A 116,128-nucleotide genomic window follows, 5' to 3' on the forward strand; every position below is an offset into this window, starting at 1 on the left:
ATTCTGCAGATTTTGTTTTCTTCATGGGCTATTACGTCCACTGAACTGCACTTAACATCTATTAGCTTAGGTCTCCAGAAGATCAAAGTCCCTCTGTAGCTGATTATTCTGCTCTTTGCAATTTGTGTCTCTCCCTCGCCCTGCCCCTCCCCACCAATCCAGGGGCCTTGCACGTTTAGAGATTAGCTTTCAGTGGCTTCTCCTAAACAATTTATAGACATAAAAGCATCATAAAGAGGACTCCGTGCCTCTAGAAAGAAAACAAGACTGAAAAAAAAAGTGAAGAGAGCAACGGAGATTCTGTAATGTTTCTGTCTCAATATGAATCTTTTAAAACTCATGCTTCACTATATGTTTTGAAGTGGGATGCGTGAGGGAGACAGGAAGAAGTGCAGTTCCCATAGAGATCCATTCCTTTCCCTAAAGCACTCACTGTGTTGCTTCCTTTTCTTGCAAAGCCGATCCTGTCTCCCACATTTTAGCTGACCCCATTTGCATTGCTTTTCGGGGGAACCTGGTCACAGTGCCAGTGTCCCCTTCTTCTTAAGGGGCACTGCTAACCTTAATGACTGGCTTCTGGTGGAGGATTGGTTTTCATTTCATTCTGAGTCCTTAGTAACTAACAATCGTCCTCTAAATTTGCTCCCAAGGCTGTGATGGACCAAAGATGCTGTCAGAGTTTGATCCTGTCTCAACAGCAGACCAGACCCTGTCCTGACAGGGCTTTTGCACCAGCCCTATAAGGAATACTTTTAGAGACTGTATAAGAGGCCCACTGTAGTCTGTCAGCACTTGTGAAAAGTGTGCTTGTGAGTTGAGACAGACATTAGAAACTCAAACTAAAGCTAACAACTGAAAACAAACGAACAAACAAAATATGCTGAAGTTTAGGAAGATTTCGATCTGGAAGGACTATTGAAATAAAGGCCTGGGACCTTTACCCCCAACCTCGAAAGATATATCCAAGGAACTATTTACAGTATAATGACTCCAAGAACCCATAGCAAGAAGAAGGAGGAAATGGAGGAAGGACAGGAGGAAGGGGGAGAGAGAGGAGAGAGATTCCCAAACAGAATCTGTTCAGATCACGGGGAGATCTTGTTCCAATAGACTATGAGCTGGTAGGTCTGGGTAGAACCCAAGAGTCTCAGACGTTCTGGCTGGCTCGGGTGCTCTCAGGACAACACACAGACAGTGAGATATTCCCTATGGTCCACAACTGCTCTGACACTGCAGCAAGCTATTCCCTCTGTGCAGTTCTTTTCCTTCCCTGGAGACACTGGATTTCAATGGATGGTGAAGAGACCTTGAACCGTGACCTTAAGCTTGGCTGTAGGAGATAACTCTCAAGCCATAGCCCATGATAATTAAATCCCCAAAAATTGGCCACAAGAATCAGTAGTTTTAAAAATTCTTCTGGTAGTTCCAATATATACCCATGATAGAGAATAGAAGCTTTTTAACAAAAATGATATTGGTGGGACTCAAAGAAACATGACTATCGGTGGCTTCTCTGACACTGCCAGGCAATGCCATAGGTCTCTATATTTTTCATAGATAAACCCCCACATTCAGAGCTTAAACATAAAACATGGATTATGCAGCTTTCCCCTGGGTTAAGCTGCTAGGAACAATGTTAGACGACACTGAGGGCAATGTCTCCTGAAATAGGCAATGAATGGAAAGAACACAGACCTCTCTGGGTACCACTATTGTGTGAAAACAAATCCTGTTGCTGCTGGTCTGTTTGATTTTTAACCAATAATTTGGTGGTGCCATTGTAAAAATACATGCTCTATCAAACAGGCACTGCAGGTCTGCACAAACTGCTCATTGCCTTTGTGTCAGACTGATGGGTTTAGGTGCTCTGTCTTCTGGAGCTAACTGGCTACTAGAGTTACTGGTTCTTGGAGCTGCCCTCTGTCACCATTAGCTGGGCAGCAGGGGGAGCTACAGTTACCATGGAAAACACCCTGCGTGACCTGGCCCCTAGAGAACTTTTTCAAGTTCTCTTCTGAAAGTGTTTTTCCTAACAGCTCTTCAAGTCATGGCTAATGTTTACTGCCCCAACCCGAATCTGGACCAGAAATCCTCAGGTTCTTGTTGGGTCTGTAGATAATCTGACAGGAATGACAAAGGATGTAATAGTCCATAGAGCCAAGTTCAAGTCACAGCGCTACTGCTTATAGTAAATTAGGTCTTCCTGGATGATACTCCTTGTTCAAAAGGACTGAGCCACTATAACAGAATGTATCAAATATAAACTGAGTTCCTGGCTTTGACTCTGAACAAGGGCAAGGATAAGTTTTTTTGTATCAGTCCTCAGTCAAGTGGGTATGTATCAGATCAAGGACCGTTCCTAAGACTTAGATTGTAAATGTGTTGCAGAACATTGGTTGAGTAAGGACGAGGTTAGAGCCATGATACTGTTACCATGGCCTAAGAGTCTGAAAGAAAGTTTAAAACTGCTGGAAAGGAAAGAATTGATTGAACTCACTCTGCCCTGAAACACAAAGTCAGAGTGGCTGCTTTCTCAAACCTGAGAAGATTTTTGAAACTGCTATGGTTGAGCCCCTTAGAGGGAAAGCTCTCCAAAGAAATCAAGCCATGTTATTCTAACCTCCTTAAGGTGTCTAAGTATAACTCATCCCATAGCCAACGATGTTTTCCCTCTCTACTCTCAGTTGTACCTTCATCCACCCTCCCTCCCTCCTTGGTACTGATGTAGAAAAGGTGGAACCCCAGGGATTATTTAGCATACCTTTCCACTCACAGTATGGGTGTCTTTAGAATTCTTGTTCTGAGATGACCTAAATGTCTCCTCTGGGAGGAGTCAAAGGGTGATTGAACCAATACTTTTCTCTTTAGAAAACTTTGTTCACAATGATGCCCAAGGGCTTTAATGTGTTGCTATTACTGATAATTCTCTGGACAAAAATAATATGGAAACTTCATGTGATATCATGGTTTCTCTGATGGGCTTTCAAACTAAGAGCTACATGGCTTTGAGTCACTGGAGCAATATAATATGAAAATAGATTGGTACTCATTAACCTTAATTTCTTTTGCTATGTTATTCATGAATGTGTCCTAATTGGGGGTGCACTTGCTTTTTCTCCTGGATACATTTGTTCCAGCAAAAGAGCTGGACTATTGCATTCCAAACAGACAGATTGGTAGTGGCACAAATGCATGCAAAATACACAGTCAAGGCTCTGCTCTGTAGTCAAGAGCCTGTCTGGTAATTCTCCTGTGTCCCTGAAATTGAGTTGTTAGTTCACTTAGACCAGTTCAGGAGTCTGCTTCTCCTCACCCAGCTCTGTCTGCAGCCCATGCATTCCCTTGTGTAGTTCTAGCTAAGAACCTGGACCAGACTGAGATATTTGTAAACAAACACAGCATCTCTCCAGAAAAAACAAGTCATTGGAGAAAAGAGGAAGTGACAGTCTTCCTAAGGAAGATGACATTTTAAAAAGGATTTTCTCTTTCTTTTTGGTTCTTAGTGACTATAGAAGCTTGCATAACAGAATAAGCACAGGGAAAGACAGTTGGAGAGTCTCCCTTAGCAAGCCTGGTAAAAATTTGTCAAAAGAAAGAGATGGGTCAGACCTAAAGCTATTCTGGTTTTCTAAGAATACAATTCTACATGTTTTCTGGTTTTTAAAAATACCACTAGACATTTCCCCCCTACTATCATGATGAGCTTAAAGAGGTACATAGAATAAGGAATGAACTTGTTCATTAGTCATTTGCAATGGGAAGCTGAGATCTGACTGAATTTGTTGGAGATATCATAATAACCATCCCTGTTATCTTGTTATAGGAAGAGGTAACATCTTTCTAGAGTTCTTCATGAGAACATTGGATAGATCACCCAACAAGAAAACTGGTAGTGCTTGCACAATTGACCAGTTCTGAGTCTTGAGACCCAATATGCTGGGCTGGTACCCTTCCAAGGACAGCGCACCGTATATAGTTTGATTCTGGTTTCCTGGACTTATTCTCTCTTTATACCATCTGATAGTAAATAAGTCAAAAGTGTCAGAGACATCCAGGCTTCATCAGTGTTTGGCATGCCTTCTACTTTTCTCAAGTACAACTTTCTTTCTTGTCTTGTTAAGCATGAATTTCTGTTCAGAGTCAAATCCTACAGCTAGATTGAGAATGAAATTTCCTTATATCTGTAGGGGTGGTCAGATTTTCAAAAATATAAACTGAAGAAATGGAAAACTGGGTCTCAAAGAAACCAAAAGAGCATGACTGGGAATACAACTTAGGTAGAGCATTTGGCTAGCATGCATTAGGGAATACAGCTCAGTGGTAGAGCATTTGTCTAGCATCCATTAGGCTGTACGTTAAATTCTCAACACCAAAACCAAACAAAACGTTTCTATTGAACAAGCAAATTCCCAAGTGAAAGATAACCCAGTCCTAGTTCTAGATTGTCCTTGAAAATCCAGTTCTCAAAAGCAGTTCATTTCCCCAATCTTGTTTGGCATCCCATCCACTCTAACCCACTCAGCCTCTGCCTGGTGCTCTGTCCTACTGTGTAGGCGGAAGAACTCTAGGATGCTTTCCTTGTTCTGTGCATGGAGGGCCAACACCATCCACTACAATCAATCCCTTGCCTCTGAGAATATGTGTTCCTTCTTACAAATGGGGGAAATGCAGCTGGACCCAACTCCTCCTGCTTCCTACCAGCCCTATGTAAACTTGATGTAGCCTAAAAACAGATATCTAGCCATGAGGAAAGACTGGAAAACTCAAGAAAGTCAGGGGTGGGGATGAGCGGGTGTGAGTTGGGTCAGGAGGCAGGTTGTTCCTTCTGTGACATACACAGCATTAAATCCATCCCCACTCTCCCCCTCCAAAAAAATCCCTCAAAAACAATCCTTTAAGGTGAAACAGTTACATAATCATGATGGTTGTCTTGTCGTTTCTACCATTTAACAGGTAGGATAACTCAAGTTTTAGAGCCGAAGGCAAGACTACCAAGGTCATACAGTAAGCTGCCCACGCCGGGTACGAGAGTCAAAACTCCCTAATCCCTCGGCGAGGGCTCCTCAGCTCTGTCTCTCCCACTCAGTTGGCAAAATGTCAAAGGATTTATCAAAAATAGCCTGAAGCTAGATTAGGCATTTTAATACCCAAAGCACTTAATTACTAATACAGTTTAAGGTACATTAACCTAATTGGAAAGTTTCTGCATATGGCATAGGGTTTTTTCTTCCCTTTGAAAAAAAATAATATTAGTGTTTTTAAACTTTTTTTTGTGAGTTTATTTCATCTGCATGTGCTATTATTGGTTCCCAATTTTACAAAAAAGAAAAAAAAAAGACAAAAAAAAAAAGAGGCCACTGCCAACAGCTGTTAATGATATTTTCTCATATAAAGGAAAGATAAATAGAATAAATAGAATAAAATAACAAGAGGAAATGAACAATCAAAAATTTAACTGATAATTGCATGTTACAGCACTTGGCTGGCTAGGTGGTTGGCGGCATGCCATCATCAGGACCCAAGGGACATCTCTAGCTTTTATTGCTGCCACACACCACACCTTTCTCACGATCCAGCCTTCTCTGGGTCACTAAAGCGTCCACATAGCTAGTCTCTCTTCTGTTCCAATCTACTCCTCAGGCTGTGATTAGAAAGACCTTTATAAAATGCAAATGAGACCCATCCCTCTCACTTGTACCGTTGAGCGGTCCCCATGGCCCTCAGGAGAAAGCGGAGAATCCTTGACACCACTCAAGAGGCTCCTCCAGCGCTAGTCTGTCTATTTTTCCACTCTCACACTAATACCTAGCCATACTGAACAACCTGCAGTTCTGTAGCCTGGTACTGGTTTTCTACCATTCTAAGCCTTTGCAGGAGCTTCCAAGAACATCCCCTGGCTCCCTTCCTCCTTCTTTTCCTCCCACAAATTCCCAGTTTAATGCTTTATCATCTCCTACTGCCCAAGCACCACTTCTTCCTGAATCCCACCCTGCCCATCTCTACCCAAGACTGGGTTAAGTGCCTCTTTTGTGTGTTCCCATAGCAACTTGGCACAGAACAGACTAGGATAACGTGTGAAATATTTGTTTAAGGTGTCTATTTTCCCGGGGGCAACTTGAGAGCAAGGAATGTATTCTGTTAGTTTTGCTCCATCACCACCCAGCACAATGATGTTTACAAAATAGACGCTCAATAAAAACAGTTGCTGACTGAACAAAAGATCCAGTGAACTCAACCTGTGTGACACACTACACAAGGGAGGAACAGGTGTGGGGGGTAAAGAACCTCGAAAGGTTGTGTGGTAAGGCTGGAAGACAGGACTTCAGGGTAAGTGAGGGCACAGAGGGTTTTGTTCACAGCTCACAATTGGCTCTTGGTGAGGAAATCACAGGTCTGACACTAACTTCCATGCTGGGGTATGGGCTGTGCTTCATGAGCAAAATTCAAGAGGAGACAAGAGGCAGGGGTGTTAGCTGACCCATGCTGGATGGAGTTCAACAACTGGGAAAGCTCTGTAACCTACCATGTGGATGCTGGGTAAGCCTAAGAAGGGATTTCTAGAATCCGTTTCTGAGCCATTTTTTCCCTTTCAAACCACCTTCTTCCTTCCCATCATCCTTTCCTGCTAATGTCAATGAGCTGATGATTTTAGGACAGAGAAGCCTAAAGAGCAGCATTCCAGATTTTTTTTTAATTAGGAGATTACATCATAGACTATGCACATGGAGACAACCTGTAGAAGCCAAGAAGAGCATTTCATCCTAGAACACTGAGTAAAGAATTTTAAATGGAGAACTAAGCACACCTCCCCCACATCTTTTCCTCATGTCCATTGTTACCTCTAAGTAACGAAGAAGTTGGCATAGCCTGAGCTGGTGTCCTCTCTCCTGAGTGCTGTCTTATACACAAACAGACACCCTGGCTTCTCGTCGGCGGGTATAAATCTTTCCATAAATGGGAGATCTGGTTGAAATCCTACACTGCTGGCCCCCTGCGCCTTCCTTCTTCACTACAGGAGCAGAAGAGCTCAGGAGACCACCCTGCCTTCACTGCCTTCACAGTGTATATGGGTATGGCAGCCTGTGTACATACATGGCTTCCAACTTTGAAGAGGATTGCCTCCCTGTCAGAAAAGCTGAGATTCCTCTAAAGAAACAGGCTAACTGCCTCGGAGATCCATCGCCTGGAACTGACACTCCAGCTCAGGAGAGACTCCATCTTAGCATTCACCAGGGAATGAGAAGAGACATCCTCTCTGCGTGTTTAAATTCTCTGTCATGGTCACCGCCAGCTTGGGACAAAACTTTGGAGTTTGGGGAGGTGGTCTCCAACAACTGTCCTAAAAGGCTGAGATGTAATCCAAACAAGTGATTAGAAGGCTCTTAAAAGCAACATAAAAAGAAGAAAAACGCAGTGACCGTGGTAGCTGCAGGGGTACACAAAGTCTCTGTGTCTAGAACGTGCCTCTCAGTCACTCAATAAACATTTATGGAAGGAACAGAGGGAACATAACATCCCAGGTTTGTGTCCATAAAGCCAGTCTCCCAGTCTCTGCCTTCCAAGGACTTTCACCTTACTGTGAGTGATAAGAAATTTAAAATACAAATCCAAACACAGTACAATTGCACAAATAAGGCAAAGAAATAGAGAAGGAGTCAGGAAAATGGGAAATGGCTTCTATCGGGGTCACCCAGGATCTCTGAAATACCAACCAGGCCATCAAACTTCCTACAGGTGATGGCATTATTACTGGGACCAGTTCCCAGGGCTCACAGCCCCACTCCCCTCACACTTAGGACCAGATTTAAACAGAATCATTCTCCTATCAGCCATGTAAAAACACATGAAACAATGTTAATGACTAATGAAATTTTGTGGTTCTGGGTATTCCATAATCTTTTATGTTCCAGTCAGGTCAAATAATTCCTGCCTGAGGCGAAAATTCAGTCCTGTCTCACAAAAGGTCAAGGAAACTTTTCTCTCTCCCTTGAAATGTATCTGACTCTGACAAGGATGCCTAGGCAGCAAACTAATGCTGTCCAAGGTCACTAAGAGATGATTTTACATGCAAAAGATAGATGTTATTTGCACTGTGAAGCTAATCTTAGGGATTGTTACTTAACTCTGCTTTCCTGTTAGGCCTAGGCTCCTCTTATGTTTTGAGTACTTTTTTTTTTTTATTAGGCAAAATGTTCAATCATTTTGTCCAATCTTGGAAGCCCTCTGCACTCACCTTAGAAGGTTTTGCTTTTTAACCCTCAGTTGTAATACAGCTTCATTCAAACTTGCTAATCATGTATTCTTTCTCTCCAGACCTCTCTTTCCTTCTACACCCAGCTCACAGGATGCAAAAGCTGGTCTTATATAAAGAATTTCTTTAGAAATCTTATTTATCTTGATAACAGGGGGAGTGAGAGGGAGAAAGGGGAGCAGAAAGGGGAGAAGAGAGGAGAGAAGAGGAGAGGAGAGGAGGAGAGGGGAGGGGAGGGGAGAGGAGGGGAGAGGAGAGGAGAGAAGAAGGAGAGGAGAAGGATAGGAGAGGAGGAGGAGAGGGGAGGGGAGGGGAGGGGAGGGGAGGGGAGGGGAGAGGAGAGGAGAGGAGGGGAGGGGAGGGGAGAGGAGAGTAGGAGGAGAGGGGAGGGGAGGGAAGGAGAGGGAGCAATAGCACACAGCTGTTTCATGGGTCACAAGGATAAACCTCTGTAAAGCACCAAGATCAAGACCTGCCACATTAGGTAGATCACTCACACGCTTGAAAAACAAATAAAACCATCAAGACGATCAAGAGCCCAATATCTCATCTGTATGTCTGAAGAAGTCCCATGCTTTGTTATTCTCTGAAAGTTCTTCATCCCTTTTAAGACACTATTCCCTCAGAGTTCCTTCAGCAAATGGCTTTTGCTGGCACCCAACTTATACTTTTTCCACGTGGTCCTGCTTTTAGAAGTGTTCAGGGGATAATTAAATTAAAGCAGGCACTGTCTGCATCAGGCATGGATGGCACTGCCCTTACTGAAGATAGACAGTAGTTTGAATAAAGCCATCTTATGAAGGTGTGGAGACATCAGTATTGTTGCTGAATGTGAAACACCAATTAGATACAAACTTCTTTCTAGTATGACCTATATTACATAGTGCTGCTGCTGCTGCTGATGATGATGATGACGACGATGATAACGATGAACATGTTTTCTATTGAAATCTAGGACACAGGGGCTTGCATTTTTGGCTGAAGACAGCTTCTCAAAGCAATCATCTATGCTACATTCAAGATACTCTGATTGTTTCCCTGTCTTCTAGTTCATGTTTTAAATACTGCTTATAACCATTACATTGATTTCATACCCCACCAATGGGTCATGATTTGTAGTTTGACCAACACGGAGTCAGACCAAAAGTGTCTTTAGGAATTGGCTACTAACAAGAAATGGGATCCTATAAAAGATCCTAAAAGTTCTTTAATGGAAGAAAGATGACTATTGATTTGGTCTGTGTACCCGTGTTTCATTCTCCTTGAGAATTTAAATTGCAAAGATAAATTCTCAGCTCCAGGTGTGAAGAAAGATGCCATTGCCTCGTAAAACAGAAGTTCCAATAATGACATATTGGGCAGCAGGCTGGGGTACCCAGGTTCCTGTAGAACAAGTAATTATTGTGGAGATTATCCAATTGAACTCAAAATAGGCATAACTGTGTACAGAGCATGGTGGTGGAAACAGGGATGCAATTGCTTCTCTTTGGCTCTGATCCTGACTCACAAGAATCTTGGAAATATACAGCCATGTTATATTCTTCGAGCTCTTTTTGGCAACTCATAGGAACATTCAGGACTGAGGCCCACTCCTATTGGACAGGTTGCTATGGCACTCTGATTTCCTATGTAACAAACAGCAGCCATGCCTTACTTTTGTAGAGCACTTGACAATTTATTAAGTGTTTCAATGCGTATTATCTCCAGCTCATAACAATCCTGGGAGATACACTGGGCAGGTATTTCCATACATTGTATTTATGGCCCTAATGTTATTTAAGACTTGCGTGTTTCCATTTTTAACATAAAGAGGGATCATTTTGAAACATCCTGTTGGCTCACAGCAAAGGTAGCAATGTGGAAAGTGCATGATGCTGTGCCACAGAGCATGAGGTAAGAGCTGTGGAGTGCTAATTACAGGTGTATGCCCTTGAGAATGTCTCCCCCCCCACCCTACCCCCACCCCTGGCCCCATGATCTGTTTTCTAAGTGAGGATATGCAAGTCATTATCCTAAGTAAAGGTTGATGCTTTCTAAAGTAATGTGGCCTTGAGTGTCAGAGAGCACTGGATTCAAATCTTGGCTTTGACACAAACTGTGAACTTAGGCAACTCACTGACTATATTTTCTTCATCTATAAAATCAATATCAATTGAAATATTCTTCTAATTGGTATACCCCATTTGCCTCCAATTCCTAGTTTATTCCTAAAGCACTAATTTGAAGAGTAAATCTGGGTCTCTAAATATTTGTCCATTACATATGACATGTATTAAAACATCCACCTTTGCATAAAAGTGCCAACAGTACAGTACAGCGTTCCTCTCCTTCTCCCCCACCTCGCTTCACCCCGCTCTCCTTTCTTCCATCATGGGCATTGGGCCAATGCTGGTTTCCATTGCACTTTCTCTTGGCCTTGGAGCCTGTGCCATCTATTTCTCCTGTCTGATGCTCTTTCCCCGTGTAGTCCCACTGGCACATACCCTTGTCCAATTTGTCTTAGTGTAAATGTTCCCGCCTTGAAAAAAGATATCCTTGTCCATTAGAACAGATCTGGGTTCATATTCTATATCAATGACAGACAGAACCTCTTCTTGATCTTTTAGAGCCACTATCACAGACAATAAATATTTATTAGAATAACTATTTGGGGTTTTAAACTTTTCTTTATACTTGTATAGATGAACAAATTGAATTATAAGCTTCCAAATTTCCCACCTCGAGTTCCCCACATAATCTTTCTATCTATCTCCCTCTCAACTTCTGATCACTGCTGCTGAATTCCTCCCAGTAAACCTTAAGCTCCAAGATAATAGGAATTGTGACCATTTTGTTCATGACAGTTACTTGAAGACCTGGCCTGCGGTGTCAAGCTCTCTTCAGTCCATCCTTTCTCAACAGGTAAATATGGATAAGATACCTCCTCTCCCTGTCTCACTTCCTCTTAGAAAAGTGGGGACACTGAAAGTGTCAACCCTACAGGATTATGTGAAGGAAAATGCAAAAACTACATAAAGAAGTGCTAGAGTCCCATACTTACTATAAACAATAGATACTAGCTGTAGGTGATGTTACTAAAAATAATATACAAGCTTGCTAATTAAAAGATGAAATATTCATAAAGAATGCCCTGCATGCAAGATTTGGAGCAAGAATAGAGAATAAATATTAGTTCTATTCTTCTTTCATTCTTGAAAGGATCCCCTTAGAAACCCATCACCAAGGAAGAGGAAAGATGTAAGTACACAAATTGTGAAAATTGTGGTCCTAGGGGGTGATTTAGTAAACTGCTAGTTGGTCATCACTGTGGTACAGAGAATTCTAATTTCTGTGCAAATCCCAGCAATGGGCTGAGAGAGAAAAAGGAAGCTGAGGTGGACTGGGGTACTGGGGAGCAGATTTGTGTATTGCCAGTGCATAGAAGGGTATGGGAGGGTGCCTAGGGACTTGGTGACTGATATAAATGTAGACTTGAAAAAATAGTAGTAGAAAGAGCCAGGGCCCCCGAAGATCTTGAAAGATTGGAATAGGAAGAAAACAAGTTCCTAAGGGAGTTTTAAGAACAGGACATAAAGGTAATGGAAAGTCTTCATCTCTGGCTGGCAGTTCCCATAAAAGAAAGAAGTTTCTTACGACCAGAAGGAAAAACACAGAATTGGCAAAGAAACCCATGCAGACTGAGCTACCAAAGACATTCATTTTGCAACAGGAGATAACACATAGAGAAGATTTAAAAAAAAAAATTGCATGAGTTCCCAGGCTGCTCAGAGGCCTGCACACTTGCATGGACAAGTCTCAGAGCGGGAGTCACCAGGGGCTTCCATGGAAGATGATAAAGCTTATCAAAACTGGGTAGGGATGGAGGTAGAATAGAAGACTCTCCAGTTGAGATGAAACAGGACTAAAACAGGCAAGTGATGCATAAATAAAGAATAATAGACATCTGCCAGGAATGTAAGAGTGCCAGAGAGCGAAGGATTTTTGATATTCTAGGATTCAAAATGAACACTCACATGTTACCTTGACAAGGGAAGGTAGCACACACCTAGTAAATTTGGAACTGGTACAAGCACCATTTCATTCTCAGATTTTCCTACCTTGCCACAAAGTCCTTATCTCTACTCAAGCCCACTCCTAGGATTTGACAGTCCAAGCAGAGGGTACTCTTTAGGAGCTGGGAAGGAAGGAGTTAAAGAAATGTCCTTTGTGGCACAGCTGGGAGCCATTAACAATTAGGTTCTTGGACAGAACCCCAGCAGGAAACTGAGTAGGCCTGTGGCCTCTAAAAGCAAGGCTTGATTCACACTGAATGCATGCACCTTCTTTGCTAGGGAGCCCTCTGCGGAACCCAGATCCCTCACTAAGAATGAATAGCAGGTATTAGTGAGAAGCCTGCACCACCACACCTAGCTATAAATCATGGCTCTTAATAAGGGAGACTATGAGAACGATAGTAATTTCTAGAAATAGATTTTTAACACTGCATACGTTAAGGGAGCGAGGCTGACCTGATTTAAAACTCCTACTTGATGAGGCAACAGATTCACCTCAGACTTGTCAGCCATTTGCCTCCAGTGTCCTGGCAAGAGTTTTGATTTTTGTAGACATCCTTGCGAATGCAGTACTAGGAGTGATCCTGTACCAGAGTTGTGAGGTCTCCTGATTTCCCTCTCCTTATCTGTTCCCCAGTGTCAACAGGCCATCTTCCTAAATATTTCTGTTGTTCCTGTCACATGTTAACCAATATTCATGATCTCTTAGTATTCTGTAACAGAACTCAGTGAATGACAAACTTGAAGAAGCCTCTGGTTTGCTTTGTGTAGCATTCAGTAATATTCTCTGAGAAATGTTTGGAAGATTCTAAGCAACCCTCATTTCTCCTACAGCCTACAGTTCTCACAGCTATGTCTGATCTCTCCCGTACCCTTGGATGTAAACTGATTACGTTCATTTTGCCATCTTCCTTTAGGTTGTCCTAGAGTTAGTCTGATCTCTAATGTATAAAGTATCATTTTCTACAAAAGATTAAAAATCCTCTGATGTGAGGGACACGGACCATATCTCACTGCAATCCTCCACATTGCTGTACCTAGTGTTGATTCTACCACAGTCCCATTAAGGCCAATGTTTTATGAAACTGAACTGAGAACCCTCTGAGAAAACTTCCAGGCTGCCTTAGAAGGCAGCAGGCTGAAGGAGCAAGAGAAGGTTGGTATATAAAATGGGAGATCTAGACTAAAACTTGTTTCTGAATAGGATCCTTAAAAAGACATATTATATAATTGAATGAAGGTGCATGTATGTAACCTGCACCATTTGTAGTGTTTTATGAGACCACACTAGGTTAATATGTGAGTTGGAACCATTTCCTAATTTGATTATCAGCACTACCAGCTAGCACAATGCTTCACACTGTCGAGGAATTCAGCCTTGTTTTCAATGAATAAATAAATGAGAAGGATTAGTGAAGGATCCATGATAATAGTAATAATCACCTAGATTATTCAGGGACTATGTCCCAAACAAATGAGGGACATATTAATTGAATGACAAAAATGCCTCACATGATGAGTAACACTGTTTATGCAAAAGTTATGACCCAGTTTACCTTAGGGAAAGAAAAGGAAACAAAGATTTTTTTTGTTGGTGGTGTCATGTTAAGGGCCAAGGTTAATAGTACAGTGGGAACTTGGGAACTCTCTGGATTCCTAGAAAGGGACCCTAGTGCAGTCTCCTAGTAATGGAGACTGAGCCTGATCTTCTATAACAGGAAAGGCTCCCACCAGTGGGACTGGGACATCAACCCAGTCATGACAGTTTCAACCTATAATCTGCCCTGCCTACAAGATGTGCTGGGGTAATAATGGTAGCACAGAACTTGTGGGAGTGGCCAAGAAACGACTAGTCCAACTTGAGGTCTATGGCATGAGAGGGAGTCCATGCCTGTCAGTGCCTAGATGGCAGGAACCAGAAGCAGGATAATCCAGAGACCCAGGAGAGAACCAAACATGACTGCCAAGAAAAAAAAAAGTCAATGAAATGATTGCTAATGATATTGTGCTATTGTCATAGTTTGGTGTCTAGCTTACTACTAATCAGAGGGATATCACCCAGCAACTGATGGGAACAGATGTAGAAACCCATAACCAAACACAAGGTAGAACCAGGTCAACACCATAGAAGAGGGAAGGGAAGGATTGTAGGAGTCAGAGGGGTCAAGGACACCATGAGAGCACAGCCCAGAAAATCAACTAGTAGCTCATGTAATGTCTCACAGGGTCTGAAGGAACAAATACCGACCCTATATGGGTCTGTGCTAGGACCTCTGCATATACATTATGGTCATGTAGCTTGGAGTTCTTGTTAGACTCCCAACAGTGGGAGTGGCGGGTGTCTCTGACTCCTTTGCCTGTGCTTAGGACCCTTTACTTTCTACTGGGTTGTGTCATCCATCAGGATTTGAGCCTGGTCTCAATGCAGCTTGTTAACCATGTTTGTTGATAGGCTTGGGAGCCCTGATCTTGTTTTTTTTTTTTTTTTTTTTTTTTTCTTTTTTTGAAGGGAAGCAGAGGAGGAGTAGGTCTGGGGGAGAGGGAAGGAGATATGGGGAGGGACTGAGAGGAATGAAATGAGGGAACACTGCAGTTGGGATGCCATGAAACTGCAGTTGGGATGCCATGAAGAAGAGGAGAATAAAAAGAGAGTCAAGAGCTGATGAGAGAGAGTGGTCACGAGTTCATGGTCAAAGACACTGGTGAGCTTTGCAAAGGTAAATAGCCAATAGGCTTAGGATAGAAAATAATCTTGGTTGGCATAGTGATGTTTGAGAGACCACCAAGAAATGAGCTCAACTAGCGGTAAAACAAACACAGTGTATTATTTGGATAGTCTTAGAGAAGTAAGCAGGTATGAACAAGGCTCAGTTTAGTTAAATATTGTTAGGTTGTGTTAGATGATGGGGCCTAGTCATACAGATTTCTGTTATGATAAATTGAGGCTGAAAGGTAAAACCACTGACCTCAAAGACTAGGAAGGGATAATTTTGTTCTCTTAATAATAAGGAATGCTCCAAAGGCTGAGAATACACAAATGCAAGATGCCAGGACTGAGTTGGATAAATTTTGCAAAAAGGACGGTCCAGGTAATGACTGGGCTTTGGACACTTATGCTAATAAGTCCAACCCCTCACCAGCCAAGCAAAGTGCTCTGACCATTTTTCCATGGCTGAATGAATAAGAGTTTAAAATTTCTAAAGAAGAGTCTTCCTACAATTAGGCCACATCAGGAGTGAAACACTACTGCCTTAGCTAACAGCAGCAGCAGTGCAATACAGGCATCTGGAGCCCAGAAGACAAGGTGTGTGCTACAAAGGGTAGAGCTAGAGAAGTGCCGGAAGTCCTTGGGGCATACAGAAGATGGTGAGTGGATCCCAAACATTGGACGATTGGACTTTGATTTTGATTGTGATTGTGACTGTGCTCTGATATTTTTCCCTCTTGAAGGAAGAAAGTATTCTAGTGGAGCCCACAGTTAAGAGACTTTTAATTGTAAAAAGACTTTGAATTTTAAAAGAGATTGGATATTTTAAAGGGATTGAAATTTTAAGAATTTGCAAAGACTGTGGAACTTTTAAAGTTATTTAGATCTTGGGGATGAATAAGAAAGTAAGGGTTGAGACTTACTATTGATGTGCTTGTGTGTCAAGTTGACAAGGGGTCAATTGTACTGGCTGGTTTTATGTGTCAACTTGACACAAGCTGGAGTTGTCACAGAGAAAGGAGCTTCAATTGAGGAAATGCCTCCATGAGATCCAGCTGAAAGGCATTTTCTCAATTAGTGATTAAGGGGGAGGACCCATTATGGATGGTGCCATTCCTGGGCTGGTAGTCTTGGCTTCTATAAGAAAGCAAGCTGAGCAATCCAGAGGAAGCAAGCCAGTAAGTAACATCCCTCCATGGCCTCTGCATCAGCTCCTGCTTCCTGACCTGCTTGAGTTCCAGTCCTGACTTCCTTTGATGATGAACAGCAGTGTGGAAGTGTAAGCTGAATAAACTCTTTCCTCCCCAACTTACTTCTTGGTCATAATGTTTGTGCAGGAATAGAAACCCTGACTAAGACACCTACCTAAGAAGCCACATTTTATTAGGATAAAAAAATCATTTCTACCCAATATCTATAAATCTACTCATCTCTATCAACTACCAATTGGAATTTTGTGAGGTCTATGCAGATGCAGCATCCATTCAGAGAGTCCCAACTCACAAATAACAGTCATGATAGTCTGTGAGAAGTGTAGGCAGGGTAAGGAGGGTAAAGATGAAGCGATTATATAAAGATGAAATTCTCAACAGAGCCCTTAACAAGCAGGAAAAGATGAAGACCCTATCTCTACCAATTATGAGTCACATTAATTTCCTTTATGAAATTGACATACATTTTTGAAGGGAAAATATTTCACAGAAACATCTCTTAATGCTTTAGGTAGGAATTAGCAGTTCTTTCTAATTAAACCCTATAAAAAGCCATTTCCCACATGCAGGAATGTTCCCTTGAGTTACCAATAGCAGGCCCCATAAGAATGCTGGGAAATTCAGGCGGTTTCGATGAGGCTAATCTCATGCCATCTGCTCAGCATCCTCAAAAATTCTATTCCAGGAGGCAGATCTTCAAGTTCTTAAACATCTTTTTGACTTGACTCAATGTGGCCGATAAAAATAAACTTTATATTTTGAACCACAATCCCTTGCACACATTCTTAAGCAAACAACAAAAAAGTTAGAATAAAATTTGTCAGTGCTGTAGTCTCAGTTGTTGTCTCCCAAAGTATACTTTACTCTGAGACCCAATTCCTAATGGCTATTTTTAAGAGGTATTATCATCTTTCTAAGGGGTAAGCCAAGTGAGTGACCCTCTTTGGTCACTTATTTTCTGTTTCTGTTAGTTTAAAGGAGGAGCAGCCTGATCATGTCCATGTTATACAGAAGAATTCTGGACATCTGAGAGTCTTTAACTCTTCAATTCTTGCTCATAGTAACCTCAAGTCAAGAAAGAGGCAAGCAAAATCCAAAGAGATTCATAGTGTTATCTCTGAAGAGAACACACTATTCAAGGCCTGGGAAAGTGTCCTTTACTTTTATTCCTTTTGCATATAAAATATTTACTTGTTAGGCTGCCTTTGAAATAACCGCTTTTCATAGTGCTATAGTGACTGGGTCCATCCATGTGCTGGTTAATTAAGTGTGACCTAAACCAACTTGACTTGAGCTCCGCATTAAATGCACAAAACCCATTTGAGCTGACCAGCAGCAGAAGTGGTACTCAGAGAAATTGGAAAGGATTTCTCCCAAATGCTTTCTACTTACTTATAGCACTCAAGTAATGGTTGAAGATTAGCATATGACATGACAGATTACATTAAGTCATGTCTTCCCAGTGCTTTATGACAGCACTCTCACATTAGCTTCTTAGCACGGGCACGTCGAGGCATGCAAATGTTTTCAGACCCTCTTATTCAAATCTACAAGCTGACATGGCAGCCCTGATATGATTATTAGTCATTTGAGAGACTTTAATTCACGTCATCAGATAACAGGCTCTGCTAAAAGGTTAGAGAAACTGTCTGCTTTTAATGAAGCTCTCAAAAAAAGACCCTCAAAAACCCTGCTACACACCATGACGCTGATTTGACTTTATTGACAAGATCCCTCCAAGAATGAAGTTGAGTGGAATAATTAAATAGGCTGTTAGACATCGGAAATATTGTCTACTTTTAAAGGTTGAATACTTTTGTTTGCCTCTCTCTCTCTCATCCTTTGCCAGTTTTGACTTGATTGTGGCCTCTAGTAAAAGCATGGACAACCCTCAGACAATTTTAGAATCTGACATTCAATGTGAGTTTAACTGGCAGGAGGGTCATAGTTCCTAGAACCCTCATTATTGTTTGGGGACACTCACTATCATAGCTGACAATAGGAGGCTAATAGCAAGGCATGATTTGGCTGAGGGGGTCACAGGGCATTTTGAAAAACCCCAATCCTTGTAATGTAGAGTTTCTGTGCTTCTGTTTTGTACTCAAATGCTTGGTTCTTGATGTAGTGATCTGAACTTGAACCTTTGTAAGAGGTTTCTACCCAGATCCATACAGGCCAAAATCTGCTGAGAATGAAGAGAGGTGGTACAACAGATGAACTGTCAGATGACCAGAGAGCCAGGGAGGCCTCTGCAGGTGAGAGAGGAGTTAGATGATGGAGTTAAGAGAAGAGCCACGCCCCAAACCCAGAGGGGTGAGCAAATGCTCTCTACCTCTCCTCTCCACTTCCGTTTCTTAACTTCCTCCCTCCTCTTCCTGCTTTTCCTCTCCTCTCTTGTTAATGTCTACACTGTGACTACTGAGAATTTACTGCTGGAAAGAGTGCATTAAAATCAAAGTTTAGGGACTGGAGACGTGGCTCCACTGTAGATCAGGACTGCCTGTAACTCTAGCTTCGGCAGATTTGACACCTCTGAACTCTGGGCACCTGTATATTCCTCTGTGTATATTCCCCCTTCCCCAGCACATAATGAAAATGGTAATAATAAAAGATAATTTAAATAGAGAGAAGATAGTAAGAAATACAGAACTGTCCCCAAAGTGAATTTGTTGGTGGTGTTTGTAAACTAACTCAAATGGACATGGAAAGAAAACTACATGTAGAGGCTAAGCTATACTATTTTCTCATAGCTTTACTATCTATGAAAACATTCCAAATTATTAGTCTGTGTTTCCTTCATTCCTCTCTCTGCATAGATGTGTGATACCTTTAGGCTAACCAAATTAAATATGAATTTAATGTAAGCCCCGTTTCTGTCCCTCTAACTTTACTTTCCGAGTTACCATTCAGCCTGTCGCTATTCTTGTGATCTTGTGTATGCTCTATCTTCGTTCCTATAGCCTTTTTTTCAAGTCAGTTATGAAGTTGTTGAACATAATCCTGGCTGAAAGAGAGAATAAGCTACTGAACGTGGAAAGTATGTGAACCTTGATAACTATGTAGACAAGTTCTTGTTTAACAAACAGCTGGGTAAGAAAGTGATCTGGTAAAAAGAGCCACAAGAAACAACATTGCTACATTGTAGACCCCAGATGGTGCACCCCTTTGCTCTGTCCTTCATCCCCACTCACTGGCCATGTGCGCTTCTCTGCCAGCCTCGATTGTGGACTGCACATCTGACAGTGGCTGAATCTCTAGTGAACGTCACTGGCCTCCAGGAAGACTGCAAATTGTTTCATCCTAACTCACCATTCCCAGACCCATGAGGGAAGGTTTCGGGGGACATTTTGGTTCTTCAGTGCACAGGGAAAGTCTGTCCTGAGCTAGATGCCCACTGTTCAGTGTTGGAACTCGGGCCAGCTCTACAATGCTTGTTCACCAAAGCCCTCTGCATTTGGCCTGCAAGTTAAGGAGGAGTGGGCAGTGCTTCTGTAGGCCGGTTTGCTTCTGTGAAACCCTATCTCTTTCGTATCTTGAAGGCAATAGCAGCTCCACCCTTAGTATCGCTTTCTGAACGAGTTGACATCTCTTCCTGGATTTGGATGCTTTTGAACACACTTTAGTTCTTATCTCTGAATTAAAACTCCCACAGTATTCCTCTTTTTACTGTGTTTTTCCCTGCTCAGAAAATAACACTGTGGATTTTGAGCCACACAAGGGTAGTGCCAGGGTTTGCTTATCTCTCTGTGTCCACTTGGTGTGCACAGTGCCTCATGTGTGTATGGCATGTGTTCAGTAATGCTTACTGACTGAATGAAGGAGTGCATGGAGAAAGAACTTTAGAAATCATGAAAAGTCTACAGAGGGGTGCGTTCTTGGTCTCCTTGCTCTTGTTCCATGAATCACTGTAGTATTTCCTCACTGTGCATCCTCTCAATGCCCTGTGGTCTTCACTGACCTAATTCTGCCTTCATAAACGCATGGATACAAATACACATGTTGTGTACTGAGCTCAGTCCTGGTTCTTCTACATCAAACATTAGGAATTTAAAATTAATCTTTGCCCAGTGCAGAATATATTCCTACCACCAGCTCCTGTTGGTACTTTAATCCTCTCAACCTCCTCAGTATCATAGCCACCACTGAGCCTGGATCTGTCCTGCACAAACTCCCTCTGGTTCAGATATCCAAGCCTTCTAACGGTTTTCAGATGAAGACCTCACAAATGTTCTGGAAATTTCCTTGGCTCACTAGCCTTATCTCTGGGCTCTAGAGAACAAAACCATGTATCTCTGGGATTCAAAGCATATACAGAGTATACAACAATTTAAAAATATCATTTGGATGCCAACATTTAACATCCCATAAAATTCGCACAGGCTTAAGCTAATTTCCAACACGATGCTCTGCTGTTTCTGTTCCTCTCCAACTCTAGGCTTTAAAAGAAAACAAATATCTCCACGCATAGATTAGAGCCCTCCCATAAACACATGTTCCTATCAAAACCAATCAAAGCAGAAAGAAGAAAGGACAGGACCCTGCACATTTCCCCTTGGATCTGATGTCTGATTTTCATTACATTTAACCTTATTTCTTTTAGGTCTCAGGCATTCACCCAGTATTTATTTTCCTGGCTGGGCCTTGTTTTTGCCAATATTTCACTCTGGCTCCTGGAGACATTACAGGAGAAGTTCAAGGCTCACGTAGTTTCTTGTCTTCTGTGGCCCCGTGGAGACACATTTGTTACCGACTCTTTCATTTTTATCACTGAGTGAATTCTGAGCACTTTCCTCTCCTGTTCTCTACCTCTTATTTGATTCCTCCCCTTCTTCTTTGATTCATGACCGAATAATTTATTCATTACATCATGTCTTTATAGCTCAGGTTTTTGTAGTAATTTACACAGGACCATATGCTTTCTGCCATCCCTTCCCATCATGTGGATCTGTAAAACTTCCGGGGCAACTATTAGCATGAAAAAGTGTTAAAGATGAAAGTTCTATTGTACTGTGTTTGCTCTTTTTGAACAAAATACAGATCAGCATCCTCCATGTGTTATGTTTCTTTAATTTTGCAAGACTTTATACGTATACATATGTTCTTTTATTCCCTCAAACTCAAGTACTTAATGCGAACAATGAACTGACACCAACCTTCAGATGCAGTGTGCTGGTTCCATCACAGTCAAATAATACCTAAGATTAAAATCATCACAAAAGAAGCTTGGACCACATGGCAGTGAGCTCATTTTCAGAAGGCATTCTAGACTAAACCTGTTCAACCTCTTTGTACAGCTCATGTGAAATAAAACATAAGTTAAACCTAAGGGTCAGAAAAATCCCAATATGCAAAGTGTACTCAAAAAAGTTCAGATTTCCTTGCCTATGGTGTAAACAACAAAAAGAAAATTTGTGGGAGATATTTTATAAATGGAAAAATAAGTAAGCAAAATGTTGACAAATATTAATTGAAAAGAAAACCCTCATGTAGTCACCATTCTTTTTTCTGGTTTCAAAGACATTTGTATACGTTTATTTAAGTTCCATAAAATATGAGGTAGACTTTGTATTAACAGACAGTATATCATGTCAACTTAAGGATATCAATGAACTGACAGACAGCTAATGCTGCCATTCCCAAAGAAGGTCTTGAAATTGTATCTGTGACTTTCTGTATACAACAAAATGACAGAACAAATAAATTGTCCAGGCATTTGGCAATCCTTCATAGACTCTGGCAAACTCAATGTGGTGGATTTTGCTTCGTTGTGTCATGTGGGCCCAATGTTTCACAATAGTTACTTTTCTGGTTACTCTGAGAATATTTGACAGGAGGCAACTTCAGAGAAGAATGACCATTTTTACATATGGGACAACAATCTAGCATGCCAGGAAGACATGGCTAACTGGGAGAGAATGAAGCAGCTCATGGCACTGGGACCACAGTAAGGAAGCAGAGAAAGATTATTGCTGGTATCTCTCATACTCTCCTTTGTATTCAATCCAGGACCCCAGCCTATAGGATGATTCCACTTATAATCAGGGAGGGTGGTACCTCCCCACTTAACCCTCCCTGTAAGCAACCTCATGGACATTCCCAGCTGTGGGTCCCCTAGATGATAATAACTACAGTCAAGTTGGTAATAAAGTTTAACCATCACATTCTTAAAATTGACTAGCTTCTTGGAATTAGGGGAGAGATGGGAAAGAAAAGTCCAAGAAAAAGGCTGAGACGGTGATGTAACTGGGTCTCTTCCAGCAGCTCTCAAACACATTCAGTTGATTTCCATAAATTTCTTAATAGAAGAAATGAGTCATTATATAACTTACATGAGAGCCTATTGCATAAAGCAGATTTCATCTACTGGGTTGAGATTAGGTGAGCATCTAAAACCTTGTATTCAATAAGTACTCCCCACCTCATCTGTGCCAGCTTTTCACTTAAGCCCCTTAAGGAACCTTCTGGTGTTATAATTTGTTATATTCCTTCAGACTTCTCACTAAAAAGCTTCCTTCCCTGTGTCCTAGACCATCCCTACCAAGCTTTCAGCTCCCTTCTTCTAGTCTAAAACCTCCCTCTGCAACCTTCTGGAGAAATTGAAGACTTGAAAAACAATGAATGTTCATGTCATAATCTTGAAAACACCTTTATTATTTGCTGCTGACATGCTTCTGTGTACGTTTGTATGTATATGCTCCTGTGTGTGCATGTGTGTGTATGTGCATGTGTGTGTAAGACAAGGAGAGGAGAACCTCGGATGCCATTCCTCGGTAACTAGCTACCTTCTTTTCTAAGGCAAGCTCTCTAAGTTGCCCAAAGCTCTGCAAACAGGCTAAGCTTACTGGCCAGGAAGCTCAGGGCACCTGCCGGTCTCTGACTACACAGTACTGGGTTATAGATACCTCTGTGCCTAGGTTAGTTCTAAGGGATTGAACTTAGATCCTCTTGCTTGTGTGAAAACATTTTACTGAGGGAATTATCTCCTTAGTGCTTGCTGTTAATATTCTTCAGAAATAATACTTTATACATAACATAGATTATAAAAATATTCATAAGTCCATTGTATAAATTAACTATTAAATACTTATGTTTCTCTCCAGAAGCAATCATTACCATTAATTTTCTGTTACTGTCCTCTATTTCCATTAAAAAGCAAAATGCAACTTATATGTGCTTCTACAAATGATAAATGGAAATATTTGCTATGGTTTTAGAATGGATGAAATGTTCTGTTTCTTGTTTTCCTTCTGCTCAGGGGCTGAATAATATGCAAATGAGACAGACAGGTTGATTACTTTCTGAAAAAATTATAGTATTTGTCATATGAATATTTTACATGTGCTTAGTTATGTATTTCTCTGAGCTTTTAGGTAATTACTTCTCTCCTTTGAAATAATCCTAACATAGACTATGATAGCTGTCTTACTATCTCCTCCTGTCAGAGTCTCTTTCCATCTTATGCACATAAAAAATTTATTATTGAACACTATGTATGTAGTTTTGTCAATTTCTATGAATCTATAATTAACTGAAAATAAAAATTTTAGCCATTATGTAGTTTTGAAGATTCTTAATTGCATTCTTCAAATGTTTTCACATTCGACGAGGGAAAGGACTTCTTATGTTCTATTATCCACTTAGTTAATTCTTTCTTTAACTACATCCTTTTACCTGACTCTTTGAATGTTTTAAGCTGACTACATTATCTCTATTTATTTGTTTCTTTTCATGTCTACACAATTTATTTCTGTCCTATGGTGTCATTGGTACATGTTGTTTCGTATCTCAAACTCCCTGGGAGTTGAATTTCCTCATTGATATGCATTCTCCTATTAATCTATCAATTCTAGCAGAATCCTTTCTATCTTCTGAAAGCTTTCTCCAAGGCAATGGTGATCCAGTGTGAGTGAGATACTTTTGACACTGCTACATAATCAACCCTACAACTTTCTAATTAATGTATCTGCTTTGTATTTTTCCATACCATGTGACTCAAATTCAGCCTAATTCCCAAGTGTGGATTTCCATCTATAATAGGGTATTTCTATTCAAGGGCCCAAGTGGGCAGCTAACTTTAGGCATAAAGCAATGTGAAAGGTAGAGATGGCTGAGTTCCTCTTTGGGAATCAACCTTTCTCAGTTCCAAAAAATGAGACACAGGGTCCTTGTTTTGCCTCCTTTCATTAACTGGCTGTGGTTTGAGCTAATGTCAGCATGGTACACTTTAAGATCACACCCCTAAATATTGTTTCACAAATGATTTGATTTTCAATTACTACTAAGATTTCTTAAACCTTTTTCTGCATTCAACTTCAAATTCAAACACACATTACTATACATGAAATATTATTTTATTTTGTATTTCTAAGTACTTGGAACAGAAAATAAGGGTGTTTTAATGGGTTTTAACATTACCAGTTTCTCTCAGAATCTTTTATATTACCTTCCATCTATTCCTGGCTTTATCTGAGTTCCTTTTAATCTTTGAAGGCAGAAACCTTAGCTCATTAAACTTTGAATTCCTCATGAGACCCATAATGGTCTTGGACCCAGAGTAGATTGAAGGGTTAGATGACTGGATAAGCATTTTTCTTACCACACCCCGCTTTTGATAAATATCTCTATTTGGACATATAATTCATGCAAGATTTATTATCTCTAGATGTCTGAGATTCTGTTAATCACCTTGTCTAGTATCCAAGATGGATAGTGCTGAGAAGAAACACAACAGAACATTTAGTGAGTTATTAATTCCGTCCACTTCCCCATCCACACCACAGTTCAGAAAGTCTCCCAGTTGTCTGAGAGCAAGCTAGAGACAATTCTGCTCATGTTAATGGTAGATACCACACTTCACAGCTGCAAAAGGAAGGGCTTTGCCAATGGAGAAGATGAGCCCTCTGAGAGGGAGAATGGGGCAAAATGAAAAGGATGTGGTGAGTGACCACAGGGAAGCAACAGGACACAGAGTCTACTTCTAATGGTTGAGAAATTTAACTTGAATTGCCGTTGTTTAGTGAACTATATTTCCCGAAGTGCTGCCCCCCTCCCCTCAGATTCATTGTCAGAAATTACATTAAAACTTCAGTTCTAAGCCTGAGCTGAAGTTCTCTTCTGGTTTCAGTCATTTCACTTTCTCCAACCATCCTCAGCAGGTTCAAGATCATTTTGAACCAGGGAATGCCTTCGAGTTCTGCATATATAAGACACTCACAATTCACCATTGCATATACAATACATGGGTATTTATCCATTACCTGACCTAATGAGCAGCTGATTGACAGAGGGAAACATGATCAGTACTAGCCCGCAGTACTGGGACTGCCCTGCTCTCTTCAGTGGGATTCCATAGCCTGCTGCCTGCATCTACTCTTTGCTGCCTAGGTTGACAAGTGGCTATTTGGACTATTACTTGAACGGCTGCACCATCGATCACAGAACTAATAATTATGCCAACAGGTATAAACTGGAATTGTCCGGAGCAAACTGGGATGTATGACCACGCTAGCTATTGACTCCTTTACCTAGTATTTTTGCCTGATATTTATAGCTCAGTATTTTTCTAACTGAAGGTCATATTCTTTAGTAATAACCACCACTTACAGTGCACCCATTATAGAGCAGTCTCTGTAATAAACTACTTTTTGACAGATGAGGAAATCGAGGCTGATAAATTAAATGGCTTAGCCAAGACCACCCAGCTTCGGCTCAGGAGGCTTAAGCTTTGGATGTGAGTCTCTCTGGCCACAGTACAACTTTGCTCTTTGGTCTTACAGTTCTTATTCCAAACCACACCATAATGTTATACATGGTCCATTTCTAAAATCCATTTTTATAAAAACCAACGTGAAGCCTACGTTAATATAAGGCAGGCACCTGCTAGGGTTTGGAGACATGTAGAGGAATGGGAGAGATTTCTCACATGCTGGATTTTCCTTTCTCACTAGGGCGTTCTCTAGATTCTGCAGGCCCCCTTTATCTCTTTCTGTCTGTGACACCCTCACACTTTTGTATCCACTGTTCTGCTCACTCTTAAAAGCCCTTTGAATATCTTAATTAGAGGAGTCAGCGAGGTGTTGGTTCAGCTCTTCCCTGTGTTAATGTCTAGTGCTCACAGCAATTTGACACTCCACACCTGATGACTTCTGAGGTTCCTTGAACTGCAGTTGTTATGTTTCCCCAGGTTGTTGTAAGGTTTAGCACTTCCAGACAAGGGTGTAGCCCCAGGGGTCAGGCAAGTTTTTCTAGGGGTTAGAGAACCTCCAGGCTCGCTTTAGATTAATCCTCTCTGTTAGTGGCTGTTATTACTCTTACAAGCAGGGCAGCCTCCAGCACCAGGGCTGCCCACCAACAGGGAAAAGCTCAGGGGCCTGGCTCAGGTGACTACAAATTCCAGGTGCAATATGGGAGTGTGTTCAAGATAAAAGACAATGAACAGGGTAGGAACTGTGAAAAATCTATTGTAAGGGAGATGAGAGGGGTGAGATCAACTCAGTAAACTGTCAGCTCATTTTCTTACTGCACTATCATGAGCTTTAACTAAAAAAAAAAAAAAAAAAATCTGTTTGATCTCCTGTGTTGGAGATGTATTTCAAGGCCTGTATCTGTCACTGGAATCTACAAAGTGTGCTGCAGCTATAAATCTCTGCCCTGAATGTACACATGCAATTATCTCAGAGAGATCTGGCTTCCATAAAAATGACAATTGTCACTCCTGATCTGCTTTCCTTCTTATAAATATAATGTTTATGTTTAAAAATAACTTTCGAGTGATAAGTAACAGAGAAATTTATGCCATTATCACATTAAATGTCACACCTTTAAATGCCGTTAGCAGTCAGGAAAGAATAATCCTTTCACTTCAACTTCCATGGCTTCCAGAAGAGCTTCTCTGAAGAACACCAGTGGAACTCCTTTGTTAATTAAAAGTGCTGAGCACGAGTGCATTGAAAGCATTGTAGATTTGCATGCACCATCACTGTGACACTATGCTCTGTTATTAAACAAGCCTTCCCTCCAACTGGACATGCTCTGGACCAAGAATTGCCTCACTCTGCCACTGCTACGGTAGGTTTTCCAAACCATCATGTTCTTATTTCCTAGCTATATAGTAGAGGACTGGATGTGATTCTCAAATGTCAAAGTCTATACCAAAAATCCCCTTTTCCAGTCTGGTACTGGCTAGTAGTGGAGATTTCTCTCAGAGGTTATTCCATTCCTGTAAGTCTGACCATGTCTGCAATTGCAGAACCAACATCTTGCTTATTTCTGTCGCTTATTGTAGATAAGTCTAATAAATATTCACTCATGAAATTGCTACCTACTTTGGTAGTAACAACAATAATGACAACAACAATGGGTCACAAAGAGTACTCATGAGGCCATGACTCATTGCACTTATACAGTTACAACACTTTATATATTTCTCATTAAACTCTGATGACAGATGCTACAAATGACAATTCTGAAGCCTAAGGAAGTTTAGTAACAAGCTGGATCCTTCGGATGAGGTATGTGGTAGAGGAAGCCACAAATGTGGTGTCAGTTAACTATTCCCTCTTCCAGATGCTACTGTATACAGCAGTAAAGGTGTTCCTCTTTCTAGGTTAACTTACTTCCAGTGTAGTAGCAATCGCAGTGTTGGAGACTTTATTTTGGACTTGCTATTCTGAGTCAAGCTGGCCTCAGTCCCCTGGTCATACTCCTCTCATCTCTTCCCCAGACGAGAGTTGTTATTCTTCTGATGATAGTGATTAGGCAATAAACTACCAGAGTCAAGGAACTCCTGGTCACATGGCACCAGGTGTGCCATCCAGAGGGTCTGGAGCTAGTTCTGTCATGTTCCAAAGACTCTTCCCTTCCTATTTGACTTTATTTAACTATATAAATGAATCCATGGGAAGAATTTGTTTTTGTTATTGTTCCTTATTTCTTGTGAAACACAAACGAGTGTGTATGTACATGATGGTACATACATGTACATGTAAAACTGTGCAAGTTCATGGCCCTCAAAGTCACAAAAGGACTTGTGTGTGTATGTGTGTGTATGTGTGTACACATGTGCATGTGCCGCTGTGCAAGTCCATGGGTCCTAAGAGGCCATGGGAGAACTTTGGGAGAACTCATTCTTTTTAGTTTTCTGCCTCATGCCTTTGACCTGAGACACTGAACCTGGTTCTCGCTGTTATTTTTATCGAGACTGCCTAGCCAGTGAGCTTTAGTGACCCTCCTTCCTGAGAGTCACTTCTTGAGCTTCTATACTGGGGTTATAGAGACACAGAGACATACCCTCCTTGGTCAACCTTCTAAGAACTAATCACTAAGGATGAGATGGCTTTTAGATGTCCACATCTACAGTGCCACCCAGACTGAAGATACAAAGAATCTTTTCAAGATTCTACAGAGACAATGAGCCTGTGTGACACAGTCCCTCTGTAAACAAATGGATGAACAGACAGAGAGACAGACACACACATGTACACACACGTACCAGCACACATTTTGTTTAGGAAACTGCCTTTTGCTGTTGTGGGAGGGTGGTTCAAAAGTTCAGTTTCACCTGGGCGGGTGGGACTGTGTGAACAGGGGTGTGTGGCTCATCACCTTGAGTTCCTTAGCCTGCGGTGTTAGTGATACAGTCCTCTTTGTGTATGGCTTTTACAGTCTAGAGAGAGTACAACTCCATGATATTAGGAAATCTATGTTGTGAGCTCCAGAAGGGTAGTAGTGGAGGAACAATGCACAGAGTAGCATTTCTGAGTGCACCATCTTGTGTCACATCAAACACAACCTGTACAGGAAACCTTGCAACAAGTCTGTTGAGTTCATGGCACTGTATACCGCTATGCATGCCAATGTAAGTAGGTAAACAGGGTCTAATTATGTGTTATAAGAAACTGCTGAGAGCACTGAATCTCACAGATCTGAGGGTCTAACGAAATGAAAAGAACAATTGAAAGGTATAATTTTGCCATGTAAGAAGAATATCCATTATAGCAATTACAATGTGTTATATTGTATCTTACTAAAATAATTATGTATGTTTCATGGATAATTCACATTAAAAATTTTAATTTAATATGACTAGACTCATTTATTTTAGTTTTTTTTCAGAATATGTTGCTCCTTTTAAAAAACCTATAACAATTAATTGCCCTCTACTTTCAAACTCCTTAAATATAGCCTATATGTTGGTCACAGTTCTCTACATTCATTGGAAGCACTGTACATGTAGTATACAGTGCATATATAATATATGTTCATAAATAAGTGCATATGTATATGTGTGTATTTAATTCAATGACATTTGATCTAAATATATTAAACTATGATGTATTAAAGTAATTCATCAGAGAATATGCTTGTTCTCTGAATTTGTGACTGGACTAAAGATGAATTGAGGGGACCATAAGGAATTGTAATTAAGACCAACATAATGGTTCAGCATATAAAGGTGTTGGCGACAAGTCTCGTGACCTATGTTTGCTCTCCAGAGCCCACGTAATACAAAGAGAGAAGCAACTCCTACAAGTGGTTCCCTGACATTCACATCATGTCATGGCAGTTATACTCATAAAAGCACACACATGCACACATACACAAGTAAGTCTAATAAATATTCTAAAGAAAATATTTTTTTTAATGGTAAAGAATTAGGTGTTACCACCAGTGTCCAAATATAAAAAACCAGGAGCTCTCCTCTCAGAGAATGGAGTGACTAATTAGAGAAGTTCCAAGTGTGTTGTTCAAAAAGGAAACAGACTCTGATCCTTCTGAGGTCAAACCTCCTTTTGTTGCTTACTGAACAAATGTCCTGATCACATTGTTTGTCAGTCTGTAACTATAGAAGAAAGCACTAGAATTGGTGTCATTAGGTATCCTAAAGACTAAAATTTTATTAGCTTATTCTAGTTACTAATCCCATATTTTACCCTGTAAAAATAAGATATTGAGCTTTGGTCTTTTGCTATTTAGTGTAATGCTAAATACTGGCTCCCAAGAATGAGAGAGTCTGCATACAGACTCAAGTGATGCCATGCGACCTTACCCCCTCTCTCCCCCCCCCCCCCCCCGCCTCCAGTAATCCATGATTGGTGAATAAATGTGCCTACAACCTATAGCTGGGCAAAATTGAGGTAGGCAAAGGTTGGGGTTCCAGAATTCCATATGGTTAAGAGGAAGTTCCCCAATGCTAGACTCAATAGGTGTCTCTATACCCATGAGTATTCCAAGTTTATGTTCAAATTTATTGTTTTCTATTTAGGCAGAAGATCCAGGTTGGACTCCTGTCTTAATTCATTTTGTCACTTCTACAGAATATCTGCAACTGGATGGTTTATAATGAACAGAAGTTTATTTAGTTCATGCTTCAGGAGGCCAAGAACTCCAAACATCACGGCCATATCTGGTAAGGAATTCTTTCTGAGTGAACCATGACAGGAAAGGGGAAGGCAGAGGGAGAGCAGAAAAGAGAAGGAAAGGAAGACAGGGAGACATAGAGAACCTTTACTTATCCCTTTAGGTCTGGAATCCACTCATGTGATAATTCACCCAGTCTCACAGTGATAGCATTAGTTCATTCTCGAGAGCAAAGCTCTTGTGACACAATCATCTCTTAAGAGTCCCACCTTTCAACACTGTAACATTGCACGTATAGTTTCTGATATGAACATTGAGGGACATCTTCAAGCAGTATCAGATGGTGAACACTAGCATCGCTTACAAAACGTATTACATTTCTTTAAGTTGCAACTGCATACTATACATGCTTGACGAAAGTAGTGCATACAAATGTGAGCAGATGTAAACATATATGACACAGGTACATGCATGCATGCTCTGTGGCCCAGAGATGATTTCTCCCTCCCTCTCTGTCGCAGTTTACTCATGAGGATGGCTCCTAAGCCATTTTCTCACTAAGACTGTGTGACCACGTTCTGTGAGTGGTTTGAAGGAAGATGGTGACAAATTAATGTGGGCAGGAAATAGAGCTTTTATAGAGCTCGAAAAGTACTGGAGTAAAATAAGAATAATAAAATTCCCTATGAAATCATTTAGAAATTTGTCATTTTAACTTCTTTCTAGAAAGCTGTACTCTTCTCTCCAGTAATCCTCAGTTTTATGTATATATTTTTCAGCAATAAATGAAAACTATAAAGAGCTTTATTAAACAGCTTAATTGATTTATTAAACAGCTTAATTATATAACTTAATTAAAATCAAATTGTTAAAAATAATAATTGTTATTTTTTTTCTTGTAATATTGACTGCTCTCCTTGATTTTGGGAGGGGGAACGTGGATGAAAAGTAAAAGTAAAGACATTCTGGTTTTCTTCAATTCCATAGTCTGATAGCAAAAAAAAAAAAAATCAAAGGGAAAATGAAAACTTAGCTAATCTTTAAGCCTGATATTTATTTTAATGTTAGAATTCCTAAAATTTAGCTTTAATAGACTTTTAAATCTGCTTCTTGCTAATTAGTCAAAATACTGGCATTTCTTATATATGGTTTATGGTTGCCTAAATGAAATGGAAATTATCTGAATTATTGTGATGCTGTGTGTGTTGGACACTATGGGAAACAGCTGGTGGACATTGCCTCATCTCTCTCTCTCTCTCTCTCTCTCTCTCTCTCTCTCTCTCTCTCTTTAAAAAAAAACCCTTCTATTCTAGGAAGAACTATAAAACCCATTTTAGAAAAGAGAAGAGTAGACTGTACAAATTTTATTCAGAAGGGTTGCAAAAAATGGTGACATGGACTTTGAAGCCTTTGTCATTTCTCCTCAAATTTATTCAATTCTTTTCTTTTTCTAAAAGGTTTGAAATTCTTTTAATTACGTGAGTATATGTTTTAGGGTGTATGTGTACATGAGAACATGTGTCCCAAGAGCCCAGAAGAGAGGATCATATTCGTTGGAGCTGGAGTTGTAGGCAATTATGAGTCTGAGTTGGGTTCTAGAAACTGAACTTGGGTCTTCTGCAAGAGCAATTGAGTCCCTACCCAATTTCTGTAAATGTCATTGACAAGACTCTGCCTGTTAATTTTCCAATACTTTATTTTATTTGACTATTTACCATGGTATAAGAATACTTAGAGCTAATGGCTTCATCCTTTTGTTCATTTGTATGTTCTCTGTGGCTGTGGTACTTTTGAATCTGATGAGAGAATGACAACTTCTATTCAATGACCAATATCCCAAGAGTATTCTACTTAACAGATAGCTAAATGCTCCTTTTTATGTGCCAGATGCTAAACTTTTTACAGACAGAAACTAATTCACTTCATTCTAGTAAAAAGAATAAAGACGATGACTACCCCCAATTTTACAGGAGAAAATAAAAATCAAACCACAGGAAGGGTTTTGATAAATGCTCAACATCTTCTACCTAGGATGTGGCTGAAAGTAAGATCCCGGTATCAGGTCCAGAGCCTCAGATTTTTAATTAATGCATTGTAAGTGAATTCTTGCTTAGGGGGGTTTTTGTTTGTCTGTTTTGTTTGCTTGTCTGCTAACTTTCAATACTATCTTCCTACCTTATACTGGCAAAGCCTTGAGCCCAAATTGATTGCTCTGGCTGCTGACATCTGCTTCCCATCTCACTTTGGAGTCTGCAGTGAGATCCCAGTGGAATGATCCAGCTTGGAGGCTTTGCTGCATTCTAGCCACTGTACAAATATAGCTGTAAATGCAAGTTGGAAAAAAAAGTAAATGCGGGGAATATGATACTTTTAATTGTACTGTACTGTACTGTCTTCATTGCACATACAGCTTTTTGTGATCTCTGAACAGTTTTGTTGTGAGAAGGATCCTAGGAATTAAAGCAGAAAGCATGGGGCTCAGTTTTGAAGTTAGTTCAAGTTGGTTATTAACAGAGACTTTTGACCAGTGTGAAAAGTTAGCCTTTCCATGCATGGCTACATTCCTCAAAGTCTTATACATGAAGGTATAAGGAACGTATAAGTTGAGGAACTTATACTTGAAGGCCTTGGCTCCCATCAGTAGGTGAGTTCCTGCTTTCAGAAAGCAGAGCAAAGACAAAGGCTATCAGCACACTGGTGGGTGGGAGCGGCTCTGAAAGGTGGGGGATTTTGGCAATCCGCCTATTACATCAATTATATAACCTCCCCTTCCCTACCTCCTACCTTCTCTACTCCCCACGGGGTGCCTAAGAAAACAATCACGTTATATTAACTTCGCTTTATGGAAAAACTCAGCTACCATATTTAACACACTGGTTATGGGTTCATTAAAAACTGCCTTAAAAAGTTGGCCCTGATGCTAAGCAATAAGAGGAGGAAGAAGCAAATTGTATTGAAAACTCAGGAATTTCCAGCTGTTAGAATGAAACACCCCAAGGGCTGCGGAGATGGAATGTCTGAAGAATAGAAAGAAAGTGCTGACAGCGACCATTTCTGACTGCACCCACAGTTAGTAGACATGCAGGTGATGCTGGTGAGCTAAAGCTTCCTTCTCAGTCGGGGGACAGACACTGCAACTGTAGGAATAATGGGTGCATAAAGAGACCCCAGCAAGAGTGTAAGTGAAAGGGATGGAGCGTTCCTAAAGACATGAATATCAAAGGCGGATGCAGGGATAGGACACAGTCAATCAGCTTAGCTGGTGATGGCAAGATCCCGCTGAGATAAAAAATATGAGGCAAAATAGGAGACAAATCTGATAAAACGTTTATTTTTAAACTGCTGTGCTTGGGACGGCATGGTTTAGTGTTTGGGCTCTCTCCACAGCTCAGCTTCAAACAGCTGTGGCTCTCGGTGCCTCTCCCTGCTCTGGAAGGCTGCTCCTCAAAGACAGGGCGGACATTTTTGGCATGGTACGGGTGCAGAAGTTTGCCTTGGCACCTCTGCGTTGAAACGGGACTCTGGATAAACAAAGTTCAGCCCTTCCCAGTCCCGCCAGACCTTCAAGCTCCACAAATACGAGTATTCAACCCCCTGCCCTCCCCACTGAAAAGGAAAATGTAACTGCCTAAGATTGTTTCCCTTAAATAAACACCAAACATGTTCAAAAAAAGCTGCTCACCATTCTGATATTAAACCCAGTAATTACTCTGGGAACCTACGCCTATAAATTCTCTTATTTGGGAAGGTAAAAAATGTGGAGAGGGAGAATCTCAGTTCAAAACAGAAGAAAATGTAAAAATGTGTCCTCTCTGCCCATGGGTAGAGTACTCTGCTTTGAATGCTCTTCAGCACAATACAAAGCTCACTCTACTGCAGGGAAAATCATTACACCCCACTGTTTTTACAAGGTACCTACCTTTCATATTCAGGAAGCCTGGCTGAGGGCAGACGCATTGGAGGTAGAAGGAAATCGATGCCCTCCAATGTGTTAGAGTTTATTGTCTGTGTCTGGGAATGCATGTTTCCCCCAGATTTCTGAGGAGATGGAATCTTTGAAAGTAGAAGCCAGGGCTGTGGCATCCTGTTGGAAGAGAAGTCCCTTCACGAGTCTAAGCAGAATGTTCTGCCTTCAGAGTAGACTCAGTGTCTGCTTGTCTCTTCGGGTGGCCTCTGTCCCACTAATTGAAATAATATAACTCAGTTCTCCACCCCTCTCTGTCTACAGTAACTCTCCTCCTGTGGTCACTCAGGGCAGAACCAGGATAATAGTAACTTACAGTGTGTGTGCAAACAGTGATGTGTGTGTGTGTGTGTGTGTGTGTGTGTGTTTATGCATTTGTGAGTGTCCATGATCACACAAGGGTGTGAGCATGCACGTGCCCATGGAGGTAGACCGTCAATTCTAGATGTCATCCCACAGCACACAGTTCCCTGGGGTCTCTCACTGGCCTGGACCTCTGATTCAGCTAAGCTGGTGGTCCCGTGACCTTCGCCTGTTTCCATCCTCTCAGATCTGAGGTTACAAGAGCATGCCATCACACCCAACTGAACTTCCAGTAAGTTCTAGATCTCAACCTCAGGTTCTCGGGCTTACCCAGCAACAAAGTAAGCAGCTTACCTTCTGGGTCATTTCCTCAGCCCTGCCTTCCCCCCAAAATAATCTTTTTTGTTGTTCTTTTGTATCCACCTCTCCATCTTAACTTTGCCTCTTGCTACAAGCAGCATTGATTCATTAGTAACCAAAAAATACTGTGGGTTTGCATGTACAGTTAAAAACAGCTTAGTATAAAAAATAGTTTAGAATAGCATAGGTTGCTAAAGAATTATGCTCTTTCTAAACTAAAAATCTTCTCACACTTTCAATAAAAGCAGATCTCATTCTATTTAATAGATCGACCTTTATACCAAAAAGGAAAAAGACAATATAACAACAAAATAAATGAACTTGTCACCACATTGGCCAATTTATTTTCCTGGGGCACTGGCTTTCCTCAGCTTTGTATTTAACGGGAACTTGTCTACTCTTCCATGTGCTTCTCTGTACTTTTGCCCTTTCGCCCAATCCATTCTATTAACAATATCTTTCTTCCTCTCTTTCCAGAAAGATGCGATTAGGTTCTTATCTCGCTTTTTTAATGTCTTTCTGCTTTCTTAATTTAGGTCAAAACTACAGCTTTGCAGACCTGGGCTTTGTCCTGGACCATCTTGCCACATCTGTGGGTGGAGCCACTTGCTAGACCACAAGGTCAATGCCTCCTAGCTGTATGTGGGGCATCCCCTTTGACTGACCCAAATTGGAAACAATTTAGACTTTGCTTGTGGCCTTTCCACCAACATCCCCATTCTATTTCTGTGTGTTCTCAAGTCCTCTTCCCCTCAGGCAAAGATAGATGAGAGTTACCACTTTTTTATTGTCATGGTGCCATGGGGTGTTTTATTCTGCAGATGACAGTCTTTCACACACCTGTGAACACACAGATAAGCAGGGCAGTGAATAAAAACTCCGTTCTTAAAGGCTGAGATATGGCAGAGACCCAGCCATGTGGGGCTGTGGGCTTCCATCCCAGGACAGCCTCTTTCACTCTTTCCTCCAACTGCTTGTGTAGTAAAGTGTCATTTTAATGTTTGATTTTTACAATTGTTTATTAAATTCTGTGTGAAAATGACATACTACAGAATCCATCTTGAGAACCAACGCAGAGCCAAGTAATCAGTGAAATAAGCCAAGTTCTGAGGTTGAGTCGCAAATAGAGTGCTAACTCTCAGTCGGGCACATATTTACACAGTGACATTAACACTCTAACGAGCACTCTAGTCCTGTGAGAAAGGAACAGTAGAAATGGCAGGTGTAATTTTTGAGGACTATGTTGGCCAAATGACAATCTTACATTTGAATGATGGAAAGGGAGGCAAGTTATCAAGTTGAACAAAACATGTACAATACAGAATAATGTGGAAAGAAGACACAAGAAATGAATGACTGGGAAATCCCACTGGTTAGCACAGGACTCGAGATGCTCTAGGTCATGGCATGTTCACTCACTCCCACTAAATATCCCACTGGTTGTTTGATAGAGTCAATATATATATATATATATATATATATATATATATATATATATATATATATATATATATATATCTTGGACTCCTTTATGGATAGACTCTTTATAATATCACTTGTGCATGCATTCTCAGCTGCAGAACTTTGCCTTGCCTGCAAGCAAGCCTCAAATCACTTCTGGAACACCTTCGCAGACTCTTCTTCAGGTCTCACAAAGCACTTTGTATGACACAAATGGGACACTCAGGTGATTCTATTATTCTGATTTTTATCTATAGTTTTTAGATTCCTGACTGGTACGGAACTACTTCTTCAATAATAAAGCACACAAAAGCCAACAAGCTTAAGGTTAAGGCACTTTATTAAGTGTCTAACAAATATTTGTATATGAAAGATCTGAAGTAAGATTGAAATTTTTAATTTACAACAGGAATAAAAGGATAGAAAATGTACAACTGGAGAACGTAGCTTAGTACAAGAGTACTTGACTAACAGGTTCTAGATCCTACGTTCAATCCCTGATACTGAAAATGAAATGCAGTGGGCTCTAAAGAGATGACTTGGTAGCTAAGAGATAGATTGCTCTTCAGAAGGGCAAGCGTTTGACTTCGAACATCCACATGACAGCTCACAACCACTTGTAACTCCAGTTTAACTGGATCTGATGTCATCTCCTTGTTTACATGACCACTGCCCACATTCTTGCATATTTTTTAATGAAATAAATGCAGACAAAATCAAATTGAGGTTGCATTGGCAATGATTCAGAGATGGCAAGATAGTTCAGGGGGTAAAGTACTTGCTGCCAAGTCTGATGATGTGTGTTTGATCCCTAGAACCACACATGATGGACAGGAAGACTGAGTTATCTTCTGACTATGCATGTGCTATGCCATGTGTACAAGCATGTAAGCCTGCACACATGTACACACACACATCTAGATAGAGGATATATATATATATGGTACAAACAGAAGAGAATGATGTGAGAGAGTTATACCTGTGCAAATAAAAAAATGGTCAAAACATTCTCAGAAAGAATTACAGAATATGTCAAAAAGCAATAAAAAGGAAGAGGGGACAAATAGATTCAAAACTTATATCGCAATAAGAATTATCAAAAAGGTGATAGAAAATATGAAATTAACCAATAGAAACTATGGAATCAAAAGTATTATTATTCAAATGAAAATTCTTTATTGCTCAACACCATATCTGAGCTGACAAAAGACCAAATCATTGAACTTGAAGTTAAATGAGAGGAAAATGTTCCAGACTTTTTGTTCAGGAAGTGTTGTCTTAATACAAAAGCTAGAGATAAAGAAAAAAAATCTAAGCTAGCAACAACATTCCTTATGAATGTTATAAAAAATTTTAACAAAATAATAACCACAAACAATGTTTTTAAAATGCAAGGAGGGAGGGAGCATGGCTCTTGTCTCTGAGAGCTTGTAACTGATAATTCTCATCTCTTGGTGGGAAGCAAGGAGCTCGAGTGGAAACAAAAATAGATATCTCCCTTAAGGGCAGCCTCCAGTGAGCCATCTCTGCCAGCCATGTTCCTAAGACTCTACAACTTCCATGACCAGACAAATGTTATCCCAGAAATCTGATAAGTTTCAACACATAAAACCCAATCAATGCAACAGAACGTAAGGAGAGGGAACTCTTAGTTAGAAACCAAATGGAACTCTGTCAACCTGTAAAGTGTGTAAGAGAGGGAAGGTTATGAATTAGATGTAATGCTTTTCCTACGGGCCTGGCTATTTAACACTTGATTTCCAGGTGATGGTGTTGTTTGCGGGGCTTTATCAAATCTCTAGGGAAGGCATCATATTAAGAGCACACGCTAGAAATAAATTAAGCAATGAAAAGAAAGAGAAAGAGAAAGCACACACTTTTAAGAGTCTTGTGTAATAATTTCTATCCGTATACAATAGCTTTGCATTCAGAAATTTCCAAGAAACCACAGAACCACAATTCAAAATAACAAAGCTCAGTTACGTTGCCAGAAACACGTAGAATATATGACAATAATATCAGTTTTTATTTACCTAGATTAGGCGTGACCTATCTACAACATAAGCTAGAAAGGGACTCATTTGCAATAGTGTCTAAGAAAAGAAATATAAGCCCGAATAAATTTAACAAAACAAATACAGGACATTAAAGAAGACAAATAAATAGTATGGCATTTCAAACTCATTGATTAGAAGGTTTAATCCTTTTAAGGTAACAACCCTTCTGATTCTTACACAATGTGTGTTAGGTTAATGAAAGTGGGAATAGCCACCATGGGGGTGGGTGGCACCTTCACTCTAAATAGAGTGGGAAGGACAAACTGAGCATCCTCTTATATCACTCTCTCTACCCTGGCCGTGCAAGTGATACCAGCAGCCACTTTACATTTCTGCCACAGTGACCAAACCAGAGAGGTGTGTGGCTGCCTTCAACAGCAGTAGACAAATAGATGACAAATGAAAACAATAGAGAGATGGTGGCCAAGGAAGTGGTAGCACAGAGCAGGAGGCTTCATGAACTTTGGGGGAAGCATTCCTTCCTCTTCCACACAGGAAGTAAGCAAACTTATCTATAAAAGTAACAGTTAATGCACTGTGAAAAGGCTGCCATGGGCAACTGTGTTAGAAACAAAACAAAAGGGTGTCCCTGCCGGGGGAGGGGCACAGGTAAATGTGTGTTTTGGGGGAAGGCGTCATGGATACCTGTGCAGAGAGGTTGGAACAAACTGGTAAATAAGAACTGAGTTTATGTGAGATAATTGTCAGTGACAAAGGATTCAGGAATCCTCATGACAGGTTGCAAAGGAAACGATGAGAAAGAAAGGAGACGAGAGGCCAGCAACCATGTTCAGTATTTAATAAGCACTTGCCAATATCCTTCAAGTCTCGTAACAATTCTCAGGGTTAGGTGTTCATGTTAATTTCCATTTTGCTTATTAATAAAATCTAGGTCCAGGCAAATCAGTGCTTTGGATAAGGCCAACCAGGCCACCTGTACGTGGTACCTGTAACTGCACCTACCCCACTGACCTTGGCATGTCTTCCAACGTTAACTCAAAAGTTTGTGAACATTTTATGTCCTCTGAACTAAACCAAATGTCTCATCCCAACATTATTTTAAGCAATAAACTCATGTCATTTTTTTTCTCACTGAACACTTACTTGGTTCTCTGACTCTAAACATGGTTCCACACACTACCTTTTTGAATGAACAAATTCTTACCAGTTATGAACTTGTGAGCTAGTAGTAGAGACAGAAACAAAGTAATATACAAGGGAAACATTCTACTACAAATTAAGAGTGTTCTGAGCGATCATGGCTGAGAGGCAAGGAAGAGGTTGACATAGGCTCACTGGCACTATGAGAGACTGAATCATGTAGCATTCATGCCGTGATGTTAAGAACTAAGCCAACCTATTCATAGGTTTCCCCCATTTAATCTATTAACAACTATTCACCTCAGGACCCCTCACTTCAATTATAGTCAAGAATGAGATGATCTGAGGTAAATATCCTTAAAGATATCCAAGGATATCTCCTCACAAAATGACATGTTGAGGCAGATTCTCTACCAGGTGAGTATAGCAAGTGATTTGTCACCAGAGTGCGCCAATCTTTTCTTGACGTTCCATGATTAATACAGACTGGCTGGGTTTGAAACCTGTCATTGTCGAGTGGTCCTCGGACCCTAACCACATTTTTCTTTTCTCCCATCCAACCAAATTGTCATTTACTTTATCAGATACATATGAAATTGTTCCAATCTGCCCCCCTACGTCACCTCCTTCAGACCAATGATCAATTGCCTGCACATCTTTGAACGCCCACTAATTTATCTTTATCAGGTAGGCATGAAGGTGTCTGGGAATAAAAGCAAGAACTAAGTTGTGATGTCTCCCATGCTGTCAGTCTCCATAATATCCTGCAATGATACTTACAAGTGTGATCTGAAGGGCTTCAAAGGAAAGAGGAGGAATGAGAAGTCTTTGATGGACTAAGTTCATCCTAATTTACATGTTCTAATTAACACCACTGTGAAGATTCTCTGTGTTGCCCAGTGTATTGAACACCTGCCCAAGTTCTACCAATAAGAGGCAAATACTTGCTCTAATGTAGTAACCTGCTTTTATGTATGTTTGTGTATGTGTGAGTGCAGGCCAGAGGCCAACAGTCTCTACCTTGTGTATTGATTCAGAGTCTCTTTCTGAACTTCGATTTTACCAATTTGGCTAGGTTTCTGGGCTGATGGGTCCCAGCACCCTCCTGCTTTGCCTTTGCAGCAGTGGGATCACAGGCACAAGACACCATATCTGTCATAGCAAGTGGGTGCTGGGAATTTGAACTCCGGTCTACATATTTGGTGAGGAAGCACTTTACCCTTGAGTTGAAACTATCCTAACTCCAAAATAATTTAAACTATTTAAAAGCAGCAAAACAAACTCCATATTCTGGTTCTTCTTTTTTCTTATGAAGCAGTTAGGTTATGTATTACAAACTTTCTTTTGTGGTTTTTTTTTATATTTTCTTTATTTACATTTCAAATGTTATCTCCTTTCCCAGTCCCCCCCCAAAAAAAAACCCTCCCTATCCCATCACCCCTGCCCCTGATTCTATGATGGTGTTCCTCCACCCATCTACCCACTCCTAACTTCCCACCCTTGATTCCCCTACACTGAGGCATCTATCAAGCCTTCACAGAACCAAGGACCTCTCCTCCCATTGATGCCTGAGAAGGCCATCCTCTGCTACATATGCAGCTGGAGCCATGTGTACTCCTTGGTTAGTGGCTTAGTACCTGGAAGCTCTGGGGGGACTGGTTGGTTGATATTGTTGTTCTTCCTAGGAGGTTGCAAACCCTTCAGCTCCTTCAGTCCTTTCACTAACTCCTCCATTGTGAACCTTGTGCTCAGGACAATGTTTGGCTGTGAGCATCCACCTCTGTATTTGTAAGGCTCTGGCAGGGCCTCCCGGGAGACAGTATTTATCCTTCCAGTCAGTATTTCTTGGCATAACAATAGTGTCTGGGTTTGGTGGCTGTGTATGGAACAAATCCCCAGATGGGACAGTCTCTGGATGGCCTTTCCGTCATTCTCTGCTCTACACTTGGTCTCGATATTTGCTCCCAAGAGTATTTTGTTCCCCTTTTTAAGGAGGATCGGTCTACAACCAACTTACTTCAAATAAACCAAGTCTTAAACTTAAGTCATTTCATGTGAACACACTTGATCCTTTCCAGTAGCTGCATAGTACTTATGCTGTTGGGTCCACTATAAACAATGACCTGTCTGATCTGTTTCCCTCTGCAGATACATTGTGGAAAAGGCATTGAGGACAGTGGTTTACTTTTTTTGTTTTTCATTGCATTACTGATGTTTCTACCAAGATCAACTTTTTCCCCTTATTGTTTAGTTACTTAACTACCTTATTTCTTTAGCAGCTAGATTATTCCTATGAGTGACCCAATACTAACTAATAAAAGTAGATGGTATCTATATAATCTATAGACTTCTTCCCAATGGCCTTATTACTTAAGAGGAAGAACTGGTATCTTAACTTTAACTGTCAACTTGACACAGGTAAGAGTGGTCTTAGGGTGAAATTACTTCCCAGGTCAGCTTGGCCTGTGGACATGTATTTTATTTGGTATAGAAAGGCCAAGCCCACTGGGGAATGGCAGTACCATTCCCCAGGAAGATAGTCATTGTCTATATATATATATAAATATAAAACTAGATAAGCCTATGAGCAAGAGAGGTAGCAAATAGCATTCCTCCCTGGTTTCTGTGTCTAGTTCATGCCCTTACTTCCTTCAGTGATGGACTGTGACTTGGGAATATAAGCCAAATAAACGCATTGTCTTCTACACTGCTTTTTGTCAGAAGGTTTTTATCACAGCAACAGAGATAAAATTAGAAAAGCTGGCCGTGGATCTTAGATCAGTATGCAATGAGCATTACAACTAAGAAGACCTAAGAATACTATAGTTACCACCAAAATAAAGGCCTGCTCATAGGTAGAGAGCTTGATATCTTTATTTAGATTCCTAGGCACAACTGGTTCTTCTGCCATTTTTAATCAGTGTAGGACATGAGACCTAACAGAAAATTCATTGTACCTTTTTCTTGCATTTTTCCACATAAATTTTTACTCTACAATGCTAAAGTGGTTATGTATTTTTATACTGACCTGTTTGGGGTTTGATCCTCTGGTAAAAAACAAATCCAGTCCTCTATGGAGCATGTGACAGAGACAGGGAGAAGGAGACAGATCAAGTTTCTCAGTTATCCTGCACCATTCTTTATCGTTGCAGTTCCCCAGTATAAAGATATACACACATTTAGATGACATTTACTAGGATTGGCTCATGAGATCACAGTGGATTCTTTGTAGTCTGGAGATGCTGACATATTGGTTATATAGATAAGTTCAAAAGCCTCAAAAGATTGTTTGAGGAATGGCATACCCACACACTAAAGCTGAAAAATCTGAGAACTCACATAGAAGGCCATGATATTCTAGAGTCCAAGTTAGAAGATAAATGTGTCCCAAATCTTACATGAGAAGGAAAGCTGGGAGGAAGAAGATTCCTTGACTTGGGCTTTTTTCTAGCTTCTTATCTCAAAGACGATGCCAACAGATGCAAAGGACTGGTCTTCCCCATGTGGTCCATGCAGTCTCCTTCACTAACCTCAGCTGGAAACTGGAACACCTCCTCAGACATTCACAACTGAACGTCCCTGGGCCTCTAGATATTCTTCATGTAGTGAACTTAATGCTTACCATCACAATTTCTTTTTAAACTTTTTAATTTTTTTTAACTCCTTGATGTCTTCCCCATATCTATACATCTATTCTGTTTATCCTTTCTCTCCATATAGATATAATTTTATAATTTCTAATAAAGATGCTAATAAATATGGGTATGATTTTTAATAAAATAACAGATTTGATATTATATTTCCTGTGGAAACTAAAAAAAACTACCTTTTTCTTATACATTCTTCATGCTTTTAAAATTTTGTTTCTAGCTGTCTTATATTCCCATTGACAAAAAGAAAATATATAATCCATCTACCAAAATCAATGGCTTTTATATAAATACATAGAAAATCTAATTTTCCTATATGTATTTTGTGAATAGTAAACATCTCTAATTCACATTAGTTAAAAATGATTCATTAATTCTTTTGTATATTTTAGGCAGAAATATATTGGAAAATAATTTTTATTCAGGTTTATATCTTGTTTTCCCTTGTTGTTTTACAGAAGTTAAAACTCCAGGTGGCAGTATCAAAAGTTTCTACCTTCTTTGTCGATTGATGTAATGGTTTTAGTCTTTAACCAATAAACACGCGATTAGTCAGAAGTTTCATGATTTGATTTTTTTAATCTAAGTAAATCATTTTCAGCACAACTGGAAGTTATGAATAAAAGAAATATACTAAGTAAAACTAACACCACTGATAAAGTCAACTAATTCCCAGTAAAATGTCAATGAAAATTGTTTTTGTGTATAAGAGTAGGAAGGAAAACACTCTTATAAAGAGTCAAAAGCAGTCATGAAAGCACAATGAAAAGGAATTCTCCCTGCCTGGTGTAAATATACTTGCAAAACATAATAAATGGATTTGTAAAATTAAGATAGTATTTTCGTGTATTTACCCAATAGGTCTTTGATAGGGTAGTTGTTTTATCAAATAAAAAACATGAGATTAATACATTTGTAAATAAGACAACACATAATGCTATAGTTTAAGCATTGCCCAAGTAATGCTTAGAGTACAGTTTGAATAAATATTATCTATTACACATCTGAAATTCAAAATTAACTGGAAATCAGTACTTTAGTAAGCATCTTAACTGACTCATTGCTGTGTGTCACTGGGATAAAGTAATAGAAAAACAAAGTTTTTTTTTTCCTCAAAACACTCACAGAAACAGCAAAAATACATATGTCACATGTACTCAAATAAAATCTGGGTGTGAAATTTCAAGTTAGTGTGAGTAAATAAATTCATTATTTCAAGAATCTCACTGATAGATCTTAATTTGCTCATCAGAACTAATATTCATGAAAGCAAAAATAAATAAATAAAATGTAAAAGTTGGAATAAATTTCAGAGAATTTGTTCATTTTCTAAATCAGACAGGGTTTTATAAAAGAGATATCAGATTAAAACCTCATTAAAAATAAGATATGGACAGATTTTACTTGAATTAAAATTTCAGGAATCCTGCAAAAAGTAATAGCGCAGGAAGGTTTGTAATAAATCAATAAATCAAAATCAAATGTCAAATATCAAATGCCTGCTGATCAAGAAAAACCTTGAGAAGGCTGAAATAGAATGTAAGAAGTACACAAATAAGATGTTTTCAGTCAATTATTAATAAAAAATTTCAGATCAACAAGCCACTAGTTTTAATCTCTAAAGTTGCAAGACAAAGGTAAAGTATGTAATCTTGAGCTACATGAAGAAGTTCTGGGAAAGGACTTAGAAGCACACAGTATTATGAGATTTGAAGGACACTTTGTCCTTGTTTGGTAACATATTTTCTTTGAAAAAATTCTTTAACTCAGAACTCCCATCCCCAGCCCCCGGGCTCGGGACTTTCACCTACCTACGTATGAAAGAACACAGATACAGATGTACAATAATCAAGGTTGCATTTCCATCTTTGCTAAAGTGCTTTCAATGCTTATTTATCACTGTTCTCCATGGTTACCAGGGTTTAACCTCTGTTCCCTAGCAGAGTTATTAAAATCCTCTTTGCAGGTACAACTAAAATAGTGATCTTGGGAGAAGAGATGATCTTGGATTAGCCAAGTAGAGAGTAAATGCAATAGTATCTTGTCTTAGGTATTGTACTGTTGCTGTATCATGTTCGAAAGACACTTATGAAGTAAAGAGTTTCTTTTGACCTAGGGTTCCAGAGGCAGAGTCCGTAATGGTGGAGGAGGCCTGATAGCATGTAGCCAGAGCACTAAGGCAGGAGACTGCCTCTTCATCTGCAAACATGAAGCAGACAAGGAACTGGAAGTGGGACAAGACTTTAAACTCCCAAAGCTGGTCCCTAGGGATGAAAGGGAAGGACGGGGTTCAACACACAGAGAAGAAATCAATGTAAACACAGAATACAGACCAATTTTCAGATAGTCTCCTTATGGATTATAGTAGTACAGTCAACAGCTGAATGCTACAGTTGTCTACCAGAAATCAGCAGAGGCAAGAAATAAATGTTTCCCAAGAGCCTTAAAGAGAACATGTTTCTGATATGTCTTTGATTTCAGCCAACTGGTACTAATTTCAGGCATTTTGCCTGAAGAATTATCTTAAGCTGTCTGCTTTGTGCTTGTCACATTGGTCAACAAAATACACCCACCAAAGAGAAAAATTATACAAATTATGACATGTATAGAAATTTAATAAATATGAGGATCTGAGAGCTGGCTCAGTAAAGTGCTTGCCACACAACTATGGCATCGTGAATTCCAACCCAGGACACAAGAATTTGGCTATGGTAGTAAGTGTGTAGCTCCATTGCTGGAAGGGGCAGACTCCCGGAGCTTTTTGGCTCGTCAGCCAAGCCAATAACTGAGCTCCATATTCAGTGATCAAAACAGTCTTATCAGTTAAGGTGGAGAGCAAGAGGAAGATACCCAATGTCAATTTCTGGCCTTCTAGTTCACACATAGACATAAACAACACACACACACACAAACATACACACACACACACACACACACACATCCATGCACATGCCTACATAAAAGAAATTTGATCATTTCAAACATGATGTATCTGTACTGTATAGAGTGTATTCCTGTGCACCATTTACAGTTGCACTTAAAGCATAGCCTCTTGTCATAGGGAAGAAGAACACGCACACGACTCTGCATGTTATTTTTATGTGTGAGATGTAGTTACCTATAGGGAAAGCTCTGCTTACAGAGAAGGACTCCTATGGCATTGTGTTTTCATGTCTTCACAGCATCCCAGTTTGTGTATATTATTTGTATAGTTCTTAAAGGGAAGAGCTATGAGAGAGTTTCTGTCAAACTTCATTTTTATAGAATCTATGTATGCTGATAATGAGCCAAATGGAATCTTTATTCAGTGCTGTCTCCAGCAGACTTAAAGTTCCTTGAGAGTAAGCACCTTGCCTGTCTTGCTCATTTCTGTCTCCAGTCCCAAGTGCAATGCTGTCACCTAATACATGCTCAGAAAAAAAAAATGGGAATGAATGATGGGCTGTAACATCCATCAGCAACAGCCAAAGGTGAGCACACCCATAAACTGACAGCAAAGGCAGTCAGTGTGTTAAAAAATGACAGCACATACCTTTGTTTCTCCTGGCCCTCATCACCAAAAATATGACAGAAGCAACAGATTACCCAGGAACATACACTGAATGGTCTATCTCTGCTTCCATCAGGTAACTAACTCCCTGTCATGTGGTTGGAGGAGTCTGAGGGTTTCAGGTAATGCTGTTGTTACTGTAATATCCACGACTCTTGTCCTGCACAGATAGCATGATACATCAAGGTTGCACGTCAGGGCAGAGCAAATCATACCATTGGTAGGAATACAGCATGCCTCCTGTCTTGTGGCAGTTTCCAGGGCAGATGACCAGTGCTTAAGCAACAATTCCTCTTAAGAATGGGACTTCCCTGACTGAGACAGGGAAGGGAATTCAGCCTGTTGACTGCCTTCTGGGGTTTGTATCCTGTACTGCCTGTGGCTGTCATAGACAGGAATGTGTGGGATTAATATGTAAAGGTTCTAATACATAAAGGTTTTAAGGACGAATTAGCCTGGAAAAAAATCTTTTAGCTCCCCACTGCCTGGTCTTATTTATAGGAATTGTAAGGTGAGTTTCACTTCCCCGACTTTGTCCTTTAAATTGACTAGTCCGATAAGATGATCTCACTTTAAGTAATCATTTGTGTTTAGGTTTTTCTCCAGCAGTTTTGTATTACAATTTAAAAATAGACTCGCCTATGCCTGTACTCATGTTAGCTATGGTATTTTGAACTTGATTTCTGAGGCTGCTGACAGCTTTTGAAAGATTTAACTACTGGCAGCAATGAAAAGTCCCATAGAATCTGTTCTCTGAAATCTTTTCCTCCTGGAGAGAAAAATAAAGGGGCATCATTTAGCAGGGAATGTATCGCCATAAAAATATGGTTATGCAATAATGTCTCATTAATATGATAAATCATAACATAACCTTTTCTATTAAATGTAAAAGGCAATTTATTGAAATGAAGGCATTTTCTTCCCCCATGGCATATTTCCATAGTTGGTTCGAAAGGATATTTTTATTATTATTCAAAACAGTCATTCTGATTTGCACAGGAGATAACAGTTGTCCGTGACATTTTTATTTCTGCATAAACAGATTTCCATGTTGGCGAAGGTTAGTACAGTAGGAATTTGTTTTTGCTTTCAGATGCACTGATACCACTCAAGCACTTTGTTGGGATGGAACCACTAATTTATCCCTTCTGCCTTTATGATCTTGTCAGTACCGCATGTCTCCCTCAGTCTTTCTAATCTAAAATAATCCCACTGAAATCCTTTGATTGTCTCCTTGGACCTGCTCCATTCCTGAAGCAGGAATGTAATGGGCTTTATGGCACTTACTTGGGAGCCATTTATCCAGCAGAACGACTATAGTTGCTTGTTTTAATAAGAATATGCTTTGTGGTAAGTGGGGACTGCTATTTAATTAGCCAAAGGGAAAGTAGTTCATGATACAATCTGTTCCAATCATCTTGGACATTAAACACAAAGTCAAGTGCAGTTATTTATGAACGTGTACTTCATTTGCAGTTGCTTTGAGCAAACCTCTTCTCTGAAACTTTATAGCATTTTCTGACTGCACTGCATTGTGGGAGGAGGAAGAGGGGAAGGAAAGGACATGAGAGCATCTCATAAAATTCCCGAAAGAGAAACAGAAGGTTTACTTATTGCCATCAGGATTGTGAATACAAACCTACCCAATGGCAAGCAGGCCGAGGCTGCTGATTCATCTTTCTGCTATCTCATGGTCCCTGCCTTTAGTAAGTAGCTCCTGTGAGCATGTTACGGGATGTTAGTGAGATATTCTGGGATTTTGAGTATGGTATTTTCATGTGTGTCTGTGTGTTACATGTGTGCAGTGGTGTGTGACTGTCTTTTCCTTGGATGTCCATTGCTTTCAACTGAATCACATTTCTGAAACTCTGTAATTATGCTACTATATTTTTACTGTAAATTAAAATATATGTAAGAACCTAAATGAATATCTAATCATATTAATTCTTTGAGTAAAAGAACGTACCTGAACACATCTTGAAAAATATCCCCTTCCTAATTACAGCTCATATCACGATATTGTGAAGTAAGTTGTGTACCTTTCTCACTGGTCGACTTTTTAGACTAATAATTGATGCATTAATTAGTGACCAAAAAACAAAAACAAACAAAAATAAACCCAGGAAAACAGAAAACAATAATAGATTACGTTCCTGGTTCATCACCTCCTGGGCTCTGGCTTAATGATTATTTATAAACCTGCTCTTTCTTCTTATAAACTTTTCAGAGCCATGTAGGACACGCACACACACACACCGTCAGAAGCATCACATAGACACTGTGCCCCACTGTGGTGTTTTGTGATTTTTATTTTGCCCTCACATTTTCTTTGTCACCAACATGTTTTTTTTCTCCCTCTCTCTTCTTCTGTTCCCATGGGGAAATTTTAAAATTGCTTGTTTTAATCAAAAGCACCCAGGATATTTGCATATTAAGTCATATCCTATGCAGCTTGGAGAAGTTAGAAAAGGTTTGGGGTACTTGCTTGTTGAATAATTGACACCACATAGTCCAGGTAGCAAGGAAACACAGAAAACACAAGCAGCCCATGGAGTGAGTACCAGGCTGGACCTGTTTGGGGCGCTTACACTGTGTAAAGAATGAAAAGAAAACACAAAGAACAAACTCACTCACCTCGGCCCCTGTGGTCTCACACAGCCCTTGGGGACTGGAAACTTCTGATGCGAGACAGAAGGCAGAGCCAGTAGCCGCACTTCCTCCTCCTTCTGAAGACCTGTCAAAAGAGCTGGCACCGAGGTCTCCCTCAACGTTAGTGCAGAACCACCTTAAACAAACTCAGACGAGAATCAAGGAACTCAGCAAATACCTCACCTTCAGTGTGACAACAGATCTACCATGGCTCCATGGTTCTTGATTTTTTTTTTAACACTAAGGGTCAAGGGTTAGGATATCATAGCCAGTCCTGTGTGTGTGTGTGTGTGTGTGTGTGTGTGTGTGTGTGTGTGAGAGAGAGAGAGAGAGAGAGAGAGAGAGAGAGAGAGAGAGAGAGAGAGAGAGAGAGAGAGTCAGACATCTTCAGTTGTTCTCCGTGGTTTTGGTTTTGGTTTTGGTTTTTAATTGTTTGTTTTAGTTTGTTTTAAACATGGCTTCACTATAGCCTCAGACAGCCTGCAACTCACTTTGAAGACCAGGCTACCATTTGTGTCCCAGGCTATCCTTTGTGTCAGAGATCTACCTTTGTGTCCCAAGAGCTGGGATTAAAGGCATGCACCACTGTTTCGGGAAATATTTAAAAAAAAGCAAAACTGCCAACTCTCCGCAGAGCTGGACTATGCTCCCATGATCCTGCCGCTGCCATGACTCTCTCCAGCTAGCCCCAGCAGCATCTGGCTTGCTTGTCTCTGGAGCCGCTAGTATTTCTTCAGCCATAAACCCACGTAGTTGGCGATCCCACATTCCAGTGACTAAATGGAACGGCCAACCTCACGGTTGCCTATCACAATACCCAGTAATGCAGTAAAATCAAGGCTCTTAAAGCTTAATTAACCAATCAGATTTACGTATCAATAAAGTCACAATTTACAAGACGCCAATACGATAATTTCAGAGCCAATTGACAATGATAAAAGCTTTATCCCAATATTTCTAACCTTGAGAAATCATGGCTACTTGGCCACACAGGTTCATGTCCAGAGCCATCTTCCTTCTCCCCTATCTAGAGACTTTCCCTGTCTCTGCCACTCTTAGCTCCACTCCCTTTCCCTGTCCAATCACAGACTTCCTCCGCACTAATGTAATTGAACAGGGAAAATCTGTGACATACCACCATGACATCATACAACTTACTGAATCTAAAATTCATTGATAGATAAAACTGTCTGGCCAAGAAACTTGAACAAGCTCCAGTATCGGCTCTGAGGTGTTGGGGTTGCTAACGTGTGCTGCAATCTCTGGTCTTCTTTTCTGTAGTGCTGAAAATCTAAACTCATGTCTGCATGTTTGCTCAGCAAGCACTTTCCTAAGTGAGCCATCTTCTCAGGACCAATCAGTTTTTTTTTTAAAGGCCACATATTAATTTCTTGTCTAGGACACTTTAGTATGAGTTCCTAGCATGAAAAGATACAATTCTGAAAAATGTTAATGCTTATCAAAGTATTATTCTTCAGTTTTTGTTGGCCTTTACTCTCCAATTTAGTTTACCAGCAAGAGCCCTGTTATTTTAGGAACCATGAGAGATCACTAGACACCAATTTTCTCTCAACTCACATTTATAACTCATTGACACTAATGTGAGCTCAGGGTGGGGATATAAAAGTGACTTGGTGTCTGTGAGCTCCCTCTCTTCCATGGAAGGCACACGGTGTTCAGAGTTCTTGGCCATGTCATCGGAACCTTGGATAAACAATTAAGAACTAAATGCAGATGTCTGATTCATCGAGTAGCACTTAGGACATGAGTCTGAGTGGCAGCCATCTAATGGTCAGTGGGATGAACACCCTCCCTTTGTTCTAGAGCCGGATCAACCTTGCTAACATTGAGGCTGAATAAGGCACAGTCATTATCATCTTGTGACATGGTGGAGAGCTCTATCAGTCTGCTGACAAAAGGATTTTAAGGTGAAACTAAAAACCAACAGAAAGCATGATAAAAACAAATTCGATTTGTCTTTTATCATGGATATCGTGATTGGGTAGAGTGGGGTCCCCTTGGTCTGCAAAGACTGCAGTCCATCTTGCCTTGGGAGTCATGGATTTGTACTAACAGCTTTCAGCATAGTGTTGTAAGGCCTGCTTTCTCACATCAGACTACAAGTGTATGGTGGGAAGACATCCTGTCTTTTATTCCAAGATCTCCTACAATTTATATGAGATAGTTGCACTCTAACTGTCATACAACAGGTGAAGAATGAATGAGCATGTCTCTGTTATCATAGAACTCGTGTACTACAGTTCCTAGATTTTCCTCTAATTTACTGAGGTCAGTGCGCATGACAGGTGGTGATCTTTCCTATGAATGAGCTTACAGAAACCATAATTACACTTACGATGTAATTTATCCCCAAACTGCAACATTAAAGTGGTGCGCCCCCTCATATATATCTGAGTAAGGATGATTGATGTCCTGTGCCTGTCAGTGATGTATACAGACACTTATTACAAGATCCCTAACATTTTAAAAGAAAAGGGTATAATTGTAGGAATGAGAAATACAAGAGATTCTCTTTCAGTTATCACTCATAATTCATACATATACATACACATACATATACATACATATACACATACATATACACTGTGTAATTGGCTTTGTTCACCTGGCTCTTTCTTGCTCCAAGAAGATGAAGCATTTGAGGTGCTCTTAGAAATAGCTTTTAAATCTTTAATTCCTTTCAAGGCACTCTTTCAACTTACACATCATCCATGGAAAGTGACAGGCAAATTTTATGAGTTCCATTTCTCAAAGGAAGCTAAGGCTCATGACCTCAGCTACTTACCCCTAATCATGCTCACAGGGGGCACTAGCCATGCGTTACCTGCAGGAATTGACATGTTTCGACAAAGCTGACCTTGGCTTGCCTTCTAGTAACTCACTGTGGTTGAGCAGTTTGGCTTTGCACTCAGGGTTCTGGGACCCCGCCCTAGGCCTATGGCTTTAGAGAGTCCTCCTGACCTTCTTGTCAATGCTGCTCTGCCCCATGAAGTAAAGAATAGATGGAGCAAAGGAGCTAGGCTCGTCCACATTTTGATCACCCATACTGTGTATTCCCAACCTGCCTGCATATCAGGTAGCTGCCACCTAACTCTGAATCTCCCACCTCAAGGAGAAGCCATCCTTCATGCACTTGTGATAGGCCTGCTTCCCAGGTCACCCTTCCAAGAGCACAGCACTCATCATGCCAAAAGAGAGAGGAGAACAGTGCAAATGTTCAGACAAGAACAGGGGCATTCCTGAGAATGGAATGCAGAGAAAGCAGCAGTTGCCACGTCCTTCGGATGAGAGGAATGAGGAAGAGAATCACAGCGAAAACAAGGAAGAAACCTAGTCCAGACACCGGGTGAAAGTAAAAAAGACACTGGTAAAGGTCCTTGGGAAAGATGCTGAGTCTGTAGGCTCTGTTGGAACAATGTTATGAGAACTGAGGAAGAAAGGACAGGATATATTAGTAGAGAGGAAAGAGTACAGAATGACAAAGGGACTGAAGGCTATGCAGAAGGTCACTGGGGGAATGTGCAGACTACAAAGACTAAATGGAAAGAGGCAGAAAATAAGCTGAAAAGAAAGACAGAATGTAGCTGGCATTTGTCACTATTGGTTCCCCTTTGGGGGAGGCAATTTGCATCTGGTTTATTTGGTGGGAACTATTGCACTCCTTTCTGCTAGCTTGGAGTCAGACTGAGTGGCAAGGACAGCAACTGTGTTTGAAGTCCTTGTGCTTTCAGATTTATTCCTACATGGAACAGTCAAGGACCTACTAGGCTCCAATATTCTGGAAGAACTAAGTCTGCTTTGCCCAGTCTGGTTCTACAACCATTACCTCAACATATTGGCAGTACATATCTTTTCAATAGATTTCATATTGGTTATCCAAACTAGAAAAACTGTGAGTGAATTGAAGTTGGAGCTTCATAGCTTAGTTAGTGGAAAGCAGGGTCCTAGTTTTCAAGGGAAAGTTGGGATTTTCTTCAATGCAAGTGAAGGACTCAGGTAGTGTGAATGAATGGTTAAGTCATTTATATCAAAATATCTGGCCATTCTGACTAAGCAGCTCATAAGGAGCTGGAATTCCCTATAGAAGTCAGTATGTTTAATAAGCAGACTTCAAAAGCTAAGGGTAAGGTAGATGCTTCCCTTTTTATTCTATTTCTGTTAAAGTAAATATAGGCTGTCCAATGACTTCATTCTGTTTATTAATAGATATTTGGTTTATAGCACTATCTATTCTTTATCTACTATTGAAAGTGAGGTAGTAGTCATTACTTACATTAAAATGTTCATGGATGTAGACTAAGAGGGTGTATAATTTCTACATGATTTTCACATAATCTTAAATGTTCTGTGGGTGAGTATTAAGGGAAAATCTTTCTAGAACTACTTAAGTGAGAATAAACTTGATCATTCATCCTGAAAATACATACTGACTATGATCCTTAGGGTCAACTTAACAAAGGAATGAGTTTTGTATTTTAAAGGGGGAAGAGAAAGTGGTAATACATTTAGCTTTTGACTTAGTCACTCATGGGTTGTTTGTGATGGTAATTAATGGAGGGTGTTATTCAGACACATATGACAATGACTCATTCCATCAAAAGTTCCTCAAAGGTCTGCCTGCAGCAAAACAATGGTGCACTGTGTTTTGGTTTGTAATTATTCTGACGATTCTAAGATTTGTATTCCATTATTAAAATTTGTTCCGCCTCTTAAAAAGGTGACTATTACATTAATCTGAAAAGACCAGGGTCCCCTATGAAGACTGAGTACAGCTGTGTCCATGTCTTGGTGCTTTCTTTGTGTTAGTTGGAGGGCCACGGATAAAAATGAGCACTTTGTGCCCTTATGGCTTTATTAGCTATTATACTCTGAGAACAACAACCCTGGATGTTTTGAAATTTACAGTTTCCTGGGGCCATTTTCACAAACAGTTTTGACATAGCACAGAATACTTGATCAACTGTCACCCAAGGCGATTTGAAGGAAATACAGGAAAGGGAAGGTCTATTTGACTGTTGACACTGCAAGTTCTTTCCGTTTTCCACAGTAAAGAAAAATCAATACTCCCTTTCCGGAGAAGACCTATAGAATACTCAGGAAAACATTCAAGTCTGCATCATTGAGAACTCTGGACATAGTCACAGGGACACCGAGACGCGCTGGCAGCCCTTTGCAGCTTTCTAGAGGACAACTTAAGTGAGAACTGTAATTGTATGGTCATAGATATCACATCTGACATGATATCCAAGAGAAATGAATTTGGAAACCTACAAGGACTCAATTAGTGAAGCAAGAATGACAAAGTGGTGTTCCAGAGGTCCTTGTTACATGACCTTTCGACAGCTGTACCGGTGTGATGTCAAGGCAGTTACCTAACCATATTCTCTCTCAGCCCTCTCATGTTTAAACAGAGCCAAGATTACCTGCTTCCTAAAATTAACTAATTTCCTTATAAAACGCATGATGAAATTCTTGACTTTTGCTAGAAGTAGCATCGATGCACTGCCCATTCTCCTCTTGTTAGTGCCTTGTATGATCTACTCCCCAGAGAAGGGGATGCCTTGGAGAGAAAGTGAAATTCTTTTTATCAAGAGTAGAAATTTAAAAAGTTGTCAACTATAAAGTATCTACTTTACGCTGGTTTCCCAAATGCATTATTTCTATATTGCGTGATTATGTGACATAAATCTTACCTCTATGTTGCAGATGAAGAAATTAGGGCCCAGAGAGGGTAGATGAGTCCATAATGAGAGAGTTAGTAAGTGAAGCTGAAAGCAACTCTGAGCCAGACTCCAAACACTTTATTCTTTCTACTTCTCGCTACATATTGGTCAGGAGATTTTCATTTAGCTGAACGGTTTTAAAAAACTATATAACACGGGGGCTGGGAAAATGGCTCAGTAGATAAACAAGCTTGCTGCACAAGCATGAGGAACTGAGGGTGGACTTAGTGGTCATGTAAAAAGCTACTTGCTCAAGTAACCTCAACGTGGAGAGCAGCAGAGACAGGAGGCTTATTGGAGTTTGCTGGTCACCGAGCTAGTTACAATTTCAGTGTGAGACTGTCTCAAAGAATTAAGTAGAGAGTGATAAAAAAAGGAGACCAAATAGCATCCTATGAGAGTTCTGCTTGCATATTAACTTACACACACACACACACACACACACACACACACACACACACACACACTATACAACATTAAAAGTGCTTAAGCACAGGAAATGGTTTCCCAATGCATAGTGTTTCTCTTGATAGTATTGGGACTTTTTTTCATACATCTACTCCGTATCAATTATGCATTTTCCCTTGACTTATTTAAAATTACTTGAAGTAAAATTCCAAGCCAAGATAGGTATTTACAAATATTCTTTGATTTAAAAAAATAGTTAATTTCTTTATATTTCACTTGCAAATACTTAAGACAACCAGCCCGTAAGTGCAGTTTCCCGCAGAACTTTCTGCTCAGAAGGGAGCAGGTAGCTGGAGGGATTGAAGTGGGTATTTATACCTTAATTCTCTGGTTTGGCGGGTTAACCCAGAAAGATCTCATATGAATTTCACTTGGCTTCAGGGCGCAGCCGTACGAAGCATTCTCAGTTAATTTCACTACTTGATAAAGAGTCGGGGATGTCTTATCCCAGATCCTTCCATGGGGATTTGTCCTCCACTTCATATTCTTCATTAGGAGATTGAATACATTCTTGCCAGTGTTTATGATACTTGGTGCTTAAATATTATCACCAATAATTGTTTATGTTAATGTGTTCTTGGCATCTCCATGCCCTACGTCCATGCTACGATGATAACTCAGAAAAGCTGATTTTCTATTCTGGATTCTGCACAGATGAGCAGATAGGAAAGTTGCTCCTTTTCTTCTTGCTCTCTCCCTGTGTTCGCTGAGGGACTGCCTGCCCTCCTGTGCAAGAAGATACCTAGGCAATCACAGATGTAAACACCTTGAAGACCATGCCTTACCTTGTCTTTCCCTTTTCCCAAAACAGATCTCTATTTTGGTTGTATATTATCAATCTCAATATAAGTTTGGCCCCGAGGCATATAAATGTCTGGTGTTTTGTTTTTTTGAGAACTTGCAGGGGGAGGAGACAAGCAGCGTTGATTTGAACTTCAATCTTATGTTGAGCAATATTATCCCATGGGTAAAATTAAAACACATTTTCTGACTTTTTTATACCAAGAGACATATTTTGCTATTGGGCTTTCTAGGATACATATCCACCATCTTCCAACAATCATTGCCTACAGAGAGACCATATCTGCCTGGAGATACAGCTCTCTGACTTAAACTTACAAATTCAAGTTTATGAATAAATGCTCTCTCTCTCTCCTCTCCTTTTTTTTTTTTCTTCTTGAATATCCCAGAGAAACATATGGAATCCAATCAATAGTTTCAATCCAATGGGTGTAATGTCATAAATCTAATGAACAAAATCAAATGAATGATGGACCTAGTAAGTAAATGAGAGAAACTGAGTTGATTAATAATGAAGTCTAGTGGGGACCAGCACAGGATGCCATTAAAACATTAAAGAAACCAATGAGACCTCACTCACAGCCAATGCCTTTCTCACAGCAAATGCTTTTCTGCTCCTCTTGCAATGATTGTTTTGTCCACACTCTTGCAGAAGTTCTCATGTGCTGAGAACAGTGGCGAGTGCCTGCCACCTTGTCATGTCACTTTCAAGGTAGAGGCATGAAAATCAGAAACTCAAAGCCAACTTCAAGACACAGGGAGTCAGAGCCCAGCCTGGAGTAAATGGGATCCTCTCTCAAAATAAAATGAAATGAAATGAAGTACAATAAAATAAATAATTAAAAATGTACTCTTTGCTAAGATTTGAAGCCAGGGAGGGGGGGAGGCTTTACCTGAAAGCATATAAACTAATTCTTTGAAAATACTTAAAAAGATTGAGTGATTCATCCTTTTCTTCTTTTGTTTTCAGTTGGTTTAGGTGATCTTTAAATCACAATATGTTGGGTGATTTTTAGAAACCCACCACACATGAACATATTACACTTAAAAAGTAGAACATTAAAGGGTGAGCCAAAGTCTCCAGTAAGCCCATGGGTAAGTACTATTTCCAGTTTGATGTGTATTTTCCTAATCCCCCTTGAGCCCTCATCCCAGTCCCACTGATGGTCCGCTGTGCTCTTCCGACTCAGAGTCTAAGTGTGATGATGGTGATAGCATTGATTTTCAGGTGTGGCTCTCAGAATTGGTCTCATTACTTTAAAGTCACATCTTGTATAATTCATTTTTGTAATTCTGTTTAGTATTTCCCCAGGCCTTCCAATACTTAAAAAGAAACACACAACAGGGGAATAACTCCTGAGGCAGCACTGGATGGCGGGAATTCTACAATCACTTATTAAATTGGCCTCCTAAATCCTGAGCGGATTTAGCAAAATGGAATTTCAAAGAACTTCACAATGTACTGAATACCATTTTACTTAAAAGAAAAGCGGAGTTCAGAAAATTAGATCTACTGTGGCTCCTATGGGAAGCCTCCTTTTTCCTCCTCCCCTTCCCTCCCTCTCCTCTTAATATCTTGCAGAGAAAGGGGAGAAGAGTGCAGAGAGCTAAAGAGAGCATCCAACCTTTGTTCTCACGTACATGACTTGAGCCATTTGCCTCTTTTATGACTGACATGGCTGGCCAGAGAGTTATTATTAGGATTTATAAGCAGTCCCATGATAGACTTATATTTCTTAAGTGTTTATAACTGTCATAAAAATTTAGTGTGTCATGCAAGGTCTCAACCTGGCAATAAATTTTCAAATAATATCTCTCTATATTGTTAGAAGGTCGCTTGCTCATCTTTAAAGGTTTGGATGAAGGGTGGAACAGGACAAGAGTTTCATAGCACGAGGAAAACATTGATATTAGAAGAAAGATATCATCCTTTGGTGCATTCCGTTCCAAGTCTCAGAATGATTTGTGGTAAATAGCAGATTTGGTAGGGCAGCAGCATGAAGACATTTTATATTTATAGATATTTTACTTGGGCAAATTATTCAACTTCTCAGGCCCCCAATTCCTTCTTTTTGGTGGAAATAATATAATAATATTAATATTAATATATATTATGACTTAGACGGTTGAGCCAATACACAGAGAACATTTAGAAGAGTACCTAGTGTGTAAAAACTTTTCCTTGTGTTTCTTATTAAAATATTTCCTTGAGATGGCTAAATTCTTGTAATTCTTACCTGTGAGATCTCACTACTAATCATACTTCATTGAGAATCATACAAAATTAAGATGAAATGTAATCATTATAGTCCTCATGTGAACATGTATTTTTTTGCTGATGTTTGAACTAGCATGCTTGTTACTTACAGGTAAGAAATGAAACAAGTTTCTGAGTCCTGGGTGGGATAAAGGATGCTCACAAGACTACAAGGGAGGCACCATGGCTGAGATTATGCCTTTATTATCACTCACAGTATATTAAGATTATAAGTCGCTCCAGTCTCAGTCAGGTGATCGGCTTGGTTCTTCCTCTCCCAAATGCTTATGTTTTATGCCAAAGGAACATACATTTTTCTACTGAACAAATTCTCTTGAAGACAAATCAATTTAATGGGTGGGTAGGATAACTTCCCAGGAGCCCCTTGGGCAGTCTGCTCCTTAGAATAAGTTGCCATGAGAGTTCTTTGACCTGACTGATATCTTCTTTTCTCAGGATCACTTAAAATGTTTAGAAACATGAGGGAGAACTTGGTGACAATATGATAACAGTTATTTTACAGATGCTAATGATACTGTTTACTTTCTTCTTTCTCTAAAGCTAGGGGTATAGTGGTGTGTGTGTGCGTGCGTGCGTGTGTGTGTGTGTGTGTGTGTGTGTGTGTGTGTGTGTTTTCTTGCTGATAAAGTGGGGCTTCATTTTTACAGTACAATTAGTCATGAGGGGAAAAATAACTGAGCATCTATCATGTCTGAGATCCATCTTGAGGATATGTAAGATAACTCCTCAGTCTTCAAAGTTATTTAGGTAGAAATAGATGCAATTATTCCCATATAAGTGAAGAGTACGAGAGGGTTCAGATATGTTGACCTTGCTGAGCTACCAAGAACGTTAACTTAGGTTAGAACATAGGCCTAATTCCAAGGCTTATTTCATAGAAAAAAAATAACCCTTCATTTCTGAGGTGTGAATATGTTTAAGAGTTGGTAAGTTGAGAAGTTATAGAAACAACCACTGAAACAGACAGACAAAGCTAAAATGTGTTTCTCATTCTCCTTTTATGTCTCACCCTATCTTCATTTTCATTCATCAACTGCCCTGATTTCCCATTTTCAAATGCTGTCCCAAATTCACCAAAGCCCAAATTGAATATTCCTTTAAATCAGTGTGCCTGCCCATGTCATCACTACTGTGTAGGCTAACTAGAACTAACCAGAAGGCTGATTTACACTAAATGCTTTAATCCCAAGTAGCAGTGGCCCACCCATCTCGCCCACTGGGCAGCTTCTGAGCCCCATTGGAATGGCTTAGCATTGAGCATGCTGGTGCAAGCTCAAAGCCGACAAGGAGGCAGAGACTCGCTTATACAGCTTCCCATAAACAATTTCAACAACATTCAGTGTGATCCCACTTCCTCTTCACTCTACCTGCCAATGACAAGCACTGGTCAGAATGTATGCAGGGCTGAACTCGACAATCCCCTCCTTGAGCTTGCCCTTAGCCTTCTTTCCAACTCTCCTTTCTCTTTGCAGAGTCCTGTACAGAGCCCTGTAGTGCATAGGACTCAATGGTCAATGGAGTCGCCTCTAAACCTTTGGTTCATTTTTTTTGCAGTTTGGGGTGTGCTTTAGTCTGTATGTGGCTACTGGTTAATTTAGAGATTACGTTGCCAAGGTTGAACTAAACTAACTCTCTCAAAGTGACAAATAGCTTTGTCGTATTTTCCCCTAACAAATAGTATTGTTCAAAATAGTGTCATCCAGCAATAAAGGTGGCAGGAATCAGGTGACAGTAGGCAAAACAAGAGGCAATACTTCCACTCACAGAGTCGACGTTTATACTGTGAGGAAATGCATGAAGAATTGTCTGGATCTTCTGATATCTCTTCTGCAACAAGTTTGAAAAAAAATCAAGAAAAATTACTTGAAAGATGAATTTATCACCCGCTGTCATAATAACAAACTCCAAATGGAAAATATGCCCTGAAATATTAGCTAATCATCTCTTTAAAATAATGTTTAGTTCGTCGTTATTTCGTTTCTCTGACTTCGTGTCTTGTGGGTATGTACACACCATATTCAGAGAATATGAATAGAATTGTTGGATAGAGTATGCATATGTATTGTGAGGGGGTTTGCTATTTGGAGATTTTTTCCAGATGCAAATGAATTGTTGACAAATGTGGAGGGTACTATATTAAAAGGTAGAAGAAATTGTGAATTAGGCTGAGATAAAACAGAGGGCTTACCAGTGGTTACAATGCTTTCTCTTTTCTGGCTAAGAAAGCAGCGCCCTGCATTTGTCTGAGAAATGCATCCCTGAAAGGAAAACCACTGTCTCCTCATCACGCTATTGATTGCATTATTGAAATTTAATCTCTGGGCCATAGCAGGGTACAGAGGCAAGAAAGAAATTTCGGCAATGTGATGATTTTATTAAATGCCGGAGAGACTTCGTGCCAGAAATTAAAAGTGCAATCATTGTTCCTAGTTTCACAGATCATTAAGCAAACAACCTGTTTCTGTTTGGACTATTTTATTTGATTCAGGTAACATAAAAGACTTTCATAACAAGAAATCCATGAAGAAAACTTGACTTATCCCATATTTGTCAATATGCCTCTACTTAATCATGTGCATGTTCATATGACTAATATTGCTATATACTTCAAGCTGTGACATTTATGGCAGAATATTGGCCATCCTTATCATTCATGAATCCCCCGTTCTGCTCATCCCTGATGGGTCTGAGTGATCGGAGAGCATTGTCTTGACTGGAATTTCAGTTAAAGGTTTATAGAATACATACAAAATGGAAACGGTAGTGCAAACTTCATTTACTTTCAGTGCTCGGTTTGCTTTGGCATATTGCAATTCCCAGGGTGTCAAGAGCTAAGGGAAAATAATATCAATACATTCCATATAAACAAAGATCGGAATGTACAGGACCTTGTTGTATATATGCATATATGCATATATGTTAGATAAAAATAACGATATCATGTCCAAAGAATATGACTTAGAGGTGACAAATTTGACTTTCATTTAAAAATATGAGTATTTATCATATACTTTTTAGAAAATATAGGACATAGAAGTCTAGATATAAAATGAATAACATTTGTGTGGTGTGTGGTATTTTATAACCATATCATTGGGGAAGTTAAGGTTTTCGGTTGTTAAACAAAAAAATGAGTCAGTTCTAATGTGGACAAGGAGATTCCTGGTGGATCTGGTTTTTTGGTTTTTGTTTGTTTATTTTTAATGTTAGATGAGGCAAAGCGGGTTGGTAATGCTTAGAAAAAGCATAAACGTAGGAATGTTGAGAAACTGCCTTTACTACTCATTGTAATGATTAACTACATCATCAAGTAGTTGCAGAAAAAAAATAAAATTACCATAGGAATTGAGATTTGTATCTAACCATAAAATTTTTAACTTGCCTCTCAGTTGGCTCAAGACATCGAGGGAAGCCATGTGTTTAAGGAAAGGATGAGTCGCCCACATGCACTTTGCCCTTAGCTTTTCCCCAGGACCGGAGTTCCTCCAGGCAGGTCCAACAATGCATGACAAGAATCTGAAGCAATTATTCAGGAAGAGCCCCAGCTGCCCAACAAAAAGCAGAAATCCAGAAATCATACACACGCCCTCCCACTTACTCAAGAGAACTTAAACGGCTGCTTTAACTAAGGCCACTTTGAAGATGTTAGTGACAACAAACAGAAGCAAAAATGAAGAAAACCTTTGCCCTTCTGTCTCAGTCTGATTTTAGGAGATATATGGAAAGGACACTCACATTTACCCCGAAGTCTATCTGGACCTAGGTGGAGTATCACAATACCTCTTAGATGTATTTGCGTAGATAATCAGGAGGCAGTTTTGTGCATCTGTGGGAAAATATGCCACGGGTACCTATCAATCAATCATCATTAACGGGCAATAAATCTGGTCTTGGGTCTCCCTGGAACAACATTTATAGAAAAAGTTGGTTGTGATTCTCCTTAAGTTAAAATTTGGACGGTTTTCCACCTCATAACTGTCATTCTTTTGAACTCTTACCAACAGGCCCTATACTATCACTTACATTTATAATCAAACTAGCTATATTGTGTGTTTCATTGCCTCTCTTGAGTCACTGGCTGTTACCTTGCTGGCTTTGAGTTCTAGGTATTGCCTCCATTTCTGGAGCCCTGTGCTAATATTTCCCTGTCTTCAGATTTGCCCCATCTTCCCTACATCTGTGACTCCTCCTTTGGTACCTTTTGTTCTCATCACCATAAAGTATCACCTAAAAGGTTTTCAGTTTTTCTTTCTTTTTTACATCCTTATATGTATGTGATTTGCATGTGTGCATTTGTATGTATTTGGGTCCACATGTGTGGCAATGCCTGTACACTCTGGATTTCACAGGCCTAATGCTGGTGTTAGGGATCATCCTTGCTCATTCTTCCTTTTGCTTTGAGCCAGAGCTCCTTCCTCAGAGTCAGAGCTTGTTAATGGAGCTGGTCTCAGAAGCCAGCTTGCTCTAAGGCCCGGTTTTCTCCAACTCTGATGGTGGAATTACTGTGAGCTTCCACACACGCCAAGAACCTATGTGATTTCTAAAGATTTGAACTCCAGTTCTCATGCTAATTAGGCAAGGATTTCAACTACTGAGTCTCTCCTCAGCCTGTCAGTCTTCCTTTCTTTAATAGTTCTCTGAATTCTGTACACTTTCATTTGTAGGCCTATTCCATTGGCCTCTAATTGAGACAATGTAGTGCTGGAAGGAAATACTTCCTCCTTACATGGGGCTTGTGAGCAAGTTCTTGATTTCACACCTCAAATGCAGGCATTGGGCTTTCCTTGTAGACCTTACTAAAGCTCTGGGTTTGAACACATTCCAACATTTGGATTCAGACCTAAAGGCACTGTTTTGAGTATGCTTAGAAAACTGATTTTTCAAATAGATAGATACAGCAATCCACTTCTATTAACTTAAGCATCTAAAATGTTGCCTATGGTTTACTAAAATAGAACAGTTCATGCAATTAATACTACAGATGCAATTGCCAAGACTCTATATCAGGAGGAAGTAGATGGACAGTGGAGAGGGAAAGGGTATAGAGTAATATGTGTCTTTTGTGGAAGATGAAGAGTAAAGAAGAAAGACAAAGCCAGGCATGGTGGTACACGATTTAATCCCAGCACTCAGGAGGCAGAGGCAGGCAGATTTCAGAGTTCAAGGCCAGCCTGGTCTACAAAGTGAGTTCCAGGACAGCCAGGGCTATACAGAGAAACCTTGTCTCCTTGTCTCAAAAACCAAAAGAAGGAGGAGGAGGAGGAGGAGGAGGAGGAGGAGGAGGGGGGGGAGGGGGAGGAGAAGAAGAAGAAGAAGAAGAAGAAGAAGAAGAAGAAGAAGAAGAAGAAGAAGAAGAAGAAGAAAGACAAACAGAACTTTCCACCATTATTCATAGCCTCTTTATGAGTATAAAAATAATCAATGGAGATGTGCCCAATTTCAGGCTCCTATTGCCTCTGCTGCCTCTTTGCTAAAAAATAAGGTACAGTGTAGAACATTGCTACATTGTTCCTCTCAGGAGGCATGGAGGATGCCACCATCTAGCTAAAGGCTAGATGACATGCATAGCAATTCCTGCACTTGGTAGCAGAGTATACACCTCTCTGAGAATCAAAACAGAACCTAGATCCTTCCCTCTGGTGACCTGATCCTATTATTATCATGACTCTCCTCTCTCTCTCTCTCTCTCTCTCTCTCTCTCTCTCTCTCTCTCTCTCTCTCTCTCTTCCTCTCTCTCTCTTCCTCTCTCTCTCTCTCAGGACTTTTGGATGTCAGATGAACAATAAGAGTTTTGTGAGCTCCCAAAATTACAATAGAGTTGGCATGTCTGCACGCCTGTCTTCCTGTAACAATGCATTTTATTGTTTGGAGAAAGTAGAGGCAAACCCACTTGAAACCAAGGTGGTGAAAGCTTTTAGCGATCTTGTGGTTATATGTGAATGGACATTTGGCAAATTCCATTGCTGAAATGCTTTGGGTGGGGTAGAAGGAATCCAGCCCATTTCTCTCTATCTCCTGCCCTCTTTTCTATTCTCCTCTCCCATAACTACATTCCTTTCTTCTGTGTGCCTCCATCCCCCACCCCCACTAAGATCAGAACACCAGGAGGATGTTCTCTCCTTTGGCAGAGTCACTTGCCTTTTCATAGACAGGTATTCAGCCAACGAAGGGACAGATGCCCTCTTGTGTTCTCTATCAGTACCTCCAGTGTGATCTCCCACAGAACCCAAAGGCCGCAATTTGTTAATACTAAGTAGCCAACACCTAACCTGGCTAGCCTTAAAATATTTTGGGTAAGAAGTCAAAGTTGAAGCTATTGTATCACATCTGTAGTCTGTCTCCACCCGTAGTCAGAAAGTAACAGTGGTCTGTGCAATAAATACCTAAGGACCATGTAGCTGAACCAAAATCAATAGTCTTCAATTCAGCACAAAGCTTGAAAAGTCTGAGGTGTGTTCTATAGTCCAGGTAAGCTCTTATTAGTTACAGTTTGCAGGAGTATCTGCCTTAAAACACTTATATGAATATGTTATCAGTCCATGTGTTCCCTGTAGTCTATGTAACAAACACCAGTCCCTTGGTTCTACAATGTTATTAGAAATGAGTGTGATAGTGTTGATGGTAGTGGTGTGGTATGGTGATGTTGGTGGTGTTTGTGTTCATAGTGGTGGTGTTGTGGCATGGTGATGGTGGTAATGGTTATGCTGATAGTGCTGATAGTGATGGTGTTGTGGTAATGGTGGTGTGGTGTAATGATGGTGTGATGAAGGTAATGGTGCTGATGTTTACATTGAGGGAGGTAATGTTGTGGTGATCTGTTGATAGTGTTGCCGATGGTAGTGATGTTGATAGTAGTGATGGTGGTGGTAATCGTGCTGCAGTTTGGGAGTACGTTGATGGTGATGACAGTGATGATGGTGGTGATGTGTTGGTATAATTATGGTAATGATGGTGATGGAGTATGCACACACTTCTGTGTATGCATGTGTGCATGTAAACACACATCTGCATGTATGTGTGATGTATGTGCGTGGTGTGAGTGAGTATCCACTGCAAACTTTTTCTTCACCTAGGAAGTTCTTGGCAGGAATTTTAAATGGAAGGGCTATAAACTAATAAATGTACTTTGAACAGTGCCAGCTTTACAGTCGAGAGAGGGCAGTTCATGGTACTATTAAGGATAACAAGAAGAAGAATTCTCTGATGGGAACTCTAATAAATGTAGTAGCATGCTGTAATAAAGAGCACTAGAAAATGGATGAGGTCTAACAAAATTATTCATAAAGAGAAATGGAAAGGGATGCCATGCTGAGCGGTCCCATGCAGTTATATAGACACTAACAAGGTTATCCCTGGAAGCTGAGTGCTAGTACATTCACATATGTTTTCTAACTAGCACAAAGAGAGACTGTTTTTATCTCGAAGAACAGGAGAGCCTGGAGTTAGAGGTGTGCTAAATCTTGCTCCTGATTTTTAATAATTCAGAGCCAAATAGCAATAATGGCTCACGTAGGGTCGGTTTAATGAACAAAGCAACCTCACTTCAGGTTGTTCGATGCTAAGGCTCTCTGCCGAGTTGCTAACTGGTGTACTTTACAGCTATCTCCAGGGTTCTTTTTGATATGATATTATCCTCCTCACACACTGTGTTTTCTATACACCAAAATATAATGTGAAACCATGAGCGAGGATGGAAAACCCTGAAAGAATGTTCAAATGAGCCTGTGAGTTCCTGCTTTGGAGGTACAGCGATGTCAGAAAAACAGGCAGACGCCCTGCTTACGCACTCCTCAGAGTCCTTAGGACTCACTCTCATTCACGGAGCTTGGTACGGAGCTGGGAGCATCTTTGGAGCTAACGAGAGAAATTCACCCATAACATTTCTATTATCTCCCGCTGATCATCAACCCTTGGCCTGCGAAACACACATAGCCTGACTTGCAACCAATTCAATGACTGCATTGGTGAGTTGTTATGTCTCTGACATACCAGGTCCTCTATTTCTGTAAATTTACTTCTTATGATAAATTTAAAGGATGCTTTTATGACACCAATGAGTTTAAACCTCAGCCCATGGAAAGGAACTTTATGGTGGAGGATTTGAACTTTTTCTGTTGTTGTTAATACTCAAATTTTAAGTTAAGACATGGCTATGAGGACGAGTGACCAAATCTTAAGCCAATCAAAGTCATTCAAAGTCAATTGACAAAGAGGGATTTTGCTTCTAGACTCCATGTTAATATTCAACTCATAGTCAGTTCTTCATGACAAGAGGCTAGCATGTTCACAGGCAGTGTGATCCTTTGTCGAAGTCTACAGCTTTGACCGTGCAAGCTTCTGCACTGACTGAGCCTCATGGACTGAAATGATTTCCTTTTTCCCCCTCTCCAGAGGCCTAGGATGATATTTCGTGATGAAATAATGCATAATATGTACAGTGTTCCGTGATCTGCCTTCAAGTTATGCCATTTTCTCCTCTCTCTGTTATCCAGCATCTCAAATTACAAATGCTCAGAAGGAGTAGATAAAGGAGGGGAGGATTCCCTTGGCCTCTCTTCTTCAGACCTGGGCTCAGAGAGGCCTGCCCCTGTGGCCAGCTCCTCCTAGATGTCACAAAGCACCAAGAAATATGCAGTTTCCCTACACCTTCAACCAGAAGTGAGGTTCAGGAACACCTATCTGCCTTTAGGACCACTTTGCTAAATTCACTTCACAAGACTGCCTGTGTGATATAGGTAATGTTCTTCCTTCTAGGCTATGAGAACAATATTGGTCTCTGATTCTCTGGCCTTGTTTGCCCATCCACAGATGGAGTGTAGGTTTTCTTGAAGCATTCCCACAGTGAAGGTAGACTGAACATAAAGCATGCAGGAGGAGGAAGAGTGAGAATCAGAGAACTGGTAATTCAAACTGAGAAACTCAGCCAGCGCATGGTTCTGATTATACAAACACTGGTCAGGTCCTCTCCAGGAAGAGCCCCTGCTCAGTCTGATAAAGCAGGACACAACCTTCACGTTGACAACCAGATGGGTTAAATCCCTCCCCCAGTGTCATTAACTAAAATAGTATTCCAGAGCTAGAAAACTTACTACTTCTAAGAAAGAAATCACATGCTTCACCTAATTTGAGCCTTAAAACACCATTTAATATATATTTTCAACCTTATTTTATTTTAGAAGGAAGACCAAGGTTTATAAACTATGAGATCTGTTCCTGAGATCTAAATGGTAGAAGAGTTAGAAGGTGAATTGAGGTCTTCTCTTTCCATATGCGAAGATTCTACCACTGTAGAATACACAATAACCCCCCTTATCTGAGGGGGTGTGATGTAAGATGCCAGGAGATAAATAACACTTAGAGATAGAACTGTTTTATATAGTATAGCTCTCTCTCTTTATCTCACTTTCTATAGCTTTATACAGACATGATAAATTTTAATTTATAAATAAGAGATAATAAATTAATAATAGTAACATTCTATAGCCCAGTGACACTCTCTCTCTCTCTCTCTCTCTCTCCACCTACCTATATATGATACAGATATAACACTTTTAGATAAGAATTGAGTCCTGTAACAGAAACCACTGAAATGGCAACCATGGATTAGGGAGATCTACTGTAGATCATTTGCCAGATATTAACAAGTGCTGTTGTTTTGTCTCCATGGAAATATTGGGAATCAGAACTGAGCGGGGAGGCAGAAGCAAGTGAGGAATTTGGGTGGATTGTGTGGTGCGGAGCAACCATGAGTGGAGGTCTGGATCCATTTCTAGCTATGGGAAGCTGATGCACCAAGACTTCGGGAAGAAGCAGGCAGTAAATATCCCTAATAGAGAAGAGAAGAAAAGAGAGCAAAGGAGTTTATACAAGCTCTAAAGACCAACTCCTCCTTCACAAGTTTGCCTTGGGGAGCAATTCAACGAGAACCGATTAGTACAGGCCTTAATGCTTCCCACTTGAAAGTGAGTTAAGACTTACTGAGGGGAGACTAATGCAGGCCAGTCTTCTCGGAGATTCAATGCTATTTCACAGGTTCCTGATTCCTATTCTCTGGATTACACAGGGAGACAGGAAGCATGGTGGACCCATGATGCACAATCTACTGGAAAGAATGTATGAAGACAATGAGAATTAGAGAAAGAAAAAGACCTGAGAAATTCCAGGAAATGTTTCGAAGATAGTATATCATTGTTACCAGGAGGAAATGCCATGGGTAATGTCAAAGTCACTGTTTATATGGTGGAAAATCAATTTTGAAAAATGTAAGCAATGGTCACAGTGGGGCCTTTGCTATGTTTGGAAATAAACCTTCTTCAAGTAGGTCATCCTTATTTTCTTTTGTTTCTATAAAATTCAGTTTCATAAGCCATAAAATATTTATCTAATTCAACTGTTCCTAACACATTTCTCAAATCTAACCATTGTCATAGGCAGGGAAATCTGTGGCATTGGGGAATATGGATAATCTTTAGTGCCAGAGGATGTCACCACTTCCTGACACACTCTAGGGGGAGGTGGGTCACAAAATCAAAAAATGCTCAAAGGAACTATGGCCTCGTTCTCCATGCTACTTTATGCCATCTCTTGCCAGCCGTATTTTATTTGGGGAGCAGATTCATACTCCAGAAATGCAGAACACACTCATCTCATGAACTGATTTTGATCACTGAAGTTAAGCTGGATTTTTCCCTTAGACTTAGACCATTTACATTGCATCTGAATATAGTTTTGTACTTACTTCTGGTCTTGAAAGAAATTGTCTCACTAAACCTGTGTCCAACCTTACCTTCTATGAGAACCACTGTAGAGTGGACTGAACTTCTCAAGACCAACAGTGTGTGTGTGTGTGTGTGTGTGTGTGTGTGTGTGTGTGTGTGTGTGTGTGTGATACATGTTAATCAATGTGTGCATATACATGTGGGTACATAAGCACATGAGTGTGCCTGCATATACAAGCCAGGGTCGGCGTTGAATGAATTCCTTCATCACTTACCTCCTAAGTTTTTGAGACAGTATCTCTCTTTGAACTTGAATTAAAATTTACTTAAACTGTCTACCCAATGAGCTCCAGGAAACTCCCTGTTTCTCAGACCATCCCAGAAAGACAGGAGCCACTGGCTCCATCCATTTTTCATGGATGCTAGAGATTCACACTCAGGTCTTCATTTTGAATCCACAGGAACATTACTGAATGAGCCATCTCCCAAGCACAGTTGTATGTATTCACAGTGCAGAGAAGTCCGCTTCTTTCTTTACCACCTGAGAAAAGGTGTCACCTTCTAAAGAGTGGTCTTTCTTTAAACTTCCTTTTACATGATTAGAAGGGCAGTTCTTTCAGTTTGTGGGGGATTAGCTCATCAGTCACTTTATCACTGAACAGCATGTGATGCTGAGAATTTTTTTTTCCAGCAGAACAATCTAGCAATGGTAGTTAAGAACTGGTTGCTGTAGCTGATCAGTGAGTAATTTCACAGGAGGCTAAGACATTTGGGATTGTTTTACCTTCCTGATTTTGAGTAGGATACACAACCAAAGAAGAAACTTACACATTGAAAAACTATAGTTAAGTGACTTATCCCATGGCTGACATATCTGTGACAGCCCCAGGCTTAAAGAGGCCAGTAAGAGTGAAGATCTTCCCAAAGATACCTGCTCACGATTTCAGAAGGTTCTTTTCAATGTCCCCACTCTGGAGCAAGCATTGCTCTGGTCTGGTCATACTCATATTAGGGATAGCATTAAATAGATAATACTTTAGGTAGATGGGGAGTGAACAGGCAAATAAGGCTCAGAAGGTCCAAGCAGGACGGCTACTCTGCAGCGCCTCAGCACTCAGGATCAATTCATAAATGTCCTCTGAGAAGAATGAATGAGGACAGAGCCAGTAATGGCCAAACAAAGCAATCACATGAACAAGTAAACAGGAAACAGCAATGAAAACACTGGAAATTGTCTGTAAATAGCAACGCCAGGCAAAGGGAATTTGGTAAAGGCAGAGGAAAGAGTGGCCTTGAACCTCAGATACCACAAGAGGACAGAAAATGTGATTCACCTCCAGGCACGTCCTTCTCAAATTATTGCATTGAGCGAAGATTTTACAAATTCAAAGACATTTACCAAGGACACTGGAGTATTCACTTTGGATCAGTGCGCACACATCCATGGCTAGCTTTCAGTTTCTTAAATGTGTTGCAATTAATTACATTTTAACTCAGTTAATTTCAACAGACAAGAAAAGAAGCCAAGACAAAGAACCACAGAAGGTTAAAAAAAAAAAGTCCAAGAAACTTAATAGTTTTTGGTTTTGACACCATCATTACTAAACAACCCACTAAATACAACCTTCGGCCTCTGAAGATGAGCAGGATGGACTATAGAGAGAAGACAGAGCCCCCCTCCAATCTTTTTTTAATATTTTTTATTACATATTTTCCTCAATTACATTTACAATGCTATCCCCAAAAGTCCCCCATACCCTCCCCCCCCCCACTTCCCTACCCACTCATTCCCATGTTTTTGGCCCTGGCGTTCCCCTGTACTGGGGCAGATACAGTTTGCATGTCCAATGGGCCTCTCTTTCAAGTGATGGCCGACTAGGTCATCTTTTTATACATATGCAGCTAGAGTCCAGAGCTACGGGGTACTGGTTAGTTCATAATGTTGTTCCACCTATAGGGTTGCAGATCCCTTTAGCTCCTTGGGTACTTTCTCTAGTTCCTCCATTGGGAGCCCTGTGATCCATCCAATAGCTGACTTTGAGCATCCACTTCTGTGTTTGCTAGGCCCCGGTATAGTCTCACAAGAGACAGCTACATCTGGGTCCTTTCGATAAAATCTTGCTAGTGTATACAATGGTGTCAGCGTTTGGAAGCTGATTATGGGGTGGATCCCTGGATATGGCAGTCTCTAGATGCTCCATCCTTTCGTCTCAGCTCCAAACTTTGTCTCTGTAACTCCTTCCATGGGTGTTTTGTTCCCAATTCTAAGGAGGGGCATAGTGTCCACACTTCAGTCTTCATTCTTCTTGAGTTTCATGTGTTTAGCAAATTGTATCTTATATCTTGGGTATCCTAGGTTTTGGGCTAATATCCACTTATCAGTGAGTACATATTGTGTGAGTTTCTTTGTGAATGTGTTACCTCACTCAGGATGATGCCCTCCAGGTCCATCCATTTGACTAGGAATTTCATAAATTCATTCTTTTTAATAGCTGAGCCCCCCTCCAATCTTAAGGTGCACAACAGTTGCAAATGCTTGGCCAAAGCCATGGAAGACTGAGCTACTGCTAAGAATGGACACTCAGTCCTTTCATATAGATGTGGCTCAGAGTTGCAGGCAAAACAAGATCTAGATGAAAAAGCTCAAGGAACAGCTGGAGGGACATTTCCCATTTTACAGTTTATTTACTGATCTATCTTCAGATACATAAACAACATAGATATTAAAAACTCAGAGAAAGAAGAAAGAGATGGAGGAGACAGGTGAAAGTAGAGAAGGGGAAGAGGAAAAGGACAGAGGCAGAGAAAGTGAAGGAAAGGTATTAAAAAAAAGGTAATAAAGGAGGGAGGGAAAGAACTAAGAACAGGAGAACAGGAGGGAGAGAAAGAGAGAAAGAAAGAACTGACATTTGAATAGAATAGAAAAGCACAACTGACACATCTGTAGCATTACCTCATGATCTCTTTATTGTACCAGTTACACACAAGTGTGTGTGTGTGTGTGTGTGTGTGTGTGTGTGTGTGTGTGTGTGTGCGTGGGCAGATAGATAGATAGATAGATAGATAGATAGATAGATAGATAGATAGATGGATAGATGGATAGATGGATAGATGGATAGACAGACAAATGAATAGCTTTAATTTTAACACTGATATATATATATATATTCTAAGCAATGTACCTGACACATAGTAGTCTCTCAGTAAAAGTGCTCTGAAGATATTGATTTTGCTCAATCTATTTCTCACTTCCTTTGTAACAACCCCTAGTAATCTTCATAATGGAGCTGTATCAATAGTAACACAAGGATGAAATTCAGTATTTGGAAAAACCTAGATAATCCTTCATTTTGCCCATGCATGAATATCAATTGCATTTCTGCAGTTTGCTTTCAATGCTTAGATAAGGCAAGTACAATCATTGCTGTGTGGATGATAACAAATATCTAAGATGACATTAAAAATCATCATGACCATCTTTTTCAGTATCATTATTATCCTAGCTACTAACAATTGAGAATTTCCTAAATGCCAAGCCTCCTAGCATTTTCTCCATATTAATTCATTTAATCTTTCCAGCAAAGTTGTAAATAGGCAATGCTATTTTCCCCAGACTCCTAAGACCCTGAAAAATGCATAAATGCAAAAAGTTCATTTCAATGCAATGTGATGTTGTTATGAATTATATGTGATGTTTAAAATAATACCTAAAAGCAGCTCTCAGTGGTAATATCCAAAGAGAATTAAGATTCCTCTTTGCCTGGAAACCCTTTGCTTTTTCAGAGAGAGAGGGAGAGAAAGAGAGAGAGAGAGAGAGAGAGAGAGAGAGAGAGAGAGAGAGAGAGAGAGAGAGAGACTAAAAGTCTTTAAATATTTTTATTTTCAATTTCATCTCATACTTTTCTAACTTTTCAAGGACAGAGTCACCAGTGGTAATCGTTACAATTGCTGCGTATAAGTGATGTTTGAGAAGTTATTTGTTCAGATAGAGAAGGTAATACAGATGCTGTGATGTGATCCGGCGCCTTCCTGAATAAGGGGAAAGGGCATACCAATTGAGACGTAAGCAAAGGAGCTCTCCTTGGGAATTTAAAGCCCTGTTTCATTTTCTGACCTCACTACATAGACTTGCACACTATCCAGGGCTGCCATTGGATAATAACTGTGTCCAATAACCCCAGGGACCCAACCAATTTATCATGGACGCTGCTGGAGAGATTTTCGGTTTCTTGCACCCCAGTCTTAGGCTATGGGGTCTAGGGAAGCCAAAGGGTTGCTAATTGCCATGTTAAATTCTCCTGGCCTCAGCTATTCTCTCCCTTGTGTCTCTCAATCTCTCAGTCCAATTGGGGACGTCTGCGGGAATTTATCCGCACGCCAGGAGCTCAAAAAGCATTTACTGCTAGCCTGTGTGTATTGGCAGAGGAGAAAGGTGGTTTCCGTCAGGGTGGCTGTGCTCTGCATTTTATGATGCCATTTCATAATGGGAGGTTGCAATCTTCTGCTGACTGTAAGATAAAAGGGGAAGGAATTCACAACAACTTGTGTTTGGGGAAATGTTTTCTTGAATTTAAGGTTATCTATCACGATAACAGTTATTACTAATGTCCTTATCTGATGTTGTCTAAATAAAGTCCATTAACCGACTTTACATTGCTGGGCCCCGTTGGTCTAACTTTATTATAGCTCTAGATACCCTGTTCAAAATAATAATTCTAGAATTGATTTCTACTCCACCTTTGCTTAAAGACCCCTTGACATCTGCACTGGATTTCTAGAGTTTAAGATATTTGTGACATTGAATATTGAATAAAGACTTGGCTAAGATATTATGTCAACAGAATCTTTAGGTGCCCTTTCTTATGTAGGAATTTAGACAATTTAATTGTATAAATACACAATAGTTAGCTCAGGGTACCTTCGAGTTTAAATTTTCTTCTAGATGTAGATTAGATATATTTCCAATCTTTTCCCAAATTCACCTTGTAAATATGGAAAAGTATGTCTAAAAACAATTATGCATGATAGCATCCTGACCCTACCTCTAAAGTGACCTAAAGCAAACATAAAAATACATTTCTTTCCATAGCACATTCATACATGAAATACTACAATTCCATTTACTGAGATCTTTTTGAAAAGTAGATACATTGTCTCAAATTGAAGACAATGATGATATTTGTGCCAAAAGCAAGGTGATATTAATAACTCTCATCTCTAGGCAGCAGTAGGAGAGGCAGTGAGATGTTGTTTGATGCATTTGAATATTGCTTATGATTGATATAACATAAGTGTGTCTCTGTAATCCAGCCACAATGAAGGGATGTCCCAAGGGGAACTGGTATTGCTCTTGGTGGGTATATTCTTCCAAACCAAGAAATGGAGGCTATTGTCCACAATCACTAAGAGGTTAGACATCTGTAGCTCATCCCCAAAACAGTTGTACTTTGTTCTCATTCTTTCTATGTCCCTTCCCTTCCAGATGTGATTAAGATCCCAGTCTTTTCAGGGGAGATGCAGTATGGTGTGGTTGCTACCACTAATAAGGTAGAAGATTCATGAATGTTTTGGAGATGTAGATTTTCCATATGAAGTATTGAAAATAAGATTGTCTACTCTTGCAGAATGATTTGTGAGAACTGTATAAAACATAATGAATAAACTGCTTATATTTAGGATATGAAGGGTCCCCAAAGACTCACTTGCTTAAACGATGGTTGCCAACTTGTGATGTTATTGGGAGATGGTGATACTCTTTCCAGTTGATATCCTACAAGACAGACACTAGATTATTGGGAGTGTGCCCTTGAAAGGTATATTTAGAGTCCAACCCTTTCTCTTTTGCTTCTTACAGGGCATGAGGAAAGCAGCCTTGCATTTTCATGTGCCCCCATCATTATCCTACATCAGGGTCCATCAGGATGAGGACAAGTAAACAAGAAGGAAGTAGAGGGAACTATGTCTAATAAGACTTACATTACTCTGAACAAGGATAATTAGGCAGACATGGAGTATGGAGGGCATACAAAATGGATAGAACATGACATGTTATCCTTTGAAAGTGACATTTCTTCCTTTTTTTTTAAAAAAAAAAGATATATTTGGCTTTTCATTATGTGCCTGTGTGTCTGTGCACATGAGTGTAGATGACAGTGGATGCCAGCGACATTGGATTCCCTGGTCTAGAATTATAAGAGGTTGTGTGTGGCTCAGCATAAGTATGTGGAACCAAACTCAGGCCCCCTGCAAAAGCAATATATGCTCTATTCCACTGAGCTGTGTCTCTATGCCCAGGGTAGACTTTCTTTTTCCCAACCTTTTTATGAGAACAGTGTGGAATGCGCCCTTCCCTTATTAGCCATTGTATGAAATTAGCCAGACACAAACTGGCATCATGTTGTCACCACTTGCTGATCAATATCATAAGAATGAAATCTCCTAAAACAAGAGCAAAGCATTCTAAATATACTCATTACTAACTAGAAAAAATTGTGAGCCCAGTCTATGCCAGAAACCTGATTAAAATACTAGTTTTACTCTAAAGCATGAAGAGAAAGAGACTGGGAAGAGTGAGACCAAGAGAACTCAGGAATCTCATGAAGTTTACATGACTCAGGGAGCACTTGAAACTGGAAAGACTTCTTCCCATGATTGCAGAAGAACTTACTAGAGGAAAGGAGAGTGGTAGAGATGCCTACAGGTTAGACAGGAACTTCCAGCCACTCCACTCTCAGGAGATATCACTATGCTGGTGGAGGCTTCATAAATAGTGAAGCTGAGCCAACCATGCTCCTGTAAGTATCTCCTCATTCATGTGTCTATACATAATCCCAGTAAGCTCATTGGTTCACCAAGCTGTGATTAGTACAATCATTCTTCATGCACCATCGGTTTTCAAACTGGAGTGAACCTAAGTTCTATATCTTCTTATGAAGTCACAGAATTTCATAGATACCTCCATCAGCCTTCCTGAAAGTGGAAAACCTCTGAACTTACTCAGCAATTTTACTTCTATTGAATGTGTCACCTCCCAGTTCCACATGTTGAAAATCAGTGGTCGGTGCAAAAGGTAGACAATCCATATGTCAATGCTAGGTTCTTCCTCCGTCACTCTTTCGACATTATTATTTTATGAGATAGGGTCTCTGATCGAACCTGGAGTTAAATGAGTTCAACAATTAGGTGAGGCTGTCTAGTTAAAGAGTGATAAGCATCTACCTCCCTGGGGATGGAATCACAGACTTGCCATGGTTTTCTGTGGGTGCCGAACATCTGAACTCAGGTTCTCATGCTTACACCAACACAATTAATAACACGCCTTCCTAGCTGCCAGTCTCATATTCTGTTACAACAGTGCAAATGGGCTGAGATATTTACTCTCCAGTTTTACTGACTGTGCTTTTTCAAGTTTCTTAAGGGTTTTAACAAAATAAGGCCAGATGATCAATAATCATAAGTGTAACAATAATGTAGGAAAGCAGAAGGTGGTGCCGCCCTTGAACTAATTCAGCATGAGGTCACTGGGTAAAACCTCGAAGTTTACGTGGCTTCACAGGATGGACTGTCTCCACGGGTACTTTCACTTCTTTAAAATAGAAGCATGGGTGGCAAAGACCTCAGAAGGCCATTGTGACGCTTTACTGAATAATTTGAAAGGCACCAACCACATCTCGAGAATGAATGTCAGCTGATAGCAGTGCAACTGGCAGCAGTGGTACATGGGACTAAAGCTTCCATTTAAGTCTCGCAGCATCCAACCATCTGGGGGCACCAATGTTTGTGATGGTTAAGAAGTTTTAAAATATCATATGACTAAGAAGAGTTGGGTTTTTAAACAAGGCTCATTTGAACCAGTGTTCTACTTTCAGGCGACACAATGCTATGACCGTTTTACTGTGATTAGAAAGATAAAATGATATCAAGAGCTAATGTGGGTAGAGTATTACCTTTACCAACTGAGGCTGTTTGCCAGAATGAGTCAGATCACACTCCAGAGAGGGCTGTCTCATTTATTGTGGTTCACTACTTATGACCTACAGTGAAGGAAAAAGGAAGTATAAAGTGGGGGCTAGAGAAAAAGTCCAGTGGTTAAGGGCACTTATTGCTCACATGTTGCTTATTCCGTCCTGTGAAGCCACACAGATTTCATGGTCTCAACCAGAGGCCTCATGGCCTCAAACTGAATTAGTTCAAGGGCAAGAGCATCTTCTGATTTCTGACATTATTGTAGAGGACCTGAGTTTTTCCCCCAGCATCCACATGGTGGCTTACAACCACCAATTCCACTTATAGGTGATCCAACAACCTCTTCTAGCCTCCTTAGACACCAGGATGCACAAACATACATTCAGGTAAAACACTCATACACATTAAAAAAAAAGAATCCTCCACATGTGCATTGTGGATGAAGAAGTGTTTCAACAGTAGCTAAGAGCACTAGCTGTCCTTGCAGAGGACCTGAGTTCAATTGCCAGCACCAACATGGTGGCTCACAACCACTGAAACTCTAGCTCTAGGAGATCCAGCGTTTTTGTCTGGCTTCCTCGGCCACTTTATGCTTATGCAAGGCAGATATACATGTATGAAAAACATTAATACACAACATAAAAATAAATGCAGTCTTCCCTCTTTTAAAATAAAGTATAAGATACACTATCTGCCCTTTTTTTTTTACTTCCAAAGTAATTTCATATGTATAACTAGCAAAGCATTCGTCATGTCTTTTTGCAAAGATTGCATTTTGTTTAAGTCTGACCCACAGTGAGCAGGGAGCAGTTTAAGGACAGAAACAAAGCTTTCCAAGGCCAAGAGATACAAATCCTGGCCTATAGTAGATGCCCAAGAAATGTCTTTTGAGCAAAACTCTATTTAAAGAGACATATGTGGTCTGTAATAAAATAGAGTAGGGCAAAAAGAATTCTGTTGGGTTAATCTCTTTCTATGGAATACAAGTAGACTGTAGGGAATATCAGAGTTACAGTCAAGAAAATGTAGTGAGTAGATGTTAGAAGCGAGAGACTAGTTCTGCTGAGGGGAAGAAAGTTCATTTTCAGGCACTTCCTTCTGTAACCAGGGCTCTGACCTAAGACTCTAATGGTTGGTGTAAACAGCAGAATTAAAAACCAATCAATATTTTCATATCAAGAAAACTTTGAAACTTAAGAGACTTGGGTCTTAAATTTAGACCATAGAGAGCCTATTTGGCCTCAAAGACAGCCTAGGAGAAATTGGCTGTCGTTGATGTTTCCTATTAAAATGTATGCCATCCATCATCCTAATAGACCAGCCCTATGATTTGTCCATCACATTATGAGAACAAAATGCTATCTTGTCTCCTTGATACTATGTCTTTTTAAAAAAATGAAAGAAAGCAGCAAGGTGTGGGGGAGAGTTTCTTCTGACAGTCCTTTCCCGATATTTTTTTAAAGTTGTTCATAACACACAAGGTCTGGCATCAGGAGTAATTACAGTAAACCATGTAGAAATCCCCAAGGAAGCAGGCAGGGAGGATAATGTTTGCTACATTAAAACTTACAAGGAAAGGACCAACTGTGAGAGATGTGAAGGTGAATAAATCCTTTTGAGGAGGATCAAATGGATGTGATGGTCTTACCTGCCTAAATCAGCATCTCTTGGATGCTCTGAAATGCAAGTATGATTATGAAAGACATTTCAGAATGCATTCTGCTAACTGGCAAAGCTGTGCGCATGGCAGGCAGACGGGTGTGTGTGAAGATTGTGACCCATGATGATCATGTTGGTCTCCAGCTCAGGATCAAGAAGCAGGCCAGGTTTCTGTCTGCAGGGACAGGAACAGGTCTCTGCTCCTTACTGCTCTTCCCGGAGATGATCGGACATAAATGACAGCATAGAGACTTCACTTAAGAAGATGTTTTTCAAACAAATATCTGTTTCTTATTTAATTTGGTCAGTGTAAAATACACCATTATGCTGGATGCATCTATGGTGAAAATGTGTTAAGACCAAAAATCACCCCAAAGAGAGAGCTCTCAGACTTTACAAGCAAAAAATGTCACAAACCTTGCTGAGAACATGTCCATTCCCTACATCAACCTTTACTTGATTTCTCACCAAAGCATAGCATATGCAGCAGCTCTCAATCAATCAATCAATCAATCAATCAACTCTTCATACAAAAATGCTCAGAGCCGGGCATATATCCAGAAGATGCCCCAACTGGTAAGAAGGACACATGCTCCACTATGTTCATAGCAGCCATATTTATAATAGCCAGAAGCTGGAAAGAACCCAGATGCCCCTCAACAGAGGAATGGATACAGAAAATGTGGTACTTCTACACAATGGAGTACTACTCAGCTATTAAAAAGAATGAATTTATGAAATTCCTAGTCAAATGGATGGACCTGGAGGGCATCATCCTGAGTGAGGTAACACATTCACAAAGGAACTCAAACAATATGTACTCACTGATAAGTGGATATTAGCCCAAAACCTAGGATACCCAAGATATAAGATACAATTTCCTAAACACATGAAACTCAAGAAAAATGAAGACTGGAGTGTGGACACTATGCCCCTCCTTAGAAGTGGGAACAAAACACCCATGGAAGGAGTTACAGAGACAAAATTTGGAGCTGAGATGAAAGGATGGACCATGTAGAGACTGCCATATCCAGGGATCCACCCCATAATCATAAACGCTGACACCATTGCATACACTAGCAAGATTTTCTTGAAAGGACCCAGATGTAGCTGTCTCTTGTGAGACTATGCCGGGGCCTAGCAAACACAGAAGTGGATGCTCACAGTCAGCTAATGGATGGATCACAGGGCTCCCAATGGAGGAAATAGAGAAAGTACCCAAGGAGCTAAAGGGATCTGCAACCCTATAGGTGGAACAACATTATGAACTAACCAGTACCCCGGAGCTCTTGACTCTAGCTGCATATGTATCAAAAGATGGCCTAGTCGGCCATCACTGGAAAGAGAGGCCCATTGGACACGCAAACTTTATATGCCCCAGTACAGGGGAACGCCAGGGCCAAAAAGGGGGAGTGGGTGGGTAGGGGAGTGGGGGTGGGTGGGTATGGGGGGACTTTTGGTATAGCATTGGAAACGTAAATGAGCTAAATACCTAATAAAAAATGGAAAGAAAATGCTCAGAGCCACCACTACCTTCAGGAAATGGTCCCTGCAGTAGGTGATAAGCCTCTCTCCTAAACTGAGCTAGCCTCTGTTCTAAATGGGACAGCAGGTGTGGCCACAATTCAAACAGATGTTTCCACATGTGGGAGCTGAGGTTTGAGGATCTCTCTGATGCCTTCGCCTTCTCCTTTACACCTGTCGTTGTGGCCATGCGTGTTCAAGCTCTCTTCTCTTTTGCCTCACATTAGGCCTCAACTTGGTAGAGCTGTGGGTTGTGGCATGCTATTTTCTCTCATGTATTTTTAGATGATTGTTAAAAAGCCTTTTTTTCACATTGTTCTTGGGACTCTTGATTTTCATACTCTCTGGCCTGTTTTAATGTATGACTTTATAGGAAGGAGGAAAGAGATGAGTGAGGAGAGACAAGAGACAATAGAAGAGAGAGGAGGGGGGGGAGAGAAGAAGGGAGGGACGGAGGGAGGGAAAGAGGGTGGATAGTAGAGTAGTAGAGGCATGAGTTTTAGCAGCCTCAGCCTCAGGCATTTGACCTTGGCCTGGGTCTGTTTTGACATAGGAAGCTGAACTGCCCCGGGAAGACATTAAGGGAACAGAATGACTGTTTTGTCAGGTCTTATTGTTTAATTAGATCACAAGTTAAATCTCAGTTTTAAAATTCTTTTGGCACATGCCATAATTCTCAGTCTCGGTGTCAAACATTTCCTAGCAGCTTTCTATACAAGGCAAATAGCAAGGAAATTCAATATTTGAACCACCTTATTTACTTATTTTTTTATTATTTTTTTAATAACAGGCTCTTAGAGTAAAAAGTTTCTAAGTTTCTAGTGGTTAATCATTCATTTTCTGGAAGTCATTGCACCCCACGGATCTCAAACGTTCCATTCAGTTTCAGGCTTCCTCCCTTCAATTTATGTTCAATGTTCTCAACTCCTGGAGTGCTGGTTCCTCCCTACACTCTGTCCATGTTTGAAGACTTCCAATGCTTATTCATGAACTCTGACCTGGTACTCTCCAGACATAATAGAGATTTAGAGTACCAAAATCCTAGGACAGAGCTCTCATTTGAGTCAAAAGGCTGATCCACCCAGCCCTGGGAGCTTGGAAATAGGACGATATGTCAGTCCAGCTAAACCAGTGAACTCCAGCTTCAATGAGAGACCCTGTCTCAAAAACTAAGATGGGAAGAGAGAAATAGATAGCCTCTGGCCTCTGCACATACAAACAAAAATGTGTGTGTTCACATTATACACACACAGTGGAAGACAAGAGATGAGAGAGAGGAGAGAGACAGAGAGAGGGAAAGAAACAGACAGATAGAGAGGGAAAGAGACAGAGACACACAGACAAAGAGAGAGAGATGAAAAGGAAATATGTCTATAATCCCAGAAGTCTTCAGCCTGTGGCTTGCTTCCCCCTTTACATCATGTTTCAAGTGCTGGATGTTTTCTGTATCCCGGACCTCAAACTTTAGGACTTTAGGACTCCAACTTCCTGCCATGCCACAGAGCAGTGAATCTGGTAATTGAGTTTTTTTTTTTTTTTTTTTTTTTTTTTTGTGCAAATTTCATTTTCCTTTAGGGCCAAATAAAATTCTAAGTTTTCACTATTGACTCCTCAACTCATGACCATCTAGATCAGTGAGTGGTTCTCAACCTGTGGGTCATGACCCCCTCGGGGTTCACACATCAGATATTCTACATACCCGGATATTTCCATTTCAACGTATAAAAATAGCCAAATTACAGAAGGACAGATGGAATAACTTCATGGTTGGGGGTCACTACAACATGAGCAACTTGTATTAAACAGCCTCAGCCTTAGGAAGGATGAGAACCTGCTGATCTAGATGGCTTCCACTTTGGAGCTATTGTGAGTAGAATAGCAACTAAAATGGACATGCAAAGGTTTTGGGGTATCGTGTAGAATCATTTCGGTATGTTGTCCAGATGGGGGAAGCTGGTTCATATGACAGTGACTTCTTTAGTTTTTGTGAGAGGTTTCCACACAGATTTACTGGTGTGCACTTCCCCACTCAGTGACTAAGTATGGCCTTTCACACCCACATTCGCTGTCATCTGTTCTCATGCTGGTATGTGCTGAGTTCAGGGCACCTGCTATACAGTTGGATGAAGGTATCAATTGCATAATTGACTCACAAATATGAGACTCATCACTCTATGAAGAGTCATGAAATAACTTGAGAATAAAGGAAATTATTTAGAGAGCTTTGGAATGAGAACAGAGAACCCTGGGCAGAAATCTAGGAAGGCCCCGTGTTTCAGATGTGAATAATTGAAAATCAATCCTTGAAAGATAACAATAAAAGAATGGCCCCACTGTGGTAGGATTAACTCAAAAGCTGTGTGGTGTCATCAGAAGAGGAAAGAAAGCAATTTAGGTGGTACTCAATATAGTCAAATAGAGAAGTCAGGACTTAAAGGGTTTTTTTGTTTTGTTTTTATTGACAGCCATTTTTACTCTATCAAAACAGTTTTACAGATGCTATTGCTATGGGTACTGATCATATTGGATGAATTTAGTTAGCTGTAGTAATTTGTGTCTTTCATAGGCTTCGTCCATTTAGCCTAAGTTGTCATGTTTAGTGGCACAAAATCTTTACAAAATTCTCTTCTTGGCATTTTGATCGCTCTCTGGTCCCTGATGATGCTCTTGCTTCATTGTCTTTGTTGCTGGCTGCTCTTCTTTCCTCTGTTTGATTAATTTAGCTGGAAAGTTATCAATTTTGTTGATTTCTTTCCAAGAAGCAAGGTGTGATTGTATTGACATGTGTTATTCTTTTCCTATTCAATTGACTTCCTTGCTTTTAGATTCATCCCTTCTGCTGATTTTGGACTGAATTGTACTCTTTTAGAGTACAGGGGGTGGGGTGGGGAGTATCCTAACCAAAACTGACTGGCATTAAACTGGTGGCAATTGCCCTGCTTCAATCTCTCCAGTGCTGAGACTATAGGTATGACCTGCCACACCAGACCCGTGCTTCTTTTAAAATATTCTTTAATATGGGATCTTAGATAACCAATTTTAGAATTTTATCAGTTTCAAGACAAGAATTAGTTACAGAGTTTCCCACAACTTCAGCCATGTCCCATAACTTTGATATGTTTTTTAATTATCTTTAATCTTTTTTTTCTTTACAGTCTAGTCATTATCCCCCATCCTGTTCTGTCCTCTTACAGTTCCTCATCCCATTACTCCTCCCCTGTCTCCAAGAGGATGTCTCTACCTCACCCTCTCACTCCACCAGGCCTCCCCACTGCCTGGGACCTCAATTCTCTCCAGGGTTAGGTACATCTTCTCTCACTGAGGTCAGACCAGGTAGCCCTCTGCTGTGTATGTGTTGGGGGCCTCATATCAGCTGGTAAATGCTGCCTGGTTGGTTGCTCAGTGTCTGAGAGATCTTAGGGGTCCAGATTTGTTGAGACTGCTAGTCTTCCTTCATTTCAAATTATTTTCTATTTATTTTTTTAATATTTTATATTTTATCAGCATGAAGAAGCATGCTTTATTTCCAAATGACTGAAGAGTTCCCAGATTTTTGACTTGTTATCCATTTCTAACTTAATTCATCTGATGGGTAGACAGCATAAATGGTGTAATATTGTTCAGAACTTCTGTGTTCTTCTCAACTCCCTATGCATATTCTCCGTGGATACCCATCCTTTCTGTTTATTTGCAGTTTTCCTTGTTTACTTAGAAACATCACTCTAAAGCACTACATTTTTAGCATTGCTCATGGTACTGATACAGTGATCCTTTCAGCATTAGGTGCTTCCAGGTCTCTGCCTCCTTCTGCAGTTTAATCTGACACTCATTAAAGCTAGCAGCTCCGATTGCTTCCTGTTGTTTGGCAATGCATCGTGTTTGTGCTGTTTGTCCTGATCAACTTTTCCATCTTTGTACGTTTAACCTTTTCACTCTTTGTGTTTTATATTTAAAATGAGTTTCTTGTTAACAGTGTGAAATTTGGTCTTTTCATTATCCGCTCTCAGAACTCATCTCTTCTAATTGGAATTTTCAGACCATTTACATTTCACACAATTACCGCTATTGTCAGTTTTAACTTTTCAACTTGCTATTTTTCTATTCTTGCCATCTTTGTTCCTTCATTACTCTTTTCCTGACTCCTTATGAATTAATGGACTATATTTAGCATCCGTTTTACCTTGCTGTTTACTTATTAGCAACATGCTTCTTCGTTAAGTTTTGAGTGGTTGTGCTAATAGTTTATAAATGTGGATTTGTTGCCTTTGGTGGTACTTGATTTTCACTTGCTTGCTCATTGTTTTTGTTTTATTTTGTTTTGAGACAGACTCTCACTGGATTGCTTGTTCTCTTGTTAAATAATAAGCCTGGGTTGCTTGGCACTCTCTGTGCAGCTAGGGCTAGCCTTCAGTATTGCATCCTCCAGCCTCATCTGCCCAAGTGTTGAAATTATAGACATATATCATCATAAGCAAGCTGTAAATTCATTTCTACCTATTACTGTTGCTCCCTCACTCAGAATGACTGCATCTGTCTGCTCAGGTTTTGGAATAGAGGCTAAAGAAGTTTCTAGGGTAGAAAACTGGTGGCTTGAATGAAAATGGCGCCCATCAGCCCACAGGGCATGTGCTATTAGGAGGTGTGGCCTTGATGGGGGAAGTATGCCACTAGCAGTTAGGCTTTGAGGAGACAGAAGCTCAAGCCAAGCCTAGTGGCTCCCTTTCTTCTTGCTGCCTGCTAATCCGGATGTGGAATACTCAGCTCTTTCTCCAGTACCATGTCTGCCTGCATGCCTCCATGTTTCCCACCATGACCATAATGGACTAAACCTCTGAACTATAATTCAGCCCCAATTAAATAGGTTCCCTTATAGGAGTTGCCATGGTCATAGTGTCTCTAACAAAGAAAAGAACATTTGGCCCCTGTACTACAAAGTCTCATGCCTACAAAGTAGAAATCACCCTGGTCTTCCGGCATACAATAAACAGTTTAAAATATCATAATGTAAACTGCATACTGCCTTTGCATTTGTTGATTATATATTAAAGAATTTAATATGTAAGACAGTCTGTATGTTTTCCCACACACATATGTTTTAGAATTCTTGTTTCTTTCTGGGGTCTTGATTGCATGCCTGTTTTCTGCATGTGTATTATGCTGAGGACCACACTCAGGGCCCCCTGCATGCTAAGTAAGCCCTCCGCCTTCATCCTACCTTCTCATGAGATGTCATGGCCGTTTCAGATCATAAACCATGTCTGTGGACTGTTTCAATTGACTATTTACTAAAGCGTCTGTTTAGTACATTGTTTTCATCTGTAGGAAAGCCACAGTGTGTTTTTTCCCTCCTAGTGTCTCGTTCTAGTCTGTTTTCCTGCACGTCATTTATACACTAAATGTGTTATCTCCATATCCTACCTACAGCCTCTGCCATCTTTGTCATCTGTTTCTATTGTCTCATGTTTCTCCTGATCACATCTGTCCTGTGCAGCTGTAGCATATCTCTAGATCTTTACTCATCAGATCTCAGAACCCATTAACTGTCTTAGCTTCTTTTGAACTCCAGGGCCCTCCAAAATTCTCAGATCTTGGTATACTAAATCATACTGTTGGCATTCCATGTTCTCAATATGACAGATTACAGACTAAGGTACCCCTAACCACCATAATCAATGGAATCAACCCCCATAATAAATGTTCTCTTATATATTTATTTATATCCCATTCTTTCTCTATAGAAGCTCTGATTAAAACACCTATGGAACATGTCTAAAGTATTGTTAGAACAAACATCACTATTGTAATACCTCGGTCTTCCTTGTAGGGCAACATTGCTCCCAAGTCATAACTACAAAGTCCTCACCTATTGCTCTTATGACAAAAATCATTTCATTGCCTTTGTGGAGTTTGGAAACTGTTCAAATTACTGCTTTCTATTTGCTATATTTGTTTAACATTACACATACTTGTCCTAAATGGTTTTGAGATACTTTTGTATGGTTTCTATTTCCCCTCTGATGTCATAATAATTCTATAGTACTATCTATTAGCTATTTCTGGAACCATATTTATTTGTGTATCACGAGTTTTCTTTCTCTTTACAATATATTCATATGTAGTTAATATGGTAACAGTTTTTCCCTGTTGTTGTCTACTACTTCTACAATCTCTTAGTCTCTTTGAATTGACTTTTCTGGATGTGTGTCAGAACTCCTGCTGTCTCAGCAGCCATTAATTTTAACTACATCTTCTGAAATCTGAGGGCTCAGGGGTCATCTCAGTGAGAATCCTTATACACATGGCTTTGACTTTGACTTCAGCGAAAATCCAGGGAAGACTATAATGTTCTTCTTCCCCCTTCTCTATCTGTCTCTGTCTCTCTCTGTCTCCCTCTGTTTCTGTCTCTATGACTCTCTGTCTATCTTTGTCTCTTTGTCTCTTGTCTCTCTCTGTCTCTGAGTGTGTGTGTGTGTGTGTGTGTGTGTGTGTGTGTGTGTGTGTGTGTGTTTGTCTCAGCTCCTCTTCGCAACTATCTCAGCTCTGTCCTGCCTGCCTTCCAAACGCTGAAAATAGTTATTTCATATATTCTGTCAAACCTTGTACTTGTTCTGATGGAAGTTTACTAACTGTGCTCTTTTACTGTGGCAAGAAGCAGATGACAAGCTGCTAAAATATTAGAGTTGTTAGCTATATGGTATTAACAAGTCAATTATTAGATAATAAAGTAAATTATGTGTGCTAGGAATTTCACTAAACATTTAAAGGACAAGGAAGCCTATGCTGAAGCAACTCAGTGAGCCAGTTGTAGATGGTAAGAGCAACACCGATAGTATATGAGCTCTCCACGGGCACTGGGAACAGTTTTACCATTAGGAACTCAAGCATGAGTCCTGAGGTATTAGAATGGGTATTAATACTGGACAAGTATGATGTGTGAAAGTGGTATCCATAAAGAAGAGACTATATGGAAAAAAGAAATACAGGAAAGAAATGCCAGGTGGCAGTGAGGAGATGGCAGGAAGTTTGGTATATTCTGGAACCCAGAATGGACGGTGAGAATTAAAGACTCTGCAGAGATTATGGAAAGCAGTTTCTCAAGGTCTGGCCACCAAGTAAAAGAAGAAGACAATGTAGAATCAGATACAGGCTTCTTGGACAGGGCATCAGAGAAATCCTTTCTGAGGAGCAGCAGGAAGCTTTTGTCCCCCAAGTGTCTGGAGGCATTTTGTTTTAGGGAGAGAAAGAGAACCTGTGCTGTAAAAAAACAGAGAGGACAGCAAAAATTCACATAGGATGATATCACAGAGGGATGTGGAAGCTGATCGTCTTCTTAGAGAAAGTCTGCTAAGGAATGTGTGTTTCACACATTTCATTTCAAGGGCAAGGCAAAGTCAAGGGAAGGTTTAAAGGAGGAAAGTGAAGGGTGAGAAGGTCTGGTATATACTGGAAAAAGAGATTGGGAATTCGAAGGGAAGTGAGGGAAAGTTAGAGAAAGGAAGCTTAGAATGTGAACCAGATATGGACAGTTTAGGAAGAACACAGTGTAAGATATGCCCGTCCTTTGGATATCTCTTGAGGTTAGAGAAAATACAAGGTTAATATATCTCTGCTTAGATGTTTAAATCTTTGAGGTTAATTGATGGTGGCAAGATGTCTTTACATTTCGTAAAAATGTAAAATATATACATGAATCATAATAAAGAGGAAGTTTGGCATAATTTTAGATTGTAAATGTGGGGAAACAGGAAATGGAAACTAGCTAGGCAGAACAGTAAAAACTAGTGTATAATGAGTAGATCATAGACTGAGGGGTAGAAGACAGACAAAGTGGGGTTTCAGTTTTAAAAGGAACAATATGTTTGACATATATGGTGACTTGAGAAGACTCCCCTAATGCGATCAGGTGCCTGTTTCCCATTGTAGAATGCTAGGAGTAGGAAGAACAATTTATATAAAGAAGAATCTCTCCCTTTTGTCCATGCTAGGTGCGTACCAGCTCTAACTTGTAGATTCTATTGCCCACTTGAATTGGAGATGGCCCATCCAGCAGTTATAAACATAGTTAATATTCCCACAGCACTTATAAAAATATCATATAAACTGGGTCTAATTACAACAGGATGGAGAGAGCACAAAGGGAAGACAGAATGTTCTAATTACCTCAAACAATGCTAAAAGTGCTGAGAAGGAATGATGGAAACCTAGAAAAAGTCATAGCTACCTAAAGATTAGAGAAGCTGCTAGACTGTTGGAGGATCAGGGAGACCAGGCAGGGAAGCAGACACAAGCTGGTTTGTGATATGCAGAGGTGCTACAATGCAAATAAGCTTAAGTGAAAGAGAAGTGAACTCACTCCCTTGTCTACTAATTTTTCAATCTGATTGAAAAGCATAGGAAAGCAAGAGTATGGAAAGATAATATAAAAGGGTAAAAAGAATGAAGAGAACTCTCTGTTTCATAATATAATCTAGTTCCTGTACGTACAAGTAGTATTTCCCTTTGTGAATAAAACCCTCAGCAAACCTCATGGAATATCCATGAGTGCGCTTATTTGATGGTTAGGAATGGCTATCCAGCCTGTATGTTCGTTCTACACAGATCCTGACATGGTCTCAGAGGCTCTGTGCATCTGTTGGAAGTTACTTAGACTCTATAAGAATCAGAGTTAAAGAATATAGCTTCTTGAAAGGTTTGGGCCTTGGGGCTTAAGGGGGACACTGAAACAGGTTATCCTTTTGAATACATTTACTGGAAGAGATATTTACACCACGGACAGATGAGTTGCTGCCACATAGTGAGGCTCTAAGGCCCACATGGCAGAGTTGAGGAGTCCCTGTAATAGGGTTCATAAGAACAGGGTGGAAAGGGATTTAAGTATTCTTTGGCTCCCAGTTGCCAGGGGTTACTTCGGAGTGGCCAGTTAGTTAATGGTAGGTGATTGTGATGAACATTTTTATGGCCATCCATTGCCAGGGAAGGGCTAGGAAGGCAAGAATCTAGAAAGCAAGCTACTTTAGTTCTTGATACCAAATTACTTTCACTTCTGAAACAATCATTGTTCAAACCAGAATAGAGGAGCTGAACAGAAAGGCCTGGCCTTGGCCAACACAGGTCTATCTAATAAGACATGGAAGAAATCTCAGTTTTTAGGACCCCAACAAAAAAATCTATAAACCCGAAGGAAAATAATTTCCATTTTTTTATTAAACCCCATAGGAATTGGGCACTATTGTTTTAATGTCCGTGTTTGTTCATTTACATGATGGGTAAATACTACATGTCAGGGGTGACATGTTGTCTTAACCCTCTCAGAGGCGTATGAACTCCAAAATCTCAGCCAGACATCCATCAACTGACCCTCCTGGGGCTGGTAACATTCTTCCAAATGAACCTCTGCTCCAATCAAGCCTTCCTTCATGCTTACTATTCTCTGCATAAGCCTTGCTAATTTTAGTACACATTGCTCTGAATCATAGCATGTCAGAGCTGAAAAGGCTCTTAAGGCTTAGGAGCAGCCCTCCTCAATTTACTCCTGAGGAGACACATTTCAGTCATCAGTCATCCCTCAGAACCCAGCTCACTTCTCTCGCATTGTCACTCATAGTGGCTATGGGAACAACTTTTTTTAAACTTTATTGGGCTCTGTTTGTTTTGTTTTGTCTTGTATTGCCTTTTTTTTTTTTTTTTTTTTGGTGTTTTGTTTTTGTTACTTTTTGTTTGAGACAGAGTCTCACTGTGTAGCTCTGGCTGTCCTGGAACACAGTCTGTTGACCAGGCTGGCCTAAAACTCATAAAGATTCTCTTACCTCTGCTTCCCAAGTACTCTGATTACAAAGGTGTGCCACTGTGCCTGGCTAAACTTTATTTTGCCTTAATGGTGGTCTGAAGAGGAACTCATTGACACGTGACCTCTATCTCCCGAGACAAGCTGGTTTTGGTCATATATAAGGCTGCTCTCTACTGTGTTAGATTCTGTAAGACTGTCTTTGAAGTCATGTATGTTTTGCCATTGGTGTTGCTCATGTCCATATCAGGTTTTGCTTTGAATTTTTTGACACTGACCAGTCGTACTCCTACTTACTCATTATCCTGCAGCAGAGTAGGGTGTCTGGTTAAGGGACAGTTATGACAAACCAGCAAAGAGCATGCATGGGCTTCAGCGAGCATCACAAGCATGTGCATGGTGATGTGCAAGCAAGTATTTCTACTACTTAGTAGAAGTGTACTCAGTGATCTTCAGGGTTTGTCTTTCCTTGGGGTTTTGATTCCATGGTTTTGGTTTTGGTTTTTAGTTTTTGCTTGATTTTGTTGTCATTGTTTTTGGGGTTTCTTTGTCATATACAACTCATGCTTCAGACTATACTTGAGTAAGTAATATTTCTTTTAAAGGTAAGCTATAGTTAAAAAAAAACAAAAAACATTGTCATTCCTTGGCCAAAGATGAGCCCATGGCCAGAATTCAGCCACCAGCCTATTTCCCTGCAATGCGCTCAGGAATCCTATCAACACTGGGTCAGAAAAAGGGCAAAGCCTCACCAGACAGCATTGGTCTGTTGCTACAGGTTCCTGGTTAGACTCCCCAAAAGTCTGAGGGTTTCCGTTCCAACGAGACACTTTATTCTGTGCTAAATCTTCATGTGGTTCTGTTGTGAAGAATTGGTTTGAATTGTAGGCACAGCAAACATTTACTGGACCCACAATCTCTGAACTTGCTTGAACTAGTACCTTTTTTCCTTTCTATACTCATCCATAGCCCCTGTGTTTCCCCGAGGGTCCCCTCAGTGTCTGAATAGCACTTGCTCTGTACCTACTTGAAATCTGATTCTCCACTCAAGTGAACCTTATTTTAGATGTTACTTCATCCTCAATAAATAGAGAGGCTTCTTTTTTTCTTTTGATTTCTTTTTCCTTTTCCTGCCCCCTCCCCACAACTTCCAGACCTTTCTTGTACAGCTGGACAGAACTGAGTTCCCATCCCCCTCCCTGCCCTTTGCTGTGTTGGTCTGCGCTGGTTTCTCCCAACTTGTCTAACTCTTCCCCTTTCTTAAGGCCATTGACTTCCTCTCACCTCCAGACTTTTAACAGTCCAATCATTCTTTCTAGGCATCTTCCTTAGTCTAGTTCTCAATGTCCCTGTGGGTCCTATGACACTCTGCCTAGACTATTCATTTATAGTCCTTAAAGTATAGGAGACTCTGCTGAAAGTGAAAATCAAGATGGTAGGTGACATATCCATAGCTTAGATTGTGCCAACATATGGGGAGAACTCTTTGTTTTTTTTATTCACACTATAATAAGATGGACTTTTAAAGGTAGAAGGTATATGTGTATTAATACTTGAAATATCTATCAATTACCTACCCTGCCCATCTCCCTTCTTTAGCCAGGCAGAGGCAGCATGAGCTACTGTTCTGTCTGCCATCAGGTAAATCTGGAAGCCAAGGTTGAGAAGTTTCACCATGGTGGAGCTATATGACCATATAACATGTTCTCAAGTCTGAACTGGAAGGTCAAACAGACATGGTTCCTTGTTCCCTCGATGATGTACTTCTACAAACATGGGCACTTCATAGAGTTAAAGAAGGATTAAATGAGATAATTCATAAGAGATTAGATGTGTGCAACATAAACTAATTGTGTGAAAGCATTGTTATTTACCTGTATAAATACCAGTCAGAGGATCTTTATGACCAGACCCAAACATGCTCCAAATTCCAGTCCTTCAGCTATAATGATTATTTAGTGATCTGTTTTATTATTTAAATTCCATTGTCCCAAATGTGATGACAGTCTCCCCTCTGCCCAAACACTTGAGCTTCAGCATTTTCTATATCTACCAACAATGACGCCATACTGTCTGGCACTGAAACACAAACCTTAGTTATTTTTATCTAATTCATTACTCTACATCCACTCTGTGAATTAATGGAACTCATAATCCTGCTTCTTTTGTCTAACTTGAGCATCTGTCTCTACCTCACTGAATTTAAATGTAGGTTGACTGGTACACTGACATTAGCTCTCAAAGTTCAAGTCTAGTTTGTAGAGGACCCACTCTTGGGTATGGATAATATTTAATTGCAAGTAACTGCCACCATAGCACCACCACCACACAGGTCCTTTGTCTAAACAGCTGCTATCTTTACACTATTGCCATAGCCGTGCCTTTTCCAGAAGCTCAGCGTTAGATTCCCACCGTATGTAATATTTTTGGATGGGGTTCTTTTACTTAGTAATATGAATTTAAATTCCTTCCATGTCTTTTCATGGCTTGATAGCTCATTTCTTTTTAGCACTGAATAATATTCCATGGAACACTGTCAGTTTATATACCACTTACCTTCTGAAGGTCATCTAGGGTGCTTCTAAATCCTAGCAATTATGAATAAAGCTGCTATAAACATCATGTTCAATCGTAAAGTCTCAAGTTATTTGGGAAAATACCAAGGAATGTGATTGCTGGATCATATGATAAGAGTATATTTAGTCTTGTTAGGAACTGCCAAAGTGTCTTCCAAAATGAAGATACCATTTTGCATTCCCACTGACAATGAATAAGAGCTTCCGGGGACCCGTGTGTTCGCCAGCAGGTGCTGTGGTCAGGGTTTGGTAGATGTGGATGGCTCTCATGTGCTATGTCTCTTTGTAATATGTTCTATCAGTTGATCCCCCACCCCACCCTTCTATTATATGGAGCAATCTTCCTGACCCCTTCTGTTATTTTGCAATTTCTTAATGATGTAGGAAGTGAGGAATCTTTTCCCATGCATATTTATCATCTGTGTATCATTTTGGGTGAGCTGTCTGTTCAGGTCTTCTGCTCATTTTTTTTATTGGGTTGTTTTTTCATTGCTGAGGTTTAAGAATTCTTCATGCATTTTAGATATGCCTTCTGCAAAGATGTTTTATGAGTCCATATCTTATATTTCATTCATTTGATATACTGACTCTTACATAGCAGAAGTTTCTAATTTTGGTGAAGTCCATTTTATCAATTTTTCCCCAGGACTTTTGCCTCTGATGTTGTAACTAAATTGTCATCTAGTCTTTCTCTTATTTTGGCTTCTAATAATTCCCTATTTTATATTTGTGCCCATGGCTCATTTTGAGGTAAAGACTGTGAAACTATAAGGTTAAATGCTAGTCTAGACTCTTCTCTTAGATGTAGAGATTTCATTGTTGTTGTGTTGTCTGTCAAAAAGACTATCTGGAGTTTAGACTGTGGTTTTACTCTGGATTTCTGACTTACAGAACTTAATCAATTCCACTTGCTTTACATTGTATAGGTCATCATCATTTGTTGTGGAAACAACAGGAAATCAATTCAATAGTACTTATTCCATTGGGTGTGGGGAGAATCCAATGAGAAATGCAAACAAACGTAAAGGAATACCATAGTGCTCTGTACAGAGTAAGATTGGTATGTCTTGGCACTTACGATTGCTCAGGCCACAGAGAGGCAAATGTTTAGCAATATAGATAGACAGTAAACTGCATTTATATATGGATTACATGGACCACACAAGAGATGCATATGCAACCTGCAAGATAATGTCAGCATTGACTTCCAGCTTCCTGTCTTCAGCATTTCATCCTTTTCTCTTCCCCTTCCCCTGGGAATCTGTTGTTCACAGTAAATAGAAGTGAACTGGTTGGGTCATAGCAGTGACCACTCTAATGCTCTACTTTCCCTCTGACTGATTCATAACTTTCCCAGCCATCCTCCAACCATGTCAATAACAAGAAATATTTCATTCTTTATTTTTAAAAATAAGTCAGCACTTACTTTCTTACTATAAATATTTATGACCCGTCCTACTTTGTCCTCTGACTTCATGATGAACAATAGTCTACCTAGTGAGAGCAACCTCAGGACCTTCCCAAACCTTGATGTCCACAGGGCTAGATTCTGGAAGAGAGCACTCCAAAATCAATGTGCTCAGGAAACAAGATAAAGCTTCCAGGGACATTCAACAACAGTGCTGCCAGCCAGCCTTGTCTGGGGATAATTTGATCAATTGACACATGTGTCCAATGGGTCTCCATTTCACATGTGGAGTGAACATGCGAAAAAAAAATGAAAGGGAAAAAGACCAGAGAGCAGTTGTGTTTGTCTGGGTCCACAGTTTCTGTGATTGATTCTAGATGTGGGATTCTTTCTCTTTTGACACAATCAATTACTCTGACCAATTTCTTCTAATATGGGATCTGTGCATACATGCCTCCACACTGCAGTGTTTGCCAGGAGACTCATTATAATCATCATTGCATATTTATTGAGAACCCACTGGGCACCGAACACTGCACTAGGCCTGTGATCAAGAGAAAACCTATTTCCAGCCAAGTCTCTTTGTTTCTCCCCTGCTCTGGGAGTAATAGCACACCTAAGGAAGTGGAATACCACACACAATCAAATTTATTATCTGATTTGATCATTATTTTGATTGCTACTTATGATTTATAATGGAGGTCATTATTTTATTACATACTTTCTGTATATAATTAAGTTACTTTAAATAAGGACTTTCATTCTGTGCAAGTTAGTAAGAATAATGCATTTCTGATTTTCCCATCATAGGCTGAAAAGAAATTGAGCCACAAAAAGATATTACACTATTGAAGGTTTTCTCCCTCAAAATTTAGCATACATTGTACATTGAAATGGGAAAATTGATGGCATTTACTATAAGATAAATGTCATTGTTTCAAAAAAATTATCAGAGCTGTGCTGAGCAAGTCAAGCCCCTTCCAGGCTGAGGACAGCTTGAATGAATTATCTCATCACCTTGAAAGTTTCAAGTTTTAAAGCTTGAACAGTTTTGTTTTTTTAAAGATCACTTTGTTTTAGTATATGTGATGCCGAAGCGAGCACAAAAGATCACTTTGTTATAGGTGCATGTATATTCTGTGAGACAAAAAAAAAGAGCCAAATTGATAAAGGAAAGGGGAATAAAAATCTGTATCGTATCTCTCAAAATAGAATTTCATAATTTTCACTGTTAGAGCATTGGTTTATGTGTCAGGCAAACTCTGATCTTAAAATATCTTTCTGAGGCATGATTTTCTCCAGAGACAATTTGCTGTCTTGATATCCTCATAAGTGAAACAAGAATAAATATTTTGTTCCACAAAATATTCCTCCCATCATTCCCCAGGTCCCTCTGACTTGTCTTTGTGCAAAGGAAGTTGTAGCCATTTTCTTTTTAGATGTTTTCAGTCTTCCAGAAAGAACAAACAGGAATTATTTCCTAAAGCCCTAAAATCTGTGTATGCCGGGGCAGGGTTCACATATCAGATCATTTGAACTTAATATCCACTAACTGTGTCAATTTATTTTCTTGATTTTGATGACCTTGTCTTACTCTCTGCTGTAATCTTTCCCTTCTTTCCCAGGCCTCTCCTTCCCTCTCTTTCCATAACTAGGCACCCGAGTTATGTGCAGGCTGAGGGAACGTCAATGGTCACAATCTGTTCCTTCTCGCTCTGAGCTAACAAGTGGAGAAGTTTCACTCTCCTGTCCAGGGCCACTTAGCATCTGAGCCAGTTGGGTACACTCTGTGCACACTTCAGACAATGAATCTTCATTATTGTGCCAGGTCTCCTTGGAAGCCACACTGGATGAATTAGTGAGAAGCACCTCCTCTCTGATCATAAAGAGGAGCAAAAATGAACTTACGCTGCGGTGGCCAGAACATGTTTCTCTCATGAGTCGAGAAGTCATTTCGTTTCCTACTGGCTCCTATTTTTGGTATCTGAATTTTTACTTAGTTACATCAAATTAATTCATCCATCAGTGTAAACTTGGATATGTTTACATTCTTTGTTAATCCTTAACTCCTGTGCAATGCTTATAAAAACACCCTGACTAATAAGAATACAATCAAGTTCGGAACCATAACTTATCCACCCAAGGTGTCCATTTTCTTGGGATTCCTCACAGTTCCCAAGAGGTCCAATGTCATGCAGAATCTTCACCCCCAAACATGGGCATCCTCAACTCCACAAGAAGTGCCTTTCTCTCCGTTAGCCTGAAAGAAACCATGAATGCTAGCTCGTTAATAGTGGTTTTACTTTCAATACCAACTCTACCACATAAAAGAACAGAACACTCTTTTCTGAGGACTTGGACTGCCAACCCTGAGGGTTTAATTGTAGTATTACAATGAAAGAACTTTCCTCATGAAAAGTCTCTAACTCATGGGTTTCTAGGGACAAAATAACTTAAGAATGTAAATAAGCCATGGCCAGCAAAAGTTTACTTTTTTAAGCATTCTGTTTATCTCCCTCCACCCTTTCTACCTGTTGGAATCATGAGCTAAGACTTCTCTTTCATGAGTTAGAATGCTTGTCTTAAAGTGTGATTCTCTTCTGCAGGGAAGTCGCTGCTCTCCTAGAAACCTCTTACAGTGTGCTGCACCCTAACTCCACCCCCGCAAAGTTCCTACATTTCTAATCCTTTGAGATTAGAGCACTTTCCATTTGTCCACTAAAAATTCATTCATTAGAGATATGAATATTATATGTCTACTTTGGTGACTATCCAGAAGGAATGGTCTTCAAGCAGTATCCAGCCAGTCCGTTAGTTTTATATGTCCTGATGTTTTGTTTCTATTCCATATTTAGAATTTCCAATAGAAATAAATAATAGATGGTTTCATGCTATTGTAGTTTGAAAGAAAAAGATTCTTCATAGGTCCACATCTTTGAACAGTCGGTCCCCAGCCAGTGCTACAGTTTGGGACGGGAACAGAAACTTTAGGAGTGGATCCTTGTTGGACGAAGCACAATAGGGCTAGGGGCAGGATTTGGGGTTTATATCTAGGCTCTACTTCCTGTTCTTGCTCTGTTTCCTGTCTGTGGATGAAATGTGGTCAGTCTGCTTCCTTTGTAACAGCCCCATGCTGCCCTGCTTTCCACTGTGGTGGACTGTGCCTCCCCTAGAACTACAAGCCAAAATAAAATTTCAGTGAGGTGATTTTGGTCTCATGGCATCAATGAAAATTAAACAAGAACACCCACAAGAAATATCCACTATGATCTACTAGAACATTATAATGACGCTATCATTTCATGAACTTTTAGCTCCGTAAATGCCTTCCTAGAAAGACACATTCACATGTATCTAGACCTCATTTCCTATCATTTTCAAGTTAGAATGTGGCTAAAAACTAAGTACTGGTAGGGGAACTTGTTGGCCAAATAATTTCCAGGTAACTTGATTACTCTTTCACCCAGTCACATCTTCAACATAAAGAATTGAACACTGAAAGCTGTTTAGTGGATGCGAAGACACCAGACTCCAGCTACACGTATACCTATCAAATTGATATCAGAGGACTGAAAAGACTAAAGGTTTGCTAGCTAGACAGATCCAGGCTTTTGACTTTGCCCCTATTGCTTGAGTATTGCTCTCTTTAAAATGTGATGTGTTGTTGTTGTTGTTGTTGTTGTTGTTATAATAGAAAATGTGAAAATACCAATCTGCTGAATTAGACTTTGTTCCAGAAAGATTATGTAACTTGTGAAAAGTACTAAGCACAGAACATGGTACATTTTCCCAGTACTGAAAGTGCCTCATTTATAGAACTCTAACTGTTGATATACAAAGTGCATATATTGCCAATTATGCCATGACTCACTCTCCTCTGTCCCAACTCTCTTAATAGCCAGGAGTGACCCACTTTGTACAACACTTGAGCTGTCTCACTTATTCTCCATCAGGAGTGAACGGCATATCAGACTTCCTGCTGGAGTCACTGTTTCAGCACCGAGGACTGAGTTGGGAGCTGTGGACTGGACAGTAGGACCCATTTTGCTTTGGTGGTAACAGAAATGGAAACAGAAAATACTGAAGCTTCCAGTTCAAGTTACAAAGAGACGTAGTTGCTCTGACTACCGAGAACTGGTATTAACCTGTTTCTTGAACTCCCTGAGAAACTCAAGATTTTAGAGTCTAGAATAACCAATCCAGTACCAGGGATGTCCAAACTTTTGACATTGCCAAATGATATTTTTGTCTATAAAAGTGTTGTGCCCCATTCATAGCCATCCTGGGGTCCACAGAGTATACATACCTACTAGACCCTTCCCCATCCTTGGTCACAGACAGCAGATTCTACTCTTAATGATATGGAACATTTAGGATATAGCAGAAAGCAGTTCCTCATTAAACATCTGTTGAATATTTGCAAGAAGTCATTAAGGAATTAACGTTATGTTAAAGATGTAACAATATGAAGAACTGAAGAATGTACTTATGAAACAATGGACATTTTATAAAGAAACTTTAAAGCATGACATTTTAATGAGAAAGGCTGAAAACACATGCAGTTTTGTTCTGTTTATTTTGTTGTTGTTGTTGTTGTTGTTCTTTGTCTCAGAATTACAGACTACAGCATGAATTAATAAATAATGTCCTTTTCCTAAGCTGAGTGCAGGCTGGAAGAAATAGGTAGCTGAAGTTTGTAAGTTCTAAATTTTGAAAAGGAAAGCTTAAAGGTAAATGAATTGACACACCTACCTCCTCCAGCCTTCACAGACCTTTCTGTGAAAATGGACACAGAGCTCAAGGATTTCCTAGGTGCTCGATAGTCTGTTTGCTGACTAGAGGTGAATGACTGGTGGGTGCACACACAATAAGCTATGTGAACTGTGTAATTCTAAAAGTGATGGTGGCTCGTGGCCAAACTCAGAGCTTGCTTCTAGTTCTATTCTTTGAGAAGAACAGAGAAGTTTTATGGAGAAATAGAAGGGGAGTTTTAGTTTAATTTATTTTTATGATAAATATCAGGAAACCACAGTTTAAAAGTATAGATTTTTCAACTCGATGCTCCTAACGCAGAGTCATTTAAGAGGAGATTAAAATGAACATTTCCTAACAATGAAGTCATTATTGTAATGAAACCTGATCAACTTTCCTGAATAATTTTGGATTTTTTTTAACAACATATTTCAAGTCAGGAAAAAAAAAAAAAAGAAAGAAAGAAAAGACCATACGTTTGGCAGAAATGAAAAATGGTTACTATGGCAGCTTGATTTGGACATGGAAAACCTGTTTCAAGCTATTCATAAACCCAACTCTTGCAAACTATTTATTATGCACAATAAATTATGTGAAACTTATAATGGAAAAAGATGAGAGCGACTTGTTTTAGAACTCAGGAGGTAACGAAAGCTATTTGAGGAGGATGGACTGCATAGAATGTGGGTCCTGGCGTCCCTGATGAACCGGGGTAATTTGTAATACCCTCTGAGAAGGCCCGCAAACTCTTCACTAGCACAATGCAAATGCTTCACCCTTTCAAGCATAAAAAGTCAAATTTTCCCTAGCCACATAAAATACGCCATTTCGACAATTCAGACACAGTCCCTTCAACCTCTGTTCTTAGTGATTTGGTGGACATTTCTGGTCACACACCCAGGACAAAAACAAACAAACAGACACAAAACAGACAAAACAAAACAAACAAATAAACAAACAAAAAACAGACTGCCAAACAAAAACAAAGCAACCTAACCAAACCAACCAAGCAAACAAACCAGAGAAATTATAGGGGGGGAGGGGAGCTAACCCCTGACAATTGTCCCATTCTAAGACACTTATTTTACATGCTTCAGCACAATTCTATAAGAAGCTACATCTTTAGTGGGACATCTCTGTTTTATGAATCCAGAGATAATAGCAAGTAAGGTGGTCGAATAAAGTGACAAAAATATTAAGTATTGTTGAACATGAATGGCAAAGACAGAGACTTGATTTCTTATCTCCCAGATACAAAATGTTGCAGGTAACAAAATATATTATTACCCAGGAAGAAGTACTAGAGACAGCCTACAGCCAGTTTCTCACTAATCTGATGTGGGCGATGAGTCCCAAGTCTATGAGTACAAAAGGTTACCATTTCGGTACATTGTAACAATTTTATACCATTGTGTAATGGTACAAAAGGATCTAAGTGGGAATAGGGGCCCAGGATCTATTAATGCGCTTAAGAAAGCATGAGCATGAAGAAGGGTGGTTCATAAAATTTAAATAATTTGGAAAAGAAGTAAGGACTAGGGGCACAAAGGTGCTTATGTCAGGACCCAGTGGGCAGGATACTACGTGTTAACGAGAGTAAGGATTAGTAGGGTTAAAGTATTCCCCTATAAAAATAAAACACAGTAAAGAACTCAACCTGTGTTCAGAATTCTACTCAAGAATGTGGGTGGCAGGAGAAAGTAAACTCTATAGGAAAGTTACAAAGGCTCCCAACAAATTCTCTCCTTATAGTTAGATTAAATAGAGCCTGGTAGGCTGGCTGTACTCTCCATCCAGCAACTGTCTACCACAGTGCCCTCATTTCTCCATAGGCCAGGGGACTGTGGACAACAACCATCCTCAGGACAGTTAAATCCATGACTTGGTGAGTCACAGGATGCCTATCCCAGAGTGAGCTCTTTTCATCCCTGGGTACTAAATAAAAAGGGTTTTCAATCATTTGCCCAATTTTTAATGCTCTAAAATGTCTTTCATCAAGGTAAATTTAGAATTGTCTTCCTTATTATATGTCATCTTATGTTCTAATTTTAATTTTTACCAGCTACAGAATAAACTTTATTTAATTAAGATATAAAATGCAATTAACTTTGACACGAGTATTCCACTATAAAATCATGACCAAGTCAAGATAGTGGAAACATACAACAGTTGAGACAGTTTCCTTCTGCCACACCATAATTTTACATATCCATCTCTGCCCACACTCCTGTACCCAGAAGTCATCTATATTTTTCCTCATTATGAGTTTTATCACATCTTTACTTTTTAATGTAATTATGATTATACAATACATTTTCTTCTAAGAATAACATGGATTCTTCTCTCTCTGTCTCTCTTCCCTCTTTCCACCCGTCCCTCCCCCTTTCCTTACTGCTTGTATTGGCATAGCACAATTTGTGGGTTTTGTTCACCTATTGATGGACATATAGATTAAGTGTAGGTTTGGACTATGATTAGGGAGACCACCGTGAATATTTATATGTGTTCTATAGATAAATAAAGGTGCGCTGTTTTCCTTTTCCTTGGCTAGGTTTACAGAAATAGAATGCCGCCCGCCAAGCGTCGCGGAGAGCACTCCATTCCTTCACATCCCACAAAAGGCTTGCTCTGATTTGATACATTTTATGGAGTACTTAGACTATATCAGGTTATCACTTTTCCTTCTAATTATCTTAACAATCAATAATCTTCAATGTGTCATCCCACACTTATTTGTCAGCCATGATCTTTATTTACATTATCTACATATTTTCTGCACATACATGACTGGGTTGCTTGTTTTCTTAATATTGAGTCTGTTACTATTATTATTATTGTTTTCAAGTCTGTGCAACATTACACTTTATTCTTTTGAAGTGCCTGTCAAACAATTTTTAACATACATCCAACTTCTCAATTATTTTCTTGCACTTTTAAAATGTTTTAAAGTCTTTGTTTAAACACACAAAGATTATTATTATTTCCCTTTACTTTTCCCTAAAACTTGCACAGATTTGGTTTTTATGTTTATCTATGTTTTGAGCTAGGGATATATGTTAAAGTTTATTTATTAACAGCACTAAGTTCTATTAAGTAAAGTGACTCTCCTAGTTAATCATTTTTGCATTTGAGTCAAAATTAATTGGTCATATATGGGTGGAACTGCTTCTAAATTATCTTTCCATTCATCCAATAAGTTTGTCTATCTTTCTATGCTTACCATACTAGTTGTAGTTTTAATAATGGCTTGATTTTTATAACAAAATCTTAAAGTCAGTTAGTATAACTTCTCCAGACTTATTCATTTGAAAGTTTCTCAGGATTTTCTAAGCTCATTGCATTTTGTCAATTTTGACATTAAAAATTCTCCTGAATTCCATTTCAGATTTTATTATATCTCCAGGTAAGTTTGAGAATAATTATTAGTAAAATAACTTAACTTATATTGAAGAACCACATTTCTTCATTTATTTATGTCATATTCAGACGTGTTTCCAATGTGTAATTGGCTTATTGTGTTTGTTCTGTTGTTTGAGACAGTAGTTCACTCTGTAGTCTAGGTTGGCCTTGAACTCCTATCAATCCCTCTTTCTCAAACTCCTGGGTGCTGGGATTGCAGGTGTCAGACATTACACCTAGCACTAATTTTTTTTAATATATATAGTATATTGTTTTAAGGGTGTTTTATAGTTTGCTTAACTTTCAGCTGTTTGGTTTCAGTAAAAAATCCCGGTTTTGTTTATTGATTATCTATCTTTCAGTCTTCCTAATATTTTGCTTTGTGGGATTTTACATGTAAGGTAATGATTGTATATATAAAAAGAATATTTTATTGTTTTCTACCATTTTTCTTCTATTATTTTGCCATGCAGATTTTCAACACAATTTTGGAGAAAGTAGGGAGGACAATTATTTTCATTATTCCTGGATCTATGGGTAAAGTGTTCAGAATACTTGTATCATATCTAGACTTCTCATGGATGGCATTTAGCATGGTGAGTAAATTTGCTGTCTATTTCTAATTTGCTGAGATGTATTTCTATAAATTGATCATAAATATATCCAATGATTTGTTTGTATTTATTAAAATTATTACATGTTTTTCCTTTTAGTCTATTAATATAATGAATTTCTTTATATCCTTCACCTAAATTCCAGTTACTTTGGATGTTCTAGCTTTTTATTGTTTGATTAAAATTTCTCATGTTTTTAATTGTATCTGTGCTTATTATGTATTTTTATGATATGTTAGGTATTGTATTTTTAGTATATGCTATTAATATTGGAATAGTGGTGGCTTCACCTGTGATAACAGAATGACCGTTTCCACACAAACTGAGTGCACAGTTGGTAGACAGCTTTGAAACTACATACAATTACTTTTGTACAGGGAGATGTTTGTGTTCTTTTCTTTTCTTTTTTCTTTTTTCTTTTTTCTTTTTTTTTTTTTTGGTTTTTTTTTGTTTGTTTGTTTGTTTTGTTTTGTTTTGTTTTGTTTTTGTTTTTCAAGACAGGATTTCTCTGTGTATCCCTGGCTGTCCTGGAACTCACTTTGTAGACCAGGCTGGCCTCGAATTCAGAAATCTGCCTGCCTCTGCCTCTCAAGTGCTGGGATTAAAGGCGAGTGCCACCACGCCCGGCTGTGTTCTATACTTCTTACTGAGTAGATTTTCATACTTTATGACTTGGAAAAGGAACATTGTTTCCACTGTCTGCATTTGTGGAGTCTGTAGTGATGTCTCTTCTCTTATGATATCAGTAAGTGTTTGTACTTACATCTCTATCAATTTTAGTAAAATTGTCCAAGAAAGCAGGTTTGGTTTCTTTGGTTTTTCTCTAACAAACTTTTTTATTGAAATGTTTTGCTGTTATCAAATATCTCTTTTGTTTTACTTACTTTCTTTTAATGTGTTTTCTTCCTCATTTCTCAAGCTGAGAACTTTTATTTAGATCTAATTTGTTCCCTCAATTTTAAGTTTGTTTGAATTTCAACTTTGAATTTCTTTTGGCGTGAGAAAAGTCTATGTTTATCTGACCATTTGTGTCTGGTAATTAAGACAGGTAGACTTCAAATTACAGTGTGTTTAAATTTTTCATGTAAAGTCTCCCAGCCATATTCCCCAAAGCCCCTTGCTCTTACCACCAGCGGACTGGCATTGTGCTCTGGTCCAGCACTGGGACTCCTTGCTGTTCCTTGAACGTGGCAATTTGCTACTTTCTTCTATTGTTTTTTATAGGAGATTATTCTGGAGACACTAACTCTGCTAAGGCCTCTCCTTTAAGCCTTTCTTCAAATGTCAGCTTTTCCATGGGGCCTCCATTGATCATTATATTTAAAATTGAAAGATTTCCCTGGATCCCTGCATTTGTTTATATTCCTCCCTGCTTTCCTTTCTCTAGAGGATGTACAAAAATAATGCATTATCTATTTTCTGCTTTGTGTGCTTTCTCTTTTAGTTACTCTAACAAAGGGGAAGAGGCATTTAAAAAGGGTTTCTGTGTTTGTTTGCTATTTTTTCAACTGGAAACTCTAAACATGACTAGTAGGAGTTAAGTACTTGTAATTATAAGATCTTTACTTTTTTAATAATGTTCATTTTTCTATTCTTTCTTGTTTTGGTGTTAGCTTGATTTTTTCCTGTGTATGACTGGTGCGCATACATGGATGTAAAGGTTTGTCCTCCTAAGCATCAGCAGGCCAGAGCAGGCCATTGGGTGTCTTCTGCCGCATCCCTAACTTTTTGATTTGATTCAGGGACTCCCACTGACCTGAGGGTGCACCACTTTGGCTAGGTTGGATGAATGATGGGATTTTGGAATCTGCCCCTCTGTCCCTCAGCCCTTCCTTTTGTCTTTTGAGACAGGGTCTTGCTATGTACCTCGGGCAGGCCCTGAACTTCCAGTCCTTCTGCCTATGTTGGGAATCTGGATGTAATTCATCACACTCGTGTTTTTTGTGATCTTTAAAAATCAATTTCATAGTGGCTATCCCCAGTTCAATGGGAAGGGAAGCCCTTGGTCCTATGGAAGCTCCATGCCCCAGTGTATGGGCATGCTAGGGCAGTGAGGCCAAGTGGGAGTGGGTGACTGTGTGGGGGACCACCCTCATAGAAGCAGAGGGGAGGGGGAGGAGGAGGGGATTTGCCAAGGGGAAACTGGGAAGGGGGAAAACATTTGAAATGTAAATAAATAAAATAACCAATAAAAAATCAAGTTTATAACAGAATGTTTAAATGTTATGATGTGTTTTCCACATTTTGCCTGCTTCAAAAACCTGAGGCACATGTCTCCTCAACATCCTGTCCTCTCATCTCTACTTTCTGGAGACAGACTCTCTCAGTGAGGAGACAAGAAGGAACCAGTGAGTGTAGGCTCCACACCGGCACCATCACAATATCTATATGGAACCAAACAGAACATGTAGAGTCTCATCTGCTAAATACTGAATTGATTGATTTTGAACACAATGATATCGGCTCCACTGCCCGTTTTCTAGCAGCTGAACACGGGAGTGCCGTCAGGAAGCAATGTTTCCATAATTGCAAGCACATTGTAGAAGATGGGAAGTAACAGTTGGTTTATTTTTCACCATGAGTGTGAACCATCACTTAATGCTCATTACAGCTCTGCTAGGTGGATTACTATGCTCATCTTACAAATGGAGAGGGCTGGAGAGTTAATAGGCCTCCCAGCCAACAGCGTGGATTTGAACACAGCCTTTTCCTCCTCCGAAGCCTATCCCTCCACACCTGTGTGGAGCTGCATCACTGTCAGTGGCAAGAGTGGTGTTGGTTATTAAACCAGTCAGGAAGAACACAAGCAAGGCACATGCATTCAGACAGAGCGAAAGGACCACAGACAATTCTGCACACCACAATTGGTGTCACCGGCATCATTTCTGGATAGCACAGCATAGTCATTAATGTTCATAATGATAAAACCAAGTCATCAAAAAAAGATTAATTACATTCCATCCATTCTGTTTAAGAAGGCAGAGAAGTGTGAAATCCATTTTAGAAAGATTTCCATCAAAAATGATTAAAATTTTCAACTATCCAGAATGATTCATTCCCTGGGGTTTCTACATAGCCAGATATGTAAATGAAAAACACAAATATTTGCTGCACATTTCTTGAAAGTGAAATAAAACAGCGCACACACACACACACACACACACACACACACACACACACACACACACGGAACCAAATGCTTTAAGTGTGTTTAGGATGAGATATTCCTATAGCGCTTACCAGAGTGTAAACATATATAAACTAGTGTGCTTTTATTTTTCTAAATAGCTTCTGTGTGTATTTATTGATCAGCTGTCCATTTGAATGGCTGTCACTCCTGCCAGGGAGACTAATTATTTTGATAATTTTATTATGAAGTCTTTTAAAGAAGGATTGATGCACTCTCCTCATTTTGAGCACATAGGTGACTGCATCTTAACAGATTCTTTAAAAAACGGCCTTTAGTGATAAAATCAATAAATGAATACTTCTCATCATCAGTGAAGTTGTTATTATGTGGTAAAAGAATTCCTGCTGACCATAGATAGGAAAAGGATTAAATAGCATTAAAAAATGGCAAACCTGATTGACAGGATGATATATATTTATTTCAAATCACAATCTGTAAAGTGCTGACATAGATATTTATTTACCTCAAAATCCTCCTTTCTTAGAAAATTTTTGGCTTTTGATAGCACTCAATATGTATTGAATTAATGAATGACACAACATTAATAATCAAGTGGTAAAACTGATTTCTTACATAATGAAATGATTAATACAATAGAATTTGTTAGCAGTAATATGCACGCAAGTTAATCAAGCAATATCTGAAAAGTTATGTGTCAAGTTATTACATGTAGTCACACAGGTAAATCTCTCACCTTTCCCTTTTATATGACACTTAAATGGCTGCAGCACATCCATATTACATTTATAATTAAAACAATTTATGCTGCATTATAAAATATTTTGCTACTCTTGACAAAATATAAGTTGTATTTGGTACTGCAATAAAAAGTATGATATCTGTTACCTATAATGTAGAATATTTACCATGATAGATAGTCAAACCAGTCATTTAAGAAGGCAGAACTGGGTCTGGAGAGACAGCTCAGTTAGTAAAGTGCTTCCTGAATAAACATGAGAACTGACTTCAAGTCTGTTGGAAAGCTGGATGTGGTTATAATAATCTGTAATGCCAGCACAAGATAGAAGATGAAGAAGGTGAATCTTGGAAATGCACAGGTCAGCTAGCCTACTATCTGCAGTGGCAAACACGAGACTCTGTCTCAAACAAGATAGAAGGCAAGACAGACATCAAAGTTGTCCTGTGACTTCCATACTCATACCATGACACAAGCTTGCTACTTCCACACACATTATATACACACAAGCACATATCATGCAGCATACAAATGAACACACACAAGGAATTCTTAATGGGCCACACAAGAGTGAAGATGCATGAAAAAAAAAACACAAAAGGAGAAATCAAAAATTTTCACCAAGCAGAGAGTAGTGCTTAGTGGAACAAGTAACTGTTTAGAGATGGATATGGGCTTTCCTTTTGGAGTTATTAAAGTATTTGGATCTAAACACAAGTAGAGGTTACATAGTATTAGTATTCCTCTCACATTGTTCACTAGGGAATGATGAAGTTCTTGTCATATAAATTCTATATCAGAATGACAAAACACCAGTGTATATTCATCAAATAAAAGTAAAGCAACATGCGTAAGGTGTCTGAAAGTTACTCAGTCCAAACATGGGGAACATCCTAAGTGTGATTCATTCCCCAAAGAAAGAAGGATGGAGAAGTGGTAACGTCAGTGGGTACCCTCTAATAATAAAAACAAACAAATAGTAAATGAAAAACCAAACCTTAGCATCCATTATAATTCGCAAACCTTTATAATGGTTACTTTTTGCTGCTGTGGTAAACCACCATGAACAAAAGTATGCTTTGGAAGAATTTATCTGGGCTTACAGTTCACAGGAAGAGTCCACAATTACAGGGAAAGGAGGAGCAGGCATCACCAGACAGCTCAGTATGGTGACCACAAACATGAAGGACAGAGAATGGAATGAAGTGAGACCATACCCTCCCAAAGCTGCCCCCAGTGTCATACCTCCTCCAACAAGGCTCCACCCCCTAAAGGTTCCATAACCTTCCCAAACAGTGCCAGCAGGTGGGGGACCACATTTTCAAATACAGAAGTAGAGAACCTTTCTTATTCATACCACTATACCTCTAAATGGCATTGTTTCTCAAAGCAAGGTCATAAAAGACAAAGAGCCAAATCATAATTCAGAGAAGGTGAACCATTCTCAGCCAACTAAACCAAATGCTTCTCTGCTAAGAACACAGCTTGTTCATCCTTGTTCCCCTCAGACACCATGGTAGTCACTTTCACAGCCATAACACTCTGCAGTGTCCTGTCATAGGAAGTAAAGGCTGTTGGATGAATGGTATTTAACAAGAGGACTAATGTTGGGATAGAAGAGATCATAGGTTAAAACTGATATTGACCTGTAGAGGACTAAACTCCAGAGATCATATTGTCCCCAAACCAAAGTGGGTTACAGTCTAAGAATGATACATTCTTTCCCTTTGACCTCCACACCTGTATGTTTGGCCAATGTCACCTTGCACAGGTATGTGCACAGCACATACAAAACTACACTTACTGCCTTCTACATACCCAGACTCCCAAGAATAAGTAAACTCATGAAAACCAGATAGTCCTTGACTTTACCTTCAGTTTTGCCTGTTCTGGAAAGACCTAGAAAGCTGGTATGTGGAAGGTTCTCAGGTTTGTTGATGTAGGTGGTCTGTGTGACCACATTTCTCAAACCTCAACACTGCCCCTGTCCATTCCCTTGATGGGAGCTGTCCTCCCATAAATGAAATCTCTTTCTCTCATAAATGGGACCTCAGGATTGGGGATACACATCATCGTTATACCCAATGAAATATGAAGGTAGACCTTGAGTGATTTGGGTCTATTTTCATTCTGTGCAAGTAGAACTTTATAACAACCAAAACTATCCAGAAAATAAAAATGTCTCCTGGTGCTGGGAGATTTGGAAACATAGTTGAAGGGCATATTTCAGTAAGTTATAATAAACTCTGTTACACAAGAGGGATTTCAATCGTTTGCTTCTTAGGGATCTTTCCAAGTCAGATTCTTTAATTCTATGATAAAAACAGGTTGAGCAGGCAGAGGAAGCAGATGATGTGTGCATATATAACTACTTAGAAAAATGTAGATCTCTATAAAAATCTGAGGTGTTATTTATATTACTCATGATTCAGGGGTAGTATCTAACACCATTTTTTGAAATTTCCTGGAATTCATTTGTACTTTAATAACAATATTTAATGAAAATACATCAATTTTAAATTTAAACTTTAAAAGATATAATGGGTATGATGTTTGAGAACCAACTTTTTTCTTTACTTTTAATATTTTTTTCTGATTTATTTCTTCATTTTTCCTTTTCTGATTTAAAATAAGTGGAGAGTTTTGTGATAGGCTTTTCATAAAATTCAGAAACATTTATAAAGAAAATAATACAATATCACAAATTACTCTGCAACTGAGAAACTGATAATAGTATTTAGGGATACTCTCTCCCCCTTCCCTTCTAAGTACACACACACAAATTTCATGGTGATGCTTTGACTGATATTTTGCATTTCTTTTAAATATATATCATTAACAGAATACTATGTTATTAAACAAAACATGAATTAATACCAAATTAAGTGGCCTTAGTTCAAGTTCAACATTGACCTGAAGGGATGCAAATTCAGGAGCTTATATTATTAGCACCTTCATATTGAAGCACAAAAGAGAATCAAACAAAAAACATTTTAAAACTTTAGTTTCCTCTCTTTGGAAAATCTTATTATTTCTACTTTTATTAGTCTAATACATATGCTGTAGTCACATATGGGTATAATCCAGCTGGAACGTGTTGGGAGCTTTCTCCATACTAGATTGACGTCATAGTGCCAGAAGAAGCTGTACAGACTACACCAGTAGAACTGTGACTTAGCCTTCCTTACCTGTGGATGCTGTGTGCAGCGCTACTGATCAGACAGACAAGATGTGCCTACTGTACAATCAAGTCAAGTCTTCTGTATATAGGGGTAACCAACTGCTTTCTAATTGGCTGGATCTGAGGCCTTCTTCACAGCAGGGAATTCATACCTGGCTCTGTAAACCTGGTTAAAAACCTGTGGCTAGGGAAGCCATAGTCCTCAGTGGGGAAAGTGCTGCTGTTATTGTCCTAAGCAAACATGATATGCTCACTGAATTGCCTTCTCAAAGACTGTGCGTACTCCTGTGGATTGGTGTTGCCATCAGCCTGCTCAAAAAGCTTCTCTAATAGCAGGTAATTATAGGTGCAAGGGCTGGTCTAAATGAGAATAAATGAGCGTTGAGTGCCCAGTTATGGATGGAACACCAGAAACACGTCTCTCAAGACTCAGTAGCTATCTTACAGTAATGGATGGGAAGACTGTAAGAGGCAGAGAGGGGCACAGAGTAGTGTAGAATGCTAACATATGGGCCTGGCTGCTTGGTTGCCTGCAGAAGTCTGCACAAGCCTGGGCTTGTCAACAACTTATCATAAAGGTTAACGGGTCTTGTAAGGCTCTACAGAACCTTACAATGGGGAAAGGGTTCTTCAATGGTGTAGCCATTGTTAAGTTCCTCACACTCTTGGAAGCAGCCTCTCAAACCCATAGTCCTGTCTGGAAGCAGCATTAATCAAATTCATCGCATCATTCCCAAACAAAGACATGAGAGTAGAAGAGGGACCAGTTGAGAAGGGAATTTTTTTTTCCATTTTTTATTAGGTATTTAGCTCATTTACATTTCCAATGCTATACCAAAAGTCCCCCATACCCACCCACCCCCACTCCCCTACCCACCCACTCCCCCTTTTTGGCCCTGGCGTTCCCCTGTACTGGGGCATATAAAGTTTGCGTATCCAATGGGCCTCTCTTTCCAGTGATGGCCGACTAGGCCATCTTTTGATACATATGCAGCTAGAGTCAAGAGCTCCGGGGTACTGGTTAGTTCATAATGTTGTTCCACCTATAGGGTTGCAGATCCCTTTAGCTCCTTGGGTTCTTTCTCTAGCTCCTCCATTGGGAGCCCTGTGATCCATCCATTACCTGACTGTGAGCATCCACTTCTGTGTTTGCTAGGCCCCGGCATAGTCTCACAAGAGACAGCTACATCTGAGTTCTTTCGATAAAATCTTGCTAGTGTATGCAATGGTGTCAGCGTTTGGATGCTGATTATGGGGTGGATCCCTGGATATGGCAGTCTCTACACGGTCCATCCTTTCATCTCAGCTCCAAACTTTGTCTCTGTAACTCCTTCCATGGGTGTTTTGTTCCCAATTCTAAGGAGGGGCATAGTGTCCACACTTCAGTCTTCATTCTTCTTGAGTTTCATGTGTTTAGCAAATTGTATCTTATATCTTGGGAATCCTAGGTTTGGGGCTAATATCCACTTATCAGTGAGTACATATTGTGTGAGTTCCTTTGTGAATGTGTTACCTCACTCAATTTTTAAGAGTGGAAGGGGATAAGAAAAGGAATTAGGGTGTGTGTAGGGCAAATATGATCAAAATATACATGTATGGAAATTTAATAATGAAATCCACTATGAGTAATTTGCATCTGCCAATTTAAAAACCATGTCTTTAAAAGAAGCAACACAGTTCTTCTATGTGGGCTCTGAGTCATCTCCATCTTGAGGGTGTATCCACAGACATGGGGCCTATCCATGGAACTCTGTGATCATGACAGAGATTCTGTGAATATTTCAGTGTTTTGTAGAACAGCAATTGCTAAGTTTTAAGCAGCCATGAGTGAGATCTTTCCTCTCTGAAGACTGTGGCAAATATGAGTATTTACAAGTAAGAAAACAGCTACAGGGCTGGTGAGACGGATCAGCGGTTCAGAGCACTGACTGCTCTTCCAGGGGTCCTGGGTTCAGTTCCCAGGAACCGCATGGTGGCTCTCAACCATCTGTAATGGGATCTGATGCTTTCTTCTTGTGTGTCTGAAGACTGCTCTACCGTGTACTCAGATACATAAAATAAATAAATAAATCTTTAAAAAGGAAGAAGAAAAGGAATCAGAGCCTCAAAGAAGTTTTCCATGGAATCTGGTAGAGAAAACTGTATGATCCAGCACTTCCCTTTTCTCCTTCCACGGACATGTGGAGGCAGAAGGCTCTTTGGATGGCTCCTAGTTTGTCATTCTCCTCTGAGTTTCACATTCTCCTCATAGGATTTCATGTTTATTTACCTAAAGCATATTTCAATCACGAAGAAGTTTAATGTATAAAATTCTTCCCTTTTTCACAAGGGTGGGGAAGTGGATAGAGAAATAAGAGAAAGACACAATTACCAAGTCATTTTAATAGGTTTGTTATTGAGAAGGAAGATACCTGAAGAATTATGTGTCATTTTTGGAGCTATGAAATGGCATCCTTCTTTTCTTAAGGAAAATAATAGGACAATAAATATGAATGAGTCTCTCAAATGCATCGAAAGTTGTGGCAGTTGTAAATGCATGGTCCTCACTACTCATTCGACGATTTCATTTTCAATGAATCAAAATGGGTCAGTCAGAAAGAAATAATTCCATGGAGTAATTTATTTTTTCTCATTTTAAAATCCCCTCAAATTTGACCAGTTTCGCTGAACTTTTGCAATAACCAAGTTCTCCTATATAGATTACTTATAAAACCATGTCTCTCCTACAGAAAACTTACACCATTACAACGCTGCAGCTCACCCTTCAGATTATATTTTCTTTGCAAGAAACTACCGTTATGTTACCGGTGATGTTTGGTTCATGAATATGTGCCCACTCCATGAGGACTGTCCACTCATAAACAGAATTTCATACTCAGATATGTGTTTTCCTGAAATAAAATGTTTCCCATAAAATTAAACATTTGCCAAAATAATGTAAGTGCAGTGCTAAAATTTATAATTTTCAGAATCCACAAAAAGAATGCAGCTTTAGGGCATTCTTCAAAGAAGGGGAGCTTCTTAGATGCTTCATTAACTTGTCCGACTGGCTTTCGCTCGATTGTACTCTGATTTAGAAAATAAACTTCTTACTTTGACGCTTCTGCCCTGAAAGTGCTCTGACTTGTCCCATTTCCAATCAGTTGCACTGTGTGGTCTTAACTCAGCTTGAATCTTACGACAGGCTAGGAAATCCTGCCTCCCTTAATCTCAGGCTGCCACCGCCTTCCATCTCGTTACTGCGTCCTGCAAAGGAGAGGGCTTTCTCCTCACTTACTCTTCTCATTACAAGATTAGCAATGACAGAAGATCTCCATGGCAACCTAAAAATGATCTGAGAAAAATCACATTCCCCAGGACTTTTGTTCTTCCCCAGTTTAGTTTGGCTAACAAAATATATGTTATTCAAAAATGTCAGGGTTGAGGAATGGAAAAAAAAAAAAAAAAAAAAAAAAACCCTTTGCCATTCTGTGACCATGTGCCATGATCAGCTTCAACCTTCAAGCTCTGAATCCCCCACAGCACCGCGCAGTCCAAACTTTCCTTGGTGCAATGAACACAGGATTGGAATAAATAGTTAATTCACTCTAGAGACTGCTTACTGAAACAATCCAGCTTCCTTTCCTATTAGGGACGTGGAGCATGGGATCGCCTGAGCATTTCTGCGCCGCCGCCACCCCGACAGCTACCTAATCCCTGACCCCCCCCCCCCCCACCTCTGCAAAAGCAAAGATGAAGAAGGCTACAGGTAGTCCTTTGAGCCTTTGTTGATCTGTGTACTGACAAAGGTACCTGGGGTGACTTTAGTCTCCAGCATCTGGCGTTAGTCTCTTGAGTCATTGCCAGAGGTACTGCCTATGTGGGTTTGGCAGGGTAGGTATCATGCCACTGGGAAAATGAACTTCGAGTGAATTTCTCAGATCTGCCTCGCTCAACTCTTGCAGTTGCCTCTCTGCTTTCACTGATTCTTCAAAATATCTTGTCAGCGTCCGTTCCTCTGTCCCTAGCCTCACTGTGACAGACCCATTGTCCAGACCTCGTAGCAATTCAATCACCTGCTTGGGTCCCCAGAGTCGCAAGAGAATTTATAGAGCTCTTTTTGCCACTTCTCCCTCTCTGCCTTAGGATGTAGCTGCCCTTTCTCCACTCAAATCTTACCTCTGAGTTGGTGTGAGTCACAGGAGAAGATTCTTTCTGGCCCTGTCTTTGCTTCAATGCAGGTGAATGGTTTCTAAACATCACCCAACTGGCATGGTGTGGCATCGCCATGCTGGCTTGTCAGAGCACTGTCACCTTCCTGAGAGTCGGCATGCATCATCTGGGACTGAAAGTTATAGTCTTCTCAACCCAAACACCTTCTTCTCTCCTGAGTTTTCCTAAGGGAAAAGCCAGGACACTCGATCTAAATGCTTGCCGCCCTTCTCTGGAATGTGCTCAGAACCAAACACTCTTCAACACCTTTTGCTTTTTCTTGGCTGAAGTTGAGGTTTCCAAACCTCTAGTTATTTTTCCTCCCTCACATTTAAGCATATTTTCATCCCTCCCATGTTTAATTTATATATTCCAGTCGCTCTTTGAATTCATAAAAAACCCTTTTCAATGACCACAAATCTTAATTCACATTTTCCTGTCTCACTACGCACTGATGTTTTTTTTTAAATCTTTCCTTGAATAATGACATTTTTTTCTCTTTGTATTTCTACTTTAATAATCTTAATCATGCCTGATATAATGGATGCCTCTGGCTGAATAGGGAGAGGTTCAGTTCATTTATTTCAAAAGTTTTAACCTTTTAATAGGAGAAAATGAAGATACTGATAAACCACTATTCTCTTCCAGTCATTTCCAGATGCCTGTCTCAGGGGAGGCACTCCTTTTCTCCAAACACTACTTTTATAAGCAAAGTGATTTTTAAATAAAAATATACTATACTTTTTCTTCTGTCACACAATAGCTTCCATGCACAAGACTTCAATAACAACCTGTTTTACATTCCAGATCAATTTTAAAACATGCTTTCGTTCATTTGTTTTAAAGTCGCTTTTAATGTGGTACACAAGCAAAGTGAGCAGATTTACAAAGCAAAAGAATAATACTTACTCATGTGCAAATAACCAGTGTCCGCAGGTATAGTTGAAAGAAGGAATAACTAGCCTGTGTGTGTGTGTGTTATGTTTGTGTGTTGCCTGTAATATAGACTTAATAGATATTTTTTTCACTGTGTTATCTGTTTAATAAAGACCAGCTATAATACAACCTGTGGGCTATCTGAGCAACTTGGTAAGAGTTGTGAGTCGAGGAAGACAGGAAGGTAGGAGTAAGGTAATATGAGTAGAATCTGTACATGTAGAAGTAGAGACTGTATCTGGTCCAGGCAAAACAGTACTACCATGAAGAACGGCAGGAAACAAGAACTGTGGGATTAGAAGACAAGTTTGTTATATTCAGCTTTAAATTGGCTGGATTACACAAGTCATTCTGGAAAAAATGTATTTTTTTTTCAGATATTTGTTCTTGGCACACCCTCCCTGTTCCCCGCCTTCGTACTTCTCATGAAACAAATGCTTTGTTCTAGCCCCCCACCACCACCTCCCCATTTGACTGGTGCTGGCTCATTCCATTACTTCTGTTTGCTTGGTCACAGCTGTCCATGAGTGTCTTTCCTCTCCCAAGTGGTCTGAGTAAGTGAGGCTTGT

General features: G+C 39.8%; 3 long non-coding RNA genes and 1 other non-coding gene across 5 annotated transcripts; 3 read left to right on the plus strand and 1 right to left on the minus strand.

Moving 5' to 3' along the window:
• Positions 1 to 6,427: 6,427 nt before the first annotated feature.
• Positions 6,428 to 34,252, plus strand: Gm33758. Of its 2 annotated transcripts, XR_376151.4 has the most exons (5): positions 6,428 to 6,537; positions 11,095 to 11,152; positions 27,103 to 27,288; positions 30,485 to 30,628; positions 33,967 to 34,252. It is a non-coding gene; the product is annotated as a predicted gene, 33758 (long non-coding RNA). The 2 variants fall into 2 exon arrangements; XR_867683.3 differs by lacking the exons at positions 6,428 to 6,537; positions 11,095 to 11,152; positions 27,103 to 27,288 and adding an exon at positions 28,674 to 29,077.
• A 14,238-nt stretch (positions 34,253 to 48,490) lies between these two features.
• On the plus strand, positions 48,491 to 69,202 carry Gm33809. The gene is made up of 3 exons (XR_376152.2): positions 48,491 to 48,731; positions 51,499 to 51,602; positions 69,029 to 69,202. It is a non-coding gene; the product is annotated as a predicted gene, 33809 (long non-coding RNA).
• Positions 69,203 to 73,547: 4,345 nt separating this feature from the next.
• Gm6260 (predicted gene 6260) lies at positions 73,548 to 114,799 on the minus strand. The gene is made up of 3 exons (NR_040405.1): positions 114,591 to 114,799; positions 75,386 to 75,453; positions 73,548 to 74,191 (listed from the first exon to the last, which is right to left on the minus strand). It is a non-coding gene; the product is annotated as a predicted gene 6260 (long non-coding RNA).
• On the plus strand, positions 77,599 to 77,723 carry Gm24728. Its single transcript, XR_003954769.1, has one exon. It is a non-coding gene; the product is annotated as a small nucleolar RNA SNORA4 (small nucleolar RNA).
• Positions 114,800 to 116,128: the final 1,329 nt, after the last annotated feature.

This window comes from Mus musculus, chromosome 3 (assembly GCF_000001635.26).
Source record: "Mus musculus strain C57BL/6J chromosome 3, GRCm38.p6 C57BL/6J".
Taxonomy (NCBI): Eukaryota; Metazoa; Chordata; class Mammalia; order Rodentia; family Muridae; genus Mus; species Mus musculus.